Source organism: Microcebus murinus, chromosome 5 (genome assembly GCF_040939455.1).
Source record: "Microcebus murinus isolate Inina chromosome 5, M.murinus_Inina_mat1.0, whole genome shotgun sequence".
Taxonomy (NCBI): domain Eukaryota; kingdom Metazoa; phylum Chordata; class Mammalia; order Primates; family Cheirogaleidae; genus Microcebus; species Microcebus murinus.
In genome coordinates this window covers 37,759,491-37,903,669 of record NC_134108.1, presented here as the reverse complement: position 1 = coordinate 37,903,669, position 144,179 = coordinate 37,759,491, and the positions used below count along the sequence as shown (strand labels likewise).

Genomic DNA, 144,179 nt, shown 5'->3' with positions numbered 1-144,179 from the left:
GCAATAATCTAGATAATTCTCATAATGTAAAGGTGGCTTTTTCCTCCCCCTGAGATTATCTGTCTGTATAACTTTAAATCATTTCCCATCGTCTGCATAATATGTTTCTTGTCCCTCATGGAACATGAATTACCATGAGGTAGACAGCTCTGTGCTTTAATGTGAAAACTAACTTTTGCAGGAATTTCTGTCTTTCTAATAAAACCTATATGGTTGCACACATATGTTAATGAAATTTTACATAATAAATGTTTGTATTTTAGATCTTAAGACAGGTGAAACATATAAGGACAAATGTAAAACATTATAGGTAGCATCCAACTCACCAATATGTCACTTTCCCAGTTTATGTATGAAATTATTGTTTAGGAACCCTTAGAGCATTTTTCTATAGAAAATAGTCTGGCTGACTTTTTTTTCATGTTCACGCTGTGAAAACATACCTAGCATTACATGTACTTGAAGTACGTTGTGATTCTTCTGGTTCCTGGAATCAGGAGTCTTTTGTTGTTGTTATAAAAGGAGGGATCAGAAAAAGCAGAAGCATCAGGGATGGATCTATGGGAAATTCTACGTTAGCTCATACTTCCTCCTTGTCCTTCTTGTTCAACTGGGCCCCTCAGCTCTGCTCAGAGCTATGAGCTGTTCTGAATCTCCTTTTAGGCACCACACTCAGGAGAGCCATAGTCTCTTACATTCTGTTCTCTAACTTACCTATGTATTATTCTCTGGATTCTCTGTTTATCAATCAGAAGCAACATGACTCATATGATTTACACCACAACCAAATCAAGATTTCTTACAAATAATACACAGACTTCTTTTTTAGCCACTTTAGTACAAGCCTCGACTATAGTCGACAGCCACAGATGAACGCGCACAGAAACTTTAGCTGACAGCCGTGATATGACTTTTCTAATTTTTCATTTATCAAAATAAAATTGTGAACATTTAAAAATAATGTAACGAGAACATATATATATGTTACCTATTCTGATTTACATTACAAGTAAAGCTGCCTGTAAAGTAAAACAAGCTTTCAGTGCTTTAAAGCTTTCCTCATCACACAAGAGCAAAACAGATTCGTCGTCAATGCACAGCACAAGCTATCGTTTGGACTATGAGTGCCGGCTGTGGGCAAGTTTTCGCAGCCGGTGAGCGCCGTACCCAAGCGGTTAAAGTAGTTCTCTTCCATGTATGTTGACTTTTATAATTATTATCACAATATTATTTAAAAACCTACAGACCTATTACAGGTATACATTTCTTATACATATTGCTTTTAGCACAACCATAAATTGAAATCATAAAACATGTATAAATCAAATGTAGAGCCAGACAATTCAAATAACATTGATATTATATAATGAATTACCATTGCCTGAAACTAAATAGTTGATGTTGATTTTAATAACAGAAAGATGTATTGATGTATTTTATATTTTACTTATTGGTAGATTGACTCTTAATTTTTGAGTATGAGAGACATCATTGGGTCACTTATATCAGGGGTCCCCAACCTTTTTGGCATCAGGGACTGGTTTCATGGAAGACATATTTTCCATGGATGGGGAGGACATGGCAGGTAGAGCACAGGCGGTGATGCGAGCAATGGGGAGTGGCTGGAGTGGCTGTAAATACAGATGAAGTTTCACTTGCTCTCCTGCCACTCACTTCCTGCTGTGCAGCCTGGTTCCTAAAAGGCCACGGACTGGTACTGGTCTGTGGCCCAGTTTCCAACAGGTCACAGACTGATACAAGTTTGCAGCCAGGGGCTTGGCTACTGCAGATTTATATTATTATTTTTATGATCTTTCTTGTTGAACGATAAACTATTTTTTACCATCAATCATTATTCTGAAGAGACAATCAATTTAAAATATATAGCAAAATAAAGCTGAAAAATATTTTTTATTTCTTAGTGGCAATCAATGGTTATTAGCTGGAGCATATATAGTGATCTGCTAATGAACTGTGATAAGTTAGTATCTGTAGAAATATTCATAGAATCTACAAAGTATATCTATTCTTATTGGTAATGGGAAAAGGGCTGCTATGAGGAAAGCTTTTTGAGTTTGGCAATTCTGCTGCATTATGTTCCATATAATGACTCAGTTTTTACCTCAACTCTTTTCTACTTAACCAATTAGGAAAGTCTTCTCAAATCTCTGGCATTGTTCCCTATTTTACTGCCAAGTACTTTCAAATGTCTACAACGCCATTCTTGCTTTGCAATCCCTCTGTATTGCCTCTCTGACTTAAAATCCCAAATTCCCTTAACTGCCTCTACTTTTCTTTTTTCCTCCATAGAATTTTATTATCATACCATTCTTCTTCTTCTAAAATGCAAGCTCCACAAAGTTATAAATCATTGTTTTGTTCACTGATATATTACAATAGAATGCTACCTGGAACATGTAGATGCTCAATGATTATTTATTTGTCAAACAAATGAAAAAATATAATAGACAAAGTTTACGAACACATCTAGTGTTCCCCCATTACTAAAGAGAATTTCGTTTACTCAGCTGTTTATCTTCCCCTAAATCTAAGAATTTTCTCTTCCCCAGTCTTATATTTGAGATTTTGTGATTCAGAATTAGGAATGTGGACTGAAATTTAGGAAAGAGGCCTGGAGAAACAAAGGAAGATGGGAGAACAAAGGCAAGGACAGAATGCTAACTGAATGTGGTAGAGCTTCATGCATGGGGTGAGGGTTTAGGGACAGAGATATTTTGGAGGGTTGGAGAACTGGAGCTATAGAGGTGGGGGAAGATTGCTTTCCAAAGCGTTACCATGGGTTAAAAAGTAGATCCTCTTTAAATCACTTCTTACTTGAGCTCTTAAAGAGAGTTTCTTTGCATTATAAACTATATCAACAGCCTTGAGGCGCGCTACATCATGTCCAGAATACATGCATATTTGTCCTTCTCTTGAACTAAACTGATTATGGTTACAAATGCACACAATATTATATTGTATTTAGCTATAAATTATTGAAAGTCATTACTAAATAATAAGGTAGGTATTTGAATGACAATCCTAACTTTAAGAAATTATAAAAAAAAATAAGAAAAAAATGAGAAAAATATCCACAAATTAAAAAAAGATATATAGAACTCCAAGAATAGAATCTTGGCTGAAAATGATAAATGGCCTATAATTTTATCAGACGAAATTTTCAGAGAGCACAGAGTTATCGTGTAGATGCTTCATCAGCCAGGGAGAGCTCTGCATTTCTCCAGAGCGACTACTCCATTCTCCAAAGACCTAACATCCAACTTTGGTCTGTTCTTAAAGCAGGATTTTCCAATGGAGTTTAGCTCCCTGGACACTCTGAACTCCCTTTAAGACCCCTGTAAACAATAAGCCTTAACCTTTATACCAGGGCCAAATGGACACACACATGCATTCTGGGCAAGTGAATAATTCATTCATTAAAACTCTGCTGACTATTGGACATGGCTCAAAAAGTTCCCTAATCTTTCTTAAGTTAAATTTAGGCATATTTGCTAGAATAGCATTCCAAGTAGAATGGATAAAGATAGAACTAGATCTATTATAATGATGAATTATAATATTAAGCCTTAACCTTAATAAAAGTTGATGACATGCCTTTCTGGGTTACAAGCATTAATAGTGGCATTACTGGCATAAGCCTCACAATCACAGAAATTGTTGCTAATGTTGTTGTCTCTTCTGTCCATCTGTTCTTTTGGCTCCGTCAACCCTCAATTCTCTAGTTGCATTTGGCTGTCTCTCACAAGGTTTCAATTTGCTGTACCTCACATTTTCTTAGGGAAAAACTTGCTAATCCCCAAGCATCACACATGTATTATTTAGGTTCCTGGTAGTACATGTACTGTCTCAAGATAACTGGTAATTTAAAAGTCTAAGATAGCACACATTGAACATACACTCATGATCCTTTTCATTAAAGCAACTCTAATTTCATTGGTGTCCTAATAGAAAATCTAAGTTGAATAGAAAAGATAGTACTTCTTCCTGACTTCTTATTCTTTTATTTCCCATATTGAATATATACTTTTATTTTCATACTTATGTGCACTGTCACACAAAACAAGATGCAACTAGTCAATTACCAACCTAAAAGAGACATTATGTGAAAATATAAAATATATACATATTTCATAAATATGAAATATATGTCAAATACAGGCAAAAATACTCTTTTAATGCATATACCATATGACCCTAGCTACTTGGAATAATAGAATTCAGAGATGGAAAAATCCTGAGGGATTGTCTAACCCAACTATTTATTTAGTAATAGAATTTCCTCTACCTAGTACACTGCTTCTTGTGATGACTAGTCCCTAAATAAATACTTTTAACAAATTATTCTCTAATAAGGCAGCTCATTACACTTTTAAAGAGCACTGTTTGAAAAGTCTTTGTTAACACAGACTTAATTCATTTCGTTATAATTTCTAGCAGCTAGTTTCTGCAAATTTCTCCTAGAGAGCTATTATTCATAGTTTGAATTTGTCTGTCACATAACCATCTTTCAAATATTTGAAGATGACCCATATTTACAGATAAAGTAAAAGAAATCTCATAAAATGAAATAAGGAGTTACCTTATATTAACAAAGTGAAAGAAAACAGAGGCATTTACATAAGTGAAGTAAAGAAAGGAATAAGACTCAGAACAAGAATAAAGGCAGAAAGTACCCCGATGCACTGGAATCAAAGCATACATGGGAGTCTCTAAATTCACAGAATGACACTTGACCTTCAGTAGCAAAAACTGTGTAGAACCCTGAAAAGCTAACTGGGATGCCCACGGAAAAGCAAAATCAGCCAGGTGGTTGGTGACCAGAGTCAAGTGACCATAGAGAAGGTAAGCTGCTGCTTTGGCTGTGCAAGGTAGATTTTGCCAATTAGAAGAGGTGTTCTGTGATGGTAATGGATCCCAATCTGCAGAGGCAACTATATGATCATTCAATGAGACCATCAAGAAATGTTTCTTCTTTTTCTTAAAGCACATATATGAGGATGAGAAAATGTTCTTACATGTGAAATAAGTATAATGCACCTAAATAGGACTATGTCTTCCTATATTGACAATCATGATTGTCAAATATATGTAGCTGAGTCATGAATGAGCTAGGCAGGCAATGAGACAGACCTCACCACTCTATATGTATGACCTTTTCTCCTTAAGTTTTCTTCTCAAGAACATCTTCCTTGTTTCCCCGAATTTGGCAGCCTGTAGCTTTATACAACTGGAGTCTTCTCAATCCCTACCAAGTAACTACAGACTGGAAGAGACTTAGGATTTTTTCTAATATAAAGGAAGTCAGAAATCCCTGGAAGGCCTGAGATTACTTATGTTAGGCTGCACTTAGTAACAGTTGGTGTAGGTGTTTATGGTAGAGTAAATAATGGCCTCTCAGAGACATCTATATCCCAATCCTTGGAATCTGTAAATGCTACCTTATATGGCAAAAAGGAATTTTCAGATATGATTAAGTTAAAAATCTTGACATGGAAAGATTATTTTGGATTATCCTGGTGGGCCCTAAATATAATTACAAAGGTCCTTATAAGAGAGATGCAAGAGATCAAAGTTAGTAGTAGAAGATGTGAGGACAGAAGCAAGAGATCGAGTGGTGCAGTCACAGGATAAGGAATGTAGGCAGCCTCTTGAAGTTGGAAGAAGCAAGGAGCAGATTCTATCCTGGAGCTTCCAGAAGAAATACACCCTTTGGACACTTTGATGTTAGCCCTTTAAGACTCATTTTGGATTCCTGAGCTCCGTAAGTGTAAGAGGATAAATTTATGTTGTTTTAAGTCACTGTTTGTGGTAATTTGTTACAGCAGCAATAGGAAACTAACACAATATTGTGTATGTTTTCTATTAATTTATCTTCTTCCTATAAATCCAGTGTAAGAGCATTTGTTTCTATATCAGTCATCCCCAAGGTGCTGTGAGAAGAAGGTGACTGCAAGAGTCTAAACCCAACCATGCAGTGCAGCATGAAACTAAATTATGTCAGTCAAGGTTTGTCTGTTGCAAGGATCAGAAAACCACTCAGACAGACTTAAGCAGAAAATGAATTTACCGAGAGGATATTGGGGATATCACAGAAACTGTAGAATTTGAAAACTACATAAGGACAAGAGAGCTAGGCATCAACCAAGACCAGGCTAAAAAGCATTCCCCAAACAAGTCCTGTGAAGACACTTAACTGCTGTTGCCACTCACCACCATGGCTCACGTGGCAAACCACCAAGACATTATGACACCAAGCACCATCCTGGTTGTCTAATCCTGCTGTCTCTGGAAACCTAATGTTTTTGCTGGAGTTACCATGCCCTGTCACCAGAATGGGCTTTTCATGGTCCCTACCTCTTTGAATCATTAACTTCAGTTCATAGTCGGAGTTGGGTAAATCTGATTGGTCAAGTCTGGATCACATGTGGTACATCCTAGCTGCAAAGGAAGCTTGGAAAATGAGCATCTGCTGGTTTAAGCTTCAGTAGAGAGAGGTTCTCTGTTTCTCACTAGGACTAACAAGATATAAATTCTCAAAATATAAGAAAGGATTTCAAATATTGGGTGACTTAAAAGACACAAATGTTGACAACATACATGTTAAGGGAAAGTGGTATAAAATGCACTGCTACAGAAGCAGGGAAATGAACATAAAAATATAACATGTAACAATATACAGGATATTTTGAGACTTGGGCAGAGAAGACTTAAAACTTCCAAACCCACAAATGGAAAAATATCACTATTGAGAAAGAATAATAATTATAGTTAACATTTGTTAAGCTTGTGTATATACCAAGCATTCTTATATTAATAAGTATTTCACATATGTTAACTCTGTTAGTCTTTATAGGAAAGCACTATTATCTTCATTCCTAGGTAAATAAATGGAGCCACCATGTGTTTAAATAACATGCGCTAGGTCACAAAGCTAGAAGTAGCAGACTATAAACCCAGGAAGTCTGACCCAGAGCTGTAATCACTAGAGTTTACTGATTACCGAGAAAAAGCTCTGCTTCTTTAAAAGAAACAATGAAACAACAACAATACTGTCTTTTTAATTTAAAAAGTCAGACATGCTTATTGTAGGACCAGCAAACAATACAGAGGTTTATTTGGGGAGAAATTCATAGTGCTCTTCTTCTTTTCCCCACAAATCCCACCCCAACTAGATGGTATAATGCAAGTTCTTAAGGTCTCTACATTGGATGTTAGGCTAGCCCTATGTTCAGGTGGCTACATGTATATAAACTCTGATGACACCAAGATTTGGTAAGCTTGGGACACTATCTCAATGAGGATAAAAGGGGAGAGAAACCTGATGTTTGTAATGTGGAAGACTTCTGTTGGGCTTTTATTTTATCCATTTTCTTCCTGAGCCCATCTTTCATGCTTGGGTTTTGGATAGCCTTTATGTAAAATTGGCACTCAGATAATGATCCAATGACAATGATACAGTGACTGTAAATTACACTTGCATAGCTTTTTTTTTTCTTATTTTTAGTTTTTGGCTTCAGGATGTCTGAGTGAATTTGGTGACTCTAGCCTAATGAGTTAAATTGTAATTGAGGACTATATTATCTAAGAACATTTGTCATTTGTAGTAGGGTAGGGTATGTGGAAATATATATATCACCATAAAAGCATCTCCAGAAACACTTTCAATCAATAGTCCTTCTCCATTGATTTTGTCATAAGCATTGTTCCTTAAGACTCTGGTTTATAATGTTGATCATTGAATTACATCGCAGGATGAAATGTCTTTCAGTTTTGGGTAATTACATCTCAGGATGAAGTGGAAAATTGTAGGAAATGCACTTTCTTCACCTGCTCCTCAAACTTCCAACTGTCTCACCCAAATCTTTACTCCAGCTAAATGATCCTGCTTTCTTACTCACAAGCGAAAATATTGAAACTATCAGAAGAGCACTTTAATAAAATGTCATATAGACATCTTCCCACATCCCAGCTTCTGCCTTCTTTCTTTTTTATTTTATTTTTTTAAGAGATGAGGATCTCACTCTGTCACACAGACTGGAGTGCAGTGGTGTGATCATAGCTCACTGTGACCTCAAACTCCTCTCATCCTCTTTCCTCAGACTCCTGAGTAGATGGGACTACAGGCCAACACCAACATGGCCTGGATAATTTTTTTTTTCATATTTTTTTAGAGATGGGTCTTGCTATGCTGCCCAGGCTGGTCTCTTACTCCTGGCCTCCTGTGATCCTTATGATTCAGTCTCCTGAGTAGCTGGGATTACCGGAAGGAGCTGGTGTACCTGGAAACTTCTGCCTTCTTAAATTCTACCCCCTGCCTCATTACAATAGAACTGTCTATGTCCTAAGGCACACACTCCATTCATGTGCTGGATTCTATTCCTTCTCTCCTACTCATGGGGTCATTGCTCCAGTAATTCTCCTTTCCCCTGAATGTTGGTGTAGAAAACACTACAATCCTGACTGCCATTACTATAATACATTTTTCCCTTGGAAAGTAATTTAATTATTTACTACCAATGCTCTAATGGACAATTACACAGCCTGACACACAACAGAATATTCATTCATCCGTCCCCAAATCTCCACAGTAAGTCAGCTGCCTCAATTTTTGTGCTTCCTCCTTTCCCCTACAATATCTCTCAAAAAATCCAGACTGGGCTGGTTCTCTCATTTTTTTCAACTCTGTCCCACTTCTAACACTCACCTTTAAAACTTCCTCAGACTTTGTGGACTTAATCTTGTGTGTGTGTGAATATGAGTGTGTGTGAATGTGTGTGTGTGAGTGTGTGTGAGTGTGTGTGTGAATGTGTGTGTGTGAATGTGTGAGTGTGTGTGTGTGTGAGTGAGTGTGTGTGAATGTGTATGTGTGTGAATGTGTGTGTATGTGTGTGTGTGTGTGTGTGTGTGTGTGTGTGTGTGTTGGGTTGGGGAGCTGGAGGAAGGAGCAGGATTCAGAAAGTTTTAAGCAGGGAGGGGAGTTCCTTGAGGTTTCTTTCTTATTTCTTTTTAAAAAACTTGTTAATTTGAAAATACAACTTGCATCAACAAAAGCACATGTAAAGTAAATGTTCAGTTAGAGAGTAATTATTAAGCAAACACCATTTAACAGTCACACAGGTAAAATAAATTGAGTATCAACAGTTCCCCCAGGTGTCCCTTCCCAAACATAACTGTTTTCCTTCTTGGCCTAAAGTAATCATTATTCAGAATTATTTTTAAATAATTTCATCAAACATTTGAAACTTTGTAAGTATGCATTTGTAAACAATATTGGTTATGTTTATCTGTTTTTACACTCTATAAGTGGAACTATAATGTATGTGCAATTTTGTCTTGCTTCATTTGTACAATGTTTTATTTTTGAGAGTCATTAATGTTGCTGTATGTAGCTGTAGATTGACTGTATTTGTTTTTGTATAGCTTTCCATTGCATTATTATACTATGAATTATTTAACAGTTTTACTGATATTATACGTTGCATTGTTTCCAATCTGAACCAGTTGTTCATAATAATGCTAAAATAATTCTTGTATATATCTTTGAGATATATATGTTGAATATTTAGGGATAAAATGGATGGTTCATAGGCTATGCATATATTTAACTCTAGTAACTAGTACAAATCTTAGCAATTTTTACTCTCATCAGCTGTGAAAGATCTAGTTCTCCACATTTTCACCAATTATCAGTTTTGATTTTTTAAATTTATTTTTATTATTTATTTTATATTTTTATTTTTAGTGTATTATGGGGGTACAAGTGTTAATGTTACATATATTGCCCGTGCCTCCTCCCCCCTCAAGTAAGAGCTTCTGATTTTTAAAATGTCAGCCATTCTTCTACATACATACTGGCCTTTCATTGTTGAAGAAATTCCATTATTGCCTCTGCCTGTCATAAAACAGTTCGTGTAGACATGGTCTCTTTCTGGGCCATTATTTTATCACCTTCCATTTCTGACACTTACTTCAACTGGATCCTTAGTGCTGTCTTACAGTCTTCCTACATTCCTGTAAGCACCCTCTGTCCCTCTCTTCTAGATTGACTGCTTTGTCTAGTCTCTGTCCTTATATACTGAAGCAGAATTGTTGCCTGAACTCCATCCTTTTATATCCAACTGCCAACATCCCCACTCAGAGATCCACTAGGCAATAACACTTAAAAAGTCCAAAATTGAATTGCTGTTCTCCAGCCCTAGACGTGATCCATGTCCACGGCAACTTCATCCTTACATTTCATCAGGCCAAATCCCCCGGAGTCATAACTGTCTCCCCTCTGACTCTCATGCCCCTGCACAGTCTCTCAGCAAAATATCCTGAGCATCTATTCATATCTCATTTCTGTTTCTACAACCCTAGATAAAAACATCCTCTATCACCTCTGGATTGGTGGAATTACCAGTCCCTGGCCTCATTCTTCCATGGCCTCTCTTTATACAACACAGCACAGCTGGAATGATCTTGTTAGAATGCATTTCAGATCACTCCTCAGCTGAAAATTCTCCAGCAGTTCCCATCCTACTCAGAGTAAATGCTAGAGTATTTACCATGGTCTAGAAAGCCCTATTCAACATGCTGCCCTATTATTTCTATGACTTCATCTCTTGCTACTCTCTCCTTCCCAGGACACCTGCCATGTTGGCCTCTGTACTGTTCCACAAACAGGCCAGATGGGACTGTACCACTTTAGGGCTTTGGTACTGGAAAGCTTGTCTCTCAGGTAACATCCTGATCTATCCCTTCAACTCTCTTGGATCTTCATTTACATTTAATCTTTTCAGTGAAATTCTTCTTTAACTCCCCATTTAAAATTTTACCTCCCCATCTTAGTAGTCTCTATTTATCTTCATGTCTTTTTTTTCCATGGCACCAGTAATCATCTAATATAATCCACTTGTATATTTACCTTATTTATTTCTGGCCACATTTTTTTTACATTCTAAAATTATTCACATTCTAAAATAGAATATAAGATTCAAAAGCAGAATATTTGGGTTGTTTTCTTTATTCCAAGCACCTAGGAAAATGCCAAACATACAGCAAGCACTCAATAAATATTTGTCAGATGAAACAATCAATATAGGGCTCTGTTCTTTTAGTCTATTCCATCAATAAAGAAACACAATGTATTACTTAAGATTAGGGACACTTGTAAAAAAGACAGGAATTTCAGTTGATACCAAACTATAGAAATTGACAGTGGGACATGGTTTTCTAAAAAGCTATTATTTTAGACTCCATTTATGTATTTAGAATTATGGGCAAGGGAGGTGAGATAAAAAATGAACATTGCATTCAGTTCCTTTTAAAAGAAATATAACAAAACAGAGTGGATAACAAAGAGTTTTGGTTATGAAATAGTGTAAGGAAGCAGGATACAAAAATTGAAGAAATGGAGACTCTGGGAAGACAAGACTGTTGTCTTTACATGTTTATAATAACTTGTAAAGTAACTTTTGCAGGACCCCAAAGGGTGGAACTACCAATAGCTACAGTAACCATGAGACAAAATTTTACAGAATATAAGTATGAGGTTTCATTGTCATAATATGACAGAGGGAAAAACTGTCTCATGCTTGAACTGCCTCCAGCCATGCCTCCATGGGTGGTATAAGGCCTTTATCCACCTCTAGAAGCTCCAAGACTTCAAGCCCTCATGTCATAACAAAGTCTATAAACAAGCCCAGTAGCCAGGATGCCAGTAGCCTTTAGTCTTTAAGACTCTCTTCTTCTTCTCTGCTTTTGTCTTTAATTCAGACACCTTTCAGGGAGCTTGGAGATGCCCCCATTGTCCAGAGATCTTAATTCTTTTAAAAGCCAGAATTTAGTATATTTGACTGCACAAGATTATACAGTGTACAATGTGCACAATGATAGACATTAACTCTTATAAAGGTCACCTGTCTAGACTTCAGATGTATCCCATGAGAGATAAGAGTCCCCATAAACCAGGAAACAGCACAAATGGAACTTAATCCTCATGCATATTTGTGGTCACATAAATTCACATCACTCCCAACTACTTTATCCTTGGTCACTGCCTAAAATGAAAATCCCTTGGGTTCTGGATCACATATCATTTTTATGCTCTTATCTGAAGTCTACTTTTTTAGTTTCCTCCCCCAGGCCCAACTTTTACTCTCCTTTCCTCTCCATTCCTTTTCCTTATGCAGTATCAAACCACAGTTCTATTGTTAACAGATCTTCTACATCCTTGATTTCCTTACTGATATTTTCTCATTATTCTGTTCTCCTGTGAAAGTTAAATCTCCTGGAAGAAGACCTCAAGGCCTCTGCATCCCTCTCAGATTAAGTCTCCAAAATCTTACTCCCTCATCTTAAGGTAATGGAATGGAGCTGCTGGCTCATGCAAGCAGCCATGCTTCTTGTGTTATCTGTAGCTAATGTCATTATTCTTTCCCTTTTGTCCTCTATTCAGTCTCCTTCCAGGATCCAGGGTGATGTCCATATCTCTGGATGAAGAGCTGAAATCCTGGCTGCCCCGTCACCTAGGAACCTCATCTCTAACGACATCTTCAACTTCTCAGTAGATAAGAAGTTGAATGAATTTGAATATATTATATTGAATATACATTATATTGAATACATTTTCATGACCATTTTCTGGACTACATCATCACTCAGAATGGTTCCACTCTCTCACCTCAACTTTTAATCTTTCCACCTACCTCATTTAATGTATTAGTCAGGATTATTTGTTGCAAACAAAATAATCATATTTGGATAGTTTTAAGTAGAAAAACAATTTATTAAAGTATACTAGGTAGCTCAAGGAAGACAGAAAGACATATCTAAGTGCCAGAATCCAGAAATGGTGTTTGACCCCTGTCTCAGTCTCTTTGTGTTGCTATAAAGGAATACCTGAGGCTGGGTAATTTATAAAGGAAAAAGGTTTATCTGATTTGTGGTTCTACAAGTTTACAAGAAGCATGGCACTGGCATCTAAATCTGATGAGGGCCTCAAGCTGATTCCACGCATGGTGGAGCATGAAGGGGAGCCTGCATTTGTGATCACATGGTAAAAGAGAAGGAAAGAGAGAGGGGAGGCAGGTGCCAGGTTCTATTTAACCACCAGCTCTCATGGGAAGTAATAGAGCAAGAACTCATTACCTCAAGGATGGCACCAAGCCATCACAGGTAGCTTAGATTTCATGGTGCACAGTTCCAGCTACTCCCTTACATGTATACTGAGCTTCCTTGCCCCATTATTTTGTCACATAGATAAACCCCAATGCTGGAAAAAATCTAACAAGTTAATTATGTCTGCATAGGGTCTATGCAGTATGTTGGAAAACATAATTGTTACTATAAATCAATGGTCCAGAAGAGTATGCCAACCAGTTTCTCAAGATTCTGTAAGAATACTACTATGTTTTCCTTGTTGGTTTTGTCCCTTTTTCTACATGTGACATTTCAAATGTTCTGTTCTGTTCTCAAACTTCTCATTATACCTTTTCTCTGACCCCTCTCACATTTGGGCAAATTATCTTTTCTCTACTTCTAAAGAAAATGGGGCCATCAAACAGAACACTTGGAAATTGCTCACAAACCTATAAACCTAGTTACATCAATGCTAACATTTTTTTCCTCACCTAATATAAGGAAAGATAAAACGCTTTGGAGCCTATTTCCTTCCATGAAGCACATCATTTTAAAAATTTTTTGCATTCTGCCTCTATTTTGTCTCTACTGTCTCCTTCTGTCAGAATTTAAATACACTCATATGCTCCATAATAAATTAATTTAAAACATTAAAAACCAAGCAAACAATTGTACAAACAACCTACTCACTCTGTGTGAGCTACTGTTATCACTTTCATACTCCAAAGGAAAACTTCCTGACTATTCCATTCAAACAACTCTTTATGAGATCACTTATCATCTACTTCCCCCTTTTTCCTTCCTTTCTTTCTTTTATTTTGTAAAGTCAATGTAAGCTTTTCTGACTTTATCTATAATATAATAACTTGACCTCTCTAGGTCATTCAGGAAGTGATCTCTGCCTATTTCTCAGTCTTACCAGGAGCCATGAGAAATAGTATTTATCCTAGGTTTGTTTTTGGGAAAATTGCATCTAGTGGACCCATGATTAAAACTGAGGTATGTATAAATGAAAAAAAAAGTATTTAAAATTCTAGTAAGGTTGCACTGTATGAGTCTTTTCTGTCATAGTCAGGAGAGTCTCATTGCAAAAAACAGAAATCCATTAAAAGTAGTATAACTATAAAAGAGAGGAGGAAGGGCTTTTGAAGAAGGCTGACCAGAGATATCAGATGTGAGATTGTCTCAGAAAGAATGAAAAGTTTTAGATGAAAAAGAAAAAAAACAGAAAAACCAAACAAACATAGATCAGGTGTAATTCTGAGAGAAAATTGCCAGAAACTACCAGAGATTCCAGGGGAAGAAGTTGCAGAGCAGAAAGGAGCAAGATCATGGCAGAATCAACCCCTAAGAGGCGTAGAGTCTGTGAAAAGGGTAGGTGGAGTACTTTGTTTCTCCCTCCCTCACATCTCTGGTAGTCAGTAGGCTTCTGAGCAGCTGGAGAGCCTTTTTACCCTCATGAACCCCAAAGCTGCTGGCACCAATGTAGTCCCATGGTTATAAAAATAGAGTCAGGATTCGAACTCAAGTCTGACTCCAAAGTACTTGCCTTAGAATCCGCATCAAATTCTTATGGAAATCTTCAGCAGTAGCATAGCTCCATCCCTTTTGTTTGGTGGAGAATTAGGTTTAATGAAGGCTCCAAAAACTTGTCTCCAAAATGATGAGAAAGACATTTGTTTATATTGCATGTTAATTAAAATATGAATGTTAAATTATGAATTTTTTGTCTCAAAACTTATATAAAGGCAATTGTGAAAAATTTCCAAAAATATTTTGAATACTGTCAGCCTCCCTGGAATGAGTGTATATTGTAATCTTTCAAAGTAAGGAAAACTCTGAAAGATAACTTTTTACCTTTTATAAAAAGATAACTTTTTATTGTATTTACAAGTTATTTGTTTAGTATCAAAAAAGATATCACATTATTTTACTATTAGTTCTTGAGGGCTTTTGAGGAGAAACATCTTATTCCATTATCCATCATTACCACCTTAGGCCAATTAGTTTATCATTTTAATTTCTGTTGCTTAGGCAACCCATTGAGAATGAGATGACAAAGAGTTTTCACATACTAAGCAAAAAATATTTTGGAACACATAAATTTGACTTAAATGTGTGCTTGTGCAATTGAGTTAGTAAAAAAAAGATTGAGATTTATACAGCATCTCAAAAGCACATACTTTCTATATTTTGATTTGGGCTTTGAGTCAATTTTCTTTAGCGTGTAGTGTTTTTTAATCAAGAGAAAATATGCTCTCTCCTTTTGTAGGACATAACATCTACTTATCCTCACAGTTCATTATGTCATTCTTAAGGCGCTTTTCTGTCCTTCCATATCTAGACCATCATTTCAAACAAAATAAGCATCTCTTCACTCTTGTTCAAAAACATAGACAAATGCCATCTGTTCCTTGATCTGTTCCAAGTACAGTGACCACCTATTGCTCTTCATCTGTCAAAGGTACATTTATTCATGTTACCTGTGATGCCAGATGAGTCCATGCATTAATACAGCGGCAACAGTTTTCAGTTTCTCTTCTTACGTTAAGCAGAATGTGCAATTTTGACTTAAAAATAAAATATGAAACTATAAAGCAGAGAATACACTTTCCTAAACTGACTTGGAAGGACATTTCTAAGGAGGATTTCCAAAAACGTTTGCAGCATCATTGGCATCTGTGTATAGCCTTTCAAGGTGAATTGTTTGGATGGCAGAATCCACTTGGATGCTTACTTCTTAGTAAATTAAACTTTAAAAAATTAAGTCTTTCTATTTGATTGTCACAACTTATACAAGCAAATACTCTAACAGGAACTATATAGCATATATACTTAGAAAAAGGTATTTAAAGTAATACAAAATTGGTTTTGTCACCCAAAATTCTAAGTAGTTTTTATTGTATCTTCAAAAATTTCAGTTAAGCAATATTCTTATTAAAAAGTAATGTTTTAAAATTTAGGTTAAATGAAATTCAAAAGATAAACTTCACAAATCATGGGGCATTTGACCACAATTACCAGGCTTTTAACAATACACAAAACAATTTTATCTATCTGTCTTTATAGTTAAATAAAAAATAAATTAGCTATATGCATTTATAAAATATTGTAAAATACAAATTCATAAAAAGAGTTAATGGGAAGGTATATATACAGTATAATGAATAATAATAAAATCAGGAAGTATGACCATGCAGGCTAATATATAGAACATTGCTAGAATTCAGAAGCCCTTAAATGACTTACTAGCTCATATTTCCTTCCACTGCTCAACAACTAACCACTAAGCTGAAATTTCTGTAACCACTTCCTTGTGTATTGTTATAGATTTGCCATCTATGTATAAGTCCCTAAACAATATATTATTTAATTATATCAGTTTTAAACTTACTTAAATACATACATGCTGTATATAGTTTTTTTATGTTTTGCTTCTTTTGATCAACATTATGTTTCTGAGTTTCATTTATGTGGGTGAATATTTGCTGTTTTCCATTATTCTACAGTATTCCATTGTGTGAATATATATTCTAGGACTGGAAGACCTTTGACTTGTTTCTAGTTTTTGGCCATTATAAATAATGGTGCTGTAAATGTTCCTGTAAAAGTCATTTTGTAAGTGCATGTTTTCATTTCTCTTGAGTAAATTTGTAGGAGTGGAATTGCTGGATCATAAGGTTTATCTCTATAAGAAGCTGACAAACAGTTTTCTAGAGTGGCTGTGACATTTTAAATTCCCAGCCATAATTTATGAAAGTTTCAGTTGCTCTTTCTTCTCACCAAAATTTAGCATCATCATCTTTTGAAATTTTAGTCATTCTAGTGGGGCAATAGTGGTATTTCATTGTGATTTTATTTTACATTTTCTTGGTGAATAATAATTTGAGTACCCTTTTTCTGTGCTGATTGGCTTTTCATAAGTTATATTTTGTTTAAGTCTTTTGGTCATTTAAAAATTGGATTGTCTGTTTTTTATTATTGATTTGTAGGAGTGCTTGATATATTCTGGGTGCAAGCCCTTTACTAGACACATGCATTGCAAACATTTTCTCCCAGACTGTGGCATCTCTTTTATTTTTACTTATGGTGCCTTCAATGGATAGAATATTCATGTTGACAAAATCCAATGTATCTTTCTTTGTCTTTTCTTTTTTGTATTTTTATTTTAGGGTTAGTGTTTTTTGTATCCCCTTTCAGAAATCTTTGTTTAATATAAAGTTCTAAAGATACTGTTTAGTGTTTCACTTTAGAAACTTTGTAACTTTTGATTATAGTTTTAATTATAAAATTAATTTTGAATTAATTTTTGTATATGTTATGAATAATGAATAATATTCATTTCCTTGCATATGTTTATTCAGATGTTCCATCACTATTTCTTGAAGACTTTTCTTTTCCCATTGAACCATTCAATCAGTTTGTTACTTTGGGCAAAAATCCATTGACCGTATATATTTTGAGGTCAGTTTTTAACTTTCTTTTTTTTTCCTTTTTTAAAAATTTATATTTTGATAGATTTAGGGGTACAACTGGCTTTTGGTTACATGGATGAATTGTATAGTGCTGATGTCTGGTGTTAGTCTACCCATCACCCGAATAGCATATGCTATAGCCAACAAGTAGTTTTTCTTTTCTTTCCCCTACTTCTGAATCTCCAGTGTCCATTGTACCACTCTGTACTATACGCCCCTGCATATCCATAGTTTAGCTCCCACATGCAGTATTGGGTTTTCCTTTTTATTTTATTTTTTTTAATGGAGACAGGATCTCACTCTTGCTCAGGCTGTTCTCAAATTCCTGAGCTCAAGAGATCCTCCTACCTTGGCCTCCCAGAGTGCTAGTATTATAGGCATGAGCCACCATACTTGGCTAGTATTTGGTTTTCCATTCCTGCATTATTTCACTTAGGATAATGGCCTCTATTTCCATCCAAGTTGCTGCAAAAGGCATTATTTCATCATTTTTATGACTGAGTAGTATTCCATGGTGTATATATACCACATTTCCTTTATAAACTCCTTAATTGATGGGGACTTAGATTGGTTCTATGTCTTTGCAGTTGTGAATTGTGCTGCAATAAATATATGAGTACAGGTGTCTTTTTAATATAATGATTCCTTTTACTTTTGGTAGATACCCAGTAGTGACATAGTGGATCAAATGGTGTATCTACTTTTAGTTCTTTAAGAAATCTTCATACTATTTTCCATAGAGGTTGTACTAATTTACATTCTCACCAACAGTGTATAAGTGTTCTCTTTTCATTGCATCTGCAAAAACATCTATTGTTTTTTGACTTTTTAATAATGGCAATTGTGACAAGGATAAGGGGATCTCTTCCTATAGTTCTAATTTGCATTTCCATTATGTTTAGTGATGCTGAGCATTTTTTCATATTTGTATATCCTTTTTTTCATATTTGTATGTCTTCTCTTGAAAAATGTCTGTTCAGGTAATTTGCTCACTTTTTAATGGAATTATTTTCTTTTCTTATTGATTTGGTTGAGTTCATTGTAGATTCTAGATATTAATTTTTTGTCAGATGTATAGTTTGTGAATATTTTCTCCCATTTTGTAAATTGTCTATATATTATGTTGATTATTTCTTTTGCTATGCAGAAACATTTTAGTTTAATCCAGTCCCAGTTATAATTTTTGTTTTTGTTGCATTTGTTTTTGGGGTCTTAGTCATGAATTCTTTGCCTAGGCTAATGCCCAGAAGAGTTTTTCTTGGGTTTTATTCTAGGATTTTTATCGCTTCCAGTCTTATTTTTAAGTCTTTGGTCCATCTTTTGCATATGGTGAGAGGTAGGGATTCAGTTTCATTTTTCTACATGTGGTTATCCAATTTTCCCAGCACCATTTAATCAACAGGTGTCCTTTCCACAGCGTATGATTTTGTCTGCTTTGTCAAAGGTGACTTGGTTGTGGGTATTTGGCTTTCTATGTGTGTACTTTTATACAAGTGCCATGCTCTTTTGGTTACTATTACCTTGTAATATAATTTTCAGGTAATGTGATGCCTCTAAACATGTTCTTTTTGCTTGGGATTGCTTTGAGTATTTGGGCTCTTTTTGGTTCAAGAGGAAGTTTAGTATTATTTTTGTAATTCTGTGAAAAATGATGTTGGTATTTTGATGGGAATTGCATTGAATCTGTAAATCACTTTGGTAAGTATGGACATTTTAACAATGTCAATTTAACAATTGAGTCTTTCAATCCGAGAGCATGGATGGAATGTTTTTCCTTTTGTTTGTGTCTTCTATAATTTCCTTCATCAGTGTTTTGTAGTTCTCCTTGTAGAGATCTTTCACCTCCTTGGTTAAGTGTATTTCTAGATACTTTATGTCTTTTACAGCTATTGTAAATGGAATTAAGTTTTTGATTTGATTCTCAGCTTTGTCATTATTGGTGTATATCAGTGATACTGATTTGCACATGTTGATTTTGTAACCTGAGACTTTACTGAATTTGTTTATAAAATCTAGACTTTTGGAGGAGTCTTCAGGATTTTCTAGGTATGAGATCATATTATTAGCAAACAGAGATAGTTTAACTTCCCTTTTTCCAATTTGAATGCCCTTTACTTCTTTCTCTTGCCTAATTACCCTGGCTAATATCGCCAATACTATGTTGAATAGAAATGGTAAAAGTGGGTACCCTTGTCTTGTTCCAGTTCTTAGGGTGAATGGTTTCAACATTTCCCCCTTCAGAATGATGTTGGTGATAGGTTTGCCATATATGGCTGTTATTAATTTGAGATATGTTCCTTCTATGTCTGGCTTGTTGAGGATTTTTATCATGAGGCAGAATTGAATTTTATCAAATTCTTTTTCTGCATGTATTGAGATGATCATACGGTTTTTGGTTTTAATTCTGTTTATGTGGTTAATCACATTTATTGATTTGCATATGTTGAACCATCCTTATGTCTCTGAGATGAAACAAATTGCCTCATAATGAGTTATCTGTTTGATATGTTATTGGATTCATATTGCTAGTATTTTGTTGAGAATTTTTACATCTATGTTCATGAGGAATATTGGCCTGTAGTTTTTGTTGTTGTTGTTGTTGTTGTGCTCTTTCCTGATTTTAGTGCCAGGGTAATACTGGCATCATAGAATGAGTTAGGGTGGATTTTCACCTTCTTGATCTTTTGGAGCAGTTTCAGTGGGATTAGTATCGATTCTTCTTTGAAGGTCTGGTAGAATTCAGTTGTGCATTTATCTGGTCCTGAGTTTTCATTTGTTTGGAGAATTTTTATTACTGATTCAATCTCATTACTTGTTATCGGTCTATTCAAGATTTCTCTTTCTTTCTGATTCCAGTTTTGAGAGTTATATATTTCCAGGAATTTATCTATTTCCACTAGATTTTCTAGTTTTTGTTCACATAATTCCTATGGTATCAGTTTGTAATAGTTATAATGTTACATTTTCCTTTCTATTGAGTTTATTTGAATCCTCTCCCTGCCCCCCACTGTTTGTTAATCCAGTTAGTGGTCTATCAGTTTTGTTTATCTTTCTAAGGAATCAACTTTTCATTTCATTAGTATTTTGTATTGTTTCAGTTTCATTTAGTTCTACTCTGATCTTTGTAATTTCTTTTCTTTTGCTAGCCTTGAGTTTGGTTTACTCTTGTTTTTCTAGTTCCTTGAAATGTAATAATCCTTGCCAATTTGTGCTCTTTCTATTTTTTTAATGTAGGCATTTAGCATTATAAACTTCCTTCCTAGCACTGCTTTTACTGTGTCCCAGATGTTTTGATAGCTCATGTCACTGTTATCATTCATTTGGAAACATTCTTCAATTTCCATCTTGATTTCGTCACTGACCCAGAGATTATTCAGAAGCAGGTTGTTTAATTTCCATGTATTTGTATATTTTGAGATTTCCTCTTGGAATTGATTTCTAGTTTTTATTCTGCTGAGGTTTGAGAAGATGCGTGGTAAGATTTCAATTTTCTGCTAGTGTGATATTAATTAAAGATTTTCATAAATATTTGTTCTCTTTTTTTTCTGGGCATATGATAGGATTTGATTTCTCTGTCTTTTTGACAGTTTGATGTGGTCTACTAAAATCATGACCAGTAATACATGAGGAGAAGTGATGGGTGTTCCTTCTTGCCTGAAGCTTTAAGAACCATTACACACTTTGCTATATTGTCTTTCATTTCTGTTGTAGTCATGGAAACATATGATTGAGGCTCCATCAGCCTGAGTTCCTGAGTGACTATAATGAACAAAGTATTACTGCTGATTAACATTAGATGTGTAGTGTGAGTATAAAATAAACCTCTGTTGCATTATTTTCTGATATTTGGGTTTTTGTTATGACAATATATACTATCCTGTCATATACAGAAATTGATGCAGGAATTGGGTTCTATTAAAAAAAAAAAACTTAAAATATGTGACATTTGCTTAATGACCATTGGCCAACAGTGAAAAATATTATGAGGCAAGAAGAATTGTAATATCCATGTAATGCATATAATAACTGTGAATGTATGCCGAAATTGTTGCCTGAAATAATTTTCAAGGCAGAAAATATGCCTAATGATCATATGGCTCTGAGGGATAATGTTGGGAAACAATATTTAAGTAATGTCTGTTGGTTGCTATTGGTTGCATTGATATTGTAATAAATAGAAAAGCTTAAAGAAAGAATTGGCCTGTAGGGCAAGCCCTTTCATCTTGTTCTTCTCCCTAAGTGTGTCTTGGTTTTTATTGCGCATTTGCTTTCCTATACTTTAGGGCCAAGTTTCAAGACAGGCATTTTTCCCCACTGAACCCTTGAGAGCATTTATTTTTAATTAATTCTTGTACTGTGGTTGGAGTCCTTCAAGATACCAATGTTATGAGAGTCTCCTATCAGATTCTTCATCATAGACTTGACTTGGCTTTGTCCCCTGCTTTCCAGTCTTATCCTAGAAGGAAAACAATGACTCTAATGTATAAATTAGTCCTCACATGCCAACTCATGGATACATTTGCAAAGATGTTATTTATAGAGTTAAATAGGCACCTAGTCCATCATATTGCTGAAAATAAATGTTCCTTAAAATAAGACTTTAAGAGGAAATAACTAATATATACAGATTTTTCTGCCATTTTAAAAATGCTTGAAATGATTTCGACTCTATTGATCCTTTGGTTATTGTCATATTTTACACCTCCCTTCACCCAAGCTGTTTTAGGCTTATATGGAAACATTGTTTCTCACTTTTGTTGGTGAATGTAAAGGCTTTTATTAAGCACATAAAACTCTGTTTACACAGTTCATCAAGGATTTTTGTTCCGCAAATCATTTAGTCTATTCTGAGTGAAACCAACAAATCACTACGCTTCAGTCTTAGGGTATAGATTATCTAGTTTGGTAGGAAAAACTCTATTGTCTTCAGAACAGCAGGAGTTACCATACAAGAGACATTGGGAGTAAATAGTAAATGGCACACAGAAAAAATGTCTTAAATCTGCCTACATTATGAAATTAAAGGGAAATTCCTTCTGTAATATTTCCTTTAGGCCTGGGATAAAATTAAAACCCCAAGGAAATTTAACTTGGTTTCAGTATCCTTTAAATTTTTTTTTTAAATTAAAAGTATATATTTTCCTTCAGGCATTATTTTTTTAAACACTAAGTGAATCCTTGTTACTTCTCCCAGAAATATAAAACTATAATGAAAATGTTATTTTTTTTATTATGACATCTGCAAAACTAATTCTTTCTCTATGGATAGCTAAGGGACACTGGTATGCTTATAAATACAAATATTTTTCTTTAAATTTCCTGTTTTCTGCAATAAGCTTAAAGTCACAGTTGAGCTCTTGGTTGGCAGTGAAAGAGTAGGCCAACATTCCAACAGATCAGTCAGTTTCAGACTTCTGTTCTTGAGTCCTAGGAAAAAGTTTTAAAGGCATAAAATACCAATGAGGGCATTGCCTGCAGAGTAACAATTTATCCAAATATTATGTTCGTTTGTATAAGGAATGAATTTGTTGCACCATGTTCCTCAATTTATGATCTTCAGTCTCAGCATGGAAGGACTAGGAAGACAAGTATAAGTGGTTAAAAAATGGATTGAGGATATTAAATGTTATCATAGAGAAAGCACAGAAAAATAATATTATAAATACAGTTTGAAACACTAGAAAACCCATATTTGACTACTGATAACGCCTCCAAAGAGGCAACTCAATCACTTTTAAATCTTTTAACTGTTTCTTCTCTGGCTGTTTTTCCATTTCTAAATAATATGCTCATATTGATATGTTTTACTTTATCAATTGTATGCCTTACATATTGATGTCTTATTATGCTGGCTTATTTATATCATCTCATCCCACCTCCCACATTTATTCAAGTGGGAAATATTTACCGAGGGCATACAATAAGCCAGGTTATAAAGATACAGCAATTAATGAGATAGACAAGGTCCCTGCTCTCAAAGAACATATGGTCCACTGAGGAGAAAGATCAGCATGTGAATGAATTTATGAGAAAATTCAAATGCTAATGAGTGAAATTAAAACAGTAAAGCATGGTAATGTTAAAGGGGGGAAAAAGGAGTTTTCAATAAAAATGTAATCACTTTCCATTTTTCTGCCCTGCTATCCTTGGTATATCGTCTTTGTCCAACTGTCTTTCTGCTGATAGTGTGGAAAAATATTTCCACAGTTCTGGGCTCATGCACATGCATGGAAATATCCAGAGTCTCATTTTTATTTTTCTATTTTTGGACTAACAAAATCTTCCCTAGAAGCCATTCTACAGACTTCTGTTTTTTCATCTTTTCCTGAACGAATTAATGGCAAGGGCAATGGTGTTTAGTTTTAATAATCAAAATTACCTTCAAAGTAGAAGCTAGGATCATCATTCCCAAATCAACTGGAAGAGATGTTAAAACCAAAAAAGAAGCAGGAAGAATGGAGAAATTGGCCCTCAAAAAGTGTTGGCTGCAGGTTTTTTTTTTTTTGGTCTGAAGCATATTGCCTTAAGCAGTGTCTGAAGGAAAATTGTGTGAAGGTAAATTTTTGGGATTTCTGTATATGTGAAAATGTTTCAATTTTATCTTCCAAATGATTGATAATTATCTAGTTATGGACTTCTAGAATGAAAAAGTGTTTCCTCAGAATTTGAGAGGATTGCTCTATTGTCTACCAGGTTACAGTGATAAGAATTTTCATGCAGTATTTTTAATTTGATCACTTTAATCCTCTGAAAGATTTTAGGACATGCTGTTCATTCCTGGTATGCTACAATTTCTTAATGTAGGGCTTTTTAGTTTTGTTTTATTTTATTTTTCATTCAATGCTGTATACCTTTGAATCTAAATTCTTATGACCTTGTTTCACTTTGAGATATTTTGATTGTCATTGTCTCTTTTTTTCTTTTTCTTTTTTTTTTGGTTAGTGAGTAGTGAGTTCCTCTCATCCCTTTATTTTTTTCTGGAATTCTATTAATTACATTTTTGATAGCTTAAATTGGTCTTCTAAAGTTTTTATTTTTTATATTTTCTCTTACATTTTTACCTCTTTTTAATTTTTCTAATTTTTGGTAGATGATCCTCATTTTATCATAAGATTCTCAATTGAATTTTTATTTCAATAATCATATTTTTATTTCCATGACCTCTTTTATTTACTTTGTTTCTTTCTCATTGCAGTTTATTCTTTTATTTTCCAGTTTTGGACATAATATTTCCTCTAGTCAGAACTACATTTATACTAAAGTCAACTTCTCTCCTTATTTACTACTGTTAAATAATACATTCCCTGCATTTCTGAATTGACTAAAGGATTGAAGGGAAACTTTACTGACCCTATTTCTATATAGAGAGATATTAACTATGTAAAGCTATTGTTCCTAGCTGACATACAAATTTAGGCAGAGTGAAGAATGGTGGTTGCAAGGACCAACAACATATGGTAGCCCAGACATTGGTTTCAGTGGCATAGTCATGGGGACACCACCAAGATTTGCCATTGTCAAAACTGCTAGGAAGCTGGATGTGTGTTGGGTATTTTCCCAGTCCTTTTCTCTTCCTGATTCTGTATTGACATTTTTTCAATTTTTTCCATCCTCAAATTGGTCACTGCCCTCACATTGCCATGTATAGACTCTAGGAACCTTGTGTCTTCAATATACATGTAGTTTCTTTATACATTCTTCTTTTACCAAATCTGCTAACATGGAGCAAGAAACACATCAAAATTAACTGATTAATTCATGTTGAAGTGTCAATGATTGATGGCCCAAAGAGAGGTCTCGAAAACTCAATAACCTTTAATTGGCATAACTGAGGGGGAGAATATCTTTGAGAGCCTTTCCAGGGCCTCTTATTTCCTCTAGGTAGACTCTCAGAAGCTTGGTCCCAGACACATTAAAATAGCAATCAGTAACTTAATGTCTTAATTCTGATGAAGTGTTATTATACCAAAAATGATGTGTAAATGTATTCAATTGCTATAAATCTATATATGTGTTATATAGACAATTATAAATGTCCACTATTTTTAGGCAGAAGAGTGTATCAGTCTTTCCATGTTTTTCAAGAGCCTGGTAAAAATTAAAGCCAGTATTTACACAATAAAATCTGTGGGAGAGAAAGAGTTAACAGGGAGTCCTTATACCTTTCCTCTTCAAAAACATCTGATTTTGGTTTGACTCCAACTTGAAGCCTTTGATAATGTTAACTTACGGCATTTATTAGCTAGAAGACAAATGAAGACCTTGCATGTGTTGATATATACTAACTAATGATCTAGGAATGCATTTAAAAGCCTTTATTTCTGGTCATTCAATCTGTTTATGTAACCAAACTTACAATATATGAACTACAGGTGCACTGAAGAATGACAGTTAGTCATGTAGCCAGAATGGAGCATGATACAAAAAGTGTACACACCCCAAAACTACAGGGTTTCCTTCAGTTGCACTTCCCCTCAATTGACTCGTCATCCAAGTGCAGAAAACAGACTTAGGAATTTGTATCTGATAGTTCAAGGCCTCTGCTACATGTTGCTGTATGTGATATCTTTTACTTACCATCAATGAAGGGTCATTCTGGCTAAGACTTGTGTTTTGGGGGAGTTTATTTGTGATCATGCAGTCTGGGCATATGCAAACATATACTATTCATAACATGTTTTAAAAAAACTGTATTTAGCAAATACATACATCCCACACTGCATTTGAATATAAGCATTAAATAGAGAATAATTTCATACTTAAAACTATAAGGACATTGGAGTTGGACCTAGGCTTGAATTCCAGTTTTATAGTCAACTAATATGCACATTTTAACAAATTACATACCTCTCTGAATTTCAGTTTCCTCATTAGCAAGAAGATATAAACTTAATAGACTATGGCAACAAAATGAGGTAAATTATTGATGGTATGTTTAGTCTGGTCAAATAGTAGATTCTTAAAATATGTAATTTCCTCTTTTTCTTCATTCCTCAGAGGATTGCAGTTATAAACCAGCCTGTCACACTGAACAGGGTCCTGTGACACATCCTACACATGTATAACTTTGTATCATTTTATATTCTTTGATCGAAGTCAAGAGGTTCATCAAGAGCATTTAAGGAGGGGGCAGGGGAAATATTTGTAACCCTAACAATATTCGTACCTCCATAATATGATGAAATAAAAGAAAAAAATAAAAATAAAAAAAACCCTAAATGTTAATCAGTTGTAATATTTATTCAAAGCGAAAAGTTTGAGGAAAAGTGAACCCCCTTTCTTTGTTGACAGATGTGTAGAATGATAAATTATTTTAAACCATTACAGTGAAGGCTTGTTGAAAATAGTACTAAGGTGATTTTATAGAAAGTAGAACTAATTTTTGTTCTGGAAAAATAATGTGTCTGTTCAGGGAAAAATATTTTTTTATTTACTTACGTTTGTGAATATATTTAGTCTCATTAATCATGCTAAATGGGTGTGTGTGTCTGGGTGTGCTGAGGAGAGAGCTGAGGTTTTGTTTTCTTCCCAAAGGCTACATATAATATTATTTCATATGACATTCTGGAAAAAGCAAAACTATAGAGAAAGAAAACATATCAGTGGTTGCCAAGGGGAGGAGTGGTTGAGTACAAATAGGTGCACAGAAAAACATTTTTTCTTTCTTTTTTTGTTCTTTTTTGTGCATTTTTTAAAGTTTCAAAATATTAAGGGACTACAAATATTTTCGTTACATGAATACCTTGTATAATGCTTAAGTAGGGGCTTTTATTGTGCCCATCACTAGAATAGTGTTCATTATAGCTGGAAGGTAAGTTTACCACTCACCTCCCTCCCACCCTCCCTTCTTCTTGGTTTCCAGTGTCCTTTAGATCCCTTTGTGCCCTTTTATGTTCATCATTTAGCTCCCAATTATTAGTGAGTACACGTGGTGTTTGTTTTCCATTTCTGAGATGCTTCACTTAGGATAATGGTCTCCAGTTCCATCCAAGTTGCTACAAAAGACATTATTTCATTTCTTTTTATGGCTGAGCAGTAGTCTATGGTATATATACACCAAATTTTCTTTATCCACTCATTAATCAATGGTCACTTAGGTTGATTCCACATTTTACGATTGTGAATTGTACTGTAATAAACATTCAAGTGCAAGTGTCTTTAAAAAAAAAAAACAACAGAAAATTATTTTTTTTAATTTCAAAATATTAAGGGACTACAAATGTTTTGTTACATGAATAGTTTTTATAATACTTGAGTCATGGCTGTCAGTGTGTCCATCACCCAAAGAGTATTCATTGTATCTGTTAGGTAGGTGTTCCTCCTTTCCCCTCCACCTTCTGGATTTCCAAACATTTTTACATCTTTTTATGCCCATGCATATCCATCAATTAGTTCCAAATTATTAGAGAGTACATGTGGTGTTTGTTTTGTTTATCCATTCTTGAGATACTTCACTTAGGATAATGGACTCCAGTTCCATTCAAATTGCTGCAAAAGATGTTAATTAATTTCTTTTTATGGCTGAGTAGTACTCCATGGTATATCTCACATTTTGTTAATCCACTCATGCTTAATGGGCATGTGAGTTGATTCCACATCTTTGCAACTGTGAATTGTGCTACAATAAACATTTAAGTCCAGATGTCTTTTTGACAAAATGACTTATTTTTGTTTGAGTGAATGGCTAGATTGAATGGTAAATCTATTTTTAGTTCTTTGAGAAATCTCCATACTGTTTTCCATAGAAGTTGTACTAATTTGCAGTTCTGGCAACAGTCAGTAAGTGTTCCTTTCTCTCTGCATCTAAGCTGGCATCCATTATTTTTTGACTTTTTAATAATGGCCATTCTAACAGGGATAAGGTGATATTTCATTGTGGTTTTAATTTGCATTTCCCTGATGATTAGTGATGTTGAGCATTTTTTCATATTTTTTTGGCCACTTGTCTAGCTCCCTTTGAAAAACTTTTGTTCATGTCTTTTGTCCACTTTTTTTTTATTTCAGCATATTATGGGGGTACAGATTTTAAGGTTTCAATAAATGCCCATTCCCCCCTCCCCCCACAAGTCTGAGTCTCCAACATGACCATACCCCAGATGGTGCACATCTCACTCATTATATATGTATATACTCGCCCCCCTCCCCCCTCCCACCTGCCCAATACCCTATTACTGTAGTACCTATGTGACCACTTAGGTGCTGTTCAGTTAATACCAATTTGCTGGTGAGTATATGTGGTGCTTGTTTTTCCATTCTTGGGAAACTTCACTTAATAGTACTATTACTGTAGTACCTATGTGACCACTTAGGTGCTGTTCAGTTAATACCAATTTGCTGGTGAGTATATGTGGTGCTTGTTTTTCCATTCTTGGGAAACTTCACTTAATAGTATGGGTTCCAGCTCTAACCAGGAAAATATAAGATGTGCTATATCACCATTGTTTCTTAGAGCTGAATAGTACTCCATGGTATACATATACCACATTTTATTAATCTAACATCCTATGTATCCGATAAGGGACTGATAACTAGAATATACTTAGAACTCATGAAAATCAGGAAGAAAAAAATCAAATAACCCTATTAAAAAGTGGGCAAAGGACTTGAATAGAAACTTTTGTCCACTTTTTAATGGAGTTGTTTATTTTTTTCTTAGAAATTTGTTTGAGTTCCTTGTATATTCTCGGTAGTAACACTTTATTGGATGTATGGTTTGCAAATATTTTCTCCCATTGTATAAGTTGTCATTTACTCTGTCTATTATTCCCTTTGCTGTGCAGAAGTATTTTAATTTAATCAAAATCCATTTATTTGTTTTTGTTATTGCTATATTTGCCTTTGGGATGTTAGTCATAAATTCTTTGCCTAGGCTGATGTCTAAAGGAGTTTTTCTTTTTTTTAGAATTTTTATGTTTTTATGACTTAAATTTAAGTCTTTTAACCATCTTGAATTAATTTTTGTACATGGCAAGAGATAGGGGTCCAGTTTCATTCTTTTGCATGTGGCTATCCAGTTTTTGAATAGGGCTTCCTTTTCCCAGTGTATGTTTTTGTCTGCTTTTTCGAAGATCAGTTGGTTATAGGTACATGGTTTTATTTCTGTTTCCCTGTTCTGTTCCACTGGTCTATGCAGCTTGTCGTATAACTTGAAGTCAGTTAATGTGATGCCTCCAGATTTGTTCTTTTTGTATAAGATTGCATTTTGCTATTTGGGCTCTTGTTTGGTTCTAAATGAAGCTTAGAATTATTTTTTTCTACATCTGTGAAATATGACATTGGTATTTTGATGGGGATTGCATTGAATCTGTAAATCACTTTGGTCAGTATGAACATTTTAACAATATTGATTTGCTAGGATTTTATTGAGAATTTTTGCATCTATATGCAAAAGGGACATTGGCCTGTAGTCTTCTTTCTTGGTTGAGTCATTTTCTGGCTTTCCTCTATGGAAAGCAGTATGGAGATACCTCAAAGAACTAAAAGTAGAACTACCATTTGATCCAGCAATCTCACTACTGGGTATCTACTCAAAGGAAAAAAGACATTCTGTAAAAAAGACATATATACTAGAATGTTTATAGAACACAATTCACAATTGCAAAGACATAGAAACAACCCAAGTGCTCATCAGTCCATGAGTGGATTCATAAAACGTAGCATATGTAGAACATGGAGTACTACTCAGCCATAAAAAGAAATTAATTAATGTCTTTTGCAGCAATTTGGATGGTACTGGAGACCATTATCCTAAGTGAAGTATCTCAAGAATGGATAAACAAACACCACATGTACTCTCTAATAATTTGGAACCAATTGATGGGCATCCATGGGTATAAAAAGAAGTAAAAATGTTTGGAAATCAAGAAGGGGGAGGGGAAAGGAGGAAAGGGATATAAAAAAAGGAATATATATATATATATATATATATATATATATATAATGGTGAACTAACACTGCTGTTATTATCTTAGATGGAGCTGGAGCCCATTCTTCTAAGTGAACTATCACAAGAATGGAAAAACAAACACATGTACTCACCATTCAATTGGTACTAATCAATCAAAACTTATGTGTACATATGTAAGTCACATTTATCAGGTGTTGAGCAGATGCTGGGGGAGTAAGGGATGGGTAAACTCACATCTAACGGGTGAGGTGTGCACTGTCTGGGGGATGGGCAAACTTGTAGCTCTGACTCGGGTGGTATAAAGGCAATTTATGTACCCAAAGCCTTTGTGCCCGTATAATACTCTGAAATAAAATAAAATAAAGAAAAAAATAACTTAAGACACCTGAGGTAACTATTTGAGAAAGTGCCACCCATGGGTGCAGGAAATCTCCCTTTAGCGTGACAATAGAATTGCATTTACAATATAGTTTTTAAAAAAATCATTCAGACATTTCTGGTTAGATCTTTAAAATGTAACAACTGGAATCCATTTTATTTCTTCTCAAACCATTTCTCCTGTGTTATTGTGTGGAACATTTTAAATAAGTGATAACGAGAGCAGGGGGATTTTCATATCATTCCAAATGTATAGAATATATGTGTGAAAACATAAATAACATGCCTTCTCCACTGCAAAGTTGAAGTGTAGAAACAGAGCCTGGAGTCGGTGGATGGTGATATAGACTGAAGTTACCCTGGAGGGAAATAAGACATGCTAATGAATCTTTATATTCTCAGTAAATATGTGAAGAATTTGTACTATGGTTATGTGGCTACAATTGCTGTACTGAACTAAGGTTAGAGACATCTAGAAATAGAAACATTAGAATGTATCCAAAATTCAATTGATAATAGTAGTTTTATAAGCATGGTAATGAGCAGCTCCTCCCACAAAACAAAAGTTAATGCTAAAGCCATCATGCATATATATATTTAAGAATACATTTCCATGATTTGCTGGTAAATGTTTGAACTAAAATTATTTATTTTCCTAATTTTCAAAATTACATGTAATGTTCATTATTTTAAATTAGGAAGGATATAGTTGAAAAAAAAGAAACTAAAAACAGTTGGAATTCTATGGTTCAGAAATAACAACTATTGCTAAATACTTGATGAATGTCTTTCTAGTTTCTTTTTTTATGCAAATATAAGCCTATCTACATATTTTATAAATGTGGCATATGAAGATATATTTTAAAATTTGAATTTATCTCATGATTTTTAAGTAAGTAAATATGCTATTTCTTTGCTATTATAAATAGTGCTAAAATAAAAATTCTTGCATATATATCTTAGGTACATACAAGTTCATCATTGTTGTATGTTTTTGATGCAATTTAAATTTAATTTTTGTATACCTCTTTATCTCTTTTAATGGATTTTGCCTTAACTTAATATTTTGTCTAAAATTAACATTCTACCACAACTTTCTTTTGGCTAGTTTTTGAAAGATATATCTTCTCTCATTATTTTTTGTTCAATCTGTGTGTATTATGTGTGTATGTATGAGTGTGAGTGTTCTGTGTTTCTTATCAGCATGATATTGCTGGATTTCTTTTAAAAATCTGATTTACTAATGTGTTTTTTTCATAGATGGATTTAACCAATTTTTATATAGCAGAGTTAATAATTATAATTAATGGTTAATAAATGATATGAAATTATTTCTGCAACTTGTTATATGTTTTCTCTTTTTCATATATTTTTCTTTTCTTATGTTTATGCTTTCCTGCCTTCTGCTGGATTATTTCTTTTTATTCCTCTATTGCATTAGAAATTTCATTCAGTACAATGTTAATTTGGCACCTGTTCTGTGACAGTCACTGATCTAGGTACTCAGAGTACAATGATGACCAGAGAAGACACCAATGGAGTTAATATTCTAGTAGAGGGAGATAGATGATAAGAAATTAGTAATAAGGTAGACAACAATCCTATGAGCTGAAGTGCCAAACACCTCTCTAAAATTTTACATATATTAACTAATTACCTCAGAACAGCTGCATGAAGTATGCACTATTAATGTGCCCATTTTATTAATGAAGGAAAATGAGCCACATAAAGATGAAATAATTGGCCTAAAGTCATACAAACAGTAAAGAAAAGAACTGGAATTCAACCCAGCCATTCTTTCTCTAATATCTGTGCTCTTCCCACCCGCTGGGCTAAATCAGTGCCATGGAGCAAAATACAAAATATTTCACAAGGCTGTCAGGAGGTCTCAGTTTATCTGTCATGGTATTAAATAGCATGGTAAGAAAGGCCTCACTCAGAAGGTGATATACGAATAAAGACTTGAAGGAGGCAAGGAAGCAAGTCATGCAGATATCTGGGGAAAGAGAATTACAGATGGAAACAACTACCAAGCCCTGTGGTGGTGGCTGTAAGCATGGAGTCCCTGTGTGTATGGGCAGCAAGGACTTGGAGATGACACTGAGCAAACAAGAGGCCAGGTCATATAGAGCCTTGTAGGTTGCAGAAAGAACATCTGTATTATTGGAACACAGTCACACTCTTTCATTTTCCTATTATACATCTGCAGAGTAGAATGGCTCCAACAGAATCTATAAGGCCTACAAAGCCTAAAATATGTACTATTTGGCTCTACAGAAAAAAATGTACCAAGCTCTGTTCTACTCCAAAAAGTTTGTTGACTGAATGAAAAAAACAACTCAATCTTGATACTTTATCTTATATATAATTATAGTATTATATATAAGACAATGTATATTATATAATATATATTGTATATATGTTTTATGTATTACATATATAAATATGTAATGTAAATGTACATAAATAAATATATGTAAATATAAGATGCATTGCATGTATATTAAAGGTATATTATATGATATATAAATAATATATAATTATATAACTATATAGTTATAACTATATAATAATATATAACATGGCTCTATATAATACATATGTGTATGTGTGTGTGTATCTCCAAAACTTTTATTCTCTTTTCTCAACTAAATCCTAAAATAGGAACTGTGCCTTATAATTTTTATTCTTTTCCCAAGTTAGCCTGGTGCTAAAGTATTCAATAAATACTTTAACATAAAATTGTTTAAGCCATATTCATTCTTAACCCATTATTCTATTATAATCTTTTGCTCCTGAGTTGGATGCTTATATAATAGATCTATAAGACAAATATGCTATGGAATAAAATAAGTAATACAAATATAAATCAGTAATTTATTGCAGGAACAGCTATTAGCATGCAGGATAAACATATGGTCCTTTGTTAACTGCAGTTAAACAGTCTCAAAGAGTTAATGATCTTCTTAAAGTGCCTTATTAGCAACAAACACTTACACATACGGTGTAGTCAGCTCCATATACTATTGAATCAGAACTTTCTGCTTTAGATTTGTATGCTTCCCCCCCCCCCACGGGTTTTGATCCATTTTAAGAGCTATGGACATTGATGGATTAAAAAACAATATGACCAATATTGCTTAAAACTATGAAGTCCCAAACTGCTTTTATTGATGCCTCAAATAATGTAACTCTGTGTAGAAAGAAAATGTAGGTAGGAGAAGTAAAAATAACTTGGAAGAAGCTAAATCTATAAGCGAAGGGCAGTGATATGTGTTAAATTGGAAAAATGGCTTTGATAATGTGTTCTGAGAGCAAAAATCTATACTAAAGTTATATTAGAGCTAGCTGTCTCTTCAATTATAATTTGTCACCAACTGTATAAAAATTTTAAAGTATCATAAACACTGCCTGACAACACTTAAAATTAAAAATCTTCTATGTCACACAATGGACACTATTTGTATCAGTGTTATTTATCCAATGACTTCACAAATCATACAAATGATATAGTTCATAAATGCACAAATCTTTCACAAGAGGAAATATTCAACTTTTATTGTATCAGCTTAAATTCATTTTAGCTTATTACATGGCATAGTGTTCATCTGATTGATAGTCCAAGGTTTCTATGAAAAAGAGACAGAAGTTTAAATCACAATTTGCAGAGTAGAAATTACTAAACCAATTGCTGTCTTCAACTATGATGATAATATGCAGGCTTCAAGTCTCCCATTACTTTTGCATATGCATTTATATATTTTTGGCTGACTTAAATACAGTGGTTTAGTCCAGTGTCTACTATGGTAGTACATTTTCTCCTTTGATTTTGTGTAAAAACTATGGAGTAAAGATAGTTTGTGGAGTTTTGGGGAACATTGTTTCTTAGACTTGGAATACAAATGGTAAGTTCTGGATCATATATTCCTATACCCCAATTTTTATAACATGATAAATAACAGTTACCTTAACCAAATGAACTTAAAACTTTGTAGAAAAATTGGGGCTAGAGTTGTGGAGGTGGGAATTGAAAAAAGTATTTGGACTAATCTTATTACTGGGAACAAAAGAGGAAAAAAACATTTTTCTAATAGAGGAAGTGTAATCTTTACTTTTGGGAACCATGAGAGGTTTATTTGTTTTTACCTTTGGAAATGAGAAACAGGAAGTGCTTCCTTTGACAAATCTAAGAGTATGTGGAGAAAGAAGTGCTGAATCTCAGTATTCAAGGAAGGAAAAGGAACTAATTGAGAACTGAATGCGTGTGGCACTGTATAGAAGCCTACAAACATTAGCACATTTTCATGTTGGGAAACCTACAGATCAGAGAATTAAGCTTCAGAGATGTTAATGACATTCTTTAGTTCATCTCATATGCTTTGGTCTGCAAATATCAATATGTGATTCAAACTTGTACAATAAGGATTCACATTGCAAGAAATTCAAAGCTAAGGGTGAGCTTCAGCTCTGATTGATTCATGGAACCATATATGTTATCCAAGGCTCAGTTTCTTTTAGTCAGTCTGTACAGTCATACATAATTTTGTTTTCAACCTAATACCAGTTTCTTCATGGCCCTAGGATGCCTTTCGATAGCTTGATGCTTCCTTGTTCACATGCTGGGGAGTGAGAGATAACATTGCTTCTGGAGGCTCTCCCAGAAGAGCAAGGCAAACTTTTTCAAAGTTTTCAAAACCTTCTAACAGCAGCAATACTTTCCTTGGATTAAATTGGCCTAAACAAAACTAATATCACTGGTAGAAGGGATGAAATGACCCTGAGAACAGTCAGGCCCATTCCTGGATCTGGTAGTAGAGTTAATTCCCTTGAGAGTTAGGGAATGAATGGGGTGGGATGGATAAATGAATATAATTCAGTTCTGACAGAGCAAGATAGCAGAATAGGAAGCTCTACAACCTGATTACCCGCATCAAGACACTGACTCAACAATAACACATGGACCAGTTACCTTTGTGAGAAGTCCCGAAACCAGTTAAGAGGTTCCTGTGCCCCAGGTGAGCAGGACGATAGCTGCATCGAAGATGGTAGGAAACGTGTGCCACCCTCTCACTATAGTCCTGCCACTCAGGGTAGCACAGTGTGATTGGGAGGAAAGTTCTAACTCCTGGATTTTCCCTGAGAAAGGAAAGAGAAAACTGAGACATATGTCTAAAGTTCAGACCTTTTGTAGGGCTGCCAGAGGGACTGATTCATGCTTTGCCTGAATCTAAACATTGTCAGGAAAGGACACCAGGTTGGGAGACACCAGGAATAAAGGTGATGGTTTGAACCAGCTTGCATTAACTTGCCATAGTCTCTCTCCCAGGCTCAGCATAGAATGAGTGGGAGCAAACCACCAACTACTGGCTTCTCTTTTGGGTGGGAATGAATTGGAGCATGTATTCAACATGCTAACTTTTGGGGGGGGGGCTGGTTGAGGGAACTGTTTCTGTGCCATATGTCTTGAAGCACTGAGGGCACCTGGCATATTGTAGATGCCGGGGGCCACTGAGAACAGAAGAGAATTTGGTGGTTTACTGCTCCTCCAGATGGCCAGTACTGTAGTAGGCAGAGGATTATATAACTTGGTGGCCTCTCCCTTGAGGTGGGAGAGAGGGAAGAGAAGAGTGGAGTATGAATCCAAAGTTCTGGCTTTTCAGGAAAACTTTCCAAAGAACTGACAACAAAAGGAAAACCTGACCCAGTCAGAAAACAAATCTCCAGAAACTGACCCTAAAGAAACAGAAAGATACGAGTTACCTGACAAAGTATTCAAAATAATTGTCATAAAGTGGCTGAATGAGCTCAGGAAAATGATGCATGAACAAAATGAGAATATCAACAAAGAGATATAAAAAAAAAGAATCAAAAAGAAAATTTTCAGCTAAAGAATACAATAACTGACCTAAAAAACAGAGAGAATCAGCAAACTCAAAGACATTATTCAAAATTATCTAGTCAGAAGACTTGTGGGATACCATGAAGTCAAACAATAAGCACATAATGGAAGTTTTATTTAAAAAAGGCAGGGGGAAAGGGTCAGAAAGTTTTTTAAAAGAAATAATGGCTGAAAAATTCTAAATATGGGAAAAGAAATAAATTCTAAATATGGGAAAAGAAATAGACTTCCATGTTTAAGAAACCCAACAGACTCCAAATGAGATGAATTCCACACCAAGACACATTATAGTCAAATTATCAAAAATCAAAGACAGAAATTTTTCAAAGCAGCAAGAGAAAAGCAATTTGTCACATTTGAGGGAAACCCCAGAAGCAGATTTCTTAGCAGAAACCACACAGGACAGAAGGGAGTGGGATGACATATTCCAAGTGCTGAAATTAAAAAAATAAATTGCCAACCAGTAATACTACATCTGACAAAACTTTCCTTCAAACATAAAGGAAAAAAGACTTTTTTAGATAAACAAAAGCTGAGGAAGTTCATCATCACTAGACCTGCCTTACAAATAATTCCACAGAGAGTCCTTCAAGTTGAAATGAAAGGATGCTAGACAGCAACATGAAAGCATATAAAAGTATAAAACTCATGGGTAAAGATGAATTTATAGACAAGTACAGAATAATATAATTATTCCATAATGGTGGTGCATAAATCACTTTTAATTCTAGTATAGAAGTTAAAAGACAAAAGTATAAATTATATAAACATGTTAATGGATACAAAATGTAAAAATGCAATTTGTAGCCGGGCGCGGTGGCTCACGCCTGTAATCCTAGCTCTCTGGGAGGCTGAGGCGGGCGGATTGCTCGAGGTCGGGAGTTCGAAACCAGCCTGAGCAAGAGCGAGCCCTCGTCTCTACTATAAATAGAAAGAAACTAATTGGCCAACTAATATATATAGAAAAAAATTAGCCGGGCATTGTGGCACGTGCCTGTAGTCCCAGCTACTTGGGAGGCTGAGACAGAAGGATCGCTTGAGCCCAGGAGTTTGAGGTTGCTGTGAGCTAGGCTGACGCCACGGCACTCACTCTAGCCTAGGCAACAAAGCAAGACTCTGTCTCAAAAAAAAAAAAAAATGCAATTTGTGACATAAATAACATAAAATGTGGTAAGGAGAAGTAAAATAGTAGAGTTTTTGTATAACACTGAAGATGAATTTTTATCATCTTACATAAATTGTTATAACTATAAGATGTTTCATAAAAGCCCCATAGTAACCACTAAGAAAATATCTATAGAAGATATACAAAAGAAAATGAGAGAAGAATCAAAGCACATCACATAAGCATAAGACATAAAAAGGATCAGTTCTCTAAGAATATATAACTGTTATAAGTATGTATGCAGCCAACTTCAGAATATCCAAATATATGAAACAAACATTGACAGAATTGAAGAGAAGTAATACTTGTAGATTTCAATACCCTACTTTAAATGATGAGTAGAATATCTTCACAAAACATCAATAAGTAAAAATAGAATTTGAGCAACACAACAGACCAAATAGACCTAACAACCTAACAGACATATAGAGAACATTCTACCTCATGGTAGAATACACATTATTTTTTACGCACACATGGGACAGTCTCTAGTATAGATCACATATTAGGTCACAAAACATGTCTTAACAAATTTGGGAACACTGACATCATCTCAAGTTATCAAGTATCTTTTTTTCTATTTTCCTTTTTTTTTTTTTTTTTTGGAGACAGGATATCGCTCTGCCACCTAGGCTGGAATGCAGGGATGTGATCACAGTTCACCATGCCCTCCTGTCTTGGCCTCGCAGACTGCTGGGATTACAGGCACAAGCCACTGTGCCTGACCTGAAGTATCTTTTCTGACCACAATGGAATAAAACTGAAAATCAATAATGAAAATTCATAATTATGTGGACATTAACACACTCTTGAACATCCAATGGGTCAAAGAAGAAATCAAAAAGGAAATTAGAAAATATCTTGAGACAGACAAAGATGAAAGCAAAACATGCCCAAACTTGTGGGATGCAGCAAAAGGAGCTCTAAGAGGGAAGTTTATAATAGTAAATGCCTACATTAAAAGAGTAGGAAGATTTTGAATAAACCACCTAACTTTACACTTCGAGGAATCAGGAAAAGCCCAAAGTTATCACAAAAAGGAAGTAATGAAGATTAAAGCAGAATAAATGAAATGAATAAAGAAATAATAGAACAAATTAGCAAAACTAGGTCAGGCACAGTGACTCACTCCTGTAATCCTAGCACTTTGGGAAGCTGAGGCAGGAGGATCGCTTAAGGCCAGGAATTCAAGGCTAGCCTGAGCAAGAGTGAGACCCCAATTCTATCCCAAAGAAGAGTGAGACCCCAATCCAATGAGTATGGTGCAAAGGTGAGGAACCTTTTCATGTTGGAAGGCTGCATTAATTTAGTTGTAACCAAAGAAGGCTACATTCAAGAAACATCATTAGATGTACTTTAAAATGTATATTATTTTGTAAAAATATAATTACTATATACTTAATAATTTCAAAAAATGAAACCTATTTGTTAATTTTAAAGTCAACTAAGCTTTAAATAACTTTGTTGTGTCTGCATTTTGTTGGAAAGCATTTCAATATTTGGTTGCAGCATAGAGGTCCATAGTTTCAGCTGATCCTCTAGGTGGGCATCAGTCATTTGTGACCTTAAGGACATCGTGATTTGGGTTAGGTAGGAGAATGTAAATTCCCAGCAATAAGTGGTTGAAAAGCAAGAAAACATTTTGGGGGCAGGTTGACAAAGGTGTGGGTATTCTACTGCATTTTTCCGTATTTCAATTGGATCTTTCTTAGCATCAAACAATGACTTTAAAATGTCATCTACTGAGAGCTCAATCAATTCCATCTGTAGTTCTTTACGTGCCTTTGTGATATCAACTAAGTGAGGCAGGAATTTTAATTTGAGTATGATGTCATGATTCTCAAATTCAGTGAACCTTGCATCGTATTCTCCAATTAATAGGTCTGTAACAGCTGTGTATTCTTCAAATGAATCACATATATCATCCTGCTCATCAATGACCTCTGCTAACTGGGGAAAAATGTTCATCTGAAATTTCCTTTTGAAAAAGCGTTTTGAAAAAAAGATAGCTTTTTTCAAAATCCTTGGATTTTTTGCCACGTATCATGTTTAGACTTAGTTTTACCTTGCAAAGAAATATTCAGGTTGTTTTGATTTGACATGATATCACACTGAAATGTTGCATTCCAATAGAAATCTTCTATCAATAATTTCCCTTGCTGATTCTGTTCTTTATAAAATTTAACTATATGTTCTCATAGAGAAAACATTTTGGCTGACACCTGTCTCTGTGATAGTCAATGCACTTTAGAATGATATGGCAAATCCACACTGAATACCTCAATATTCAACTTTAACATATTATGAAACTGATGATGCTGTGTTGCATTTGTGTGAATATAATTAGCAATACTTATAACTTGTTGCAAGGTATCACTTAAAATAGTAGCTTTAGCGCAGAGATTTTGCTGATGAAAAATATAATGAAAAGAAATGAGAACATCTGGATCTGTTAAAACCTTTTTTAAGTCTGCGAAATAAACTCTTCATGTTTTCCTGTCTTGGAAGGTGCACCATCTGTACATACACTCACTCAATTTACCACATTCTGTCCAACTTCATGATATTTATCTTGAAAGTTGTTGAAGATATCTATTCCCCATGTTCTGTTTGCAAGAGTGCCCAAAGCAAGTAACTCTTCATAACAAAGAAAATCTTCTGTTATGACCCAAATGAAGTATAAAACCTGCACTGAGTCAGTAGTATCAGTTAATTCATCCAAAGTGATTGAATAGAAATATTTTCCTTTTGAAGTATTGCATGAAGTTGTTCTGTGAAGTTGAAGGCTAATTCATGTGGCCAATCAGTTATGTGTCTTGAAAGAGGTAGTTGTTTGTACTTTGAAGCATGATCAGGGTCTAAGCATTCTACAAATTTGACAATGCATTCTTTTACAATTTCTACATCACTCAGTGGCTTCCCTTATTCCCTGAGTATATAAGCTACTTTATAAGTTGCTTCATTGGCATTATTTCCAGGTCTTATTCCTGCTTGAAAGGATTGTCTTTGCTTTTCTTTTCCTCTTTTAATGTCTGCAATACAAACTTTCACATCTTTCCCCCAAATTTAAAATATTTACGGTCCTTATGAGTGTTATAATGGTGATGAGAATTGAATTTCTTTAATATTGATATTGAAGTATTACAAAGCAAGCAAATCATCTTATCTTTGGCAGATACATGATAATATTGCAATTCCCAATCCTCATTAAATCATCTGTTGTCTTCCATCAGTGATCTGTTGGTCTTCTTTGACATGATGAGCTGTTAAGCAGACAGAATTAAAAAAACACTGTTGAGCTGCGCAACTATTCACAAATTCCACTTCAAACAGAAACACAGTACACCTCTGTCAAAAGCTGATATCAGACTGGCATATTCAACTCCATAAACTTGCCCACCAGCTTCATGAGGTAGTGACACCAGTTAGGTGGGGGAAGTTAGAAATAAACCATAAGTTTAGCAGCTGTCAATTTAGCCCTTATGGCTTATTAATGTTCTAATTGTGCTAGTCTATCTGGGAGGACTATTTCATTGAAATTTATTTTATTTTATTTTTGTTTTTTTAAATACATTCATTTTAAAAATAAAATAAAATATAAAAGATGAACAAAATTTTTTTTTGAAAATAAAAGGATTTGTTCTGTAAAATTTGGATTCAGTTAAAAGGCTGTACTTAAGGACCTAGGAGGCCACATGTAGCCATAAGGCCACAAGTTCCCCACTCCCGGCATGGCCTTTCAGTCATGCAAGATGAAATAGTTCTAGAGATTTGCTGTTTAATGATATACACATAGTTAATAATAGTATATATACACTTAAACATTTAAGTGGGTAGATTTTATGTTATAGGGTTTTTTACTACATAAAAATATTTTAATGAGTTTTTTAGGAAGGAAGAGAGAAGTTGGATAGATTCTTGGTAAGTAAATGACAATGTTTTTTATTGCTTTTTATTGAGTATCTGCTATGTGTCAAATACTGAACTAAACTCTTTACATATTTTACCTAACTTAACCCTTACAACAATCCTTTTAAAGTTGGTACAATCATGTCCATTTTACAGACATGAAAATTAAGGCTCAGAGCATTTAAGCAACTTGCTCCAGATAAATAAGGTGTAGAAGAGGGATTCAAACCCTCGATGTATAATTGGAAAGCCCATTCCCTTAGAACATTTCAGAGAAATGTCAAAGATGGTTCTATTATGAGAAAACCTTAGAGTTAGCCTGCCTTAAATGATTTACAAAATAACTATACAACCATTAAAACCGCAAAAATATTAACATTGATTTACAACATCTTATATAACCACTTAAAGGAAAAGAGGAAAAGGAAAGAAGAATCATTCATAATGATCATGTTTTATCTCTCTTGATATGGCTCTAACTTGCATTCTTTTCCCCTTCACTATTCAAGTGTGGTATGATCCTGACTTATGCACATAAAATCGTGAATTCTATTGACCTAAGTTAATGCAGAAACAAAGACCCTAACGTTTCTACTCTTCTCTTTTAACTTTTGCCTACTTTATGGCATTGAATATAATTAAAAGCTCAGAGAGGTTGTCATTTAAGGTAGTTAGCTACCTTTCACAGAAAGTTCAGGTCTGTGTCTCTCTAGAAGAGCTCGAACAAATTGCTTTGGTGGACTAGGACTAGCAGATTCTGCAGAGGACATTTAATTTCTTATGCTAACTGCTGTTTTTGTGCCACTATGGGTGGGAGCAAGCCCGATATTTCACGTCTTCATTTTTACCTGGTTAGCAAAAAAACATTCCTTTCCCATCACAGGTGACATGCTGAGGACTGTCACACCAACACTGTGGTGCATTTATAAAAAATTTATGGTCATTTTCTTATGTCACTCTTCCTCTGTATTGCCATATAAGAGGCCCAGAATACAGCAGTCACTCAGCATCATAATTTTCAAAATCAAATTCTTTATTTTTGTTCTTCATATTGTATTAAATTTATTCACTTCTTTGTTTTTTTCTTGCATTATTTAAAAAAGTGTTCTCTAAGTTCCATAAAAAGTCTTAAATTTAAAGTGTGTCAAGTCATAAGCATCCTATATAGAATTGAAGAATAATATATTCAAGTGGTGTTTTCTTATCATTTCCTTTTCCCAGTAGCTCTTCTCAACTATAATTCTGAAAAGGAATTTTAATTTTGGGGTTTTACGCATAATTTTCTCTTAGACTTTGCTTTGTTTGGTTAGCTCATGGAAGAATTTGAATGCTCAGTAAATGTTTTTGAAAAATTGAACGTTTTGTTTATTGGAAGGAGATGAGTTGAAATAGAAATCTCCAGGCCTAAAGCTCTAAGAATTGTAATCTTAGACTTCCTCCAGAATTATTCTGTTGTCAACATCAGAAGGAACCATTTACTTGAATAATTTACTATCTACGCTCCCAAGTGAGTACTTAAAAATCCTCTTTATTTTTTTAACTTTTTATTATGGGGGCTTTTATACATATACAAAATTAGAGAAAATGGCATAACAGTGTCTCAGATATCTATAACCCAGCTTCAACAATTGTCAACATTTTCTCTAATTGTTTTTAAACTTTCCACTACCCTATTTATTTCCTCCAGAATGTTTTAAAGTAAACCCTAGACATTATGTTGTTTCATCTGTAAATAAATTTGTTTACATGGAGCTCTTGCTAAAGGTTAAGAATTGTGCAAGAAAAATATTCAAATGAATGTGCAATCACACTTCTTTCATCTGGATTTGTTCATGTGGTAGAGTAATAAGGAGCCTTGGTAAGTTTCTAGTTCCCTTGAGTTGGAAGTCCTGAGTCAGGTATATATTAACAGTGGGATTTTGACCATGTACTTCAACCTCTGTGTTTTCACTTCTCACCTCTGAAGTGGGAATTAAAAACTATCCTTTACCTTACAAACAAATACTGACTTGTTATACGGATGAAATATATAAAGAATGAAAATTTACTTTGTAAACCCCAAATAAAAAGTATTAAACCTTTTTATAGAGCCTTGAGCACCACAAGCACCAAATAAATGTATTAAATGGAAAAATGCGTATGTAAAAATGAATTAAAGACATTATCTGTACAAGGTTGCATGGAAAGCATAAAGTTGAATCACTTCAACAAATATTTTGCTCAATTGATATTGAATAGGCATCTACTTAGAAATGGCAATTTATATATAGTGTATATAAAATATACCTTTAGACCATTTGACATTTTAATCTTGTGTCAATAAAACAACCATATAATTGATAGACTTTTATTTTCCATTTGATGTTTTATTATTATATAGCAAGAGCAAGAAAAGTGCTATATGTTGCACACTACTGCTTGTTATGTTAAAGGTCACATATTTGCAAATAGTTTCCAGCCTGTGTGATTAGGGCATATTGCTTCATAACATGGTCACTAAATGGATCTTCTATCATGGACTCTGATCACATGTTGTTCATAGTAATTATAATGATTGACTCTTGGCAAGAAATTTCTTTCTCTCTAAATGATAAAAAAGTAACATTTTAAAAAAATTGTTAAGTTAAACTCAGTTCAATCAAACACAAAAATATTGAGCTTTGTCTCTTTGGAGAGTAGTTTTTTTTTTTTTTTTTTGTGATTGTGAGTGATGCCAAGATGAAAAAGCCATGTGTACTGCCCTCTAAGAGCTTGTACACCCTGTCTTAGATAAAAACATGCAATAAAGGTCCACTGCTAGAGTGAATAAAACATGTATAAATACTTTAAATAGAGGTACAAATAACTGAGGACAGAGAAAAGAAAAGAAAGTAAGAAGAAAATGTTGGAATTACTGGGTAGCAATTTGTCACCAGAGCCAGAGAAAATCAAATATAAGGTAATATCATATCTTGTCCTGAGAGACCACTTAAAACAAAACAAAACAATTGTATGAAACAAGTGTGAAGTCTAAAGAAAACAACGTAGTTTTTTCTTTCTTTTTTTAAATCCACATTCTCAAAAGAAGGTTGATAATATATGTGGTATTTGTAGTCAATGATAGAAAAATAATTTAAAAAAGAGAAAAGGAGGTTTGTTTAGCAGTTTTTCCAAAAGTAGTATATAATATTGTATGATGAAATAGTTTCTGTGAAAAAAACAGCATCAAATTATAGTAAGCATTTTAGTCAAAACAGCTGCTCTCATATTTGTATATGGTTACTGAATTCATGCAACCTAAAGTGCTTTCTCAGGCACTATGTGGTTACTCTTGTTTCATTGCACCGCAATGTTCAATTGTCTGTACAAACCATAAAAGGTTTACAACATATAATAAATGGAGCTGTTGAGATTTAAGGCCTTCATTCTTGCCATTCTAGTGCAATGTAACAAAGTGTGTAAAACCTAAGAATTTGCTTTTTCTGTTTTAAAAATGCTGTTGGGCAATCTTTGAGTGTATCACGGCAGCCTTGGGGACACACTGTGAATCTCCCACTGCTGCGAAGGGACAGTGAAAGATAGCCTGACACCTATCACTTAAAGGCACATGCTTTATGCTTTTGCCCTGAGGAATGCACACCACCTGGCTCTAGTGGGAGAAGGGGCCTTTGTCCATTGACTTAGTGCCATCTTCTTCCTCCACGGAAAAGCACAGGATCTCCCTGCACCAACAGTGCAGAGTTCCTGCTACAGTTCCCTCCAGAGGTCAGTTGGCTGCTAAAGGATGATGCAGGGAGCTGTGTATGCAGGCCTATGTCTGCTGTTTCCTTGGCCACACATTCTTTGGGACTCATCCTCAGCTTTGTTGAACTCCAATGCAGCACTTACATGGCATAAGTAGCACATTTCTCTCCCCAGCCGTCTTCTTAGCTCCATTTTCCAAGACAGTGAGGGGAGGATCATGCTTATTATATAGATAGAATCAATTGATTTCCATTCAGTGTGAGTCATGTCTGCTTTAATTGGTACATAATCAATGTCCATTCTACTAAGATAGTCAGGATGCTCTTTTGATGAATGGCTTTTAATTTTGCTCTGGCAGTTTGTGGATAGATTCTCAAAGGTGATATTACCTTGTTCATCTAACACTGGAAATTTGAGATTTATAGCTGTATGGCAATGTTCTGACATTAAATCGTATTCATTTGAAGAAATATAATACAAACGTCCAGAATTCTCCACACCAGCTTCTGTATTTCTCTAATCAAAGAAGCTAATGCATGAAAAGATACTAATACAACACAAAGATTCAGGGAAAAAGTCCATTCCATTGATAAGTGAATTTCTATACAAGGTTGAATCGTAGTGATTAGAATTGAATTACTTAAAGTAGATTTAACAGTGGGTTTTAAGGCACCATTTATGGTTGAGACAAATTGTTTTCCACTTCAATTTTATTTAAGAATTAAATTTTCCATTCAGTAGCATAATGACAAAAACAAATAAATTTATCAGGAGAATGTGAAAGATATTTAGTCAAACACTGATGGCTTACAAAGATGTATTTTATTTCCCTCACTTCCATTTTAGACAACTGAATAGAAATAAATAAACTATATTGTTAGTTAAATGGTCTGGGAAAATTTGTACCTTACATAGATTCTAGAAGATTTTAAATTTGAAAGAAATGTTAAAATCATATGACTGAACACCTTCACAAGTGAAGAAAAAGTGGTTAAGAGCTCTTGAATAACCTAATTTAAGAGCACAGCAAGTAAGAAGGACATAACTAATATCTGGTCTTTTGACTCTTACAATTTCCATCATATAATTTATAAAGATATTTCTTATCTGTTTTAAATTAACACTATTATAATATTTTATTTGATATACTTATTTGAGTTTTTGCATTCCTTAAGAAACCTGCATTTCTTAAGAAATAAGAAAACTAAGTGGTATTTATACACTAACTCAGCATATATTTATCATATCCCTACAGAACAAAGCCCTAACTTTACAGGATTTATGCATATTAGGAAACAATACAAAAAGAAAAAAAAGTAGACATTTACAGTGGAGCATGATAAGTGATAAAAATACAGAGATCCTCATACAGCATTTTGATTACAGAGTAGAGGCACAGATCAAACTTATGCAGGAATAGGGGAGTCAGTAATGGGGTTGATTTCAAGATGAATCCTGAATGATTAGTACTTGTTACCAGACCAGAAGTATGTCCCAGAATTAGGAAGGGGAGTGTGGAACAGAGTATGTAAAGCTACAAAACTGTGTAGTACTTTTGTTTTCAAGGCGTGGTAGAAGAGTGATTTTGCTGAAGCTGAGTGTGTAAAAGCTGGGTGAATAACAAGAGATATGAATAAAGAAGTAAACGGGGACCAGATAGTATTTGGGCTTAAAACTGAGGGAAATAGAGATTTGACGAAGGGTCTTAAGCAGAAAGTATAATGAGGAGGGCAGGGCAGGCACCACTGTGGCCATGTGATCATCTTACGTGGTCATCTTACTACATGATGCTCCTGCTTTAAATCATGCAATGGCTCCCATTCTCCTTGAGATGGAGTCTAATGTCCTTACAAAATTTGTAGAGATCTGCCTGTTTTTTCGTTTCTTGTATCACTGGACCAGAATGTTTCATGCTAAGAAGACTGGCTTTCAGGACATTGAAAATGGTGCTTTTGGCATGGAACACTTCTCTTTCTCTCTGTCCGGCCACCAGTCATTTCACACTTTAGGTTTCAGCCTAGATGTCATTTCCTCCAGGAAGCCTTCCTTGAAGTAATCCACTCTAAGCTGGTTTTCTATCCTTTGTCTTCAAGACCCCTATACCATCACTGCCATATCACTGTCATCCTAGGGTTTGATTGCATTAAAATGTCTACATTCTTAAAAAATTGAACATGAATAATATGTGTATGTCTGTGTAATATTATATGAAATAAGAATAATAAAGCCAACACTGATGAAAATAGAAGTTGTGATTGCAAATGTACTTATTTTTCTCCCCAATGACTACAAACTTTGCTCAGTAAATGCTTGTTGAATACATGAATTGGAATGGTGTAAAGCTGGGGCAGTGAGACCGACAGGATGCAGTTACAGGTGTGATATAGGGAATGACCAAGGGAATGGTAGTGAGGTTGAATAGAAGTGGATGGATTCCAGAGCTAAGAAGGAGATAAAGGGGAAGAATTGACTGGACCAGGTATCAGTTAGAGATATGACAGCAGAATATTGGTTGACCTTCAGGTTTCTTGTTCATGCAGTGGGTTGATAGTGGTACCAGGCACTGAAATAGGGAGCCCAGAGGCGAGTACTTATAGAAGATCAAGATGAAGACTTTAGATTTATCCTTGTTGCATTTTGGGGTCTGTAAGATCTATGAGTAGAAATATGCTCAAGACTGTGGTAGGTGGATCTGGAGCTTCCCAAGGTAATTGGGCTAGAAATGTGTGAGTCATTGGCATGGGACTGGCAGGGGAAGCTTTTAGAGTGATAAAAAAAGAGCAAAAGTGACAACCTTGGGGAAAATAAACATTTTAGGATTTTAGAGAGAAGAGAAATGAAACTATAAATGTGCAATGAGGTAATAATAATAGTTAACATTTATTGTGGGCTTACCATGTCCTATAGACAGTTAAACCCACAATGAATCCAAGCCAACTGCCATATTATTTAATCAACCTGACAATACAATGAAGTCTATTATATCCCTATTTCTCACTTTCTCTTTCAATATTTTACAGCTATCAAAGTAACATATGCTTATACAAAATTTACAATGATATAAATACAAAACTTAGAAGGGAAACATTCTATGTAATCCACCCCATAAAACAACCTTTGGTAAAGTATAGTGCATATGCCTCTAATTTTTCCTGCTCTCTACATATTTATATTGCTATTGATAATTCCTTTTGTAAAAGAATACTTTTGTGCAACCTACTTTTTTTCACACAATCACAACTGATTTACTTTATATTTTAAAATGACTGCCTGGTCTTCTATTGTACAGATATAAAAAACAGTCCTAGTAATGCTGCAATGAGTCATCTTTACAGTGAAAAAAATTAGTCTTCTAGGTAAAATTAGGCTTATAGTAAAATTGTCAAGGGAAAGAGGCTGATAAGTGGTAGAATCTGGACTCAGAAGAGAAAAGCCAAATAAATATCATTTCATGGAAGCCTAAAGATGACAGGATAATATGACAAGAAAGATGAGGAGATTAACAGTTCAGATGCTTACAGAGATTAAGTAAGATTTAGCAAGAGTTTGCTAGTGACAACCACTAATGCATGACTACAATGTTAATGGAGTGAGTCAGAGGACATGGCTCAGGATGAATGGAGGACAGCTAAGAAGCGATAGTGACTTTAAGCAGCTTCTCCAAAACATTTGAAGAGGAGGAGGAAAGAGAGAGAGGGTAGCATTTAGAGAGGTTTACGGGGTTAGAGAAGTCTATAATAAATACTATTTTCTGCATATGATAGATCTTTAAAATCAAAAGCCTTTTGCTTGCTCATCAAAGTATCTTCCTTTAATTTGTAACTAGATGTGTAAAGAAGCATCAGAGAGTATGGGTGATTATGTTCCTAAAGACAAAAATCATACCAAATAAATGTGTGGCACATACTTTGACCTATATATAAAGGCCACCATAGGATATTTATAACTGAAATAACTCTGATTTTTACTTCTTTCTTAAAAGCTTATTATGAAACATTTAACACATAGGAACAGATAGAAAGAATATTATAAGGAACCCCTTATAATCACCATACATCCTAAAAAATAAAATAGAACCAAATCATTTAAAGCCCCATGATATTCCATTTTGATCTTATCCCTCTGCCTTAGCCTGAACAGCTACAAATTTTATGAATTTGGTGAATCCTCTGCAAGAGGTAAATTTTTTTCTAAGAATACATTCTCATTTTGTTATTTTCATGGAAGATGACAGTTATTAGAAATCAGTATAATTTTCTATTGAAACTATTAAAGTATCAATTTTGAAATAGTTTATATATTTTTGTATAAGTAGTACTTATATAAGTGAATTTTTATGTAAGCTAAGTGAATTTTTATGTAAACTAGACAGTCTGAGTATTAGACTAGTGAAAGATAAAACTTATGAGATAAGCTAGAATTTTTGCTTTGTCTAATGCTCCTAATTTGATGTCATTTCCTTATTCTCATGGTGTATAATATATTATTTTATGCTCAAAATGCAACATTTTCCAGGTTAAGCCTCTTAGGCTGAAGCACCCGTTTTCCTTGTGAATTAATGCATTTCGTCTATTGCAAAGGACATGCTGAGTCTCAGAACAGTTCCAGTCAGGGCAGTGGGCCAGTGGTGTGAGGTAGAAGGAGGATAAAATGAGACATTATTCTGAGTACACCACCAGATATTAAGCTCGCTGCTCCTTCATGAGTTATTCCTCATCCATCCAATAAGATAAATCCTGGTCACACTGGAGTACAGTTAACCATTTCCTAAAAAGGTGGAGTGTTGGGTTGTTAGAGGCAAGGACCCTCAAAGACCTTCAACTCCCCTATGACTTGTCCTACGCACAGACTTCGCCCTAAAAAATTCCAGCTATAGCTCCGAGAAGAACGCAGTCCATGACGTGCTGACCACGGAATGCTCCAGGATGTGTTGACTGCAAATGTTCCGGTTGGAGATGAGTAATCAGTCAAAAACAGGATACTGATAAGACATTGATTAGAGCTAATTAACCCAGACCCAAGCCTCATCGTCACCACTCTATCTTTTGTTTTGACTTCCTTGTTTTTATATGCTTATAAAACCTACTAAAAATCCAAGTAAAGCAGACCTTGACAACCATTTGCTTGGTCTCGTTTCTTTCTCTCGCTCATCTCTTTCAGGCATGGTCCCCCTCGCCCCCGCGAGTAACAAAAGGTCCCGCGGGCCGGGACATTGGGTCATGCACAGAGATGGCTTCAGTAGTTTCCAGTGTTCAAACAAAGAGAAATATTACAATTTTATATTTGTTATTATTATTTTTAGTAGATTGCTTTTATTTTACTTTAAACAATGTCAATTACACTTTGAATTATTGATCATCTTAAAAAAAAAAAACACAGATCTTGATGCCTTAAGAGACCCATTTCTTTTCTTTGGAGAAACACTAATTTCAGTCTCATAATCACAACACATAAAACCAACAGACAGCTACAGCTGTCTCCATTGAAACAGGTTTGCATCCAGTACTGGAGAGTCAATGATGAACATGATTCCACTCTCTTATTAAAGAAGCTTAAGGATCTTGTGGATGTAAGACAGACATAGTCCTGTCTGCTGTTTTAGTTCATTTAAGCCACATGACATTTCAAAGGCTGGAATTACACTTAAAGACAGGTTTAATTCAAACATCCACCAAACTTATCTTAACTTCCAACTTTTCAACCCTTCAATTCCTTTTCACAGGACAGGGGAATGTCCTAGAGTTTCTCTGCTACTTCCAATAGTCAGAGTCACATGAGATAGGTTGGATAAGTCAAATGACTATGCTTCCCAGGCTGTTGACACCCTTAGTGAGTTCCTATGCAAAGTATTTCTTGAGTCCACTCCTTGTATTCCCCCCCATTGCATAGTCCTACAGGACACTCTCTGGCAGGCACTTGACCATCTGATCTGACAGGTGCAGCACCGTCACCATGAGGCTATTGTTGCTAACTAGCTCCTCTTCCTGTTTCACCCTTGCTTCCATTTCTGGAATTGATAAAACAGGCTCCCTCTTTCACTGTTAAAGGTTACTATTCTTTCTTCTACTCTGTAGCCAACAGATTTTTTAACTAGGGTTGCCAGAGAAAATATGGGATGCCAGTTAGATTTCAATTTAATTAAAAAAATTTTTTATCATGTCTCAAATATTGCATGATACTTATGCTAAAAATATTTATATGTTGTTTACCTGAAATTAAAATTTTTCTGAGCATCTTTTCTTATCTCCCTAAATCATGCAACCCTAATTTTAACTGGCATTAGAGAGACCATACACCAAGTGACCACTGAGCTTTTGGCCACTGGATGTTAGTCAGGCTGTATCAAGTTTGCAGCTTTCTCTAGTGGGAAGCCAGACCATATCTGCGACCACAGCTCTACTCTGATGCTGAGAGCTGGGAGGAATGGGTGGTGCTTGGAAAATGTATATGTTGTCTATAGGAGATAGTGAGTAGATCCATGTAGATCCATTTGCATGAAGTGATGAAAGTAGTTTGGCAATTTGGGTTGGAAATTTTTTTTCTTCTGTTGTTTTATACTTAACCACTTCAGTACAGCGCTGACCGGCCGTGAAACCTTGCCCACAGCCGGCACTCATAGCCCGCACAGTAGTTTGTGCTGTGCATTGACTACGAATCCATTTTGCTCTTGTGTGATGAGGAAAGCTTTAAAGCACTGAAAGCTTGTTTTACTTTACAGGCAGCTTTACTTGTAATGTAAATCAGAATAGGTAACATATACATATATGTTTTCATTATGTTATTTTTAAATGTTCACAATTTTATTTTGATAAATGAAAAATTAGAAAAGTCATATCACGGCTGTCAGCTAAAGTTGCTGTGCGCGTTCATCTGTGGCTATTGACTATAGTCTACGCTGGTCCCGAAGTGGTTAAGGAATTACAGCTGTATAAAGTCAATTATTCTTTGACTAATTTTTAAATCACAACACCAGTATTTTATTTCTACCCAATAATAAATATACATCAAACTCTTGATATTCCTTTTTTGTTGGATTTCAGAAAACTTGCAGCTATCTTTAGTGTCCTGTATTGTAGCTTCTAGAGGATTATAGGATCAGAAGAGAGAAGTAAGATGTGATTTTCAATGATTAATGTTCTAGCAATAGACAATTTAGAAATTCTAGTTGGAGAAAATTGCTACTAACAGTTTAATGATGTTATTTTCTTATTATGTTTTCTTTGATTGTGAGAGCTGTTCATGCCTTTTTCTGGAGTAACTTGATAGGCATATGCTGCAAAGTTGCTAAGGTATAGGAAAGTTGCTAAGGTATAGGAAAGTATTTATAGTAAATATGCCTCTTAACCTTTGCAATCAAGCAGCGTGAAAACTGACAACTAAGAGTTTGACCAAGCTGACTGCTGTTTTATAGGGCAGAATGTTCTGGTCTGTGTATTATGGATGGTTTTCCTTCTGATGGTCAACATCAGGTTTTCTGTAGTTTCTTGAAATGTGGAGAGAAACTTGCATAGATCACCATGTGGAAGACTAAAAGCCTGTTCTGGCCTACTCAAGATATATTCTCCTTTGAATTATAATTTTGGTAAATTCAGGAACAATGTTTGTTGGATACAGGAAGAAAGATGGAGCCATAAAATCTCTCTGAGATGCTGCTGAGCTTCAGGCACTTGTACAGAGGGGACTGCATCCTTCAGGCACAGTGTCAGAGGAGAGACACACTCTTGACCATTATAGTTGCAGTAAGTTCTGGAACCTGGCTGCATGTTCACATAGACAGGGTGAAGCCTCCAGTCCCCATACTGGTAGAAGAACATTCAGAAGTCAGAAGTTTCAGGGTTAGATCCTAGAGAAATTGTCTATGGATGTTGGGCACCTGTTTTCAGATAGAAAGTAATGTTCTAGCCACAGGGAAAGCAACCAGAAGGAATAAAGCAGAATAACAGATGGATGGTCTGTAATAACAGTATGTAAGGGTCTGGGGCATCCTTCACAACTCATTCCTGTGGATTGAGTCCATCTGTGGGTTAGATATAAGGAAGTTCTCAGGTGCTGTGTGAGGAGGTCAGTGCAGGAGCAAAAGCTGTAGAGGTGGCCAGGCGTGGTGGCTCACACCTGTAATCCTAGCACGTTAGGAGGCTGAGGCGGGCAGATCACTCAAGGTCAGGAGTTTGAAACCAGCCTGAGCAAGAGCGAGACCCCCCATTTCTACTAAAAATAGAAAGAAATTAATTGGCCAACTAAAATTATATATAGAGAAAAAATTAGCCAGGCTTGGTGGCACATGCCTGTAGTCCCAGCTACTCGGGAGGCTGACACAGGAGGATCCCTTGAGCACAGGAGTTTAAGGTTGCTGTGAGCTAGGCTGATGCCATGGCACTCTAGCCCAGGCAACAGAGTGAGACAATGTCAAAAACCAACCAAACAAACAAACAAAAATCCCTAAAGCTGTAGAGGTTCCTAAATCTGATGTTTGACGCATGAGAGAGGAATAGTTTGGGTAGAATATATTAATATCAAGAGTTGCAAACTGTCAGCCCAGAAGATGTTTCATTGTCCACAGTATGAAAAGAAATCGGAACACCTGGAGGCTGGACATGCTCTCCAGTTTGCTGCAATTACCAACACTCCCTGTCACCTTACATAGGCTGCTTCCCATCTTAAGACACCCGGTGGGGTCTTTAATGACATTTGAATTTGAAACTTTTGGTTTGATTGATCTGGAAACCAGAGAATGACCAGAATTTCCCAGTGCAGCCAACATTGGATTTGGCGATGCGGAGCTGGGTCAATCAGGGGTTGGGAAAGTAAGGTTGTTATTGACACCACTAAAGCAAAAACTGTCATCAAAAGTGCTGTTATCAAAGGCATCTAATTATTCAGACACAGAAACTTGCTAAGCTTCACTTCAATTGATGAAACCAAGGCCAGTAGCTCTTAACTACAGGGAGCCAACAGACACACTTTGTGAATGATCTCTTGTGTTATATTACATGCAATTTGTTACCACTAGGACTTAAAGGACTGAAGTTTGGAAATTATTGACCTTTGCACGTATAACTGAGAGTAGGATTTCAAGTTACATTCTTATAACTCACTCTTATTTTTCAAATACATATATTTTTTTGAGTGGAAGAATACCAGACAAAGCAAGCTTTCCAGGGATTGCACAAAACTTAAAAGCCATAGGTCCATGGACGACGTCCTCATATGTGTTGTTATCTAAAACAGGTTGAGAAAACCTGTTTTGAACAGTTGTGAAAAGCTGGGCTGCTCCTAACAGGATGCTAAAGGATACCTTTGAACATACATTGTTGATTTGAAAAAAAACAAAAGCCACAGTATCACTGGTATCAGTCATTATCCTGTAGGATTCTGTTTGAATTTGTCAATATTCTATAGGATTCTGTTTGAATTTGTAGATCTGTGTCCATCTTAAAATAGAAAACATGACCATGGCAATCCTAAAAATGAGCTTCTGGAAAATAATCCTCTGATAGTTTAAATAATTTATCTATAGTTTATTCTACAGTGGTGAGCTGAAAATGAAGCAGAGAGGAAAGTTGTCTAGCACAAGGCTTACATCCTAATTCTTAATTCTTAATATATCCTAATTCTTAGTACATATTTTGTGAAAGAACAAATGAATTAATAAAGGACTGAAACTCCATTTGAATTTTTAAACAACATCTTTTTCAAATTTCACAAGAGGATTCAATCCATGACTTGCTAGAATGATTTTTAAAGTGCTCATTGTTTTATTAAGGATATCATCTTAATAATCCATCAGTGTACATCCAGCTGGACAGTCTCAAGGTTTTCTCCTACCATGTAATCCTCTCTAGTAAACCAGAAGGGAAATAATTTGGTAAAGACACATGACTACTTGTAACTATAGCCAGAGAAGGAGTGGATCCATGGAAATCTAAGGGAAATACTTGCAAAGGACAATTTAACTGAAGTGCAAAAGAAATCATAACAATTGGTAACAATCAAGTCAAATGGAAAAAACAAATACTTTCAAGAATCCACAATGTTGCACTTCACATTATGTGGACTATTTCCACTTTTAAAACATGGTCTATATCTGGAACACATCAGGATATTTTTTTACTTTCACAAATTTTACTTTTCTTCTACTTTATCCCCCCACTGATGGCCTTTTTGAGTGTTTAATGTATGCTGGCATTAGGACTCTCAGGCAGGGCAAACATACATATGGTTTCCATGTGCTTATGGTAAAAAATTTACTTTTAAAGTTTTGAAGTTTAGCTAATTGTGTTGCACTAAAAAACAAACCCAGGTCCTACTAGATGATTACTAACAGATACGATGCAATAACAAGATTGTCAATATTTTTGAGAAAAAATTACTGCTGAGAAAAATGAAAGAGATTCAAGTTTGAACAGTTGGCATGAAAATATGTTAGAACTGAAATTATATGCTTCAAAACAAGAGCAATGAGGCAGAACTGAATTTGTTCTTATCTACTGATGAGACATCACCAACAGGGTGACATTTAGTCACAGACATGTTTGCTGCCATTGACAAGCTTAGATATAACTGCATTCATATAAGAAATGACAAGTCTGAAAAATTCAGCAAAATGGTAGTTTTCCATATGTGTATCTATTGAAGTATCTTCACCCTGGATAGACACTTGAAGGGAGGTAGTGTTGCTTATCCCAAGCTGCTGCCCAGGGAGTGAGCATATGACAACTGATTACATTAAAAATAGTCAAGGCTCTTATACATTCAGCCAGACCTTCATCACCTTTTACCAGCACACACACACAGACACCCCCTCACCCCTACACACAGCCCTGTCAAACCTTTTAGGAAGTGCTTTTCCTTGAGGTGGTTCTTGATGATTATGTTAATCTAGTTTTACCTATTTAGTTATATTGGAACTATTGACACATGTAATTCAGTGACTCAGGTAAATTTTATTCTTTCAGAAAAGCCTTTATTAAAAGAAAGGCATAACATTGCAAAATAAAATAACAAAAAATTGACTTAATATAGATCTGTCAAATAAAATACTATTAAAAATATTTGTTTAAAATATATATCATAATTTTAAGTAAAATTCTGCAGACTAGTAAGAGTTAACAAAGTCACCTCCTTGATTACATTTACTTCTGAGAAAAAAAGGAGAGCAATACAATCTCCACTGTGTCTAACCAGATATCTGGGAAGCGTTTGTACCACAAGGGGACTAGCTGGATCAATTTGCTATTACTGGCTTCTGTGAAGGTGTGATATTATTGGTAACACAACACAATGCTAAGATGAAATGAGAATTTGCCAACTACATTTGCAACACCTATTCTATGCAATGCTTTTAAAGGCAATGCGCTCATTTTAGTTTTTAACTTATCTAGAGTGCTACCTAGATATTAAAAAAAAGAAAGAAGAATCTAAATGTCTGGAGGAAAAAAATTTGCCTATTAACTATGACAATGACAATGGTGATTGTGAATTGTTATAACAATGAAGATTACTGAGTTGTTATTTCAATGTTCATAATGCTCCCTGTGTTTAGGAGACTATTAGCTATGGACCCTCTAATTTCAGAAGAAAAAAGACTCTAAAGTCTTTGGTGCATATAAATATTTTAGGAGCACTGGTCTTTCGGAGTCTGAGGGTTAAATAGAGTTTGTGGGAAGTGGATGTGGCTATAAAAGGACAACATGAAGGATCCCTGTGCTGACAGAAATGCTCTGACTCTTGACTGTATTCATATCAATATCCTGATCATACTACAGTTTTACTATAGTTTTGTAGGATGTTACCGTTGGGAGAAACTGGGCTAAGGATACATGGGATCTCTGTGCATTGTTTCATGAACTGCATGTGAATCTATCATTATCTCAAAATAAAAAGTTAAACAATACCCAATTTTAAATTTTAGTTTAATTAAATATAAACCTATAAACTTTTTATTATACTTTTGGGATCAACTATCACTTGTTTGTGAGTGATATTTGCAGGTGATGAAATAATTATGTACTGGAAAAATAAATACTAAAGGGAAAGTTTAGAAATATGTTTTAATGCTTAAGTATTTTTTTTTGTTTTTATGAACATGTGAGCTCCTAGTAGTGACTTAATAATGCAGACATATTTCCTCCTCATGAAATAGTTTTTATATATCTCCTAATTATGCACATGAATATGGATATAGATATTAAATTATAATCTCTGACATTAAAAAATGTCAGTAATCTCAGTCTTAAAAGAATTTGGAGACTTGCTGCAGTTAATTTTGAGTCTCTTAAGAAAAAAGGACTCAGTTTAGGTATTTTGGAGATGAACCTTCCTGCTGAGAACATCTAAAGGGGACAATAAATACAAGTAAACCATGCCTGAATATATCAGACAGACAATAAAATAGAAAAAGAGGAAGGCCAGAGGCAGTAAATCCAGTGTTTGGGGTCACTTTTTTCTTTGGGGCAATTTTATGATTGAAGAAAGAGCAGCTTAGAGTTGGAGAGGCCGACATCTTTGAAGATCTAGAAGACAGGCTTAAAGTCCAGGCCTGGAACAAGGGAGTTTATTAGAAGTATCTTACTCTGTGCTGCTGTAACAAAAATACCATAAACTTGGTGGCTTATAAACAACTGAAATCTATTTCTTATAGTTCTGGGATCTGTAAAGTCCAAGAGCAAGCCACCAGCAGATTTGGTGTCTGGTGAGAACTTGCTTTCTTGTTCACTTATAGCCATTTTCTTGTTGTAATATCACATGGCTAAAGGGGTGATCAAGTTCTTTGGGGTCTCTTTTATAAGGGCACTAATCCCATTCGTGAGGGCTCTGCTGTCATAACGTAATCAACTTCCAAAGGCCCAACCTCAAAGTATCATCACATTAAGAATTAGGATTCAACATATGAATTTTGGAGGGAAAAATCATTACATCTACTGCAAGAAGAGATTATCCTCATAGAGAATGCAGATTATCCAATAGAGAATGCAGTTCAATTCTACATAATTTTATTCCCTGAAATGGGATTAAGTTGATCTGTAGTTTAGTGCCCAGTTTTCCATCAGTGCTAGTGTTTTCAAAAGACTGATAGAAGCCAATGTGAAAACTCTCTGGAGACAGATAACATCATCCTAGGCCACCATTTATTCCTAAAAATAATTTTGTAAGTGCAAGGACAAGTATATAATTAAAAAATAGCCACTCAAGGAGATAATATGGTATAAATTAAAACTACTAGAAACATCAGATAAAATAATAAAAAGTAGAGATCCACAGGGACCCAGATATTAAAGTTATTAAAAACATTAAAATCAGTATGTTCCTTATATATAAGGAGATAAAAACTTACATTAATAATTACAACATAACTAATATATCTCTATTTGTTAGCTCTGTTATGTGTATGTCTGTATACATATCAAGTAGAAATCCTACAACTAGAAAATAAAATAATCAAAATTAAGAATTCAATAGATAGTGAAGAGACAGAAAAACACAATAGGAAGAGCTAAAGAGTGATTTAATAAACTGAAAGAAAGTTAGACAGAAAATGTCTTAAAAAAAGATGGAGAGAAAAAACAATGGAAAATGTAGATAACATGGAAAGAGAAATAGAGGAAACAATGCTGCTGGTCTGGAGCACGCTCTTTCAGAACCACTGAGGAATGTTGGTTGTGTAAAACAAGGTGGAGTTTAAAATTTATATTGAATTAAAATCCATGTATAAATGGACATTTTGTGACAATGGTGGCCCTTCTGTCTAGTAGGAAAATAAAAGTGATTGTTTCAATAAATAGTTTCCATAAATGGTGCTGAATCAATAAAAAAATACTTGATCTCTTTCTCATATTGTGCAATAAATGCACTCCCAGGTGGACTGCAAATCTAAATGGGAAAGGTCAAAACAATAAAACTTTTAAAAGGTATATCTGAGAATAACTGAGTAACTGTGGAATATTTTTAAAGAGGACCCAACGAAAGCACTATTCACGGGGGAAAAATTGAACTACATTAAAATTTAAAATGATGTTAATTAAAAGATACTATTGAAAGAGTGAAAGGACAAGCCACAGACTGGGAGAAGATATTTGCACCACAGGCAAGAAAGTGCTCACATTCAGAACTCCTATAAGTCAACAATAAAACAATAAACAACCCACTATAAATGGGCAAAATTACAAAGGGTATACGAATAGCCTAAAACAATGTGAAAAGTTAGCCTCATTTTTAATCATGAAAATGTGTACCAAAACCATAATGCAACACACACGTCTGTTCAAAATCAGAATGGATAAAGTTAAAATTATAGACAATAAAGCGAATCAAGAAAATGTGGCACAGTGAATACTCTCATATGCTGCTGGGTGGAAGGATGAAATGGTACAACCATTTGGAAAATAGTTTGGCATTAATTACTAAATTTGATGTGCATATGTGATGCACATCACAGGTGACCTAGCAATTTTCGTTCCTAGGTGTGTCCATGTGCACCAAGAGATGTTTATCAGAATGTTCATACATCATGAGTCATAATAGACCCAAACTGAAAAACAACCTAAATTTTCATCATCAGTAGAATGGACAAATATATTGTAGTATGTTTATAAAATGCAATTGCATGCATCATTACAGAATATGAATGAACTAACTACATGCAATGACACAGGTAAATCTCACAAACATAATGTTGAATGAAAGAGGCCAATCACAAAAATACATATGAATGATTATGTTAAAAACAGGAAAAAAATTGTAGTTACTTAGTTTATAAAATTGAAAAAAATGTTAAGGTTTGCTTTTAACAATGAAGATAGTGTGGCTTCCTTTGTCGGAAAGAAGAGGCCAGTGGTCAGGTGGGGATGGGAGAGGGGCTTTCTGGTTACTGGCAATGCTCAATTCCTTAAGCTGGTTGGATAGTTACACAGATGTGTGCTTGGTAATATACAATTGAGCTATACATCTTGGTTTTGTGCCCCTTCCTGTATATACATTTTCTTTAACAATAAATGGGATGAAATGTTTAAAAACATAAATTAGTTACTCTATCCATTTTAAATATAGCAGTAAACCAAACTTGCCTTTCTAGTTACTTGAAAACACCTGAAGTTGATTTAATTATTTTTCCAATAATGCTTTAATTAATCCTTTTGTTTAGTTAATTTATGCTCCTATTCTAGTTCCTACATAACTTTGCATTAATTTGTCAGGGTAAATTAATATTGAATGAGAATCAAATGCTCTGATGTCATCTGGATAAACACTTTGTTTAATTTTAGGTGGCTTTGTATATTTATTTTGGCTTCAGAACTGATTTCAAATGTACAAATGAGAGAGAATAATAGTGTAAGTATTGGAGAAAGAACTTAATGGATTGTAAATATAATAGCAAAAATTCTTATATGTGCCTAACTGACCAATAAACTTAGTGAATGATAGAGGCTATTTATACCATATGTGGATATGCTAAAATAAACCTATTTGAAGCAATTTTATTATTCATAAACAACAAATAATAAAAATGTTGTCATTAAATATTAGTCCTATGATACCATGAGATGACAGATTTAATTGAATGTTATAAATTCCTTTCAAAAATATAAAGAACAAAATTAAGCAATTAGTTTTTCAGCATGATGAAGGATCTGAGTATTAACCCTACTTAGGAGCTAGCAAGTTAGCCAGCTATAGTTTCAGGATGCTGGTAGAAGATGCAAAACTCCTAGGTTAGAGAGAAAAAGGATTTTATCACCCAGGCACAGAAAGCAGTATGAGCATCAGCCTATCTTGCACTGATCCCTGAGCATTAATTCCTACAGGGATAAGAGAAAAGGGTGATACTTTCACACACACTGGATGGCATTACAGCAGAGTAGCTCTGAGTTCAGGGAATTCAAATAAGTCTGCCTACCCTTTGCTCAGGACAGAAACACTAGAGCTTATGGGGCCATAAATAAACCTACCTTTTTTTCCAGATGTAGGTACTATCTCTATCTTCTAAGGATCTTCCAAGTCTATTCACTACACAAACTTCCTTGAAAAGATACTCTTCTTGTAAGACATGCAGAAACACACAAGAGATACATGGAGAATTGTCTTTCGATATTGTTGATAACTAAAACCTCTTCCTATAGTTATATGAGACAGAAATTTTCTCCAACCTCTAAAAGATTGGCCCAAAATGATTTTTTTCAAAAGACTTTGAACTGAGAACCAAATTATTTAACAGTTCACATTGCATTCAGGATGCTTGTGAGAGTCATAATTACACAAAGTCCTAGAAGAACCTTAAATCTATGCAGTGCATACAACACACCTATATATACACATACACACACATCTATATGGTTTATTTTCTGTCCCCACTTAAAACATAAATTCCTTGAGAATAATAACTCTCTGTGTGTGTGACAGAAAGTAATTTGTTCTTTTATTTTGGGTCCCATAATACATTACTTAGCATTAATTTAATCAACAAAATGGTACAGTTCTGTCATACAACCTTCTTCTTTCTTTCTTTTTGTCAACACCACTGCCATGAGAACAATAAAAATAGTGTGCCTGTAATTTGAGGGCTCTAATATTCTTCAAAGCATGACTAAATTTTCTACCTTCAACACCACTTCCTATCTATAGAATCCAGAGCAAAGTCCCACACCTACAGAAGCTCAGCAAATATTCATTGAGTTACAATTCATTCATTGTATTGAGTTAACTTGAACTCAGGATTCCATCCTATGGTTTGTAAGCCAAAAGTTGTTCTTAGTGACATGCTCAGTAATACATGCTGTGTTTTGAAACTGGAAAATATTCCTTTTCCTCAAATCCGTAGACAGTCATCTTAAACTCAAGGACTCCTGCTCATTGATAATGAGTCCGGTATACAGATGCATAAAATTGAGGGAAAGATCGATATGTGTCTCCAGAAATATTTGCTTTATTACGAGATGAGCAGTGAGTCAAGAAGTGCCTATTTAATTTTTCCTTCGAGAATTGCATTATTATTCCTATTTGCCCCAGTGCTCATTTTCACCCTGTTCAGCAGGAATTTAGCAGGAAGAGTTTACGGTTGAAAAACTATTCATATAAGTTCCTCCAGAGGCTGAATCCTCTCAACACAATGCCTTGGAATCACTCTGGTCTTCCTTTCTAAATTAAACATCTCAGTCAACAACAAATGCGGCAAGTACAAAATGTTTCCGTATTCCTCCTTCCACACCAAAATTACCTCCTGCAGGAAGGAGAGAACGCGTGTCAGCGTGAATTACCGTCTGCAGCAGCTACTCTCGGGCGGCTCTGGGGTCTCGCACACAAAGGGTGAGCGAGGGGCGTGGGGAGGCTGGGAGGCATCGCCGCCCGCCCCGCAGCCTGCCTGGGGTGAGGACGAGAAGCAGGCTAAACTTGGGACCCGGGATATCTCTATGCCATCAAAATTGCCATCCTACCCCAGCGAGGCAGGGAGATAGGAGCGGGGTGCGTGCGCGAGCTGAGTGAGTGCTTACGTCGCAGCGAGATCTGTGCTGGGATAATTAGAGAGGAGTTGGGCTGAGCCGAGTCCTCTTTTAGCAGCGGCAGCCGGAGCCTCAGCAGCAGCCCGGCGGGGCGCCCCTGGCTCGCGCGGCTCGGGAGCGCACGGGGACAGGCCGGCGCCGCGCAGCAGCCGCCCCGCCGCGCCCACCGCCCAGGCGGCCCCGGGGCGCACAAAGGCGGCGGCCGCCGGGTCGGCCTCGTCCAGCCAGGCATTCGGGTCCCGCTCCCTCCCTGGTCTCCCGAAGGCGAAGATGGCTGGGCCAGGCGAGGACCTGGGACAGCGGTGGCCCTAGCTCTGCGGTCCCCGCCCCTCCCGCGGGGAGAGACGGCGCGCCGCCGGCGGACGATGTGGCCGCGGCCGCTCCCCAGTGCGTCTTCGGCCCGGGTCCCCGCTGCCGCGCCTCCGCTCTGCTCCTTCCATCCCGCCCAGAGGAGTTGATGCTGCCGCCGCCGCCGCCGCCGAAGCCGCGGCTGATGGATGCCAGGGAGTGCCGCATTGCTTAGCGTCCCCGCCTCCGGGTTTGCTGGTAGGAGCCGGCTGCTCTTTCTTCTTTCTTGCTTTGGGGTTTTATATAGAAAAGAAAAAGACATTTTTATTTTATTCTCCCCAACTCCCTCCCCTCCCCCCGTTTTTGAAACGCACATTCCCAAAGAGATTGCCTCTCTCCCCCCACGGTAAGTCCGTTGAAATAAAGGGCTAGAAGGAGGCAGAAGTTGGGGGTGGGGTAGGAGAAGCCCACGCTGGAGCCAAGGCCACCAAAACCCCTGCTGGTGCCTTATGAGATCACGGCGTGTCTCTCTAAGGGGAGGAGGGAAGGTGCGCTATCTGCAGAGTCTCCTCCTAATTGGATCACAGTCAAATAAAATCCCGCAAATATATGTCTTTTAAAAATAGCATCTTTGAATAAGTAGAGGGAGAAATAAAGCTCCTTTCTCCCCCTCTTTCTCTCTCTCTTTTTCTTTCTGGCTAAGACGCTCCCTCCCCGCCCTGGAGCTCAGCACTGAAGAGCCACCTTATTATTAATCAGAATTTCCAGCGTGATCCTTGGCAGGCGCATCCTTCAGTAGAGACCGCAGAAGCATCCCAGTGCTGGGGCTGAGATGTGCGTGGGGGTTGTTTTTGTTACATCTTGCAAGAGAAGAGAAGAGGACAGTACCAAGATCAGAACCACCAGTGGTAGGTGGAATTAGGGGTGTTTTGTCAGGAGAGAGAAAGGACAAGAGGAGGAGTGCAGAGCCCGCCAGAGGTCCACATCTCTTTACAGGAAAGGGAATAGGGAACCAAAGTGGAGCGTCTTGTTTTAGCCGGTGGGGGAGGAAGTTTATATCCCCCACAGTAGTAAAGCTGTGGGAAATCAGGAGCAACAGGGTACTTGATTGGACACCAAGACAAATCATTTCCTGTAAGGGAGAGGAAGCAGGCAGCTGCCAGGTCTGGGGGCCAGAGTGTGGTGGTGGCAAGGGCCAGGTCTGTTGTGGAACAGTCAACAAGCGCTTCACAAGGAAAGACTCGGAAACAAGCAGAACAATGACTCATTTGCAAGCTGGTCTCTCTCCTGAGACCCTGGAGAAGGCTCGCCTGGAGCTCAATGAGAACCCAGACACACTGCACCAGGACATTCAGGAGGTGAGGGACATGGTCATCACCAGGCCGGACATTGGCTTTCTGCGCACGGATGATGCCTTCATCTTACGCTTCTTGCGGGCCAGGAAGTTTCATCACTTTGAGGCCTTCCGCCTCCTGGCACAGTACTTTGAGTATCGGCAGCAGAATCTGGACATGTTCAAAAGCTTCAAGGCCACTGACCCTGGCATCAAGCAGGCACTGAAGGATGGCTTCCCTGGGGGCCTGGCCAACCTGGACCACTATGGCAGGAAGATTCTAGTCCTTTTTGCTGCCAACTGGGATCAGAGCAGGTACGTGCTAAATCCAAACTGGTACTAGAGAGCCTTTTACTCTCCCATTTTCCAGAACTTACCCTGAATAGTGTAATAATTTTGTATCTTTGATGTTTTTGTTTATTTGGCTCAGAGAAAAGACAAGCTGGAACTGAGAAATGAGTTTTTGGTGGGCATCCTAGGGGGAGGGGAGGGCTTTTATTTTTACTTTTACAACTGTTACTTCACTAACACCCAGTTTCTGCTGAAGCTTTAAGTGTTTCCTGAACCATATTATTGTGCTGAGATCTAAATCACTTAACTTCTAAATAAAGCTTCTAAATTTTTCACCTCCTTGGTTTGGAGAAATGAGTATGAGCATGGAGATAACTTTTCCTTCTTAAACTAGACTCATTATCATCCTCCTCCTCCTCTCTCTTTAGTACTGACGTTTTTATCTTCTAAGAATAGCCTGGTGTGCAACCAAGAGCAGGTAGTCCTATTGCTTGGGAACTTTTCTGCTGGATGATGTGTAGATGAAGGAATAATATGATGTGTGTCACTTCAATGAAAAGGAAGAGTTGTATCCTCTGTCACTGAGCATGCCTGCCGACACTGAAAATAAAGACTGACTGGTGTGCGTGTTCTACACCTGTCACTAATCTAAAGAATATGTTTGCTGTCTGATGTGATTTTTCATCTTTCGGAAGGAAGTGGAAAATGTTCAGATATGTCAGTTGGTAGACTTTTTGAGCTCACTTGCTATTTATTAGAGGAGAAACAATATTCTTACTTTGTCTACAGTATCACAGACAAATGCAGACAATGACACTTCTATTTCCTCAATCAGAATTGTTTTATCAGAGTGAAAGATATAAGAAATTATTATAAAAGGCTCTTTTGTAATATAATTTCACTTAAGTTCAAAGTTAAATATATTTTATGGGACTTAAAATGCTACCAGAACTATGAATCATAAGAAGCTGGTTCTTAAAACATTGGTGTATTTTTAGTTCTGTGAATGGTGACTTTCAATGCATCTGGTTAGTTTCTACCATCTCTGGAGCAATTGTAGAAGGCTTTTCTAGTCACTGAGAGATCTTTTAGATCTTCCAGATTTCTGAATAGGCTTCTCAGAATCTTGAGATCTTAGAATGTAAATTAACATTTTTAACTGTTTCCCTCCCCCCCCCTTTAATAGGTCACTTTTTTCTCTATAATTTTAGGTTGAGAATCACTTGAATTTTTTAAGGTAAATATAAAGACAAACTACTACCTGAAGAATCGTAAACCTAAGAAGCTCATAGAGTTAGGCATTGCAAGGGAATGGAGTTTTGTTACTTACTTTGGTTAGTTATAGAGATCTTATTCCACTTTTTATCAGGTAGCTTGAAGCTGAAAGGGCAATAAAATTCCATCCATTGACCACAATTTTTAAGAAGTGCTTTTTTAAATCAGAGAAGTATTAATATATTGTAGGATTGTGCAAGTCAATGATTGTGCATATCAAAACTGAAAATTTTTATTCAAGAAAGAAACTAAGGTTTTTTATGTCAGTTAGATTGGAACTTTGTTTATGGAGCTATATTGAAATGGGGTTGGTGGAAATTTTATGTTTAAATATGGCTTTAAGTCTGTTACAGATGTCATTATGGAGGCAGTTTGCATTCAGAGGGACATGCATCTCTATTTTCAGATCTATTTTCATTTATTTCTATAAGTGAACTAATATTCATACTGATTTATAAACCTAATTGGGATGAAAGTCACAGTTCTCATGTAAATGAGGAGGTGATTATTTTGGATTTACTAAGGAAACTGACTTTTAGTTGGCTATCTCTGCTTTATATGAAAGATAGATCACTAAAATTTTGTCCAGTAAAAGAAAATGAGAAGCTGTGTCCTGTAGAAATACTCTGTCAGTACCTATAGACTAATAATTGTGAATTCTATCTCTATGGTTGGATATGAATAGGTTTAATCTAGAAGTTATAGTACCGTCAAGGTAAAACAGTACACAAGTGATTTAGAGCTCATCTAAAGTTAAGTTTAGCTCTTCCTATATTTTTTTTATAAAAATCTTTCCCTTGTACCCACTGGCCCCCACACCCCAAATCTACATATATCCAATGATAGGAACTAGTGGATAAGCAGACCTGTCCTCTTGGCATCCTCTATAAAACATTATTACTGGGATATGTGCTTAAGAACTGCCCCTGTCCAGAAACCGAAGAATAGCTCCCTTTCCGGCAGTGCCAGGGTGTTACCAGCCCTGCTCAGCCTGAAACCCTTTCCTCTACCAGGAAGCTTCAAAGCTTATCTAACTTGACTCCTACAGGAGTCTCTACCACCTTCCTTACATGTTTACCTTACTATTATTTCTGGTTAGGTGGATATGCCACATGCCAGATTCCTTTGCTCCCTATCCCTCCTCTGTTCTGAGTCAGGTGTTCTTACCTCCCTTGCTCTGGTCTTCCCAGTTCAAACCCCCTGGGTTTCTCAAGAAGATGGCACATCTGAATATAATTCTGACTACATTCTTTGAATTGTTAAGTGGATCACCTGGCTTTCAACAACTTTTTGAAAAAGTAGCCTTGTTTTAAAGAAACAGTAGGTGGGAAGTGTAGATGATTACACAGGGGAATTCCAGAACCGAAGTAGAGAAAATGCCTTCCTTTAACATTCCAAGTACAAAGGGAAAATCAGGATTTTATGAATTTTTAAAAAATGTATAAAGACCCCTGAAATAATTGATCTGTATAACAGAAAAAGACTGTTATGTTCTTGTATTTATAACAGCACCTGAACTAGAATGGATGCTCAATTAATATTTGAGTTGAGTTGATTAATATTAATATTTGAATTGAGTTATGCATTTAAAAAAATTCTGAAAGGATTTTATCTGATATATGCTTTCTCGTATATCAAATATGTAGGACAGTTTTCTGTGCTCCTCAGGACACTGAAGACAATAACTGTTTGTGAGATAGTGACTATCTAATAAAGCAGTGTCTCTTTCTACTGCAATACAGTACATGTTAGTTTCAGGTGATTATAAAGCACTGGACTATTTCTCAAAGCTTTTATGAGAGACGTGGAATCATCAGGAAGACTAAGGTAAAATCATAATATTTATAAGGTACTTACCTTCTAATAAATCTAAAAAAAAATCCTGAAATATTGAAATCTCAAAATGACTTTTGGTGTGGTCTGTGGTTCTTTTAGAAAAGAATAGAACAGGCTCAGATGACTTGTTACATAGATTGGGCAGACCATGCCTTGGAAAAGATTCATGTAACTTTATGTCCTTTCTCTCAGATGGTCTAACAAAATTTCTGAAAACTAAAGTAAACTGCACAAAATTAAAAACAATTTGATTGTTATGCTGCATCACGAGATGCAGGGATGCTCCTTGCATTATATGCTATATTTCTTTCATAAATGATAGTGACCTGCTTAGGATTTAGAAGATACCTTCAAATTGTCCACATGATTTCATCAACTGAGTGTGAGGATAATGTACCATGAAGCCAGAAGAGATAACACTACTTGAGAAAAGGAAGTTTGGAATGAAAGTAGATGGTAGTCTAGGCCCTAGGGCATGCAAGCAGGTATCTAAGAAGTTGAAATCCACTGGTGCATAATTATTGGTAATATTCATGAGTGAAATTATATTACCCGAAACATAACGATGACATGAAGTGTGAGAGTTGACTTGTAAGTTGTCAATTAGTCTGCAAGTCATATTTTACTTCTGTAGACCACATTAGACTTATAAAACAGTTTTCTATACTTTAGTTCAGCAAACAGTTGTTTATCTGGAATCTGGTTAATAGCCATTAGAAAGCAATTAAATACAACTAGAATGAAAATGATTCTTAATATAGTGGCAATTCAGAAAACACTGACCATCTTGTATGGTCTCTGGCTTGTCTGAATGGGCATTGATTATCACTTACAGTAGTGAAGCTCTGGAAGGGGTTGAAAACTAACTAATCAGACATTGCTATGATCCTCTAACTTATCCTGGAATTTGCCTAAAAAACTTATTGTCAGTTTGTTCCTATTGTGTGGCTTTTTCATGAAAAAGAAAATATTGTATAAATGGTCAATTATTTTTGGCTTCAGTTTGAATTATGATCATATTCTCATTTACTAAAATAATGTGGCCATTCTTCAAAATGAAAGAAGATTATGGTGATAACTTACAATTTATAAAATAACCATAGACCCATGTGGATGTACATTAATGACAGCCATAAAGCTTTACTACTCGTCTCTAGAAGTACATTAAAAATAAATAAAATAAAACAAAAATGACCAGGAATAGATTAAAATAGTCAAGGGCAGTTTACCAGATAATTATGGAGAAACACTTGTACTCAGTCATTTTAAAGACAAAAACGAGTTTTGTTTTTTTTTAAAGCAGCTTAATTTTTTGGCTTGATTTCTCAAGAATTCTTGTCTCTAAATACTTCTCCACTTTTTGCTTTACAGGGTTGTCTCTAGGGGCATGGTCATGATTCCTTACCTTCAAAATTCTAGAGGCATTGTTGTGCCATGTTTTGGGTAGATTTTGCTTAAGGCAAAACTATAAATGGCAGGGGTGGATTCCATGAGATTTCTGTCCCAGCACAGCTTCCATATTGCCTCCTTAGAGGGAAGATCTTTTAACAAATACTCTGGAGACTGCAACTTATTCCAAGCTATACTCTTGGTACATACTGTGGAAAATAGGAAGAAAAAAAAGTTGTCCTGAGAAATGTTAGACAAATATTGTGAAGAACCTCTGAAAAAAAATAGGACAGTCTCTAAAAACTGGGGCAATTATGTGGTAATTAGTAAAATAATCCTGAAATAACAGCAAAAACCAGGAGTGCCAACCTTCAGTAGGACGTTGATTAGGTCTGGCCTGAGCCAAGCTATTTTCATGTTTCAAATATGCAACTCTACAAACGTTGAAAAGAAGGATTTGCAGTTACTATAGTACACTGACATAATGCCTCAAGAAAAATGTTTAAAGATATTTTAAAACACGAATCAATGGTTAGTACATTAACAAGTTATCCTTAGTAAATTAATACGTTTTCTCCATTTTGAAGGAAAGATTGAACTCTTACTTCACTGAAGGCATCTATTTCTTATAGTAAGCTATGTTATTAATATGAAGAAAAGGATATTCCTGTTATGTTGGATCCTTATGACATCAGATAACAAATAGAGCAATTCATATTTCATTTAAATTAATTAAATAACATACTTTAGTAGAGCATTTGCTATGTCCACAGAAATTTAGTAGATACTGGGGCAAATAAAGACACATAACATGTACTTTGTACTTCTAAGGGACATACAACTTCTCTGGGAAGCAAACATGAAAAGCTGAATATTTAATTACAAAGAGGTCACATGTGATTAATGAGGTACTGTTTATCAGTGGTTCAAGTTCAGGATGGAGGGGCAGCTGTGGGCTACTCAGTGTTGTGTAAAGAAAACATTGGTTAACTGAACTCAATCTTGCATTGTTCTATTTGCATTCATTCATCCATTCATTTAAAAATAATTCTGTTGTATGTGTTACAGCAGGTAAGTGGTTTGCTCATGATCACACAACTAATAAGTAGTCACTTTTTTGTGTCTATAGACAGTTATCAACCTAAATCTAGGGAAAGACAATTAAATATATCAAAAAAATTAAGCTTTGTTAATTAAAAATAATTCTATCTATGGTTTAGAAAATCTTGATTAAATATCAGAATACAAATAATTAGGAACAGAAAGTTAAGGTAGAAGAATAAATTTTCGGAAGGCAAGGAATTTACTAACTGGATATTTGCTTAGAGTATTTGGCCCTGAAAAGAAGAGTTGCCTCTCTGGTGTGTTTGGCACATTTTTCCAGGGCAATTCTGTTTTATTTAATTTTTTTTTTTTTTTTGGTGGCAAAAGGTACAAATTTTTAATTTTACATTTTTTTTCCAAAGAAAGACATTCACTTGTAGATGTTTCATTTCCTATGACTCTCTTGTTCTCACTCACCTACATTCCCACAGCAGTAAAATTAAAGCAAGGCTTAGACAGCTAATCTTCTGTGCTCATTGATACAAGCCAGACAGATGAAAATTTCAGAGTTAATATTTCTTTCAGGGATTGTAGCCTTTGCAGCTTCTTATCCTGACTTCTATGGATGTCTTAATGCTTTTTTTTTCACCAAAGTCCCCTACTGTAGCCAGGGTAGGGAGTGCCTGACATGGTGCCATGTTGGTATTGACTTCCTCCTGTCTTCTGACACACATATTATGCTACCCTTAAAAAGCAGACAGCTATTCATCATCTCTGTTCTAGGTATGAAGCACTGCAGGGAGTAGAAAGAACACTGATCTATGTGATGTCTAATCTTCTCTCCTCATTCCAATGGTGATTTTGGGCAAATTGTTTAATTTCTCTGAGACCCTGTGTCTTCATATGTAAAATATTAGGAACAAAGCCAGCTCGGAGACTTTGCAGTTGTTTTGAGATTAAGATAATGCATTTGAAATTGCTTCAGAAATCTTAAACTATTACCCAGATAGAAGTATTATTATGATTACCACACTCAGTAATATAAAACACCTACATGGGTTCATCAGCTTTAGTACTAATGATATCTTGAGGCATTAATAAAAGTAATTCTTCTCCTTTGTCTGTCCCCCAAGCACCTTCCTAACATGAAGTGCTTCAGACATTAGAAAATGTGGCTTAATGAAAACTGAGGGGCGGGGCAGCCTTAATGAAGAATTTAATAATGGCTGATTGATTTAGTGACAAAGGAAATTGCTGGCTGTTGTGCTGCTCAATGTGATGCCAAGATGCCAGTTTTTCCCTGTCAAGCTGGAAAGGTTGGAAAGTAGAAGGATCTGACCTGTTTGTGAGTGAAGTTGATCTTTACATTGTTGTAAACTGTGGTAGAGGAAGAGATGCTGTGAACCCCAGGGGAGAAGCCTAAGCCAGGTAGTCACAGGTAGTCACACTGCATGGCCAGAGGCAAGAGAAAAGGCTTCCCTGATTTTGCTCAATATTTTTTTGAAAGTACTTTCAGAATTCATTTTCCACTATTAACTTTTCTTGTAAAACAAGTGTTGGGGCTCCTGGCTGCAGGCAGGGTGCTGCCCCTCTGCAATGCTGCGTGACAAGGCTCTTGTCCTCTCTCTGGTCTAGGAAGGTGTTTTGTATTACCCTTTGGGCTGAGAGGGAAGCCTTAAGTGAATGGTATAATTAAAAAATGATGCCATTATGGCACTTAAATAACCTTTGTAGGTAAAATAAAGTAGCGTGATCTGTGCCCTTGGGAAATAATTTGATTTTAACATATATTATTGTGCATGTACAATGTACAGGGCACATTTGTTGGTTGCCAAAAATGGAAAGTGGCATCAAAGGGTGAAACACAGTTATTAAGGCAGGGGCAATATATGTAACCCCAACAATATTTGTACCCCCATAATATAATGAAATTAAAGGAGGAAAAAGAAAAAAAAGTTAAGTGTATACATCTGGACCACGAGACAAACACTGATGGTTATGTGCACTAGAGTTTTAGAGTAGGAGGGGGTACTGGGGTCTCTGGCAGATAGAGACAATCTCACAGAGCAGAGCAAGCTGCAGGTGGGCTCAGAGAAGGGTAGAACTCAGATAAAGTGAAAAGGCAGAGGAGTGTTCCTCACAGACTTAAGTGAGGGGAGAGCAGAGGAATGTACTGGTTTGTTGGGGGATGGATTTGATAAGACGTTGATGGCTGGGGTGAGCCTGTGCATGGTATGCAAGGTAAGAAGTATTATTATTAAGGCAATTGTGGGATTTTGAAAGAGCCATGGGGTAGTAGTGTTATGTGCATGTTTTAGGATGATTAATCTCACCATAGGGGATATGCAAGATTTCTGAAAGAGAAAGAGGGGAGAGAAAGAAAAAGAAAGAGAAGTTCCATTATATTAAGCAGTTTAGCTGGGAAAGAAGAGGTTAGGTGCCAAAGACATATAAATATATGAAGGAAAAGAAAAATATTTGGGACTTGGTGAATAAACATAGAGAAGAAAAAGGAATATCTGAAAATGATTCTTCAACAATTGATTAATATAGGCAATCCCAGAGGGAAGGTGAATTTGAGAGACATTGAGATGAGTTACATTAATATAGAATACTTAACCACTTTGGGACCAGTGTAGACTATAGTCGATAGCCACAGATGAATGTGCACAGTGACTTTAGCTGACAGCCGTGATATGACTTTTCTAATTTTTCATTTATCAAAATAAAATTGTGAACATTTAAAAATAACATAATGAAAACACATATGTATATGTTACCTATTGTGATTTACATTACAAGTAAAGCTGCCTGTAAAGTAAAACAAGCTTTCAGTGCTTTAAAGCTTTCCTCATCACACAAGAGCAAAACGGATTCGTCATCAATGCACAGCACAAACTATCATGTGGACTATGAGTGCCACCTGTGGGCAAGGTTTCGCCGCTGGCGAGCGCCGTACCGAAGTGGTTAAGGTAACAAGCAGTCAGTAAGGTGCTGATGTTCAGATGGTGACTGTAGAGATGAGGGTGTTGCTCAAGAGTGACACTTGCTGTGGGGGAATAGATGGGACACTACCCAGTGTTTTGGCCAGAGGGATGAGTGCATGACTCAGTAACTCTGTGGGATACTACATGATGAGAGCAGGGAACCAAAGTCTATTTCTACATTTGGGTGATTGGAGCAGGGAGTGGAACCAAAGATGAAAGATATATAGTGACCTGAAAAGTGGGAAGAGAAAAAGTTCAATGTAGCATCACAGAACCAAATACAAGAAAGATTTTCAATAATGATTATGGAAAATATGTGTTGTTTCTATATATGTCAAGTACTATTAAAAGCTTTACATATTTTATTTCATTTTTATCTTCACAACAATTCTATCAAGAATAAATGGTTGAAAAGTATAAAAAGCAAGTGTAAAACGTGATTAAATAAAGAAGAAAAGACAATGTAGCAATCTTAGAAGTTAAAATTTATTGTTTTCTGGTGTGCTATGCACTGGACTAAGTATTTTATGTTCTGCTCTATGAGGTAACTATTATTATCTTCATTTTTAAAAGAGGAAATGGAGACTTAGGAAGGTTCAGTAACTTTTTTTTTTTTAACAGAGAGATGAGTTTATTTATTCACACAACAAATACTTATTGTGCATCTTATATTGTGCCACGTGCTATTCTAGGCACTTCCTTCATGGAGCTTATAGGCTAGTGGGGGAGATGAAGAGATGTGTATTTGGGGGAAACATGGTGTCCCAGGCAGAGGGAACATCAGTTACAACTTTGTCCTTGTCCAAAATATTCTTTGAAACTATTTTCAAGGCCAAGTTCAATTTAACGTAGTTATTGAATGCAGCATGTTATGAAAAGATATATAAGAGGCAGTCAATTGTTGCTTATCGGGCTGTGAAGTCATTTGTACTTGAGTCCGCCAATTTATTCAAAAATAAAGTGGAAAGAAAGCAGCAGCCTGTGGTGTGGAAGGGGCTAAGATTAGAAAAATAATCGAGTCCTCATTTTTATTTTGTATTTATTATAGCTGAAAGTTTTACATTAAAAAGACTTTAAGTTAAATAATATGCCCCAAATTATTAATTCACAAACATATATCCTACTCTGTAAGGGAGGCTGATTTTATAAAATTTCAATAGGAATGAAATGTTTTCCATCTAATTGCACAGGCAGTAAGCAGGAACTATGGATATCAAAGTCTTCTGCAAATACTGTCTACATGTTATAGCTGCTTTTACTCCTTTCAAAAGTAGTGCTCTATTTAGTCTGGTGTTAGTTGTAAAATTCCTTATTGGTGTCACAATTTCTTCTTACTACATAATATCATTCTTTCTGCAAATTTCTGTTTTACTTAATGCTATTTTGGGAAGCATACTCAGAAGTAAAGAGCTATAATAATGTACTAGTTTGTTATTTATGGCTTTCTTCTAATATACAAGGGAAGAATAGCAATGGTGGTACCCATACAATTTTGGTGTAAACTCCAAACATGAACATGTGGAATATTTCATTGTAGTGACCTTTACATTGTAGTGTAAATTGCAACAGTTGAAATAATTTTTAAAAGGAGAATAATTGTGGGAGTCCTGAAGATATAAAATTTATAGATTATACACTTCTTTGAAAGATATTTTACAGATTCTGGCGAGATCCCGTGTAATAATGTTCTGCTTAGGAATGGCCTGCTGAGCTGCTAATGGTACTAATATGACATGTTTGATGACAGAGGACTGGAGTTAAGTCAAGAGTGGTTTTGACCTGCCCCTTGAATAAAATTAGCTGGGATCTTTTCATGTTTCTTTTGTTGAACTTATAAATTATGATTTATATAAAGATCATTTCATTTTCTTCTTGGAACAAGGTATTAAATTTAAAAAAATTGGTTAGACTTACTCTTGAAAACTTAGCAAAACTGTTTTCCTCATTGCTGATTTTGAGATTTGCCTTATATTATTTGCTTCAGAATAATGATATGCATATATGTTTTTCTTTTGATTTTGACACAGTTTAGGAAAACCATATTTCAAGTATGTTACTTAAAACAAATTGCCTCTTGTTTTCTGTTCCTACTGGTGGCATAATTTATTTTCACTATATACAAATGCATCATCTTTTCAAGGCTGATTTCAGATTTAAGTTTCATTTGATGGTATTTTGGTGTTCATGCTACACGGTATTCTTATGGCTAATGTAAGAATGATCAACTTCATAATGAGGGGAACATTCTAAATTGGAATTTTCTAATTTCTGATTATTTTTGCCATGATATTGTTATGAATTTCAGAAATTAAAATGATTTTTTTGGATGGGGTATGGGTTTAAATTTTCAACAGAAATAAAGCCTTCCTGCTCCAGCTTTCCAATGTGTTTAGGTTTATAGGTTTGATTTCACAACAGTATGTCAGGCCATTATGTTTAAAATGATGGTAGGCCAGCCTTAATGTGACAGATAAAGGTGTTTAACCATACATATTTGACCGATTTAATAACAAATACATAATAGAGCTCTGCAAAAATTTTTATTATCTTATATATTCAGGAAGAATTTTCTATGCCCTATCCCTAGACCTTTTGATCCTTGCTTTTTAATAGTAATAGGCTATCCTAAAGATTATCATTAACTTTTGAAGCAAAACATTCTTCAGTTGTGATTATACCCTGCCTAGTACACTATGTCTATGGCTACCATTACAACAAAAATTATACAATGTATGTATTTCAACCAGCATTTACTGAACACTTGCTGTATACCTAGAATTGTGCGAATGCTTTCACCTGAACCATCTCTTTGATGCTGTGCCACCTCCACCCCCCTCCCCCACCACCAGTGAGATACAGTGAGATATAAGTATAATTACTGCCTTTTTATCAGATAAGAGAACTGATCCTCAGAATTGTAAATCACTGACACATCCAAGACCACGCAGGTAATGAGGGGCAGGGCAAAGATTTCATCTTTAAGTCTTCTGACCTCATATCCTATGCTTGGTTAACACTATGATTCTAAAAAAGATGCTGTTTCAAACTACTGCTTTTACAGATGACAACATGAGACCCTGAGAGGGTGAGAAATTGCTTGAAGTTCTAATGTTAAGTATTTTTCCCTTTCCAGACTACTGTGCTTTTCTTTATTCGCCTCCAAATGTTTTTAGAAGCAAAATGGAACTACTCCATCATACACACTCACTGTCTTATACTGCCTCCCTGATGAGCCCATCACTTCCAATAAATGGGAATGATTTCTACTCCACTCCTCAGCCCACGTCTTTTTGAGCTCTTTTTTCTAGCTTTTCCCTAACATCTACCCCTGAATGTCTCAGGAGAAAAAAACTTAAAAATGTGACTGTACAAAAATCGAAATTAACATCTTCCAGAAATTTGCTGATTCCTCTTAAAATGCTGGGATTTCTAAGGATTCCCTTTTTAGAATAATTATCTCATATTTCTTTTTCAGCTCTGATTGCATTATCTCCTTCACTTCCTTGAACTTAAGGCCTGTATGCTTTTGATTTCAGAATTTTCAGCTTTGAGTTCTCTCCTAAGTTTACGATCTGTTTGTTCAGATGCTTCCTTGATATCTCTCTCTGGGTATACTGCATGTTTCTCAAATAAGTAGGTTCTATTCAAAGCTCTATATTTCTAGCCATCTCCAATAGTATCTTATATTTGCATTATTGCTGTTGAGTCAAGGTTTTACCATTTATTCAGGCTCTGAAGCTAGAATCTGTGTGCCATTCTTTACACTTCCCTAACTTTAGTGCCTACATCATCAAATTTTAACAAGATTACCTCTAAAATGCCTTTCAAATTGGGCTCCCTATTTTTGTTCTTACTTCCATTGCCTTCGTTGAGGAAGGGGCTTAATCTAATACAACCAGTGTCTTCCCACTCTAATGGAGTCCCCTTTTACAGGAATGTAAAGACCATTTATTGTGTTTCTGAAATGTGCCAGGCACTGCTAAGGTGCAAGGCAAGAAATAAAAAAAAAAGACCCAATTCCTAAATATGAATGACTTGCTTTATAATAGGTAAATTTCCATGACTTTCCCCCCCCCTTTGTTTATATTTCTTTGTCTTTTTCCATCTTTCCCACCTTTCCTCTTTATTTTAATACAGACTCAATACAAGTAATTTGTATTAACTTTTATCCATAGCTGTCATGTACTGTGTTCTTGTATATTGATGAAACTCCTTCAAATCTCACTGTCCATTTTTTTTTTCAAATTTGAAAACATGAAGTGTCAGTATTATAGAGGTCATTGTTGTGCTATTTAAAAGTATGATACCTAGTTTTGGGATAGTTGAATGAAATTTTAGAAAATCATAGGAAAGCTTGAAGGTCAATTAAATGATTATAAAATATGAAACAAACTGTAGTATTTTCAAAAGTATTGTCTTGTATTTGGGTAGAATACAGGTTAAATTCTATTATGTCCCTGGAGCACATATAAAGTAAACCTCTTCTTAAAGGAAGGTTTTTGAACAAATTCATTTCCTTAAGATTCCTGAGGTATTTTGAAGGGAATTTTTAGTGAGTCAAAAAACTTTCTATAGTTTTTATAAAAATGGTGGTCAGATTTAATTCAGTACTTTTCTGTTGCTGATAGGTACACGCTGGTGGATATTTTGCGTGCCATCTTGCTTTCGTTAGAAGCTATGATTGAAGATCCTGAGCTTCAGGTGAATGGGTTTGTTTTGATCATAGACTGGAGTAACTTCACCTTCAAGCAAGCCTCTAAACTTACACCAAGCATGCTGCGATTAGCTATTGAAGGCCTGCAGGTAAGGATATGCAAATTACCCATTTTTTTTGGTCTCCCCATGCTTGACTTTTCTTGTCTAATGTGTTAGGATAACAAAATGTCTTACTTACAGAATAACAACAAAAATTTTTATAGTTTTTGAGCACAAACATTAACACACTAACTGAAAAAAGGATTATAGAAGAAAAGCTGAAGAATGTCGAGCCTTTTAATAGTTAGATGAGAGCTTGTGATAGTTGGCACAGTACACGTGATGTCTAAATGTAAATACAGGTAAGGAAGGAACTGAGATTTTTAATCTTGAAAATCAGAACAAGCAACATTTTTTGGATTTTAATGATTAGTTCTTTAGGCTTATTTTTTGTTTCTCTGTCCTTTTCTGTATATATTCATTAATTAGCTAAATATAAGCTTCAATATTCCATTTAACCTGGTGAATTTGGGATATGATCAGCAATCTTCATGTCACTATTGGAAAATCAGTCAATATGTTATTTGGTCTTTAAGATACAAAAGTCACTGTTTTGAATTACTTTTGACCTTTAGACTTAATTGGTTTTTTGTTTTGTTTTGTTTTTTAGTTGGAAGGGTTGTCATATAGAATTTATACAGGAATACTCTATCTTCTAGTGAATGATATTTAGCTCATTGGGAATTATAAAATGAAAAATGAATTATTATTTAGTGGCATGTCATAAAACTGCTGTTGTCAATTTCTTTTTAACTTCAGAAATGTCCTTCTGTTCTTTCTCTGTACTTTGCTTTATGCTACTTTGTGTATAATATTTATGGAATTGATTTTAAGCTTTTAAAAAGATTTGCAAGTTAACACTTGAGTGATGTTATTCAGTATTTATTCTTTGTTTTTCCAACATGCATTTTAGGTGAAAGTTAACAGTTAACATTTCTAATTTTTACCACTAAAAATATCACTTGTTTTAAAATAATGAAATGTATTTTTGTCATTCATTAGGTCAGGTTGTTAGATTTTTTTTATGTTGAATAAGGCAAAATTATCCAAGTCTCTACTCCATAGTAATTTATGACTGCATTTATATGCACCTAAATTGATGACTGCTGATGCCATAAAAATGGGCCACTTCTGTAGGTGGCAGAGTATCTTATACAAATTGAATTCATGGTTTGATGTCTGCTTCTGGACTGAATGAGATACACTGATCTTTCTTACTAACGCAGGGTTTTCTGACTTGCTGTTCATGAGTCAGTCTTGCTCCTATCTTCTCTTAAACAACACTGTTTTTAACTCCACAGAGGCAGTTAGTAAGGGTTGGAAGAGGACACAGGATAATGCATGTTTGGAAATGTGTGTATCAGGCAGAATAAGTACTAATTCTACCCTATCGCCAGCAATATATAAAGTGTTCTTCAGTTTGTGAAGAAAATTGGCTTCCAACAGCTATGTTACTTAACACAGAATGGCAAGCTAGTCTTTTATAATTGTTATCCCTATTTAACCTGTGTCTTCTCTTTGCTCTTGGGCAAGCTAGGTCTTCAGATGCATGAAGGACTGGAGAATTCATGTTAGTCCTGAGAAATTAAAAACAAACAAACAAAAGACATGTCTCAAGGATAAATTCAGTACCTTGCTATTTTCTCTTACATACTTTATGGAGTCATTTAATAATAATGTGATAAGCCATTGCAGGAGAACAAACTGACAACTCAGCAATGTTTGGGAGCTTAGTCATTAACCCTGCCACTGTCAGAACTTCTTTAAGTGCAAAGTGTGAGCATGGCAGGAGCTACAGTCAGGTTAAACCTCCATGTTCGTGTCTAGAGAGGGAAATGGTGCTTCCTCACCACAGGGACCTTTGCTGGCTGCACATAGAAAGTTGCCCTCTCTCTATTCCCCATAAATGCCTCAGTTCCTTTTTCCTTTCTCCCAGGAAGTCGATGGGGTTCATTCCTCCTGATTCCCAGTTAGGAAATCATTTAAAATAAGAGAACTCTTCCTGGAAATAAATTTGACATGTTACTAACCTTTAAACTCAATTTTTCTCCAGTTCAAATTGATTTTTTAATGCTGTATAAGCTATGTCTGTGTCTTTGTGTCTGTGTCTATATCTGTGTCTGTATATGTATCTAAAAGCAATAGTAATTCTACATTTGATCTTAGCCAAAAAGGCCACAGAGCAATAAAAAAAGCAATAGTAATTCTAAATAGGAATATAGGATTGCAAAAATATGTTCCATTGTGACATGCATGATCTCATATTTAGCCTCATATTGAAGTAACATTTTCTGATTTTAAATCATATCTCTGTTTTACTTTGCATTTTATGTGAGAAACATCACATTGTGCATTGCTATATGTTTCATCCAGAATATAAATAAATATTTTTTCAATATTTACATAAGACTGCAAATATTTGAAGTAAAGATGCTTACACAATTTTAGGCTGCTAAACACAACCACCACCATCACCAAGAGACCACCATCACCACAACAATAATAAATCCCTTCCAGTTAATCCAGTTGGGGAAATGAAGAGATGAGAATATTTTTAATAACTCAGTGATAACATATGCCATAATTCTTCTATAATATTAATTTTATTCAGGCAAACATAAAAATTTTCTAGGGATTTGGACCAAAAATAAGAAAAGCTCTCCATAGGTATAGTGCCAGAGAGGAAACTTACTTTTATGATGTGCATTGTAAATGGAATGTTACTGTGATTTGAACAGGGACTCTGTCTCTTCCTCTTGAGTTTGCTGTGTAAACTGTCTATTCACATCATCAACCTCCTTTTTCCTTAAGCAAAAGAGTATTTTGAGTGACCTGACTAGAGATAGCATCTGATACATTGTATAAAGACACATGGACCATTACTCTAGGTCCATGTATAATCACACTATAAGGTCAATTGGGAAATGATGTGGAAGAGTGCAAATAGAATGGGTTATAGAGGCAGACAGACCTGGATTTGGATGGCAACCCTGCCACATATGAAATACTTGAGCAGATTACTAAACTTGTTTGAATCACAGTCTACTCATTTATACCAATTTTAAAGTGTAATTATATTAGAAATGATACATCTTGCACCTAGCAGGTGATATCAATGATTAAAGTAATTGATGTGGATCAGCTCATTTTTCAGGCAGTGTATTCTTTTGGATGTGTGCTGCTTCTCTCACAACTCAGTGACTATATAAACTGTGATAAATTAAAGTTGATTGACTTTGGGAATCTGAATAGTACCATATTTTTCTTTTGGTGCTCAGGTTGTAGATACACAGACTGCATTTTTTTCCTGTCACTTCTTTGTAGTTAAATAGCATCTAGCTATTTTCATGTTGGATGCCAAATAAAATGTGTTTTCATGTTGGAAGCCAAAGAACAAATGAGATTGTTTCGCCTGATGAAATTTAATCTTTGTTTCTTTTGGGATAAGCTCCAGGCACAGCTAGAAAAGTGGTATTTTTGGAGATATCCATGGCTTTGAGGGTTGAGCAAGAATTTGCTAAGTGGACAAGAACAAGAAGGGTGTATTGGTTAGGGGAACATTGGGAAAGTACTTAGAACAAACACATAGCTATAGGGGGTTGGAAGTACATAATGCATCTGTTTTGACATGGCTAGAATAAGAGATACAGTGAGGAGAATAACCAGAGATAAGCCTGGAAAGGGAGGCTGAAACCTGGCTCTATGGAACAAAAGACTATATACTATGGGGTTTGTCCTATGCTCTCCAGACAGAGGGAGGTTTTGGAAAGGAAAGTACCCTAATCACTTTTCTTTTTTGGAAAGGTCTTTTGGTAGAAGAATGGACTTGAATTAAAGGAAGGAGAAGTTATATCTAGAGAACCCCCAAACCCCATTGGGGTAATTATAATATTCTCATTTTATAGGGCAGGAAATGGAACTTCAGGGATTTTAAGAGATGCTTAACTAAATTTCCTAAGCTGACTCAACACTTGTGTCCAGGATGTCTGACTCCAAAGACCAAGGACTTTCCTGAATATTGTTGTTTCTATTATTTCCAGGCCTGTCCTTGAGAAAAAGTCAGTAGGCTCAGGTTAAAATAACCATCTCTGCATCTCCAAATCCTGACATTTTAATATAGATGAAATTTATTTATTAGGAATAGACAGTGTTTTTCTGACTAAAAAAGTCACAAAGTTTTGGCTTGTGGCTTTGTACATTTAACACCAAGTAGCAGACTATTTTCTTTTTCTCAGTGAGCTGCTTTTTTAAGTGTCCACCAGCCGCCTAATCTTCTGTGATAGAACATACAGGCCAAGGGGGAACCTCTTTGCAGATAGCCAAAGAGGACTCTTATAACCCCAACCACAAATTGATCAACCATTTAAAATATTGTTTCAAGGCTAGTCTATATGCTTTCTCTACGCAGAATCTCCACATGTTTTCAAATATGAAAGACATCAACCATTTTTACCAACATAATGTAGTTCTGTGGTGAGTAAGAGGCAACATTAGACATTTTTGTGGAAAGAAACTATTCAGGCTTCATTTGGAAAAAATAAAATAGAAAGAGAAAATTGTCTTGCTACTCGCAAGAAGTTAATTGATTAGGGTAGTCATAGAAACAGAAAGTTTCTTAGAAAATCAATACAAGATTAAGTGGATGTGACTGGTAGACTAAGATATCTGCCTGGGAAGCCAATTAAAACATGAAATGTTTGGAAATACCTACAACAGCTTAGCTTCTGAATTTACAGTGAAATGATGTTCTGTGCTTTTAATATTTTTTATTGCTGTTGCTCTATTTTGTCTTGTAAAATATCCTTAAAATTCTTTATTAATGAAAAACTTTTTTATGAATCCAGAAACTACCAATTTGTAAATATTTTTAACTTATCCTAACTCTACCTGTGTTTTTGTTACTCTTTGGATACATTTATTTGTCATTCCCCTTTAGCGCTGTCTTGCTGTGTCTCTGTACTTTTGCTTTCACAATTTTACAGGAATCCCCAAACTCCATCTGCCAAAAAAGTTTATAATGTAGTCAAGGCATGGCTTTCTGGCAAGGAGTTTGGCTGTAACAAGTGATTGAATAGCTACTTTGAATTGCTACATAAGACTCAGATGTAGGGCCATTGCAAAATGCCTAAAATGGTGCCAGATTTGTAAGAGCCCTTAATAAGTAGGACTTGCTTGTGACATAATAAAGAATATGTAATCAATTCACTGGCCCTTTCATTTGACTCAAGGGCCCAGCGTTACCAGCAGCTAACAATCTGCTAGCCCTGAGAGCTCTGATTATTCATGTGGAAGGCAAAAAGTCCAGCTTCTACAAATTCTGGCTCTGACTGTTTGGAAGCCAGGTCCTACCTAAGGAATCTTGCCAAAAACAGAGGACATGCTAATGACTTGGAACATCACTGTCCAAGGCTGGCGGGTGAGGAGCTCCATTATCTTCAGTCTCGCATTAGCTTGATCAGTCCTCAAATACTACCTGTAATTTCTGACTGCTTTGAAATTGCACGTGCATGAGTGTGTATATGCATGCATGTATGTGTGTGTGTTACAGGAGGTTAAGGTGCTTAAGGGAGAGTATAGAAAAGAACTCAGTGAGATATTGACTGAATTAGGAACTTACAATAAAACAAAAGGAATCTGTGGTTTACAACAGCGTTCTTTGTAATGGTTGTTAGGCTGCTGTTAGTTTTCAGATTTAGAGTGCTGTGGACAGTAAGCAGAAACCTCTTGCTTATAAGCTACCTTTTAAACTTAAAGCAACATTAGGGTGCATTGATGGGAGGGAGTTGAAACAATGTCTATTTTTTTGAAAATGAGCACAACAATTCGTGAACCGTATTCATTCAGACAGCCTGGAGGTAGGAGCATTTATTGCCACATTTTGCATGCACAGGCAGAACCATATTGAGAAACAGTGACAAGGGCAGTGTGTAAAAAAAGTGACATTTTTTTTCTGTCACATGCATAACTGTTTGAGCAAAGTGTGCTTCTTTTCCGTTATTATTTAACCTAAAACAAAATGAGTGAAAACCCTAAAGTTACCCTAAAGTTCTTGGTGTGAGAATGTGGTCTGGCTGAGATGTTTAATTTCCAAAAGTAGGGCGTTGTGTGTCTTTCTCAAAAGTGGACAATAGGCACGTAAAAGCTATACATAATGTTCAGTTCAGCAAGCAGGCTAAGGATTATATAACCCTTGATAATTGGTTAGATTAATCCTGTACATATACACATCTATATATGTATATTATAATCACTATATTTTTTCTTGTGTTAAAATTGCTGTTCATTTCTTTTGATAAGCAGCTAAATCTGTTAAAAGTGTCTAGTTGTAGGAGGAAAGTATCCACCTTAATGAAATATGAAATAAATAAATGAGTGCTCTGGAGTTATTTAACATGTATTCACTGAATTTAATAAAGTAAATAGTATTAGTAATTATCAATAAAATTTAATATTTCTACATTCAACCACTGACAAAGTGGTTGTTATTTTGCTTCAAATAGCTAAATAATTGAAATAACACAAGGGAAAAAAGCAAATCACACTTTTTTGGAGGAGGCTGAGTCATCGAGATACTGATGAATGGACAAAAAGTAATTATCTATTAAAAAAGTGAACAAAGCATACGAGCTATTCTGCATTTCATTTTACTGGTTATGTTTAGACATATCCTGAACTAGAGAAAAAAAAGATGAGTAAATCAGGTTCTTTCTTATTCTTTTCAGCAACAATGTAAATGCATCCTGTTGTATCTTCTCCCAGCAGAATCTCATTTTTTCACTGTCTTCAAATCAAAGCTGTAAAATGTGAACATCCAATTATCCTTTTTAAAAACTAATTTACTATCCAAGTGGCATTAGGGTTTCCTATAGATATTGATAAAATTAGCATGGTTATCTTTCAAATATCTAGCCATTTCACTATCATAAATGTTATCTCATGGGCACTTAATTAAAATCTTTTGAAATATCAATTTAAGGTATTATTTTCCTTTTCTTATATTTTAAAATTCTGGTGCCATGTTGCCAGAATCTTGAAGGTGAGTGATTCTTCTATCTCATCCACAGATAACATTCTTATTCTATTCTTTAAGATTGTTCTGGAAATTAAAATACTATTTATCCTTTATCCTGAGGAGCTTTTTTAAATGGGCTTGGTTTTCTTCTCATTTGCAATCAGAGAAGCCACAATAAATTCACAAGAGGAATGCTTCCTTGGATTTATCCTGGGATGCCATCTGATGTACAATTAATAACGGTGTATTTTTATGGCCAAAAGTCAACTGCATTTTGAAAGCCCCTCATCCACTGGAATTTTAAAATGTGGGTGAGTGTAAGACAGTTACTTAATTTAATTATAGCTTCTGTAATAAACCAAATGTGTACGTTGGCTCATCCATCTCTCACGTGAAATCCAGTGAGGCTTTTGATCAGAGGTTGGTACTGCTCATTCTGATTCAGTGGCTCATATTCCTTCTACCTTCTTACCCTGCCGTCTTCTCCATGTGGCTTCCAAGGTCGCTTCTCTCAATTCTATTCTTTTTCCCTGTAAGGTGAAAAACAGAGAGGATCATATGTGATAGATTTCTATGGACCAGACCTGGAAGTAGTACACATTGTAGTAGTACACATTGTTCTTTTTTGAATTCCACTGATTAGAACTCACACAGGTGGACACTCATTACGATAAGGGAATTTTGAGAAATGGAATCTATCTATGATCTTAGGAAAAAGAGGAATGAGTGGACAGCTTTTATTCTCTTTCACAATGCTGAATACCTAAAAATGACTTTGATGACTCTTCAATCAGCCTTTTAAGGGGTGTTTTGCTTATGTTCTGTGAAAGAAAGAGTTGATAATTAGAAAGTGTTTCAAGGAGCTTTAATTCCTATATTGAAGTATAAAAGAATAAATACATCTTTCCTACAATTCATTCTATGTACTGACTGCTATCTCTGTACCTGACTAGTTTTGCAAAGCAAGGGGGCAGGCAATTTCTATGTATCAATACCTGCATCAATATATCTATGTCTGTATAACAAACATAATACGGTTGTGATGCAATCAATTCAACTCTCCACAAATTACTCTAACTCTCCTATGATAAGTATTTCCAAACATCCTAAACTTAAAAGGAGAAAGGGGTAATAATTCCTCTAAATTCTTAAGAGTGTGTCCAGGAAACTTGTATTAGTCTAGGTTCTCCAGAAACAGAACCAACAGGACAATAGGATGGAGATATATATATATATATATATATATATATATATATATATATATATATATATATAACTAACTAACTATATATATATATAACTAACTTCTTTCAATAAATTGCTTTATATATATATATATATAAAGCAATTTATTGAAAGAAGTTAGTTCATAAAGTTATCAAGGCTGAGAAGTCCTAGGATCTGCAGTGAGGAAGCTTGAGACACAAAACAGCTGATAGTATAGGTCAAGTTCAAATCCAAAGGCCTGAGAACCAAAAGAGCCTATAATGTATTACAGTTCAAGTCCAATTCAAAGGCAGGAGAAAACTGATGTCCCAGCTCAGAGACTTCTAGGCAAAGAGAGAAAATTCTCTTTCCCCCTGCCTTTTGAGCTAGTAAGGGGTTCAGTGGATTAAATGAGGCCCATTCACATTGGGAGGGAAATCTACTTTACTTTGTCTACTGATTCAAATGTTACTCTTATCCAGAAGTACCCTGACAGATGCCCAGAATAATGTTTAACCAAATATATGGACACCCCATGGCCCATTCAAGTTGACACATTAAATTGACTGTCATAACAGCTATACAGGTTGAGTGTCCCTTATCAAAAATCCTTAGGACCAGAAGTATTTCAGATTTGGGATTTTTTCAGAATTTGAAATATTTATATTATACTTACTGGTTGAGCATTCCAAATATGAAACTCCAAACTCTGAAATGTTATAATGAGAATTTCCTATGAGTGCCATATCAGTTCTCAAAAAGTTTTGGATTTTGGATTTTTGGATTTGGTATGTTCACCATGTAGTGATATTGTGTTGCTTTGCCCTGAAGTTAGGCATCTTCCAAATTTGAGATTTCATTTTCATAAAACAAGAATAAGGCATATTTAAAAAATGAGATGGCCTAACTTGAGAAACTTTCAGTAAAGAATATTAGCTGCTGAAATACTGAATTTCACAATGAAGTTTTGTCGCATAGATTTAGAGAATCGAATCACTGTCTAATTGTAGGATGTAGAACCCCTAGGATTCATCATATTAACGGTATTTATCAAGTACTTTAAAAAAAACAATTGGAGTTTTACTTCTTCTTTGGCCATATCATGAAAACATACAGAAGTCAATATAGTTTTATAGTGTGGAAATGAATAAATAAAAGCAAAAGTTATATTCTCATTACCTAGTTTTTTCATCTTTATATACTACAAAGAATGTGCTTTCCTCCGGGAACTATTCCAGGTATTCTTTATGTTATGATATTTTCCTCTTTTTAGTAGACCTAGATTAATGCTGTCATCTTAGAATTTTTAAAATGTCACCCTTGTGTTGTATTAGCTGTTTCTTGGATTTCATTTCCTCAAGTCTTTGAATTCTTTTCTCTCTCTCTGTCTTTTTTTTTTGGTTTTGATAGACTCAATCTTAGTTTTTTGTTGTTGTTGTCATTGTTTTATCTGAAAGAGTGCAAAGGAAGTAAAATTGCAGAATGTTTGAATATTTAGATCCTATAAAATATATTTAAACTGTTTTTACTTTTGTTTGATAATTTTGCTAGATATAGAAATATGACTTCAAAATAACTTTCCTTTAGTACTTTGAAACCATTATTTCATAGTTATTAGGCATCCATGATTTCTGACAAGATGCCTGGTTTCAAATTATCTTTACTTTATAGGTTGTTGTAATTTCTCTTAAAAGATTTTCAGGTCTTTCCTCATACTTGACATTCAAACCTGCATCTGGGAGTAGATATTTTTATGTTTCCACTAGACGCTTAATGGATTCTTCAGTTAGAAAATAGAAACATTATTATTATTATTATTCTTTCCTCTAGATTTTCCTCTGATTCCTTTTTTGGCTTTTTTGTAGCACGGATTTTGTATTTGTGTTCTTAATCCTCTGTGTATCTGCTTCTGTTTCATGATTACATATATTTTTATTAAATCTTTTATTTTTATTTTGAGATCATTATAGATTCATGTGCATTTGGAAAAAATAATCTATATATGTCTCCCCCAATGGTAACATCTTCCAAAACTATTATACAATATCACAACCAGAATATAAACACTGATATAGCAGGGTTGCAAGTCTTGGCTGCCTACTCAGCCTTCTCTGGCACCACACTCATATAGGATGAAGTGTCTCATTACAGCCTGGTGAGTGTATAACTCTAGCTTCCCCTCTCAGACTTTACTGGTTTGGGTGAGGACTTTTTTCCTGTGTTATTTGGCTAGAGTAGAGCAGTTATTGCCTAACTGCTTTGTATGTTGCCAGTATGTATTCTTCCTGGGCCTTTGGCTAGTGCAAGTGAGCTTTTGTTAGGGCTTTTCATCTGTGTGTGCCCCCTGGAGTTTCCAGTTGCCAGTTTCTTTCACTTTAAATCTAGGATATATGAGGCAAAATCAAACCCAGGGAACTTACCGTCATGTTATTTTTTGGGTACCAAGGTCCCTAGCTGATCTGCCTTCTTCTCTTCCTCTTTCAGAGTCTTCTTGTGTTTGTTTTAAATATAATGTACAGAATTTTAGTTATACTGAATGGGAAGGATGAGGCAAAATATGACTATCCCATCTTCCTGGAAGCAGGAGTTAGAACCGCAAGTAATTTTTTATCTTCCAAAATTTCATGAAAATGTCTGACTAGTTAATGCTCCTCTGCCTCATTTGGTTTTCAGTGGTGTTGTAAATTTTTTAACATTTGTACTGTTTACTGTCATTTAAATTTGTGGGGAAAAGGAAGGAATTTGTACTTATTTAGTCTTCCATATTGATTTGGAAGCTTCTTACTGCCTTAAAGATAATTATTTTCTGGTTTATGTTTATAAGGTGATAGAAATGAAAGTCCAGAGCCACCATTCTTACCTTAGCATAAGACTCTTGGAGAGAAATTATTAGTCTCTTAAATGGCATAATTGTACTATGATCATGATGATGATGGTGATGATGGTAATGATGAAGATAATAATGTTCTTTGATCTGAATCCCCAGAGATATATTTTTGGGATAAAATATGGAATAAACTTATTGCCCAAAATAAAAATTCCAAGGGCTGTACCTATAATTCCTGGAAAATCAGTTTAGGAACACCTGATCTAAAACCTTAAAGCATAGAAAGCCACATTTACCTGCAATTGGGTAGTGATTCAGGCAGATAGGCAACTTTATTATCTGGTTTTTTAAAGAAGACCTCCGAGAGCTGTCAGCCCATTCTCTCTCCTAAGATGGCCAAGGGACAGTACATTCTGCACTACATAGGTCAATGAAGAGGTTCTACAGGACTGAAAACGAACTACATTTAGTGGCAACTGATGCCTGGTGTCTCAGCATGGAGTAGATGATCAGCATCATAGTGGGCTCTTGCTATCTACTAAACTTGGAGAGGTAATTTAGTGAAAGGGAAGTGAATGCACTCTTCTGTAAATAACAGAAAACTGTGTTCCAGTTTCATAAATATTTAGAACTGGGAAGATCCTTAACTCAAAGAAGATTTAAAGTGACTACAGTGCTGCCTAGAAACCATCAAAGGAGGCTTAGGCTGACTTGGGCAGCACCATGGAGAGCTCTCAGGAATTCCGTTCCTATAGTTAGTCCTTTACCACTTTGCAGTTCTGGTTTTCTCTAGTCATAAAGGCCTTTAAATTAGGCCTGTGTAACATAGAATAGGTTGAGTCACTACAGAAGTAGGGTTTTTCTCCCTTTCCCCTGAGTCTCGCAATTTAATGTTTGAGTGGCTCTCCCTACAAGATTCCTTTTCCTTCATTATTTATAAATAGCTCTATTTTTTTTTTAAGTTGGTGGAATTGTTTACTAGAAGCTCATGTATTATCATTGAAAGCAGAATTTTCCTCTCCCTTTCCTTTCCCTTGGGGGTTTCTTCATAATGTTATTTCTAACCTAATTTATAAACACAAAATATTTTTAAGTTGTATAATATATAGGAAGAGAGAGATGTACTGTGATTTGTGTTTCATCATGAGGCCATGTAAGGAAGAAAGAAATTTTCTGCTTTCATACAAGTAGATATCTGGAAAAATCATGTTTATTTACTTTATTTTCCCATACAGAGTTGTTTGGAGAACAATTATACAGGAAAAACAGTCAAAGCAAAATTTTCTATTTTCCTGACAACTGCTAGGATAGGTCAGAGACTTTAGATTCAACCATTCCTGGGATTAAATCTTTCCTCTGCCTTGTCCAGATTGCAATTTTGGATAGAATACTTAACTGATCTCAGTTTTGTTATCACATCTAAAAATGGTGTTAATACCTTCCACCTGGTATTATTATGAGGATTGAACAAGATAATGTATAGTCAAAGTAGGTTAAAATCACTCCTATCCATACATTTATTGCCTGCTCTGTGCTCAGGAGGAAAATGTAAGTAAACTTATGTAACAAGATTAACCTTTTAGACTAAAATATAATTTTTATATAATATAATTAATCAGCAAAATTTGGCAGGTCATACAAAACTGAGCAACTGAATTTTGATGTAAAGAAAGTATCCCCCACCCCAACATTTTCTGCAAATAATGCACCTTCTAAAAAACCACAGGCAGTTTTTTCTTAGATGTTTATAGACCTTACCTCTGGTCTTCCAGGTTATAAGGTAATGGTTGAATATAATTGTAACAAGTATTGGCTCTTTATAAAAACTTGGGACTCGTTGGTTTATTCCTAGGATCCAAGACTTAGGATTTTCACTCTTGAGAATATCATGAATATTTTCTACCAAAACCACATAAAGAGATTTGTATACGCATGGTTAATATACATATCGCTCCTCACTGCTTTCAACTAGATAATGACATCCTCAATGGCAAGACAACACTCAATTCAGCTAACTCACCAGCCAGCTGGCAGGGAGGACCATACCACTGGTTCTAGGGGGTGGGCTAAAGGCATATTCCAGAGCTATGATTCTTAAAACTTTCACCTGATGTAACATAGGATGGGATTTTCTTGAGAGACCATACATACACTGGAGGGCTCAATATCTCAGGCATTTGAAAGCTTCAGAAGTGGTAATCATAAAGACTTTGGGAAAGACAGCTAATGTATTAGATAAAGACCTTCCTGAGCAATGGGATGATATGATTTGGAAATAATACTGGCATTTAAACATCAGAAGTATGTTGGGTACAATTACTGAATTGAGTGGCACTCTTGGGGTGGCAGCCATAAGGCCCTGGTACTCAGGAAGCTATGGAAATGGTTATTAAATCGTGTATTCCTATAAGAAAGATGGGAAGGCAATAAAGGTCTTATTTAAAATATTCAACCAAAAGAAATCAAAAGGATGAGGGCACCTGTCCCAATGTAAAGTTTGAATACCATGCTTAGTTTCCTGATCTGGGCCAATTCTCAGACTCCAAATCTGTGAACTGAAGAAGAGTATATGTTCCCATGAAGAAGGACCCTGCAACACCAAGTATATATAATTATTTCATCAGTTATTTTTCAAAGGTCCCCACAGCCACTTTCTTGAGTAGCTGTACCCTCAAGTAAGGGGGTTATCCAGCCATTACCAGGGCTGCTGGGCACAGGAACCAAGTCGACATTGATATCTGGGGACCTGAGCACCATCATTAAACCCCCTCCCCGTCCTATTACAGTGGGAGTGTATAGGGCAAGGAAATGAATTAATGGAGTTCTAGCCGAGATCTGAATCACAGTGGGTTCACTGGATCCACAGACCCACCTTGGGCTGATTTCCCTTGGCTGGGAAGAAATGTATTGTAAGAAGGAAGTGCTTTCAGACTAGTAGCAGCAGTACAAGCTATCATTTCTTCCACTAACTTTCCTATTTTAAGTTCCCAAAGAGAAAATACTATGAGCTTATTATATGAAGCAAGTGTATCTGAGTGGCACAAGGAGTGAACTGTAATGGATAATATAGTGTGCTGCCCAGCTGCCTCCCTTAGAGACAAGGCAGTTATTCTCCCAGCTGCCAGAAGTGTTAGCAGCTGATAGCGCAAGCTGAGTCCCTTTCTAGAAATTGCCTTCATTTAAAGGCAGCTACTTTGCCATGGGCTGTGCCCCCCAGGGAATATAAGTGAGAATAAGTGTTAGTTCAATGCAGAACAACAAATAATGTGTCCTCTTTCCTCCATTCTGGACAAATCTGAAAGGCCACCCCACCTCCAGAGCTTCTTGTGGAATCAGCTTAGGCCTCTGTTGTGACTGCATCGTAGTTGAATGTCTCCCTCTGCCTAGTTTCTTTCTCTTACCTCCTTATGAGTTTTGCTGCTAAGATCACTCCTTGATAATCCTTCTATAAGCAAATCTTAGTTTAAGAGTCTGTTACCCAGGGAAACTCACTTAAAACACATAGCATTATTTTTGGTATTTATTATCAATTTATAAAATAGATCATAATAATTTTAATGCTAAAAAATAGTGACTCACCTAACGGGCATCTAGAAAGGAAATATTCAGGTAGGCTAAGACAGATTTCTGTGATGGATGATCTTTCTATGTAATGTTTGCAAATAGTTTGTAATAATATGGAAAATGGTTATTTATTAAAATAATGTTAAGTGGAATATATGTGATATAAACAGGTAAAATATTGTCACATTTACATTAATAATATAGTTATAAAAGAGGAGAAGAAAAGGATTGGAATGGTTGTAATGATTATATGAGAATGGCAGGATTGTGGTAAAAATGTCTTTTTTCTACTTTCTTCATTTGACATATTTTGCCATTTGGAACATAATATTTTTTTACCATAAAATCTTTATTTCAAACAGTCATGATATACACTAAAAAATGAAGCAATATTTAACAAATAAATATATAATGCACCATGTTAAAAAGGTTAGTCTCCATTAATATTATCATAGTTTGATGGGTAGATTAATGGAATCAGGCAGCTGCAGTTGCTCATCTTAAGAAAATTATGCAGTTCTAATACCTATAACTGTGACGGGTCACATTTGGGACTACAAAGGAAATTTCCAGAAAGATTTAGGGAAGCAGGGTTAGTGGAAATGTAAATATGACTTGGAGAAAATGATCAGACATCCTTAAAAAAGAATGTTTTATGAAGCCATGAGACTGATATAAAACTCTAAATATCATGCTAATATTATACCTGGCATGTACTAACCAATTTTTGGAAGGAAGAAAGAAGGAAGTTGAATTCAATCCAATAGCCATCAATAAGCACCATTTAAAAAATATTTTTAGCCAAATCTGAAATAAGATAGCCATGGATGAATTAAAGAAAAAATTGAAATACATTTTATCTTACAAAGACACTTATGTTTTTAAACAGTATATGTTGCTTCTGCTTATGAGTTATATCATTATTAAAGTCAATCCAAAAAATGGTAAAATAAATTTTACAGACAGAAATTGTTTGATAGTTCAGAGGAGGGTACATGAACTAAACTGCAAGAATGCTTTTATGAAAGAGTTGAAAATTGAGCTACGTCTTCAAGGATGACACAATTTGAGTATGTGGAGAGGTGTAGGGAAAAAAATAGCATGAAATTAGAGGTGAAGATACATATGTTGCAGTATGGGTATGGCAATGGGTCTAGGCAGTCTGATGCAAAGGGTTAAGGAAAGCAAGATAAGGTTAACACATCATCTGAAAGGTTGGGGTCAAAATGGGATGGACTTTTAATTTAACTGTATTTTATTAAGAATGGAGAATCAGTGAATGTTTTGAGTAGAAGAACAAACCATGAAAAATTGACAATACAAAAATTAAGGTGACATCATCCATTTGTTCATGCTTTTATCTCACAAATATTCAATGAGTGGAATACTTTTAAAGAAAGAAGTTTGAAAAGTAAGGAGTTTGGAGACTTTCATAGCAATCCAGCCCAGAGATACTGAAAGTCCACATTAGTGCAGGTCAGTGGTAATGAAATGAGAGGGAAGGTCTATGTCCTCTCTCATCCACTTTTTCCACCCTGACCTCATTTAAATCTTTGTTCTATGTCACCTTGGTTATCCCAGAGGACAAAACTGTGGCCCTGCCCCTAGCCTGCCACCATCTAATACCTACGCTGTGCAGTGAACACAGGTACCTTTTTAAAGCATAGTCTCTCTCACCAGTCCTTCTCTCTAGCCCCATGGGTTTGCTCACCTAGACCCTCTGCATAGACAAAAGGATGAGGGGTCTGCTGTGCTGTGCAGGCCCAGAGCTCATCAGGCTGACCTTAAATGAAATAAAGCAGGATTTTTGGTATGATAACAGTATAGAACTTAATTTAGAATGCTGTTTAAAGAGATTCTTTGAAAAAAATGAAATAAGTTGTTATGCATGTTAAAATCTCCTGTGGAAAAGATTCGCTTGAAAGGGTTTATATTTGCATTTGCTCAGCATCTAATGATAAATTATGTTTATTATATTAATGTACTGTGCATTTACAAAGAAGTACATTAATAGCATAATGTACTATATGGCTTTTTAATAATAACATTCATTTTTCTCTAAAATTTGATCAAATGTTGGTAAATTATAAACAACTATTTGTATACTTTAAATTTTTAAGGGTTAGAAATTTACTATTGGGCACTTCTTTTTCCTATAAACTTTCTAGACTAATAAATAAGTGCATGTGAACAGAAAACTGAGTATTAAAGTATCAGGGAGCACCTTGATGTGATCTCTCTCATCTAATAGAGATGATATTTCTTCACATTTTATGTAATTCTGTATGGAACTGTTGGCTATGCTACATAGATCTAAATTAGATTTAGCAGATACACAACGCAGAAGCACATGCTATGTCAGATTCTGTAATAAAAATTTTAGTGTAGACAGGTCTAGAATCTTAGAATCTTAGCATTTGAAGGATATGTAGAAGTCACAGACCATCTTATGTACAAATTACTTCTACATAAATCTTAATAGATGGTGTGTGGCTTCTGTTTTTGCACATTTGGAGCACACTAGTGCTCTGTTTTACTGAGCAGGCCTTTTCATCTCTAAGAGTTTGACAACAAAGGTCTTTCCTAAATTCAGCTAACATTGGCCTATGAATCACCCATTGGTCCTCGTACCAACTCTTGAACACAGGATTAGTGCCACTCCATTTAATTCACTTGTCTTGTGTGTAACATTTTTTCAAAGATAAAGGGTCTGTTCCTTTGAGCACTTGAAGTTATCTGACATTTCTCATTTTTATATTATTTTTCTCCAAATATGTAAGACCTATTCCTCCATCCCTTTCTCTATTTGACATAGGTTTTAAGTGGTGTATCATTCTGGTTGCCACCTTTTAAATTCACTGCATTTTGTCTATTTATCCCAATACTTTAGATTGAATGTTCATGTCCCCCACCCCCAAATTCATATGTTGAAACCCTAATCTCCAATGTGATAGTATTTGGAAATGGGGCCTTTGGACAGTGATTGGGTCATGAAGGTAGAGCCTTCATGATCAGATTAGTGCTCTTATAAGACAAGACACACAAGAGAGCTTACTTTCTCTCTCTTTTACTCCGCCGTGTGAGGAAATCAGGAAGAGGGCCCTCCCCAGAATGTGACCATGCCCCAACCCTGATCTTTGACTTCTCAGTCCCCTGATTTGTGAAAAATAAATGTTTGTTATTTAAACAATCCAGTCGATGATATTATTGTTGTAGTTGCCCAAACTGACTAAGATGCCAGTGAACTTTGAGCATACATATCGTTAGCCATATTTTTAACAAATACTGCCTGATGATGGAATTCATAGGTAGCAATGAGTCTGAGTATTAAAACAGATTGATGAAGCAGTTTTTGTCGAAAGTGCTGTGTGACTAGCTCTCATGAATCATCCCACATGTAGAATGGCTATTAGACCTGAAGACAGATTGCTCTCACTTAGAGAAATGCTCATAATCTCTGCACACTGGACATTTAGCAAGCCAGACAGAGAGAGCAGAGTAAAAGCTGTGCAAATTCCGACTGTCAGAAAAAGAAGTACAGTTTATCCCCATCACAGTGTTGTCCTGTAATACTCCCTTGTCTCCTTTCATGCCATTTTTCCCTTATTTCTTTGAAATAGACTTTTAAAGGGGTTGTTAATAAAATTGTGCAAATTTAATTCTTTTCTTGTTCATTTCTAACTGTGTCTGATCTTTGATCTCCTTTCTGGTCCTATAGAGCTATTATAAGAGACAGATAAGAGGCTGGATTCTTGAATTCATTGTGTGATGTTTAATCTTCAGTAGAGTCCCAGATATCCAAGAACCTTGTCTAATGTTCAGTTTTAATGTTCTCAGTGCTCTAGCAGTGAGGAGCAGGAATGAGTTATTTTGAAGTCAAGCTTTATGCCACCTAAAATTCTATGTTCTTCAGACTCACCTATGATTGCTTGCTTGGGGAGTTGCTCACTCTCTGCTGGCTAAGCATAAAGGTCATCCTATCTTCAGTAACATTTTCACCTGATCTGCTTCCCTTTATCTCTTTCCATATCTCCAAACTGGATTCTGCAGTCTAAGTAAGATTGGAGTGGAATTAGGCTGTTTAGATCCCCAAATTACAGCACATATTTTCTTCCTCATGTTAACATCCCAGACCCAAACTAACTCAGCCAAACTAAATGGAGTAAATCCTAGGGTCTTAAATGCTAATTTGTTTACGATGCATTAGGGTGGAGTTCAAATAATTTTGTAAGGAAAATCTCAATCCTCTCTGAAGGTTATCATTCAGTTCAACAAAGAATGGAGAAAGGATGGATTTCTGTAGTATTAGGTTTCTCTGCGAGGCCCATTTCTGTTTGCACAAGCAAATGCCACTTCTAGCTCCATCTCATATATCTGCTAAAGGAGGGGAAGATGAGATGTTAGCCAAAAGGTACAAAGTTTCATTTATGAAAGATGAATATGTTCTGGAGATCCAGTGTACAGCATGGTGATTATTGTTAATAATACTGTATTATATACTTGAAATTCGCTAAGAGGGTAGACTTTAAGTGTTCTCACTACACACACACACACACAAATGGCAACTATGTGAGGTGATAGATATGTTAATTATCTTAATTATAGTGATGATTTCACAATGTATATGTATATCAAAACACTAAGTTTTTAAATACATACAGTTTTTATCAATTATACCTCAATAAAGTGAGAGGACAAAAGGAATCCAGTGATCTTTTAAGAGGCTGTTTCCAGAAGATTGTCCTAGAGTAAAACTCTAAATTCTGCGAAAACACACAGGGATATATTTGAAGTCTACCAGTAGTACATTTAAAAAAATTATATTTGCCTCATTTGCTTGAGGTAATATTATATTGAGTGAGATATTTACCTCTTCATAAAAAATAAAATATAACTTATAATTAACAGTAAAACACATTTTCTCACTATCCTGCCAATATTGTACAGTTACCTTTTCATAATATTTGTTTACCAAATTATTTGTATTATTTTCAAAACAATTTTCCTTTTAGCTCAGTCACTTTCTTTTCTAATTTGTCTAAATGCTTCTAGTATTGCTGCAGGGCTAACATCCTGGATTGTTTTTCACTTAACTCTTGATTTAAATCTACCATTTCTTATTTAATTTGTCTATTTCCCCCCCTCTGGTTTTCACACCTATATTGCCTCTGTTTTATTCAGTAGGCTTTTATCTTCATTTCTTATTTTAAAAATGCTTTGAAATAATTTATATGCTGATGATTTTTTCTCCAGTTCTCTCATAATTTATGGTTTTATTTCCTTTACAAAATATCCTTTTCTGTCATTTTTCAGTGAAGTCTCAGGAGTAGAGGAGACAAGTATGTGTGCTTAGCCTATCATTTTAAATCAGAAAATACTCACCAACTTACAGTGATGCTTATGTATCATTGTAAGCCACACAAAGGCTTTCTGGTAAAACATAGAGTATAAAAATATGATTTATATTAGATGACAAAATCCATAGTGGTAAGGATGGTGCCTTACAATCATAAGAGGAATGGCAAAAAAGTAATTTAACAAATATTCATTAAATTAATATATTGTAAATTATATATATATATATATCTGTATCTATCTTAAACTAAGAAAATTATTCAAGTGAGTGCTGGTTGTAGACTGCGTAAAGCAGCATCCTTGCTATAGATAGATGTTTGTGGAGTATGTTCTTCATATAATATGATACTTAGCTCTGCTTTATTTATTTTTTCTTTTATTAAATTTCAGAATATTATGGGGGTACAAATATTTTGGTTATATATATATTGCCTTTGCACCACCCGAGTCAGAGCTACAAGTGTGCTCATCCCCCAGACAGTGCAAACTGCACTCATTAGGTGTGAATTTACCCATCCCCTTCTCCCCCCTCCCACTTGCCCAACACCTGATGAATGTTACTTCCATATGTGCACATAAGTATTGATCGATTAGTAATTTAATGGTGAGCACATGTGGTACTTGTTTTTCCATTCTTGTGATACTTCACTTTGAAGAATGGGCTCCAGTTCCATCCAGAATAACACAAGAGGTGTTAGTTCACCGTTGTTTTTTTACGGCTGAGTAGTACTTCATGGCATACATACATCACATTTTATTAATTCACTCATGTATTGATGGGCACACGGGTTGTTTCCACCTCTTTGCAATTGTGAATTGTGCTGCTATAAACATTCAAGTGCAAATGTCTTCATTATAAAATGTCTTCTTTTCCTTTGAGTAAATATCCAGTAGTGGGATTGCTGGATGGCTAATTTTAGATCTTAGAGGTATCTCCATATTACTTTCCATAAAGGTTATACTAATTTGCAGTCCCAACAGCAGTGTATAAGTGTTCCTATCTCTCCACATCCAAACCAACATTTGTTGTTTTGAGACTTTGTGATAAAAGCCAATCTCACTGGAGTTAAGTGATATTTCATTGTGGCTTTGATTTGCATTCCCCTGATGGTTAGAGATGTTGAGCAATTTTTCATATGTTTGTTGGCCATTAGTCTGTCTTCTTTTGGAAAGTTTTTGTTCATGTCCTTTACCCACTTTTTAATGGGGCTGTTTGGTTTTTTCTTGTTGATTTTTCTTCCTTGCCAGAACAATCAGACAAAAGAAGAAAATCAAGGGTATCCAAATGGGATCAGAAGAGGTCAAACTATCGCTCTTTGCTGATGATATTTATATCTAGAAAACCCCAAAGATTCAACTAAAAGACTCTTGGAATTGATAAATGAATTCAGCAAAGTCTCAGGATACAAAATCAATGCACACAAATCAGTAGCTTTCATATACACCAATAACAGCCAAGCTGAGGATCAAATCGAAGATGCAATACCTTTCACCATGGCATCAAAGAAAATAAAATATTTAGGAATATATTTAACTAAGGAGGTGAGAGACCTATATAGGGAGAACTACGAAATACTGAGAAAAGAAATTGCAGAGGATGTAAACAGATGGAAAACCATACCATGCTCATGGATTGGCAGAATCAATATTGTTAAAATGTCTATACTACTCAAAATGATCTATAGATTCAGTGCAGTCTGTATTAAAATACCAACATCATTTTTTTGCAGATCTAGAGAAATAATTCTATGTTTCATATATAACCAGAGAAGACCCCGTATAGCTAAAGCAACCTTAAGCAAAAAAAGCTCTGCTTTAATATTCAAATTTTGATCTGTTTCCTACTTACCAGTGAATAAAAAAATTATAGCCAAGTGTAATAAGCAGTAGATTTGAAACTATGATTGAGTCCATGCTTGCCTTGACTAACAACAGCTTGATTATGTGGAACTTTAAACTTTCTGTGCCTCAGTTTCCTCGGTTATAAAATTAAGATCATGCAATGACAGGTTTGTCCAAGAGGTTATGGGCATTCTGTAAATCGAAAACAGCAAAGATTTCTTTGTTGTCTATTGTTTCCTTACATATGTCAGAGTATTTTTTTTAAATAGTCATTTCTTAGTTGTATTTTTTTCTATTTATTTTTCTCAATCTTTAGATAGATATCTTTGACTCGGGATTGTAGTTTATTTTTTCATGTTGGCATATTCATCATTTTTTGTTTTAAAGGAAACCTTTCAAACTAATCATGTTTGGTTCATAAAATTGAAAGTTAAGACAAGCTAATTTGTCAACTTTTTCTGGGGAAGGAATTGTTTCCTTAAAAATCAACTTTATTTATATTTCATAGAACAACATAGGATAATATTTGGAAAATATTTTTAATGTATATACTTAAAAGAAGGAGATTTTGTTTTTTTCTAATTTATATCACAATAGTATTAGAGAGAGATAAGTATTAGAATTTAATAGAGGCATAGATATATAGATCAATGAAAAAAAGTAGAGAACACAGAAATAGACCTACACAAATATGTCCAATTGAAAAAAGTGCAAACGCAATTTAATGGAGAGAGTATAGTTTTTCAACAAAGGTTGCTGGAAGTAATTAAACATCTATAGGCAAAAAAAAAAAAAAAAGAAGCTTAATCTAAACCTCAAACTTTCAAACTTTATGCAAAAATTAACTCAAATGGATTATGGATTTAAATATACAACAGAAAAATGGAAAACTTTTAGAAAATATAGGGGATTATTTTTGGGATCTGGGGCCAGGCAAAGGGTTCTTAGAATTGATGCCAAAAGCACAATCAATAAAAGAAAAATAAATGAACCTCATCAAAATTATAATAAAGCAATTGCATTGTGAAACGCACTATTTAAAAGGATGAAAAGACAGGCCACAAACTGGGAGAAAGGATTTTCAAACCATATATCTGAGAAAGGACTTTTAAGGTAGGACACATAAAAAACCCTTAAAAACTCAACAGTAAAGAAAAAAATCTAATAAATCTGGTAGAACACATGAGCAGACATTTCACTAAGGAGTATATACTTATGGCAAATCAGCATGAGAAGATGTGGGAAATACAATTAAAACTACCCTGAGATATCACTACATACCTCTCAAATGGCTAAAATAAAAAAATACAGTGAAAATACTAAATGAGAGCAAAGATGTGGAGGAACTAAATCTCTCCATACATTGCTGGTGGGAATGTAAAATAGTACAGCCACTCTGGAAGGCAGTTGGCAGTTTCCTATAACAGTAAACATGAGACCATATGACCCAGCAACATATGACTCTGGAACATTTATCACAGAGAAATGAAAACTTATGTTCACACAAAAACCTATATACAAATATTCATAGCAGCTCTATTTGTAATAGCCCCAAACTGGAAGAAACTCAAATGTCCTAAAATGAGTGAATGGGTAAAATTGTGGTACATCCATACCATAGAATACGCCCTAGCAATAAAAAGGAAAAAAAAGTGAAAACAAGAAATTATTGAAAACAGTTTTGATGGATATCAAAGGCATTAAGCAAGAAAGAAAAGCCAGTCTGAAAAAGTAACATACTGTATCACCTACGTACATAAAATTCCCCAAACAACTAAAGTATAGAGACAGAGAATGGATTAGTGGTTACTAGGGGTTAGGAATTGGGGTCAGATATGTTGGATGTGCCTCTGCTGAAAGTTTAACATGAAGGAGCCCTGTCTTTGGTGATAGAATATTTCTATATCTTGAATGTGGTAGTGGTTACACGGAGCTCCACAGCTGATAAAATTGCATAGAACTACATACCCTTACACACGCTCACAAATGAGTGCTTGCAAAATTGATGGTATGTGAATAGGCTCTGCAGATTGTGTCAATGTCAATTTCCTGATTCTGGTGGTTATTCTAGTAAAGTATCCCATTAGTGGAAACTAGGTGAGAAGTGCATGAGACCACACAGCTCAGTTTTTGCAACTTCCTGTGAGGCTATAATTATTTAAAAAAAAAAATCAGTGAGTCAGTAGATTTAGGTACATTTTGAATGGTGAAAAAAGTAAAACTATCACAGCAAGCATCTCACTGCTAATATTGTGTTAATATAGTATATTGTAGGCACAATAAATATTTGTTAAATGCAAAAAAAACTACTTTTATTATCTGTCTTCAGGAACACCATAGGATTATATTGAGAAAGCATTTTTATTTTGCATCATTAAAAGAAATAGGGTATTTTGTTGCTGTTTCATTTTGGTTTTGGTTAAATCTATATGGCAGAGAGAATAGAAGAGAGATAAAAGCAAAACTCTTCAGAGTAAAATCCACCTAATTGTTAACTTTTACAGGTGAAGGAATTTTTTTGGTGACTCTTTTAAGTGTGTACATTTTGTAGAATTAATACTTGAACCTTAGAATGAAACTTTCCATCAGATACAATCAAAATTTTTATGTTACTGAGATTATAGAAGGAACTGCATTGTGTGTGTGGTTGCTCTGATGTGAATTCTTGGACAAATAGGGATGCTTGCATATCTTGTTCATGCAAATTGGTAGACTAAAGACTCATATGAACTTGCCAATTGCATATAAAATTCAAGAGTGAATCGAGACACTAAATGCAGAGTAATGCTTTGGGCAGACAGTAAGTGCTAATCGTCCACATCTCTGCTTGAGTGAAGTATACCATGGTTCAACAACTTGTTGAATAATACTTCCTAAGAAGCTTTATTTGTAGGAAGACTTTGCAGCAATATGAAAGAAAAGTTCTAGGGAATAGCTTTGGGTGATCATTACTTGCCAGTAAAGTCACAGGGGGTAAAGCAAAAGGAAGAAGAATCCTACTCGGGCCATATGCATTTTCTGGGGGTTTAATTAGAATCTTTTCAAATTAACCAAAATTGATAAGCATCTATATAAGATTTTGTAATAAATGCAAGAAGAGCACAGTAAAGTCCTCGAAGCATTGAATTAGAAGTTCTTTTTTTGTTGTTTTTTTTGGATTTAGAAGTACATTTATTAACTGTTTCTGGATTTCAGAAAGGGGGTTATTATCTCAAGCTGAACCTTTGCTTCCTTCTTGCTATAAAACTAACAGGTAAGAGAAAGTAAATATTCCCAGATTAGCTAAACTGAGGCATCAGCCCCCTCCCCGCCATCCCTGCGGGAGACATTTAGAACATCTCCTGTCAAGAATGGGAGTTCCTCATCAGCAGTCTACATACTGAGCCCCAGACTTGCTGTTGTTCATGTGTGCTTTTTTGAAGAACATGTGCCTGAAACATCTTTAGATCCTCTCAAGCTATCTTTATAATCTACTGCCTCACAATCCATATGGACACCACACAGTTCTGGAAGGAGGTGGTAGAGCTAAAAGTGTTCTGGCAAATGATTGGAAATTATCACTCTGGCTCAGTAACCTCCCTCTTCTCTCCCAACTCCTTACTCGAGCCAGCACTATGATACTAGTCAAGAACTGAAATTAGGGAGAAAAATGCTTATTATTATTATTTTAAAATATACAGATTACCTTAACATTTTAAAATGACTTAACATATATTCATGAATCTTTTAAATTTGTTATTGTTTTTGTTTTTTTGCTGTGTTTCTGCTTTTCTTCATCTCTATTGTAGCCTGAGCTATCCCAGCTTGAGGACATCTTCACATGTATAGTCTACCGACACTTGAAATTCAACACATCACATTTACTCTCAGATATGGTCCTTTTCCTATTTCAGTTTCTAGCACAGTTAGTGGGTCTCTCAGCTAACCCAGATTAAAATGTAGCAAACTGCTTTCAGCAATTTTCTCCTAGGCCCACTCTGCATCCAACCATCGGTCAAGTTGTATAGCCTCTGTCTTCCTCACATTTCTAACACGTGTACCTTGGTTGGCTTTTGCAGTAGACACCTTGGTATAACTGGCAATCAGGCTCTGAATACCTGTACAGAGCCAACAGCTTTGGCTTCATGTCTCCACCTTTGCTTTCTCTCTACTTGAAATCAAGTAAAGTAGGAAATTTTGCAAGTCTCCATCAAACAAACTGGGCAGGTCAAAACATAAAGTCGCTATTTTTTATTCCAAGAAATGTGCACCAGAGACATCCATGACCCTTGTTCCACTCCTCTCTCTGTTAGTTTCAAGTCTTACTCCCGCTCTAACCAGTCCCTGGCCCTCACTAACTCATTCCTGCTGCCCAGTGGTGGGGGCACTAGGCATATGGATGTCTGCCTCACACATTACTTAGTCATTAAAAAAACATTAACCGAACTAAAACTCTACTTGTTATTGTTATTTTTTTTTCTTTACTTGTGACTGAATGTCTCCTCATTAGATTGATCACATTAAAATGTAAATACTAAAATGTCAGGTTTCTATACCAATCTACATACACTTGCTAAATAATTGTTCCAGCAGCAAACCTTCAACACACCACTACCTTCTCAAGAATGGCCAGTGCTAAGATCCAAACAAACCTTTCTGCAAGACAGCTTGGGCTGTCCAGGTAGGCTCAAAATTGCCTTCTCAGACATGCTCCAAGACTTTCTCATACTGACCTTCAACTCCAGAAGAATGGTCCTGGCAACTGTATCCTAAAGGTGGCCCAGTCTCCCCATCTCTGCTCCTACTGCTCCCTCTCTCTGGGACACTCTCTACCAGATTCTCATTGACACCCCTGAGACCCAGTTCCAATACTACCTCTTTTGTGAGTTCTTTCCTCATCCCTCCAACTTTTCAATCCCTCATTCTTTCTCTGCTTTAAAACTCATACCATATCATGGAAATTATCTTTCCTTGCTTTACGTTATTAATTCTCTTTAGCAACTCCTTCAAGGCAAGGATTGTTTAATTCACATTCCCTTTACATTTCCCAGCTTTGGGTCGTTTTCAGTAAACATTTGTTAAGTTTAATTGATGCTTACAGTGCTATATATTGTTGTCTTTGTGCTGATTTTTTCAAAGTGTGTGATATTTTACTATTATACATATTTACTAGTCTATATACATGTGTGCATGTGTGTAGTACATGATCATTTCAGGACATTTGCAAAACATAAAATGTACAAAGAATAAAATAAAAGTCATCTATTATGCCACAGAGTTAACTAGGTTAATATTTTAATGTATCTTCCAAGTCCTTTTACATTCCTTTTTAAAATAATTTTTTCTGATTTATTAACCTAATATATTTTGATTACTTTTTGTCATTAGGAATTCTTTGAAAATGTCATTTTAATAGTGTTTTAGTATTACATATTATAAATACATTATTCATTTATTCACTCTTTTGTTGAACTAAATTTAAATTGATTTCAGTATTTGCCTAATTACAAAATGTAAAAACAAAACAAAAAATCTTGCACATAAAATTTCGCCAAAATTAATGACAATTTTCCTATAATTGATGTCTAGAAGCAACATTAGGGGATATAACGAGAATATTTTGAAGTTTCTTTCAGGAATGTTTTTTACCAATTTATGTTCCCTTCACAGAACATGGCAGTTCCTGTCTTGCCAAACCGTTGTAGCATTGTTTCATCATTAAAGTCAATCTTGCTTAGTTTCACATGTCTGACACAGGCAAGAAGGTTATAAAATATCCATTAAAGGACTTTTGCACGATTATTATTATAATTTTTTTCTTCTCAATTCTGAAGAATTGAGAATTTTCTTCTCAATATCTGAAGTTTTGCTGCTTAACTCCCCTTTGGCGAATTTGACTTTGAGAATGTCAGCACTTCTAAGTTTGTGTTATCTAACGTCATTTAAAAGTGAAGTGGGAGACCCAATCTATTATTGATAGACTGGCTGGAGTAATAGTAAGGCCTTCCTGCGGTCAGCTGACATATTGGTGCTATAAGCCTTAAGACAGTTCGTAGAAAATTACTACACATTCTCTCTTGTTTACAGGTGGCACAATTATTTGTTTTCCTTGCTGTGCATTCAGTTTTAATAAAAGAGCCTGAGTTGGGAACATGATGATGTCACATTTTTCGAGGCAGTGGTTTTTGCTTTGCGTTCTGTCCTGCTGTTACACTTGATTGAGATCAGTGCCTCACGGGTTGTGAGGCTGGGTGAGAATGGCTTTGTGTCACGTTCTCCAGGCTGTCTCACTCCCGGGTTGTATCAGGCACACACCAGCGGCGGCTGACTCAAATAAGTCTTGTATCTTCACGTTGAGGCTGCGTGGCTGTGACTTGCTTCAATCTGTTATCAGCCTTCTCTGACAGGAAAAGTAACTGGTGAGAATACTGTATCTGTTTTGCTCACAAAAAAAGAGACCTTGTCCATGCAGTAGTTATGATGACTAAACATTGCAAATTAGTTTTTAGTGTCGGTTTTACTTTGGGAAATAGTTTTTAATCCAGGTAGAGCTCTTTCCATGGAGAGCATTTCATATAATATTCCACTTTAATTCATCTATATTTTACTGTACTCCAGACTTAGATATTCCCTCCTATATGTGCAGTTGATAGCACCAAGTCACCAAAAAAAAAAAAAAAAAAAAAGCAAAAACAAAAACAAAAAACAATCACCAAAACTGAGAGTTTTATCTGGGTATAGGGGTCTATCCATACTAATACATCAACATTGTGTCCTAGAGTCCTGTGGTAGGTTTTGTGTGTGGGGAGGGATTATATTTGGGGAGGGGAGTGTATTTGAAGCATAGTTAGGCAGCATCAAATGATAACTGTGAGCACAGAAAAAAATTAAAAATGATTTTTCAAGAATTAAATATACCTGATATTTTGAGATAGCCTAATGAGTTCTAGGCCACACATTTCACAGACCCTGAGCATATAATCACAATGTACTCTAGTCAGCTTTCTCTGCACATTGATCTCTCTGCTCTATTTGGAAATCCTGTGTATGTCCTGGGAGGGGGGAGAGGGGTACCTTTGCTGACAGAGACACATAATCTAACGGTTAAGTGGATTTATCACTGGAACCTAGAAGCCAAGGGAGTTATAGATTATTTCAATACATGTGTTCAAAACATAGCAGGAAATGAAAAGAAAGGGATAACATTGTATTTTCCCCCCTATGGAATCAATATATAACTGTTATTTAAAGTGATAATTTAGTGGTAAAAGAGGAAATGCAGTTATTCATTATAGATTTAGACAAACCAACTATACTAGCAGTTTTATTCCTTCAGATTTTAAAAATAAAACTAAAAATTGAGAAATGATAGTCTATATTAAGATTACAACCATTAAACAACATCACAAAAGTCTCGTTTTTCTATAGACAGATGGCAATCATGTGTCCTGACAGATGAGGAAGGAGTAGTTCTGTGTCTTTCTGTGGGCCTGTAGCTTCATAAACTGGGGCAGCCCTGACCACTCCTGTGTTCTGAGCAGCCTAAGAAGATTCCTCCTAGTCCTCTTGAATGGCAGTTGGAAATTTCCCCTGTTTAAACTATAAATGCTGATTGTGGAATCACGAAAGCAACGCAATCAGATCTCTTTGCCTTCAAAGTGTTGGTTTGAGAGACTTGCTCCCCCTACAACGCCTGCCTACTCACAGTTGAAAGAACACGAGTTTTTGAAACCTCAGACTCCCATGGCAGACTGCCTAGTAGTGTGCACGGAGAAGATATGTGCCTCCATTAAGTCCCTCTGTGTAGCCCGTGGCAGAAACAGGCAGCATCATTGCATTTGGGCATCATTTCTAATGAAAACAACAACAAACAAACCAATAAGAGGACACCCTCAGAACAGAAAAAGATCAAGGCTAGCACATGTCTAAAATGGGAACTAAATTCCCTAAAAGAGAGTAACAGAGCAAGGCAAAAGAGAGATGTTCTAGGCGTTGCAGTGTTGTAAAGATTTCTTTAGCCAAATATTAGTGCATATAGAATGGGTGAGTCATTTTCTTTTAATAGAATTGTCAGACATAATATGCATGCCTTTGGGTACGACAGGCTATGTTGTCTATTCCTAAGAGAAATACTTGTTGACATACTTGTATTCATGATAGGCGATTTAAAAAGTAGCTGATGTTTGGCCAAGTGTCTTGAAACAGATACTGTAACATTGTGTAAGTGTGAACCTAGAACATCAGTTTTCAAGTTTAAAAACTGATCCTAGAAAGTTGCCTACATTTTAGTACATATTTAGATTTAGGATTTTAACATTTAGTAGGGCAAAATCATTTCAAAATATTTTTGTATTTCAAAACTTGAAAATTCAAGTAAGAATTTTACCTACCAAGCCACACATTAATGGGATATAATTGTATTTTTAAATCACCTTTTTAAATGATTTATCATGATAAATCCATGCTGTTTTCTCAAAACATTTATTAAAATTAAGACACTGTTTTCTGAAGAATTATGAAAATTTAAATATGTGATTTACATGCATTTTGTTTTAGAGATTGTTCATCAAATAGAAAGCCTTGCTAAGTGCTTATTTTGAAGCATGTTATATATTGTATATATACTGACTTGCTTCCTGTAACAGAATTAGGTATTCTTTTCTTTAGCCATTCAATTAATTGTTTCTCTTTTCTCAGATAGCAAATTCCTAAGTGTTAAATAATGTGGATGTAAAAACTATTCATTATTGTTTCCCTACATATCAGATTACTTTTTTTTTGGTGAAATTTTGCTTCTGCATAATTCTTTGCTTCTAATTAAGTTCCTTTATTGTATGTCTACCCAGATAGCATGAGATTTTAATGAGGAGTTAGAAGTTAAGAGGATGAAGGTGAAGCAGCCTCCTGCATGCTTATAATTCTAATTTAAACTCTTATCTCTGTGCAAGGGTCAAAATTCTTTGTTTTCAACCTGTTATTTGCAATCATTTAAGTATGGCTCATTACCAGTTATAAGAGAGGCACAGAAAAAGACATTCCAATTAGCTGATAATTAAATAGTTTTCTGGCTGTCTTTTCTCAATTTGGCAGAAGACACTAGTTGGAATGTTTTGGTAAAAATCTTTGCTTTCCTCATAAAAGCAAGTGAATGACTTGTATAGATCTGTCTGTCCTCTAATGATGAGACTAAATATGTGGGATTACAACTATAGTGCCATTGTTTTCAGTTCCAGATCCTGCAAATGATGCTAGCAGTGGGGAATGGAAGCAGGGATTTGGAACTAAGAAAAGCATGACTTCCTTCAGGAATCTGAATCTTCTAGAAGATGAGTAGAACATGCATACAAATAGCTAATATGACTTTCTAAAATATGGGTGTGAGGTATATAAATACCATTATACCATCTAGAAAATATACTCCCAAAAGACATATTTAAGGAAACACAGTGTGGTTAGCAGGTCAAGGCAGACCAAATTTAATAAATTTAAACATAGTCTGAAGGTGGCCAATAGTGACACTCCTGAAGGAACCAGTTATACCAGCTGCTACAATAATCAACTTTACTTTCTATATCAAAGCACACTTTGAGAAAGAGTAATATTATATATGAGCCATTATAAATATTATCATAATTCCAGACTGCTACATAGAGTTTCTTGTTATCTATATAAAACTTAACTTAAAAAATTGTAAGAATATACCAAGATGCTTAGAGTATTGCTTTTGTCTCTATTGCTAAGCTTATGAGTGACGTCTTTTTTTTCAATATACCTTTTTGTATTCAAAATTTCTGTAATAAGCATGTTTTATAGTTATACTGAAGCATCACACATGAATAATGCACTGTTTTGGGTCCTAGTGTGACTTTATGGGTAGAGGTAAGGGATTACAGGTGTAATTTCTAGGTGCTGGGTGGTACAACTTATCACTATATCCACTTTGCTATATTTCATATAGTAGTTGAAACTAAGTGTTTTAAAAAGTACAAGGAAAAGAGAAAAGGAAAACAAAACATTTTTTAAAAAGCCTGATAGATTTAATTCCGAATAGGTGAGTTACACATACAATTTCTGCCTATTTTCATACTGAGGACACTTCTTAACACAACTGATTGGGTTAGCAGCCCTAGACAGTGTCATTGTGAAACACAACCAAAGTTGTGGATTTCTTTCTCATAGAAAAATAATTCATTTGCTCTAATTTGTGGCTCTGCACCATATCCTGATTGCACCAGAAATTATAATGATTCTTTTTTGTTTGCAAATCTGACTATATTACGTGTCATAGTATTTATCTGAAAACACAACTTCTATATTTCATCAAAATTTATTTAAAATTATTTTTATTTCAATAGATTTAGGGTACAAGTGTTTTTGTTACATGGATTAATTGTATGGTGGTGAAGTCAGGGCTTTTAGTATACCCATCACCCAAATAGTATTAATTGTACACAATCGTTAATTTTTCCAGGTTTTCTTCTCAAATAGCTATATATTAGAGACAAACATATTTTTGCTAGAAATATATGAATAATTCACTGATATGTATATATATGATACCTATAAATATATTTACCCTATATACAGTGTCTATAGTGCCAATGAGGAAAAAGTAGGAGATTTATTCTGATCGAATCTCATTTTACAATTGTTTTCCATAGATGTCTACCTATAAGGAAGCAGAGAAGGTGCATTGCAGAGAAGGTACTTCCAAACCTATTTTCTCCCAAGAAAGATATTTATTTGTGTATAATGTCAACAGAAGCTTGTAGAAATGCTGAATTCCACTAGAACCTTGGCAGGCCAACTTTCCATTAACTGAAGTATTCAGGCAAAGCAATCTGTGCCTTGAGCACAAAGAGTTTGGTTCAAGGGGAAAAAAAGTGTGAGCAAGTGAATTAGCAAAAACTTCTGGAAGGTAGGAATTCTATTACCTCTCTTCATCCCATCTTGGCTGTACTCTCACTGATTGCCAGGAACTTTCTATCTTATTATCTCCAGTGAAGAGTGGCGTAGCCAAAAGTGTCAACGACTGGCATACTGTATGTTGTCATTTTGATCGTTACTTTGTAGTGCTATTTAGGGCCAAATGATTACCAGTTAAACCACACTATAAAATTACCTCCATGGTCATTTCCACAGTTGTAAAGTGGGGCGGCTTGTGGTTAATGTAATAGCCTTGTATCTAGGACGTGTGCTCAATAATTAATGGATATTGTTAGGTATTAGCAGTCCCATTAAATGTTGTTTCCATTTTACAGATTAGAAATTGTGGCTCAGAGAAGATAACTAGTTTTCTTAAATTGTAAATAACAGAGTTTACTCGATAAATGTTCATCTAGCTCTGTTCTGGGACAAACACACATATGTTTTTGAAATGCTGGCAATATAAAGGTGAATCAGATACAGTCTGGCTCTGTTCAGTACACAAAACAGAAATCTGTCTGGATGATATAAGAACAAATGGCTTTAGCACAGGCAGTTAGTGTTTGCAGCCTCATTGGAAGAGCTGGAACAGTGGAATTTGTGGGGGACTGTTGCCAAACCCTTAGTTTTGGATATGATTCAGTGGCCAAGAAACTATTGTGTTCATCTTTGCTGCTGCTATCCCAGAGGCCACTCACCTGCTAAGTGACACCTCCTAGAAAGAGGAAGGTAGGGTCCAGAGACTGACTGCTGAAAACAATCTCTCCTGTTGGGCTTTAAATCATGCCCAGGTGTATCACATTGGCAGAACTGTCATATGCTTAACCTTCCATCCTCTGCCCTGTAGAGTGGGGCATGAGTGGAAATGGATTCCAGGCCAGACTCCACTAGAGCATATAAAACATACAACTTCTACACTCAGAGAGGTCACTGTTTAGTAGTAGAGGCAGACAAATAAAAAAACAATTTCAGGGTCATGTGGCAAAGTGCAGTGACGGACTCTAGTGCTGTGCTGGTGAAAGCACAGAATGGGCTTCTATGGGTGAGGAATGACTGAGAAGTGAGGGAAAGGCTCACAAGAAGCTTCCTGTAGATGATGTTCCCAGATATAAGTCTTAGGGATTAGTAAAAGTAGATTGGGCTGGGTGTGGTGGCTCATGCCTGTAATCCTAGCACTCTGGGAAGCCAAGGTGGTAGGATAGCTTGAGCTCAGGAGTTGAAGACCAGCCTGATCAAGAGCAAGGCCCCATCTCTCTTAAAAATAGAAAAAAAAATTAGCTGGGCATGGTGGCATGTACATATAGTCCCAGCTACTTGGGGGACTAAGGCAGAAGGATCACTCAAGCCCCGGAATTTGAGGTTGCAGTGAGCTATGATGATGCCACTGCACTCTAGCCCAGGCAAAAGAGTGGAGACTTTGTCTCAAAAAAAAAGAAAAAAAAAAAAAAAGAGTAGATCTTACAAAAAGGGAGGGAAGGCTATGGCAGGCATATGGAAGAGAACAAAGTTAACAAGCTAAGGGACATTGTGGCAACCACAGACATGAAGGAGATGCAGGGAGGTAACATGTGGTAGAGACAGTGGGTTTTGAGTTTTACTGGGATCATATTGGCACCATGTTGAGAGTGAATATGAAACTCCACAGAGACAGGGGGTAAATATTGCAAGACTTGGGACATGATTGAAAATGAGGAAGATCACAGTAAGGAAAATAAATCAATCAAGGATTATGTCCTTGTTTTGGACTTCGATTCTTGAGATGTGGCATGAAGTCAGAATTTTAAGCAAAGTTGCAAAGTCAGGGCTTTCCTTGCTCCTTCAGTCTGTCTCAGCTATGATTTGGTACTGATCAAGCCATTGCATACTTAAAGACATGTCCAAGAAGCCCCATGGCATTGTGTGCAAGTTATGTGTATATGTGAGTATATTCATTTTTTTTCAGAAAAGAAGAAGCATGGCTTCATATAATTCTCAAGGTTTAAGAATCACCTGGACTAAGACTTTCTACTTAATAGCTTTGATAGTTGGTGTTCATTCTGTTTTGTTCTAAAGATCAAATGCTCATTCAGGAATATATTTTAAAAACATATTAAATAGTTCTGCTTCAGACAGTACAGCAGGTTAAAAATTCTCACAGATCTTCCTACTATGAAGTGCTAAGATGTTAGCTTCCTCACAACAAAATTATTTCCAGGTGCATTGCTGAACTCTCAGGAATGTGAGACAAGTCCCTCTGAGTCAAGCACACACAGAAATCTATAGGAAAGAAAAAAAAAGACATGAGACTGGGTGAAGGCTCAGTGGCTCCGGAGGCAACTGTTAATTGCAGGAACCTAAAACTTTAGAGAATATTGGTCGCTTGGGGTGTGGAGTACTCAGGAGCAAACACTAGGCTTGCACACACTGAGGGCAGGTGGGAGTGAGTGGGAGTGGGGGCGTGACCCTGCCCTTCTCCAGGCTCTACACCCTTAGGGAAGGTTGTGCCAGGAAAACTCCTGCTGGACAGGAAATCCTTAAGCAAACCTCTCTGTCCTTCCCATATTCAGGTGGAATAATAATAATAATAATAGTAATAAAATACCTGGGTTTGTCTTAGTGTTCTCTTTGCTTATATGTACATTTTTTTATCTTCTTTTCGAGTATAAAAATTTCATGACGTAAAAACATACCATGCATTTCTGTCTGATTCATTTTTATTATCGTAATAACCTCTTGATGAATGAAAACTACATATTTATAAAAGAAATAAGACACTGGCATAAAGAGTGAAAAGTTTTACCTTCAGCTATACTAATTTATTTTTTCAAGTACTGTTGCAGTATAGTGTTCTATTCTCAGAGATAAAAAGTACTTTGCAAAATACTGTTCAGCAGCTTTGCAAATCAATATGCAAAAACACTAAGTTAATTCACCAATGCTCATGAGCGTTCCAAATGAAAACAAAATATTTTAATGGGGTTATGCCATGCATGTTTTTTACCAGACCACTTATTCAAGGGAACATTTAAATTAAAAAAAAAAAATCTACAATTATTCCTGTGCCTTTACTTTTCTTTTCTTCCTGCTCATGCTCTAAATAGAATCAAGAAGACTGCCAAGTATTATGATGCCACTGGAGAGACACTTCTAGTGGTTTATTTATTTTTTAAAAAGAACTTTGTAGTCAGTTCAATGTGGAATTTTGAACTAGTAGCAATAATTAGGTCTATTTATGTGGAATCCTTATTTTATTTTATTTATTTTTTAAGATTTCAGAATATTACAGGTGTACAAATGTGTTTTGGTTACATGGATTGCTTTTTACTGCTTGAGTCAAAGTTGTAAGTGTGCCCATCATGCAGATAGTGCACATTGTACCTGTTTGGTATGATTTCAACCCTCCCCTCCCACCTCTCACCTGCATGATTTCTGTTCAGTTTTACTTCCATCTGTGTACATGAGTGCTGATCAGTTAGTTCCAATTTAATAGTGAGTGCATGTGATATTTTCCCCATTTTTAGATATTTCACTTAGGAGAATGATCTCCAGTTCCATCCAGATTGTTGCAAAAGGTATTAATTTTTTTAATGGCTGAGCAGTACTCCATGGTATACATATAGCACATTTTATTAATCCAGTCATGAATTGATGGGAACTTGGGTTGATTCCACATCTTTGCCATTGTCAATTGTGCTACAATAAACCACATCTTTGCGATTGTTGTGCTGCAGGTGTCTTTTTGATAAAATGACGTTTTTTTCCTTTGGGTAAATATCCAGTAGTGGGATTGTTGGATCAAATGGTAGGTCTACTCTTAGTTCTTCGAGGAATCTCCATAGAGGTTGCACTAGTTTGTAGCCCCACCAACAATGTATAAGTGTTCCTATCTCTCTGCATTCACACCAGACTTTATTGTTTTGGGACTATTTGATAAGAGCCATTCTCACTGGGGTTAGGTAATATCTCATTCTGGTTTTGATTTGCATTTCTCTGATGATTAGCGACATTGAGCATTTATTCATATGTTTATAGGCCATTAGTCTATCTTCTTTTGAAAAACTTCTGTTCATGCCTTTTGCCCACCTTTTTAGTAGGATTGTTTGATATTTTCTTGTTGATTCCCTTTAGTTCTTTGTAGATTATGGACATCTTCAAGTGCAGTGTCAAATGTTGCCATTCATTTGGCTTAAGGATTCCTTCATATTTTGGAGTGGGCTAGGCATGTACCTATTTAATCAAGGGTAGGAAGAAAGCATCTTTCTGCATCACTTCAGATTCAGAGCTTACACAAGGTGAGTTCTTGCTTGAGGAGAATGGCATCATGATAGTTCCATTTTCCTCCTGTGGGAAGAGCTCAGAGTATTTTTTTTTAATTTCAGGAAATTATGAGAGTACAAATATTTTGGTTACATTTCTTTGCCTCTCCCTAGCAAGGGTTAGAGTCATGCCCTTCCCCTCTACGAAGCTAATCACGTCCCTCAGTTGTGCGTCTACCCCCACAAACCCCTAATCCCTGGTGAACACTACCACCATGTGAGCACCATTGTGTTAATCAGTCAGTACCAATTTGATGGCAAGTACATGTGGAGCCCATTTTTCTGATCTTGTGTCATCTCACTTTGGATAATGGGCTCAAGCTCAATACAGGAAAATACAAACGGTGCTAGATCACTGTCGTTTCTTATAATTGAGTAATATTCCATTGTATACATATACCAAATTTTAATAATCCACTAATGAATTGACAGACACTTGGGTTGTTTCCACATCCTTGCAATAGTGAATTGTGCTGCCATAAACATTCGGGTACAGATGTCTTTATTATAGAATGTCTTTTGCTCATTTGGGTAGATGCCTAATAGTGCTATTACTGGATCGAATGGCATTTCTAATTTCAGTTCTTTGAGGTATCTCCAAATTCTTTTTCACAGAGGTTGCACTAATTTGCAATCCCACAAGCAGGGTAAGAGTGTTCCTATCTCTCCACATCCTTGCCAGCATTTGTTGTTTTGGGATTTTTTGATAGAGGCCAATCTTACCGAGTTCAGAGTATTTTGATTTTCATTTAACCTAGCAAAGAAATCTCCAGGTTTCTTACAATATAATTCTGGGTTTTTATTTTGTTTAAGCATGTTTCCCTTTTTGTAGTTAAAATATAGAAAGGAGAATGTTTATAACAAAGTTGATAAAATAATAAGATAAAGAGAAAACAGTGAGTTTTGATATCTGTCATTGCTCACATTATAGATGACTGTATTGGAAATTAATACAATGTTCTAATTTAAACATATTTTAAATAAATATAAATAATTTAAATAAACATTTATTCAATATAAATACTTTATTTGACAAATCTCTAATAACCTTTATTTTTGTTCCTTGGCTTTTAATGACTATTAACAGTTTGCAGGCTTAAAATGCAACGCTCCTAAAAATGCTGAAATTCTTATCAATAACCTTTTTCTTGAAAAGGATTTGCTTTCTCATACATTGCTTCAGTTACTGTATGAAATTAATAATGCTTAATATTCTAAGATTCTTTCTTCTTCCTTCTTCTCCTTAACTATACAGATAATCTCAAGTGTGTGGAACAACAAATTTTTATGCCATATAGCCTTCCCTAAACTTTCTGAGTATATTAAAGCATGTTTTGATTTTTGTTTTCTCCATGTTACTCTAGGATAGTTTCCCAGCACGATTTGGAGGAATTCATTTTGTTAATCAGCCGTGGTATATCCATGCCCTGTACACCGTGATCCGACCTTTCCTTAAGGAGAAGACTCGGAAAAGGGTATTTCTTTGTTTTTTAATCCTTTCTTCTCCCTCATTCAATGAATTAGACTGCACAGTGTATATATAATATTCACTATAGTAAACTGTACTTCAATTTTGCATATAAATATTCAACATGAAAGACATCGTTAAGTTCTTAGTGACCTTGTGATTAATTCTGAACAGTGTATCTGAAAGAAACATTTTAAAACTAGCTCTTCTACTTTCTCACAAAAGGGGAAGACATTTAAGCACATTAATTATATATTAAAGCCTCAATTTAAAGGTCAAAATACTCTTTTATGTCATGTTACTATAGTGCAGTGGGTACACTTAATTCAAGTAAAAATCTAAACAAAAGTTACAATTTTATATGCTGATGAATTTTAGTTTTTCACAATATGTATTGTACCAAATATAGTGAATTTTACACTATCTAATATAATTTTGTAATGACTGTCATGATCAATCACACATATTGGAAAGAATGATAATGTGGAGAAGTTTTAATATTTCTTTAAATTTTAAGTTACTTGAAGTATCTTTAAGATTCAGTTTTACCTAATAATGAAGATGACCAAAATACAATACAATGAAGTAATATTTTTCTGAGATTAAGATAATTTATGTAAAACATTTAGCATAGTACATGGCACATGATAAATACTGAACATGATTATCATTTTTATTAAAATATATTTTGTAAAAACACATCTTAATTCATGTCTCATTTAATTCTCAAAACAGCCCTGAAAAGTAAATTTAGTAAGCATTATCTTCTATTTCAGAGCTGAGAAAAGCAAGTCTTAGGATGGATAAGTAACCTGCTAACTCATCTATACAGAGCAGAAAAGTTTTAGAGCTAGTATACAAACCTAAATATTCCCACTTCACATTTAAAACTGTTTTATTTCCTTGTGCTGTATCCAATTTCCAAATGACTGATTCCACAGTAAAATGTATTTACTTCTAAATCTATATGGAAGATAATTCCAGGTCAGTTTCTCAGTGACCCAGAAGGCACTTCAGGTATTTCCATGTTGTAGAGGCCCCATTGTATGTGTGAAAGTGCAGTAATTTGTGTTCATATCACACATTAGTGAGCATAGGGTTCACCGTAAATGACTTTGTTTAAAATGCTTCAGTTGTTCAGGAGAAACAATTCTGTAAACAAGTATAATTTATATTAAGAATTATTTCTACCGTTAAGAATCAAATATTTTAGAATTCAGAAAGTGAAGAAAAAAGTGCCTCACAAATGCTATCAAGCTTTGTTTTATAAAGGGGTGATCAGGTGATCCAGAAAACCTGCTGGGACTTTTAGTACAAATTACACTAGCGAATGCTTCTGCAGTATTTCCGCTGTGCCACATGCTGTTCTCAGCACTTTACATATGTTAACTCTTTTAATGCTTACAACAATGCTTTAGGGTAAGTATTGTTATTTTTCTCATTATGTAGATGGGAAAATAAGGCTCAGTTAACTCATTTGCCCTGAATCACAGAGAGTAGATAGTAGAGCTGGACATGTGGATTTATGGGAAAGAAAGTTTCAAAGGTGCTTAGGTAGAAACATGCCTAGTGTACTTGACAAGCAGCAAGGAGACAGAAGAGCTGGAGCAGAATGAGCTATGGGGGAGGGAGTGGGAGGTGGGCTAGGAGGGAGTATGGTGTCCTAGATCAGAATGAGCTATGGGGGAAGGAGTGGGAGGTAGGCTAGGAGGGAGTATGGTGTCCTAGATCACACAAGGCCTCCTGTGTCATTGCAGGGATCTGGGCTTTCAGGCAGAGTGAAACAAGAAGCCCTTGAAGCATACTGAATACAGGGGTGACTTGTTATGACATGATTTGACCCCGATTCTACTCTGTTGAAAAAGACTAAAGAAGATCAAGTCTAGAAAACAGGGAGTGCACTAGGCCTGGGAGTTTTGTGATGGTATTTGACAATTTTAATAATGCCTAGAAGAATGCATTACTAGCATTATCCTAGGTCTAAGAGAGGTATCTGAACTTTACTATTTTAATTATAATTATATGAATTGGAAATTTTCATATGAGAAAATAATTATAGGTTAAAATGCTCTTAATTTCTACTTACATAATCAATACACAATGCAAAGCTATCATATCCTCACTGATAGTCCAAATGACTCAGCATCACAGTATTACTCAAACACCTTGTACCTCAGATGCTATAAGCCTATGTTCTGAAAAAAGAAAACCTAAAGAGCAGTTGTGGATCTTTTTCACAAACTCAGGTGTGCAAGAAACATCTGGTTTTTGATTTTCTTAAATCTGACTTTGGATCTCCTGCATGATGGGCTGGTAGGGCTACCCACCTTAGGTGTAAAGGGGGCCTTTCTCCATAAAATCTCACCAGTATCTGGAATGTTTCATGCAAGTCAAACTTCCCGTCCATCATGGCTATTTCTGACATCCTCATTGTTCATACTGATACTAGTTCCTTGAATTAAGATTTCCTCTTGCTCCCAAGTTGTCTGTGAAAAATGGGCATATTTACTGAAGCTAAAACCCCAGAGCAGCCATGACCTCAGTACGTTTTCAGTGATTCCATGGTTGTGGTCTTCCTTCTTACCAAGAGCTGATGGGAAATAGGTTCCCCTACTAATTGGCACAAATTTCTTCCTTAATATGTCAGTATGGTGGACTCTTTTCTGCTCCTTGCTGATTCTCAAAAGTATTTCATCCTCTTTCTTTCCATTCCAGATTACGTAACATGAACTCTTTAATGGCACAGTATAGAAAAATAAAATAAAAATTGGAAGTATTATTCAGGATAATTCTTAAAATTGTAAGATATTCAGAGGCAAAAGAGCCAACAAGGACCAGACTTCTTGCATGAAATGGAGGAAGATAAAAAATACAAGGAGAAAAAAATAGTAAAACATCAATAAATGATGTTATCACACACAGAACTAAGTCAAAACAAAGAAAAATCTAAAAGCAAAAGATTAACAGTTGGGCAATTGTAATGCATCTTTATTGCCTAGCCCAGAGGTGCAATCATATATAAGAGTTCTAAAAGAGTAGCTTCATATAATATGTTTTTCAACAAATCTTGGCTTTGGAGAAACAATGGTATTATATTTTATGAATCATCAAGGCAATATATGCATAACTTAACTAGATAACATAGGTGCTATAGAGAAATATGATGCAGAGAAAGTGGATAGGGCTTTCCAGGTTGGGCCGGGTTGCAAGGTTACATAGGCTCAGCAGGAAGGCCTTCCTGATCAGGGGACTTTCAAGCCAAGGTTTGCAGGATATGGGTCAACAAGCTGTGGGGACATCTGGAAAAAGAAATCTCCAGGCAGAAGAAAAATCCATTATAAATGTCCTAAAACAAGTATATGCATAGTGTGTTTCAGCAGGGAGTAGCAGGAGCTGTGTTCAAAGAGGTAGTTTGTATAGGGCCTTATAGGGTTTACTCTAAGAGAAAATTGGATTCAATGGGGAATTGTGAGCAGAATGATATGATCTAACATATTTTGACATTGTCATTCTGGCTGCTATGTTGAGAATAAAGTACAGGTAGAAGAGAGGAAGTAGAGAGAGCAGTTACTCTAGAAGGTTAGTGTAGTAATATAGTTTAAAGGACAGAAGCTTTTGTTAAGGTTGTAGGGGTGGAGCTGGTCAGAATAATTAGATTTAGGATGCATTTTGAAGATAGTGCCAAAAGGACTTACTGAGAATTTAGATGATGAGAAAAATGAAGGATGAGTGGAAAGTTTTGGTTTGAGAGACTGGAAGGACAGTCAAACTATTAACTGAAGCTGGGAATAGGGATAAGCGGATTTAGGGGGAAGATTATGAGCTCAATTTTGAATGTGTTGAATTTGAGGTGCCCATTGAACATTTAAGTGGCAATCTCAAGTAGAGAGTGGAAATACAAATAGGGAGTTAAGGGAGAGGTGTGGATTCAAGACAGATTTTTAGTATATGGACAATATTTTAAAGCTACTGACTGAATGCAATGAAATGAATGAAATCACCGAAGAGTGAGTATAATTAAAGAAGAGAATAGATCCAAGAATGGAGATCTGGATGTGTCTCTGATGTTAAGATGTTGGGGTGATCATAAAAATAGATTCTAAAGAAGTATCTAGAAAGGAGGGCAAAGAGCAAAAGGTACTGAAATAGTTTCAATGAGAAGAGTCATCTATAGCCAGTGCTACTGAGAGTTCAAGATAAACAAGGACTGAGATTTGGACACTGAATTTAGCCAGGATCTTGACAAGAGCTTTTTCATGCAGTGGTGGAAGACAAAACCTGTTTGAATTAGATTTAGGAAAAATGAGGAGAGAGTATTCGGATGATGAATATATAGACGGCTCCTTTGTTGAGTTTTGCTGTAAAGAAGGAGAGACATAGGGTAACAACTGGAGGTGGAAGTAGGGCCAAGAAAGGTTTTATGTGTCTGCACAGGAGTAGTGGAGTCAGCATGTTTTTTGTCTGATGGGAAAGATCCAGCAGAGAGAGAAAATTTGATGATGTGAGAGAGGCAAGATAGAATTGTTGAGAAATATCACTGAGTAGGGTAGAGAGGATGAATTTTGTGTGCAGGTGGAGAGGCTGGCCTTTGTAGGGTTTATCATTCCATTGTACTAACTGTGAAGGCAAAACACATGGACACAGATGTTCGTGGGTGGGTTGATGTCATCTCGTTGTCCCATTTTCGCAGGGAAAGTGGAAGCAGGGCCAAAGCTAGAAGGGATGTTGAGGGAGGAAGTAACAGTATCAGAGAAGAGAGAGGAAGTAGTGTGGTAGGATTATATTTGCTGCTCTAGGATTTATTACCATAACTCTTGCATGACTTGATGGAGAAGATTTGTTACATAAAGAAATACATCTGATTAAAAAAAAGGTTATATACATAAAAAATAAGGGTTTCAGGTGCCGGAACTTAACTTTCCCAAGGAATTTTTTTTTAATTTATTTCTTATGAGAATAACTTAGGAGTATGTGTGTTTTCCTGGACATAAATACTAGCTGTTGTGCTTTCAGACAAACAGTGGGAATGTGTAAAGTTTGAAATTAATCTGTTATACAGTGTATTATGTATTAGAACAGCCATTTGGCCAGTGACCTGCTATTATGTGCTTTTACTCTTCCATAATTTGTTGAAAATGCTTGTTAATTGGTGACTGCCATCCTCCAATTTTATTTGATGTAGTAAAATAATCTTTCTTTGTTTTCCTATATATTTACTTCCGTGGATTCTAAAGTTACAGAAAACAAATATGAATGTGTTTGCCTATTCCTCTTGAGCCTGAAGAATGAAATTATTTTAAGTTACATATAAACTATAATTTTTAAATAAACATCACATAAATTTATATGAGATGACAACAATGATGTACCAGAGAAGGCTGAGCTGCAGTTTTGTGACTGAAATGAAAGAAGAGGAGGAAAGGTAGTAATTTATGTAGAAACAAATCTTGAGTATGTGGCTTGAATATTTCTCAAGTTTTGAATAAAAGCTCTATGTAGACAATTATACCAATAATTAACGTATACATACAGCTTTACATCTTCAATCCATTACTTCATTTTTTATTTGGACAGTAAGTATGGAAATCTTTAGTAGAGAAGGTGCTGGCAACATTACAGAACATAATGTCCCCTGGGACAGGAACCTCACTCAACCTTTCATTATGATGATGCTAATCTACTTCTATTATTTACATCACCCACTTTGCATTATAAAATGGTAATTTAGTGGTTGCAGTATTCTTATTTTTATTGATGATAAAGAGAAAGCCATGCTGATGACAGCTTTTGGGCATAATCTCTTAGATAGGCTCTGTAATTGATGTGTCCCTTATGAGAAGGGTCTGTTTTCACAGCATTTATTATGCACATCATCAAGTTTGCACAACTAACACCAGGATGTGTACAGATCAGCATGCACATCTTATTCTGCTCATGCCCCTGACTATGAAGCAGGAAACCAAATTTGTGGTTCCAGCTCTTTAATCCAATAATTATCTGAACTTCCAGAAACTACTTAAAATCTCTGAACCTCAGGATTTTGATAGGAAATGTTAGGATAATAGTACCAGCCTTAACTGTTTTACAGAATGGATGAGGATCTTAAAAATATAACAGACCTGGACAATTCTTGTGTTTTCTCTTCCTATGCTCACTTTCTACTCTCAGCATTTGGATGGTATTTAGTTTCTTCTGTGTGTTTCCTTCCCTCTACTCTTCTTGCATTTATAGATATTTTTGCATGGTAACAACCTGAACAGTCTTCACCAACTAATTCATCCTGAGATTCTGCCCTCTGAGTTTGGAGGAATGCTGCCCCCTTATGACATGGGAACATGGGCAAGAACACTGCTAGACCATGAGTATGATGATGACAGTGAGTACAATGTGGACTCCTACAGCATGCCTGTAAAGGAAGTAGAAAAGGAACTCTCCCCGAAGTCCATGAAGAGGTATGCTGGAGGTGGATTGGGAAGTAGTTCTGGGGCCAGGGTTTGGGGAGGTATCATAAGTCAAACTCCAAATTTTATATTTTTCTGTATATATTTTTTTCTGGTGAGATTTTAAAGCCTTTCATGCTCCCATGATTGGATACCTAGGAATTTTGAGTCAAAGATAAAGTAATTGTTTTTTGTAGTGAGGACATTTACAACCTACTCAGCAGTTTTCAAGTATACAATACATTATTAACTATAGTTACTCTGCTGTGCAGTAGATCTCCAGAACTTCCTCTTCTCTAACTGAAACTTTGTACCCTTTGACCAGTGTCTTTACACCCTCCACCTCAGTTCCTGGTAACTACCATTCTGCTCTTTACTCCTATGAGTTTAACTATTTTATATTCCACATAGAAGTGAGATCATGCAGTATTTGTGCATCACATTGTACCCCATAAATGTATGTGATTATCTGTTAATACAAAGATAAAGTCATTTGAGATAACCTCAATTTAGTGTTGTTCCAGATTAGCAAACAATCTAGCAGGGTCATTAGAAGTCACCAGATCCAGTGGTTTTCATATTGTACCCTGAGGAACCAAAGGTTTTGATGATGTCTCAGGCCAACCAGTGGGGTATGGAGAATGCCTATTTCCATTGTGATGAGAGCAACTCTCCTATCTAAGCAATTTATTAGACTTCTATAAGATTCCCTTTGAAGAAATCAGCCAACACACACACACACACACACACACACACACACACACACACACACGCTTCAGTTCAAACACCATGGTCAAAACTTGTGGTCCTTTTTCAATATCTCTGCCATGTCTTTGTCTAAAGGTCTAACCATCCCTGGTGCAAAACATTTTGGAGAAATGGTTTCTTGATAGTTAGCAAGCTTATATTTAAGCCAACTTTAGGCTTCTTAACTCCCTTCTCTCAGAACTTCTTGAGATGTATTCTCTCCTAACCTAAGGGATTCATGAATGGACTCTCAAAGGATTCTGTTAAGTGCTAAAAGTTGTATGCAAAATTTTGTGTGTATATGTGTTAATGTACTGTATATATTTTGCACATTTTTCTGGAGAAAAGACATATATTTCATCAAATTCTCAAAAAGTTTTCCAGAATAAAAATGGTTAAATGTGGCTATCTAACAATAGCTTCCATCTAATAAAATAATAATCCTAATAATAGTAGTTATAATCTGTTATATGCACTTATCATGAATTAGGCCCTTATTAGGTGACTTTTGTTTTTACATTAATTTATTTAATCCTCACAGGACTCTGTTAAACAGGTATTGTATCCTCAATGTTAAGTAGTCTGCAGTAGAGCAGGGTTCCAATCCATAAGGTATGGAGTCTTTCATATTGTTGTCATAAAGCCTGTCTACCCTTCATGATAGCATGGCACTGAGCTTCCTCACTCTGGAACTGAGCTGTGTAAGGATTTGGAGACAGCTGTCATCAGTGTTCATTAGTCTTCTTCTTTGCCACCGAAAACGGGTTTCTTCCTTCAGCCATTTCTCCGGTGACATGTTCACTTACACAGTCCCATCATGAGAGCACAGTTCTCTCTATGAACTCTACAACCTTGTTACACCACCATCACCCACAGCCTGCTCACCTGCGCCCACTCCCAAAATTTCTTAACTGCCTTTATTATCTCCAGCCATATAATCTTTTAAAAGCATAAATCAAATCATTCCACATCTTTGCTTTAAATTTTTAAATAACTGCAGATTACACAATGAATAAAACCAAATCCTTTTCATGGCTTAGAAGTCGTTACCTGATCTGACCTTGCCTTCCTCTCTCCACCAGGTGTAACCCACCCTCTGCCTCCTCCCCTACCTTTTAGGCTACAATAGCCTCCTCTGTGTTCCTTCAGCCTCTCTCCAGCTTGTTCCTATCTAAGGGTTTTTATGTTTGTCACTGCTACCTGGAATGCTCTTTTCCTTTATCTTCGAATGGCTCATCCCAATCAAAGGTCAACTCCTCAAGAGAGTCTTTTGATCTTATCACCTGCCTGGTTTTTAGTTCTGTTTCTTTCTCTTTCTAGTCACTCCCTGTCAATCCTTTATTTTCTTCATAGCACCTAGTGATCTATGAGATGATTGATGATATTTAATTTTATATCTGCACTCCATCTTCCCATGTAAGCATCATAGAGAATAGAGACCATAGTGATTTTGTCTGTCTTGTTCTCCTCTGAATCCCCAGTGCCTGGAGAAGGTTCTGGCACACAGAGGGTGCTCCCTAGAAACCAGTTGAATGAATGAAGGAGTGTTCTGCTGTCTGTCAGCGGCCCCATTAAGTGCAGTATTTGTAACCAACTAGGTGATGTCTGACCCAAGTTTTACTACTTGCATTTAGGTTCCAGAGTTCTGGCTTTGCAGTGTAGACCTCATTGGCTTCTTTTGATGCTATTGATGTTGTTGTCACTACTGCAGTTTTTCAGGCAGCCAAAGCACATTGCTGACTGGTATCTGGCTTCCTAAATATAGAAAGTCTTTTTACTTATCCATATCTTCCTAATTCTTTATTTCTGTCTTTAGCTTTTTTTTCCCCCAATCATATTATTTTAATTGATCTTGTTAGATTTGGCTCACTCTGTCCACCTTTTGGAAGTTTTTTGGATCCCAATTCTCTTCTCCAATTAATTAGGCTATTTTTCTTTGCTTATAGCACATCAGTGGCCCCAGCCTTGAGTTTCTAGCTTCTGACGTGGGCTGACTAGAATTTCAGACATTGTTTGTTTGGTGTATGTTTGGCATCATATGAAACATTTGTGGTTCCATTGGAAAACTCCTAAATAATGATATTGAGAAAGTGCTTGTTTCATTTGATTCTCTTTTCTCTTTGTCAGGGAGGGAATAGCAGTTCTCCATCCAGGATGGGAGAAGATTCTCCTACATTTCACCCTGCCTTCCCCTTGGCCCTTTTCCTTTTTGCAGTTTTATGTCATTCTTAGATTGAGAGGGGAATAAATCATTCCTTCACCAAAGAGCTGTGGGTAATTCTTCCTTTGGGTGAATTTAGCTACACCGTAAGAAGACAACTTTGTGCTCCTATGTAAATTTATGAAGTAATAAGATAGTCATATGAAAAGACACAAAGCTCATTATTTTGGTGGTATTTTCGAATTAGGGAGTATATTTTAGCTTACGTCTTCAGCACCTAGACTAGTGCTAGCACATAACAATTGCAATGAGCAATAATTCTGATGTTATTGTAGTGATGTGAATTTCTGATTACTGAATATTGAATATATTTTATTGAAAAATATTAAACATTTATTGTTACTACATGCCAAACCCTATTCTAATGTTTTGTATATTTTGACTCATTTGCTTCTTAAAGCAACTAATAGGGTAGTACTATCCCCATTTTATTGATGGAGAGACTGAGACACAGGGAAGGTAAGTGACTTCCACATGTTGCATAACTTCAAGGTAGTAATGCTGATATTTGTACATAGGCCATAATATTCCATGAGCTATTTCCTTCACCATTACTATTTTCCATATGCCAGAATTTATGGAGAGGTTTATACATTATTGCATCTGATATTCATTATATCTGAATGATGTAGGTGTTATTTTCCCCATTTATAAATAATAGAACAAAATCTTAGGAAGTTTAAATAGCCTTCCCATGGTCACAGAGTTAGTAAATTGCTATTACTAGTAACTGGAATTGGAACCTACTTCTGTCCAACATTTAGCCTCTTAAACGCTGTGGTATAGCATAGATGCATAATAATGAATAAGTGAGTACTGGATGCCTAAATTTAAATTATTGATTTCCAAAAAATAAAAAAATATAAGTGTTTCATTGTAAAAACAGTAGAGGCTGTGTGTAGACCCCTGAGATGTGTTATGAGTTATTAATAGGTGGCTTTCTCTATTGCAGCTGGAATAAACCAATTCATTAACAGTTTTGATCCTGTACAAATAATCCCATTATTTCATATTAGAGAGTAAAAACAAAAAATTGGGATTAAAATAATAGTACACTTGGGACAACTATATATTTAAAAAAAATTTAATCACGAATTGTCTCTGCCTGGCTTTTTTTCTGTAGTTGAAGAATTGTTCCACATATGGAACCAACATTCACCATCCAACAATTCTGATATCTACAGTGCATGACAAAAGTAAACTAGGTACCTAATCTCAGGTTGACTAATACACTGTAATTTAAAATATTTTGTTAAAATTGTCATATCATCAAATAATATTTTTTTCAAACAAAGTCATGAAACATGGACTTAAAAGAATGTGTGTGTATTTTTGTGTGTGTATATATATATATGATGTATGTTTTCATAGAATATTATGGCAAATGCAAATGCTTCAGTTACCTCCTGCTGTCTGAAAAGCTTTGATATTTACTTAGGGAATATTATCAGGATGTACCTCAACATTTATATAGTAGATTTAATTTTATGAGAATTTTAAAATTTATTTTTTACAAAGAATTATTTTCTCCATTATCCTCATTACTCTTCACTTCAAATGCTTAATACAAAAATTCTTTTAATATGGACATTATTTACTGGATGGAAGTTAAGACATTGATAGAAGTGCATCCTTACTATGATACACATTGTGTTCACGATAAGGAGAGAAACTGATAAAGTCCTTGCTCAGGGAACTTACAGTCTAGTGTGTACCAATTGTCAAGTTAATGCATTAGCAAAGGACATTAAATGAACCTTTTTCTGTTTTAACAAGGATTCATGTTGGGAAACTCATTTTCTCTATTGGCTTTTACCTAAAAGATCTAATCCTATGTATTTTGTGCAATTGTCCACTTTCTTAAAAAAAATTTATTCCTGAACTTTTTAAAAGAGATAATAAATATGTATTACTTCATTTAAAATTAATGCAGAAATCTTTTTTCTCTCTCTCTGTTCCTCTTTTCTCCTCCTCCTCCTCTCTCTCTTTTTATCTCTTGAAAATGCACACACACACACACACACAAAACTTCAGTCAGTCCCTTTGCTGGGATAGGCCTCTAATGCCTATTTAACATTGAGATAAAATAGTGTAAATGACTAAGGAAACAAAATCTTTCCTTTTTTTAATGCTCTCACCTTCATTTTCATTCCCTCTTTAGAAACGCATGCATTTAAGCTTATTTAAATAAAAGAATCAATTTATCAGCTAATCCTGTAATTATTTTTTCTTTGATAATTAGTTCCGTTGCTGTTCTTTTTCATTAGCATGTGCAGTTGTGTTTTAGCTTATAGTCTTTCTTTTCGAAAGTTAATGAGGTCTGTTAAGAGGCATATTGCCACAGCAAAAGCCAATTGGCTGGAATGCAGCAGCAGGAGAAGAATTCATTACCGAGGAGAATTTTAAAAGGGCAGCTGCTTCCTTAATGCTATAGCTATTAAGATGGCAGCTTCCTGCCACAAAGGGAGCATATTTCATTGATTTTCCTCCTTCCCACTTTCATGTTGTTTCCTAATGATAAATTGAGATATAATTCCCACCTGCTATCAAATGCATGTATAAGTGGGTTTTCCAATTATGTGTTTTCCTAATCATTAAGTGTTGCTGCCTAAACAAGAGGGGGTTTTTCTTTTTAAAAGTCTTTAACTACCTTATGAAAGGTTCAAGAGTAAAGTTGATTTTATTTGAATGTTCTAGTGGGAAATTTGACAAAATTGCATACAAATTTGGGATTGTTTTTGTTGATGTCATCATTAAAATAAAAAATGATGGTTAAAGAAAAATGCACATTACTGTTGAATTTGTTTCATGGATTCCTTTAAGACAGGGATTAAGCCTCCTATCATTTCTATTTAATTTCTCCTAATAATCATTTCACGATAGTATTTGTTCCATTTGGAAATGTTTATTGGAAAACTTTGGTCCTACACTAAAACTTTTCAATATTTCAAAGAAAAGAATCTTTGCTTCTCATCATTCTATTTAGAGGCCAGAGGGGATTGTTTCTTCACTCCAAGGCAAAACACCACCATTAGTGGTTTTTTTCCTAAATGTGCAACATCCACAGTTCATAAATTCTTTGATGTAGGGGAACATATTCCACATTCATGGGAAAAGTAATGACAAAGAAAAGACAGAGAAGAGAATATCATCTGGGTGATTATTTGGTAATAACTCACTGACGTTGGCCTTATCCTTTTCAGATCCCAATCAGTAGTGGATCCTACAGTACTAAAACGCATGGATAAAAACGAGGAAGAAAACATGCAACCTTTGCTTTCTCTGGACTAATTTCTCTACACCCCTTCATGGATTAGAAATGGAAGGTACTGGTTTTCAGCAACAGGGACAGCACTGTGGAGGAATTATCAGCTGGAAACCTATTTATTCATGTTAATGTAGCATAATATATAATAAGGCATCAGGCTTTCCCATTTGCCTGAACCATGGGTGCCCTGGGCTGGATTAAAAAAAGTCAATAATTTATTCTGTAAGTGCCAAGTTCTTTGTAAATATAATGTAATCTTCATGTCGAGTTTGTAAATTTTGGTAGTAATTTAATTTGGAAAGGATTGGCTCAAAAGTCTATACCAGTGTTATGAACTCTAACAAAAAGCAGAAAAGACAAACAATCAAAGCTAATTAAATGTAGCCCTGTTTCCTATGAAGCCATATTTCAGCTATCATAGTGATTGTTTCATTGTTTTTCTCTGAAACTGTGTCAGTATTCAAACATACTTTTAATGGGCACAGGGAACTAAATGATTCTAGGAAATTATTACAGTTAATGTATCCTGTCTAGTGATTTTCATTTCAAAGAGAATGTGTCTTAGTGACTTTAACTGGCCTTGGATTTTGGAGACAAGGAATGGCAGATGAGCTGGTAAAACAAACACTTAATTGAACTCTTCGATGTTGTTTAATTCTTGGAATCTCATGAAAAGATGTGTTTCCCCAATTAAGATATAGAAAGAGAGCGGATTCTTTTTAAACTGCTGTCTTCACAATGCACTCTTTATTCAAGACCCCACTGTGCCCTCTGTCTGATGTGCTCTAAGAACATTTTCCCTCAAAATGCTTTGACCAAGAGAATGAAAACTTATATGTGAGTAGTCTTTTAACAGCTGATTTTGAACATAAATTTTTGTCACTTACAGATAAGAGGATAATTTCTAATTATTGTGCACCTGTTGGAAAAAAATATATATATTCACATGCACCATATATATTTTTTCTAAGCTCTAATAAATCCTTGATGTGACAGGCTTATAAAATAAATCAAATGTATTAAATGATTTTAGAGATGTTATACATGAGATACTCATTCTGGACAACTTCACTAAAGTTAATGAAAATGAGAAATAGTGAAACAAACTTTCAATATACCTATTTAAGGGAATTCAATTTAATTTATAATGCAATCTTGAATATGTCATTTTATTTAAGCTATATTTTTTCTTCAAAGAAACAACAGGTCTCAACATAATGTAGGTGGTATTCGGTGACAAAGAGTGAAATATTTTTTTCTCAAATTCAAGTTAATTGTCCTAATGATCCTATATATGTATACAATTTCTTTTCATAAAACATTAAAAGAATGCATTATATCCGGGAGATATAATGAAATCTCCTGAAGGCATGAAAGATAGTATGCAGTTTATATCTAGATTTAGAATTCATATATTATTTAAAGTTTTATTTCATAAAAATTCTACAATTACAGCAAATTTTAATGATCTTATTTTAAATTTCAAACTTTAACATAAGAAAGCAATATTTTTATCACCTTTCAGCATGATAAATCTTGAGACTGAGAATTTACCATTAAAATATTCTTTTGAAAAAAACGTATCTCCAAGAACACTTGGAAACCCACAGAAATAAAGGCATATGGCAGCCTTTACATTTTTTAGCCAAAAGCTCCAAAAATTCCAGTTATAATTCTACAGCCAAAAATCTTAAAAGCAAGATCAGTTCACCAATCTGCAGTATACCAATGTACTATCTAATGTGTGTAAAAATACATTAATTAGCGTGAGTGGAAGATACCTTAAGAGTGCCAACCTCCAGTCACGTGCTCCAGAAGAGTGGCTATCAAATAATTATTACAAAGATTGGAAGGAATTGGAGAGAAAAAAACCACAGCAACTCTCATCTTTGCAAGAATCCTAACCATATCCCTGGGCTTTATAGACAATATAAATTAGTCTTAAACAGTCTGAGCCATCGGAATAAAATAGAAACAATGTAAGTAGAGAAGAGCAGTCAACTTTCCATCCTCATGAGTTTCTCTTGATGTGCACCATTTATTGCCAGTTTTAAGAATTCTTCCAGCATAGCCAGCTTCTTTCTATTATCATAAAGTTAGTGTCATATATAAAAATAACTAGAATGGCATATTTCATATGTATGCCTGTCTAATTATAAGTATCATTTACACTGTCTTCCAGCCCCACATTTGGAAACTTTGCATTGCATTGCTTCTCGTCTTCAAATGAGCAATTGAGAGTTGGCTAGATTGTGTAAAATATATAAAAATGAATGAACAAATTACAAGGATGTTGCCTTTTGAAATTGCTATATCTAGTTCAGTCTGTGAATAAACTCATTTTCTAGTAATGTTTGTAAAGCTGCTTAGACAAGGGATATTCGTTCAACTTTATAAATTTTCCCCTCAGCACTAGCTAGCTAGCACTGTTTAGGAATTTTTCCTCTCATATGATATACTCTGTGTCACATAGCTAAATGTGTTATTGCATAACCTACTAAATGAGCACCCTTATATTCCTTATTTTAATTGCAATAGTACACCTTAACTCACACACACTTAGACACACACATACACACACACACACACACACACACACACACTAGACTATTTGCCCTAATGAATTTGCCTGTCTACTTTGAGAGCTGTGCTTTTTTTTTTCTAGTTGTCTTGTCACTTGAAATTTTGTGGACTTCAGAGAATTACCACATTTGACTTGGAATAAGCCAGTAGTCCATTAACTTCTCTCAGCCTGCCTACTCTACCTTCTATTTATGAAATCTTTTCTTTTTTCCAGTTGTTCAGGAGCAGCTGCTTCCAAAGCTGGCTTAAAAATAAATAATTTCTCTTATTATGTTGTCAGTGATGTTGGCACACATTTTTGACTGCTATATAAAAAGGAAGAGATCATCGGGAAAATATACTCTAAGAAATATGAAGAAGTGCCTCTTTAAAAATAGAATAAAGTAGTAATAATACTGGCATATGGATTTTATTTGTACTGTCTTCTAGTAAGTAAGTACATGCATCTATCTTATAAGAGTGAAATTTAGATATCATTTGAAGAAGCATATTAGAGGCCTTGCTTTGAGTATTTTCATACAATACTAAGTCTCTGTGTAAGTTAAATTCAGTAACTTTAATACATGTTAATAACAAACCTGGCACTATGCTAAAACAATATTCAAGTATTAAGTGGAGTTTTGCAAGCAAGTTTTTAAAGTGGGCATGCATGATTTCTTTCATTTCAGTAATAGTTTGCATAAGTGTAGAGAGAGTCATTCATTAAGTCTTTTCATGTAAAATGCTTATTTACTTTATAAATAAGTATTTACCAAAAATTCATACATTCATAAGCAGGAAAGCCAAGCATCTAGGTTCTTTTAATATTGTTAACTAGGTCACATTGTTAAATTAAACATTTGAAGTTTCTGTAATATTCCTGAGGGAATAGAAGTCCTTCTTTTGCATCAAGAAAATGAAGAGTGGTTTTAGACATTGAAGAGCATTGTTTATGACCTCACAAAAGTAAACCTTCAGAGCCATGGAGTATTTCTTCAGGGACAAGCTTTCTTTGTTTCTACAAACAACCTAAAGGTTTATGGACATGTCTGTGGTCCTTTAAAGAAGTTTTATTAAGAAAACTTGCTGAGTGGCTGTATACTCTTCTGTTGTTTTATTTAAAGGTCTACCTTCTTTGGTTGGTTAATAATATCTCTTCGCTTCTTTTTTTGTTGTGTGTGTGTGTGTGTATACTTATTAATGATTACTTGAAAAGTTGCCATCAGCCATGAGGATATTTCAGAGAGATTTTCAACATAAAAAGAAAATGAGCAGAGCTCTGGCATGGTATTTGAACTTTCAGATAAAGTATTTACATTTTTTACATCAATAAGCTCATAGGCATATATTTCATTTTAGATCTGCTATGTAGATACATAGTCTAAAACATGGTAGTGCTTTTTAAATTCGTGAGGCCATTAGATCCTACAAGAACAGGCAGATTATATACAAATGTTTTGGAACAAAAGAAGATTGGTTAAATATCCATTGTGTGTAATTATCTTCAGTAATGAAAACGATTTTTATTTGTGGTTTTCAGTTTTACTTGACAAAACAGCTTCCCATATGCTACTAGAACTATTTGGCAGTATTAACTACTTGAAGGAAGCAAATAAGTAAAAATACAAAAGAGGCTTGACTTTGTAACAGTATTATATCCTGATTTTGATGACTTAGAGAATATAATATTTTTTCATGAATTCGGGTTTTTATTTTATAAATACCTGGAGAGTAAACCCACACATGAAAATAGTGCCATGAAATCTATTATGTACTAAATATGGGAATGAATTCTCCTGGACTGTAGGGAAAAATATAAAATAGCAATTCTGTGGATTGAAACACTCAAATTGGACTTTTTGTTCCCAAAGGAGGAGGAGTGCAAATGATATTTTTGAAATAAAAAAGATTGCTTAGAAAAGAAATAATTATAGAACTTAAATATAATACATGCACTCTTATGGTAAATAATAGAGTTGTTACAATTTAGAAGGTGTTTTGTCAGTATTTGACTTAGTTTCAAGTCTCAATGCAGGTATTTCTGTCCTTAATTATATCAGTGCATCTATTCTGTCAAAATTATTTTTGTGATAATTGAGATGGATCTAGATGAAAATCAAAATAAATTTTAACAACACTTTTAAGAATGAAAAAATTCCCAGCTATCTTGAAAAATTGCAATGGGCTATAATTGATTTAAATATAATATTCAAAGCATTGTCTTGCTTCCAATCCAATTTTCTTAGATTTCACATTTGTTTAAAAACTAAATAAAATTTATAAAACCAAATAGTTTTTGTTTTCAAACCTGTCCAGAAAAAAAAAAAAGAATGTCTAGGAGGAAATTATACAAATTCTTGAAGAATACTAAATCCGCTATTTACTATTTGGCCCAAATACTCTTCCTGTTTACAACTATACAATATTTATTTAATGCTACATGTTAATTATTATCTGTCCTTTTGAGGGAGTTATTTATTCCAATATAATATTATAAATAGTATAATAACATTTGTGAACATGCTTTTTTTTTTTTAAACATGCTTTTTTTATTTTACATATGGTTGATGTTGAATTTGGTAGTCTGGGTCTGCTACATCTATCTTTAAAATGGAGAGTTATAAAAATTAACAACAATAATTTTATTTTGACATAAACTGTGGTTAGCTATTTAGGTTAGATACCTCAAATTTTCTAATATTTGTATTTTTTGGGCATAAGGGGGAAAATACATCAAAGTGGCATTTTCAGTATTTTATAACTTCTAGACAAACTTTCAGAGGACAGTTTGAAAGAAGAAGTAAACTAACTTTTAAATTACATATAGGAGAGGAATGATAAAATAAATAATTAGGATGATAAATAAAATAACGACACTTTCACATTTCCATGTGAAATTACTGGATTAGAAAAGAGATTAAATTCAGACATTTGAATTACAAAAAAGAGAATTAATTTAAATAAATTCTTAAGCAATTAATCCCAGGTCAAAATATGAAGTAAAATAAAAATGTCCCATTTGATTTGAGAAAGAATACTTACTTCAACAAATACACGTTTGTATGTTCTGTGAGTTTCCCTCATTTAACCTGCCTGTGGGTGAAAAGTCACCCAGTGAGATAAAAGAGACTCAATTACATTTAACTAGAACCTGGTACAATAGACTTTATGAATTTCTTTGGTCCAAACCCAGATGACTTCCATGTGCACAGATTCTAAGGTTATCAAGAATCATTTTTGCTACTTCTTCCTAAAGGCACATGAGGAGGAGGCACGTTTCCAGCAGAAGTATCCTCAGTGGGAATTAGGTCTCCATTTCTCATTACCAAAAGTTGTGTTCCTTCTTCAGGGATCAGAGATAAAATGTTTTAAATCATAAACAGGAAACTTTTTCAAAATGCCAAGGGTTTCTGATCTCAAGAGCTAAGTACTTGGCCAGTGAAAAGAAGCCATGGGGAAGTGACTGTCTAGTCTCTGTCGTGAAGTATGTTTCTACACAGCAACGTCATCGTCAAAAACTCATACCTCTGAGCACCACTTCTTCCTCCTAAAATAAAAATAAGTATGCTTTCTCTTTCCCTTTTTTCTACTTGGTATCATAAAAGTGTCAGACAGCAACCATACCTGTTTGTTTGTTGTTTTTTAGGGGGGAAATGCTATATTATGCATATATGAACATAATTCACATAGTTGCATATGATTGAATATTTGTATGCTGATTTATAAATTATTACCTATATTTAAAAACATAATTATATTGTTTTAATGCTAGAAAATTATTGTATTCTTTGAGTCTGGGATTCATGGAGAAGACTGGTACTATCCTTTCCTCTGCATTCATATATCTAACATTTTTAATTGGATGTTGAATGGACATGTCAAATTTAACCTTTACAAATATCAAACTTCTCTACTTTCACTCCGAACCTGTTTCCCCTTTAGCCTTCTCATCTCACAAATATTGATTTTAACTTTCCAGTTTCTTGGGCTAAAAGCTTTGGAGTCATCTCTTTCTCTCATCTTTCCAAACTACACCCAATGAACTATCCTATAATGTTGGCTTTCCTTCAAAATATACCCACAGGTGTGATGTCTCATACCTGTAATCCCCACACTTTGAGAGGCCAAGGCAGGAGGATCACTTGAGGATAGGAGTTAAAGATCAGCCTGCGTAACATGTCAAAATCCCATCTCTACAAAACATAAGAAAAATTAGCCAGGTGTGGTGGTCTGTGCCTGTGGTCCCAGCCACTGGGGAGGCTGAAGCAAGAGGATCGCTTGAGTCCAACCCCAGAGTTGAAGCTGCAGTGAGCTATGATCATGCTACTGCACTCTAGCCTGGGTGACAGATCAACACCTTGTCTAAAAAAATATTAATATATGTGTGTGTGCGTGTGTCTCTCACACATTCTCGCACTCTGACCAGTTCTCTAACCTTCATTGTCACTACCTTGGTCCAAGTCTTCAACATATTTCACCTGGAATATACTTCTGCCCTTAGTTCCTAGAGCCAATTTTCAACACGTTATCAAGAATGAGTCTTTTAATATGTAGCTCAGACCTTTACTTCTTCTCAAACCCCTTGGAAAGAATGAAAACCAAAGTCTTTATAATGGTGTATGAGAGGGGTTGATATAAAGTCAGTAAGAACCAGTATAGCAGAATAGCATAGTTTCTGATTGGGCCAGCATTTTTGCCTGTGCAATGTAAAAGTAGTTGTTAAATACTTCAAATTTCTTGCTTCTGAAGTCCTCTCACTCCTGACCTTGACTTTTCTTACATCACCTCTTAAGGATCTCTCCTCTATAGTCTGTTGCCAAACTGACATTCTGTTGTTCCAGGATCTTGACAAGCATGGCTCCACCTCAAGACTTTCACGTTTCTGTTCCTTTTGCCTCTTTCTCCCAGATGTTCACATGGTTTATTCTCTCATCTCTCCTTCAGGTCCTTGCCCAAATGCCATCTTCTTTGTGAGGGCATTTGTTTTCCCAATTTAAAATAAAAGAGCCCTGTGGTTCTTCATATTTTCCTTTTATGATCTATTTCTTTATAGTATTTATCAACTAACACACTGTATATTTTATTTATTTTATTTGACACTTCCCCCTGCTAAAGTATGAACTCCACAAGGACAGGGATTTTTGTGTCTGTTTACTGTTGCATTACCAGTGCCTTGATCAGTGCCTGGAACTTAGTAACAAATCCACAAAAATTTCATGAAGATCTTAATGTGTTTCAGCAAGTTATGTAGTGGCTAGTAGTATACATTTAAGGAGACTTTTTGTTTCTTTAATTTTTTAAAAAACTGTCTTATTTATCTTAGAAGGGGAAATTTTACCCTCTCTGATGATGATGGAATCATGAATCAAAAATTATATTCCCCTTTGCCCAACACTGGTCTCTCTCTATCCAAGAGCCTGGGTTTCAGCTTTGTCTCTAGAATTTGCTGTGGGGTTGTTGGGCTCTACATCTATCATATACACAGCTTACTCTTTGAGAGAGTATAAGATATCTCAGATGAAAAGTCATTTTGAGATTAAAAACATAGGGAATTGTTCTCCCATCCAGACTTGACCCTGCTTAACTTCATGAGATTAGACAAGATCAGGCACATTTAGGGAGGTATGGCTGTAGATGTTAATTGTTTATTGATTATTCTAGTTAATTCCAATTTTTTAAAAATTGCAGGGAGTTAATAGACCATAATTTCTCTAATATTGGAAGTCAGTTTAAGAGAATATGCCTATATAGTTACTTTACTGGAAATTAAAAGAAGAGGAGGAAGAGGGAAATTGTGATCATTTCTTCTCCGCAACAATTATAAAATGAATGAGAAAGTATCTTAGTTATTCTATCTTTCCATGATTTAGAAATCTACTACAACCATTCACTCTATAAACTCTTTTAACAGAAGTACTGTATCGACTGGATTTTATATTTGATATCTTTACATTTTTCTTATTTTGGAAACTTATCTGACACAAGAGTTTAGGAATTACTCATGCTCATATATTCTAACTGGCTTTCCAAGTTTCTTCCTTCTCTTCTTTACTTTAATTCCAGCTATCTTTTCCAGAACCTTACTATCAGTTACTATCAGTTGCTCTTAACTATCTCTTATTTTTATTTAAAAAAGTAATTCTCATATTTTATTCCAAATAGTATTTGTACTGACTTCCCCATAATTTCAGTAACTATCCTAGATATTGGTTCTTGATGAGATGGGTTTCTGAGTTTTATCCTTTGCAGTTTATCTTTTTATTTTTACCTAAACTATATTATTTCTTTTCCTCATCTACATTGTTGTGCCTTTCCCTACATTGTAGTAATTCAAGCCTCAGCTTTTATAATATCCTGCCATGCTGTCTATTAAGAAGATACTGAAAATAAAGGATTGGGTGGTAATACTGAAGAAGTAACTATAACCTGAAGAATAAGGATAGATATTTGAAAATGTTTTCAGAGGTCAACCAGTCTTTTATTGGCTTTGTCATGGGTATAGGTTGTGTTTCTCTTTGTGTACTATGGAATACATTGTTAATCAATATAGATTATGCTTCTTGTCAGTTACGCAAATGTATGGCAATCAGGGTTAACAGTTTGAAAGACCTTATTCAGAGAAGAGATTAATGGCTCTTGCTCAGGACAAAGCAGAATTTTCTTGTGTTTCTTACCATTTGCTCCTTGGCAGTCTGTACAGTGGAAGCTATTTGCCTCTATGACATCGTTTTTTGCCTATCTTTAAGAATGTGTTTAGCATCACTTCAGAAATAAAAGAGTTCAAGCTCAAGTATACACAGTACATGAAAGATATGTAGTTCATTTTCTCTTATACTGAATTTTGTTTCCTTTCATAATTATTTTTATGACTGAACTCTAAGAATATGTTCCTTGGTAAATTTTATTAATTATGTATACTCTATAATGGATTTAGAAATTTTATAAAACAGGTCATTGTTTTATTATATTCTTAAAACCATATACTAATGTTTTATTTCCTTTTTAAAGAGGAGCTATTTCCTTGTGTATGTTGATTTCTGAGGATGAATAAAGTTCTGTTAAATAAAACATCACTAAATGAAATTTCAGATTCAAAAATGTGGGTGAATATATATGCCCTTTCAGTTTTTCATCTAAACTAAATTCCTGTAAATTTAGAAAACATCATATCAAATGGCTATAAATAAATTTGTCATTAAAATATGGAGACCATGTAGTCCCAGCTACTCTGGGGCTGAGGTGGGAGAATAGCTTTAGCCTAGGGGTTAAAGACCAGCCTGGGCAACAGGGTAACACAGTAAGATCTCATGTCCATAAATAGTAAAAAAAACTTTTTAAAAATGGAAATATATGAAATTGATGTTAGTATTTAGAAATATAAAATTCTTTTAAAACTGACTTTAAACATATATGGCTATATTGTAATGTTATTTTGAGTTGATTTGTTGTTGTTGATTTGATCAAATATATTTGATAAAATTGGCATAAATTCCAAATCACTAGAAGGAATTTCTTGACTTCTAGAACGATAGAATTGAAATACAAGACAGTATCAGTTATAACATTTTCCTCTTAAAGCAGCGGAACGGATTAAATAATGAGCTTATCTCATTTTTTACACTAACAAATTTGGGTACCGAGGGTATAAGAGTGAGCAATTCAAAGCCCCTGCCCTTCTGAAAGTTGCATTCTAGTGGAGAAGACATACAAAAACCAAAGTGTTGCAAGTGTGATGATGATTTACAGGTTTAATTGTGTAACCTCTGTTTTCTCATCTGTATAATGGGGCAATAATTGTACCAAAAATATGAGCTAGATTTTGTTATGTATCCTTTTGACAACTTGGCTCCTTCCTTTTCATGGAAAAACCCAACATAATCTCTTATCCATGCTGTTTTGGGGATGGCTGTTAGGGTCTTAGGGCTTCTGTCTTTCTGGTCACAGCTGACAGTGTTTGCCAGGGCTGTAGATGTTCAGGGAAAATGCATCCTGTAATCAGTGCTTTTCAATGTCATCCTGAGATGCTGGCTCCTGCACAGTTTTGTTTCTCTTAAAGTAAATTCCATACTTCTTTAATTCATTCTAACTAAAAAATAAACATTGATTTTCTATCTGAAAAGAACCACAATGAGTAAGATGTGCAACATTTGGGGGATGGACACGCTTGAAGCTCTTACTCGAGGGGGGAGGGGAGCATGGGCAATATATGTAACCTTAACACTTATATCCCCATAATACGCTAAAATAAAAAAAAGAAGAAGACAGAAAAGAACCAAAGATAAAAAAAAAAAAACTTATAGATTTTAATCTATTTAGTATGTTATTTTCCCTTATCCACAGGCAGAACCACAAACCCCTGTTTTTTATTGATGGGTTTGAGTATATTTCATGTAAGATAGATAATGAAAGCCCCAACCATTATGGTTTCAGAGGTGCTAATTCAGGCAGTATTAAAAGGATCATTTCCTGCCAGTATGTGAAGTGTAATTAGAATTTTTGTTTTTTGTAAAGTGTTCATATTATAAAATCTCTCTCAAGAAACTCATCATGGGAAAGTCTCAAAGTATGGGCAGAGTAGAATACCTTGAATGTTGATTATAACTCATCTAGGAGGAGCAAAGAGTAAATAAAACTTTCTTTTATGAAATAATAAAAAACAACAACCAGCAAACAACATTTGCCTTAAGGAAACATGGAACTTTTCTGTTTCTGCTCATATAAAAAATTCACTAAAAAGAGAGTATTACTCTATGTTAGTGCAGGCTGGATTCCATGTTAATTAATGAACATAAAAAATTGATTTTCCTTTCACATACTGATTTCTATAATGTAATATCTCAGGCCATTGATAATTGATTAATTAGGTTTATGAAGGGAAAAATAGTGCATCTGTTATGGTCATAATAAAGAATCCTATTTCTGGAGGCAGGAAGGTATAGACACCAGTCAGATTGCCTATTTTAATGAACTGATTTCTTTATAAATTTATTTCTCTTGTGGACTGTGTACTAAAGATTTAAGCCAGTCTCTAAAAAAAAATAATGAATTATGATTTTACACACAACTTATTTACTGAAAGTATATGAAAACAGTTTTCTAAGGCAAAGAATTTTAAACTTTATTTTGCCACAGTTGCTCTCTTGTCATTTAATGGGCATTGTATACGTTTTCACAAAATTTCTTCAAAAATAGCTGGCTGCAGTGGCTCACACTTGTAATCCCTGTACTTTGGAGGTTGAAGCCAAAGGATCGTTTGAATCTAGGAGTTTGAGACCCACCTGGGCAACATTTTTGAGCCATTGTCTCTACAAGAAACTTTTAAAAAGTTAGCCAGATGTGGTGGCATATACCTGTAGTGCCAGTTAATCCGGAGGCTGAGCCAGGAGGATCGCTTGAGCCCAGATGTTCAACTCTGCGGTAGTAAGCTATGATCATACCACTGCACTCAAGCCTAGGCAACAGAGTGAGAGTGTATCTTAAAAAAAAATAATAGTGAAACAAACTATAGGAATAATTCAATATTTTTTAAAGAACTTGAAATACCTAAGCATACGTGTTTTTAATGTTGGAATAATTATGAGAAAATTTGACAACTCTTCAATATCTATACAACTCTTCAATATCAATACCTAAGAAAATAAACAAAAGAATAAATAAATGTTTTTATTATTTCTCCACCCCAATCTAAAGCTTCTTCTTTTCTCACTTTCTTTGAGAATAATAGGTGCTGCTGTTGGAAGATTCTTTAGAGATTAAGTAATCCAAATTTTTCATTTTATTAGTGTATAAATTGGAGATCTCTAAGACCTGTCTTGGTAAGAGTCACACAACTAATTAAGAGAAATGCTGGCACTAGAACCAAGATCTCACCCAGTCTAGTAATGCTGTTGTTGCTTTTAAGAACTTTCCCCTTGTTCTTCTAAATTTTTTTCCATTAAACTCTGTTCTGCTTGCACATGACCTCATTTCATTTTCTCTAGACCATTAACTGTGCTTAGCATTCTCCATCAGTTTTATATTAAATAAACATCTACAAATGCAAAGGGAGACAACGCTTGGGAATCTTTATGGTAGAAACAGATTGTACACATCCACTATTCCCAGCCTTTCAGGATTTAGCAATCAGTGGATTTAAAATGAGCCCAGTTCAGTGAGAAGATGAGATTTCATCAGACCTATGTCTAATCCAAATGATAGTCACTCAGTGAAGCCAGTTTTCTTGAGTTTAGAAGCAAGTACTCCCCGACTTCAAGAAGAGAAATGTTTTCTCCGTGTCCTTTTCACTTCCCCTTGCAAATAACCTTCATTTGGCCGACAGGAAAGGAGCAGCTTGACACAGCTACTCAAGGTAGCTTGTTATTTTCTTCTGTACATTTGTCAATGATTTAAGGCAAGTCGAACACTAGGATGTTGGGGACTTTTCCTATCACTACTTCTGCCAAGCCATCCTGCAATATTTTAGAGATCTCTTGTACTGCATGTGAGAGAGACTTTCCCATAGGTTGATTTAGGAATTTATCCCTGCCAAATTAATTTAAGGAGTGCTTTTTCATAGGATTTACTATAGTGATTTTATGGACTAGAATATTAACAAATTGAATTCTCTCAAGTCTTACAAAAAATTTGGAGAGAAATTTTAGATTTTAATAGATTGGTTTAATCTAAGCAGAAAAAAATACTTAATTTAGTTCATTACCAGGTTATAAAAAGCTTCTGCATCAGATTATACCTGAGATTATTTTAGCATTGTTGTTGTTGAGTTTGGAAAAGGGAGGCCTTGGAGTTACTTGGCCACTGTCATTTTACCTAAAATTTGTAATTCTTTTTATGATTTTTAAAAAATGTGAAAACATTGTGAAATTTTAAAAGTTTTGTATGGAAAAAAACATAAGCAATGCCAAAAGACAACTGACAGACTGGGAAAACTTTTCAACTCATATCATAGGCATAGAGCTAATATCTCTAATATATCAAAAAGCTTCTAGAAATAAACAATAAAAGGAAAAACTCAATAGAAAAATAATTGATAAGAACAGATTGTTCGTGGAAAAGAAAATATAGTGTCTCTAACAATAAGAAAAGATGCTATACCATACTAAAAGTGAGAGAAACAAAAATTCTAATTATGTAGTAGTTTTATAACACATTGTCTTGCAGAGTCTATGGGAAAAAAGCTCTCCCTTACATTGCTATTCGCAGAGTACATTTATACAAGTGCTATGGATGACAATTTGGCAATATCTATTAAAACTACAAATGGAAGTTTCCTTTGACCTAATCATTTCACCTCTGGAAAGTTATCCTTCAAATATACTTACACATTTGAGAAATACATGTACAAGGATAGTCATAGGTTAATTGTTTGCAAGAATAAAAAATATGAGGAAACTCAAAAATGTTAAATATATATGATACAGCTCCAGAGAGGATACTATACAAAAGTAATTTGCTTAAATTGGTATAGTTATTCAAAAGAAAAAAGCAAGTTATTCAGGAAAAAAGCAAGGTTCAGATATTATATAGTATATGTTATGTTTTATGTAAAAATATGGGGAAGGAAATAAAAATAAATGTTCATATTTGCTTGCATATTCTTAAGGGAATGTAGAAGAATATAAAGGGAATCATGACACTGGTTGTTGGGAAGGGTTAGAAATTGAGTAAATTGAGACAAGGGTGGGGAGAAGATTTTCACTTTTCTGCATTTTTTCATTATTGAACTTTGTGAATGTATAATCAATTGAAATTTTTTTAAAGCATAAGAATCTTTTCTAAAGCATAAGAATCTTTGTCTTACACCAATTTGACATTTTTTATAGTTAAATATTATAGTATATATTTAATATATATACATATTCTGATTTTCAGTTTCTAATGGAGTCAGTTTTGATTATTATATTCCTTTTTCTAGAAATTTGACCATTTTCACTGAGTTTTTCAAAATTATTTGCATAAATTTTATAATAGTCTATTTTTAAATAATACATTTGTTGCATTGATGTTTATAGCTCCTTTCTACTCTTCATATTATTAATATGTCTTTTTTAGTAGTACTGCCATATAAATCTCCTTCATATAGCTTAGTTGAAACTATTGTACCTTTTCTTCTTATTTCATTAATTCCACTGTAATCTTTTTTTGCTTCTTTCTTTGTGTTAAATTTTGTGGATCTTATATT

General features: G+C 35.2%; 1 protein-coding gene across 2 annotated transcripts; it reads left to right on the top strand.

Annotated features, from left to right (window-relative positions):
- Positions 1 to 63,288: 63,288 nt before the first annotated feature.
- On the top strand, positions 63,289 to 143,794 carry CLVS2 (clavesin 2). 2 transcript variants are annotated; one of them, XM_012777523.3, is made up of 6 exons: positions 63,291 to 63,637; positions 64,083 to 65,027; positions 78,163 to 78,337; positions 116,660 to 116,770; positions 122,995 to 123,215; positions 129,375 to 143,794. In XM_012777523.3, the coding sequence occupies exons 2-6, from the start codon at positions 64,639 to 64,641 to the stop codon at positions 129,460 to 129,462; spliced, it is 984 nt and encodes a 327-aa protein (XP_012632977.1). In that variant the 5' UTR covers positions 63,291 to 63,637; positions 64,083 to 64,638; the 3' UTR covers positions 129,463 to 143,794. The 2 variants fall into 2 exon arrangements, with proteins under 2 accessions (XP_075859130.1, XP_012632977.1); XM_076003015.1 differs by having other exon boundaries at positions 63,289 to 63,637; positions 122,995 to 129,468.
- Positions 143,795 to 144,179: the final 385 nt, after the last annotated feature.

Bases quoted from the DNA above. Each gene is read 5' to 3' on its own strand.
- CLVS2 (XM_076003015.1), top strand. From the start codon at position 64,639: ATGACTCATTTGCAAGCTGGTCTCTCTCCTGAGACCCTGGAGAAGGCT. The intron at 65,028-78,162 runs GTACGTGCTAAA...TGTTGCTGATAG, and splicing joins GCCAACTGGGATCAGAGCAG to GTACACGCTGGTGGATATTT. The intron at 78,338-116,659 runs GTAAGGATATGC...ATGTTACTCTAG, and splicing joins TAGCTATTGAAGGCCTGCAG to GATAGTTTCCCAGCACGATT.